Source organism: Glycine max, chromosome 5 (genome assembly GCF_000004515.6).
Source record: "Glycine max cultivar Williams 82 chromosome 5, Glycine_max_v4.0, whole genome shotgun sequence".
Lineage (NCBI taxonomy): Eukaryota > Viridiplantae > Streptophyta > Magnoliopsida > Fabales > Fabaceae > Glycine > Glycine max.
In genome coordinates, this window is record NC_038241.2 from 37250377 (window position 1) to 37391495 (window position 141119).

The 141119-nt window shown below is 32.8% G+C and overlaps 16 protein-coding genes across 33 annotated transcripts; 6 read left to right on the forward strand and 10 right to left on the reverse strand.

Moving 5' to 3' along the window:
- Nucleotides 1–1285: 1285 nt before the first annotated feature.
- On the reverse strand, nt 1286–7021 carry LOC100813457 (neutral/alkaline invertase 3, chloroplastic). 2 transcript variants are annotated; one of them, XM_014775773.3, is made up of 7 exons: nt 6879–7021; nt 4988–5783; nt 4329–4494; nt 4019–4230; nt 2375–2868; nt 2234–2282; nt 1286–1778 (listed from the first exon to the last, which is right to left on the reverse strand). In XM_014775773.3, exons 2-7 carry the CDS (start codon nt 5705–5707, stop codon nt 1461–1463), a joined length of 1959 nt encoding a protein of 652 aa, XP_014631259.1. In that variant the 5' UTR covers nt 5708–5783; nt 6879–7021; the 3' UTR covers nt 1286–1460. The 2 variants fall into 2 exon arrangements, with proteins under 2 accessions (XP_014631259.1, XP_014631260.1); XM_014775774.3 differs by having other exon boundaries at nt 4988–5786.
- A 1971-nt stretch (nt 7022–8992) lies between these two features.
- LOC100815419 (mediator of RNA polymerase II transcription subunit 28) lies at nt 8993–11915 on the reverse strand. The gene is made up of 4 exons (XM_003525044.4): nt 11764–11915; nt 10780–10972; nt 9520–9632; nt 8993–9426 (listed from the first exon to the last, which is right to left on the reverse strand). The coding sequence occupies exons 2-4, from the start codon at nt 10955–10957 to the stop codon at nt 9292–9294; spliced, it is 426 nt and encodes a 141-aa protein (XP_003525092.1). The 5' UTR covers nt 10958–10972; nt 11764–11915; the 3' UTR covers nt 8993–9291.
- A 739-nt stretch (nt 11916–12654) lies between these two features.
- LOC100814890 (TPT domain-containing protein) lies at nt 12655–17471 on the reverse strand. Of its 10 annotated transcripts, NM_001255106.2 has the most exons (8): nt 17121–17466; nt 16931–16988; nt 16768–16826; nt 15977–16121; nt 14940–15124; nt 14634–14834; nt 14144–14305; nt 12655–13195 (listed from the first exon to the last, which is right to left on the reverse strand). In NM_001255106.2, the coding sequence occupies exons 4-8, from the start codon at nt 16104–16106 to the stop codon at nt 12860–12862; spliced, it is 1014 nt and encodes a 337-aa protein (NP_001242035.2). In that variant the 5' UTR covers nt 16107–16121; nt 16768–16826; nt 16931–16988; nt 17121–17466; the 3' UTR covers nt 12655–12859. The 10 variants fall into 10 exon arrangements, with proteins under 10 accessions (NP_001242035.2, NP_001388055.1, NP_001388054.1 ...); XM_014775357.3 differs by lacking the exon at nt 16768–16826 and having other exon boundaries at nt 12773–13195; nt 16961–16988; nt 17121–17471; XM_041015236.1 differs by lacking the exon at nt 16768–16826 and having other exon boundaries at nt 12773–13195; nt 17121–17471.
- A 3833-nt stretch (nt 17472–21304) lies between these two features.
- LOC100305856 (uncharacterized) lies at nt 21305–23057 on the reverse strand. The gene is given in 5 exon segments (NM_001250793.2): nt 21305–21464; nt 21590–21646; nt 21733–21799; nt 21974–22026; nt 22884–23057. Coding segments are annotated over 5 exon segments (396 nt in total). The 5' UTR covers nt 23043–23057; the 3' UTR covers nt 21305–21404.
- A 2882-nt stretch (nt 23058–25939) lies between these two features.
- Nucleotides 25940–27847, forward strand: LOC100815955 (uncharacterized). Its single transcript, XM_003525045.5, has 3 exons — nt 25940–26191; nt 26506–26586; nt 27273–27847. Exons 1-3 carry the CDS (start codon nt 26033–26035, stop codon nt 27678–27680), a joined length of 648 nt encoding a protein of 215 aa, XP_003525093.1. The 5' UTR covers nt 25940–26032; the 3' UTR covers nt 27681–27847.
- A 3196-nt stretch (nt 27848–31043) lies between these two features.
- On the forward strand, nt 31044–35260 carry LOC100812738 (TSL-kinase interacting protein 1). The gene is made up of 8 exons (XM_006580252.4): nt 31044–31193; nt 32094–32235; nt 32453–32661; nt 32766–33004; nt 33105–33330; nt 33780–34181; nt 34626–34742; nt 34833–35260. Exons 2-8 carry the CDS (start codon nt 32109–32111, stop codon nt 34917–34919), a joined length of 1407 nt encoding a protein of 468 aa, XP_006580315.1. The 5' UTR covers nt 31044–31193; nt 32094–32108; the 3' UTR covers nt 34920–35260.
- A 2409-nt stretch (nt 35261–37669) lies between these two features.
- Nucleotides 37670–44649, forward strand: LOC102667260 (probable serine/threonine-protein kinase At1g54610). Its single transcript, XM_041015301.1, has 7 exons — nt 37670–38020; nt 38880–39164; nt 39598–39951; nt 40458–40679; nt 41166–41260; nt 43991–44108; nt 44320–44649. Exons 1-7 carry the CDS (start codon nt 37670–37672, stop codon nt 44647–44649), a joined length of 1755 nt encoding a protein of 584 aa, XP_040871235.1.
- Nucleotides 44650–45115: 466 nt separating this feature from the next.
- Nucleotides 45116–50806, reverse strand: LOC100813276 (crossover junction endonuclease EME1B). 5 transcript variants are annotated; one of them, XM_014775777.3, is made up of 12 exons: nt 50369–50806; nt 49702–50010; nt 49477–49556; nt 49101–49250; nt 48864–49017; nt 48570–48679; nt 47955–48130; nt 46824–46887; nt 46595–46713; nt 46080–46169; nt 45617–45731; nt 45116–45400 (listed from the first exon to the last, which is right to left on the reverse strand). In XM_014775777.3, the coding sequence occupies exons 1-12, from the start codon at nt 50634–50636 to the stop codon at nt 45224–45226; spliced, it is 1812 nt and encodes a 603-aa protein (XP_014631263.1). In that variant the 5' UTR covers nt 50637–50806; the 3' UTR covers nt 45116–45223. The 5 variants fall into 5 exon arrangements, with proteins under 5 accessions (XP_014631263.1, XP_014631262.1, XP_006580320.1 ...); XM_014775776.3 differs by having other exon boundaries at nt 49639–50010; XM_006580257.4 differs by having other exon boundaries at nt 49101–49232; nt 49873–50010; nt 50369–50805.
- Nucleotides 50807–65527: 14721 nt separating this feature from the next.
- Nucleotides 65528–66279, forward strand: LOC100500430 (uncharacterized). Its single transcript, XM_003525046.4, has 2 exons — nt 65528–65659; nt 65808–66279. Exons 1-2 carry the CDS (start codon nt 65587–65589, stop codon nt 65990–65992), a joined length of 258 nt encoding a protein of 85 aa, XP_003525094.1. The 5' UTR covers nt 65528–65586; the 3' UTR covers nt 65993–66279.
- A 1315-nt stretch (nt 66280–67594) lies between these two features.
- On the reverse strand, nt 67595–72455 carry LOC100813815 (ubiquitin carboxyl-terminal hydrolase 27). Of its 3 annotated transcripts, none has more exons than XM_014775779.2 (10): nt 71920–72455; nt 71777–71837; nt 71078–71178; nt 70756–70986; nt 69782–69850; nt 69534–69662; nt 69266–69403; nt 69099–69161; nt 68523–68864; nt 67595–68064 (listed from the first exon to the last, which is right to left on the reverse strand). In XM_014775779.2, the coding sequence occupies exons 1-10, from the start codon at nt 72124–72126 to the stop codon at nt 67792–67794; spliced, it is 1614 nt and encodes a 537-aa protein (XP_014631265.1). In that variant the 5' UTR covers nt 72127–72455; the 3' UTR covers nt 67595–67791. The 3 variants fall into 3 exon arrangements, with proteins under 3 accessions (XP_014631265.1, XP_003524288.2, XP_014631266.1); XM_003524240.4 differs by having other exon boundaries at nt 71720–71837; nt 71920–72454; XM_014775780.3 differs by lacking the exon at nt 69534–69662 and having other exon boundaries at nt 71720–71837.
- A 1031-nt stretch (nt 72456–73486) lies between these two features.
- Nucleotides 73487–78570, forward strand: LOC100817016 (26S proteasome non-ATPase regulatory subunit 12 homolog A). Its single transcript, XM_003525047.5, has 12 exons — nt 73487–73750; nt 73994–74188; nt 74886–74993; nt 75083–75187; nt 75290–75346; nt 75454–75650; nt 76799–76898; nt 76983–77095; nt 77193–77343; nt 77471–77548; nt 77867–78107; nt 78287–78570. The coding sequence occupies exons 1-11, from the start codon at nt 73748–73750 to the stop codon at nt 78083–78085; spliced, it is 1326 nt and encodes a 441-aa protein (XP_003525095.1). The 5' UTR covers nt 73487–73747; the 3' UTR covers nt 78086–78107; nt 78287–78570.
- Nucleotides 78571–81921: 3351 nt separating this feature from the next.
- Nucleotides 81922–84146, reverse strand: LOC100817546 (ethylene-responsive transcription factor ABR1). Its single transcript, XM_014775782.3, has 2 exons — nt 83138–84146; nt 81922–82735 (listed from the first exon to the last, which is right to left on the reverse strand). The coding sequence occupies exons 1-2, from the start codon at nt 83523–83525 to the stop codon at nt 82086–82088; spliced, it is 1038 nt and encodes a 345-aa protein (XP_014631268.1). The 5' UTR covers nt 83526–84146; the 3' UTR covers nt 81922–82085.
- An 8169-nt stretch (nt 84147–92315) lies between these two features.
- Nucleotides 92316–97422, reverse strand: LOC548020 (ribonucleoside-diphosphate reductase large subunit). Its single transcript, NM_001250597.1, has 17 exons — nt 96944–97422; nt 96796–96857; nt 96632–96719; nt 96041–96304; nt 95667–95907; nt 95499–95575; nt 95195–95365; nt 94994–95086; nt 94746–94895; nt 94549–94635; nt 94285–94449; nt 94077–94196; nt 93699–93901; nt 93474–93623; nt 93248–93395; nt 92814–92897; nt 92316–92729 (listed from the first exon to the last, which is right to left on the reverse strand). Exons 1-17 carry the CDS (start codon nt 97169–97171, stop codon nt 92631–92633), a joined length of 2430 nt encoding a protein of 809 aa, NP_001237526.1. The 5' UTR covers nt 97172–97422; the 3' UTR covers nt 92316–92630.
- A 984-nt stretch (nt 97423–98406) lies between these two features.
- LOC100818613 (RNA-binding protein 39) lies at nt 98407–106385 on the forward strand. Of its 2 annotated transcripts, XM_003525049.5 has the most exons (13): nt 98408–99067; nt 101116–101194; nt 101305–101361; nt 101836–101891; nt 103151–103379; nt 103655–103741; nt 103820–103894; nt 104006–104086; nt 104622–104683; nt 104753–104921; nt 105002–105090; nt 105228–105342; nt 106199–106385. In XM_003525049.5, the coding sequence occupies exons 1-13, from the start codon at nt 98544–98546 to the stop codon at nt 106238–106240; spliced, it is 1665 nt and encodes a 554-aa protein (XP_003525097.1). In that variant the 5' UTR covers nt 98408–98543; the 3' UTR covers nt 106241–106385. The 2 variants fall into 2 exon arrangements, with proteins under 2 accessions (XP_025984286.1, XP_003525097.1); XM_026128501.2 differs by having other exon boundaries at nt 98407–99067; nt 104622–104921.
- A 6797-nt stretch (nt 106386–113182) lies between these two features.
- Nucleotides 113183–120257, reverse strand: LOC100819146 (cellulose synthase A catalytic subunit 6 [UDP-forming]). Its single transcript, XM_003525050.5, has 14 exons — nt 119655–120257; nt 118779–118974; nt 118453–118685; nt 118241–118343; nt 117973–118153; nt 117352–117618; nt 116866–117211; nt 116633–116770; nt 116147–116272; nt 115839–116051; nt 115473–115746; nt 115187–115383; nt 114732–115082; nt 113183–114200 (listed from the first exon to the last, which is right to left on the reverse strand). The coding sequence occupies exons 1-14, from the start codon at nt 119733–119735 to the stop codon at nt 113613–113615; spliced, it is 3294 nt and encodes a 1097-aa protein (XP_003525098.1). The 5' UTR covers nt 119736–120257; the 3' UTR covers nt 113183–113612.
- Nucleotides 120258–130488: 10231 nt separating this feature from the next.
- LOC100775310 (WD repeat domain-containing protein 83) lies at nt 130489–133960 on the reverse strand. The gene is made up of 8 exons (XM_003525053.5): nt 133453–133960; nt 133184–133286; nt 132917–133024; nt 132679–132788; nt 132412–132519; nt 132283–132328; nt 131846–131977; nt 130489–131139 (listed from the first exon to the last, which is right to left on the reverse strand). Exons 1-8 carry the CDS (start codon nt 133662–133664, stop codon nt 131056–131058), a joined length of 903 nt encoding a protein of 300 aa, XP_003525101.1. The 5' UTR covers nt 133665–133960; the 3' UTR covers nt 130489–131055.
- Between the last annotated feature and the right edge of the window lie 7159 nt (nt 133961–141119).

The following is a 141119-nucleotide window of genomic DNA, read 5'->3' on the forward strand; positions in this document are numbered from 1 at the left end:
CCCTTAGCTGCAGTCCCTAGCCAGATGTCCCAATTCACTACAGTTGTAGCAATCCCCGTCACCACTGCCTCGTCCACCACCATCGTAGTTGCCGCCACCGCCATATCCACCTCCACTCCTTCCTTGTCCCCTACCGCCGTTCCATTTTTTTTCCTCTTACAAAAATACATCTCGGTGATAACTTCTTAAAAAAAATTTAAATATTAGGACCCAATTTGAATTTTTTTTTATTAGGAACTAGATGCAAAGTGAGATATACATTTGTTCTAAATGGTTGGTGAAATCTCAAAGATAAAAAGATAATTAATACTACTCCGAAGTTAAATATAAACAAAAATAATTAACTTTACATTAAATAAAAAAATTGATTAATATCATTTAGTTCTACTAATTATATTTAAAAAATAAAGTTTTTTTCCCTAAATATCTTCATTACAATTTAATATCAAGAATAAAAAAGAGTTATCGAAACAAAAATAATAATTAATTGAAGAATATTTTTAGAATGATATCATTAAATGCAATTAAAATAGTTATAAGAAAAGTTAAAATTTTCTTATATCTGAGTCTAAAAATATTTTTTGCTTCTTATATTAGGAGTATTTTAAAAAAATACTCAACTGCATAGGACCCTATACTTATCTCACTGTAAAAAAAGACTAGAGTTAGACTGAAATTAATTAATATTTGATTAAAGTGAGAAGGGAGTGGGACAGCAACTCCCGGCAGCTCGTGGTGGTTGGAAGAGGGGTGCAAAGAAGGGAACTGGTAGGAGAGGAAAGGGGAAAGGGTAGGTATTTTTGGAGAAAAAGTTTACAAAAATAAAAACAGATGACTAGAGGAGTATAAAGAGAAAAAAAGGAAGTTGCAAATAAGAAACTGGTGGGCACAATTAGGGAGTTTAGATAAAAAAAAAATTATTGATACTTAACCACAACGGACTCCTAAGGTCACTCCAATCCTTTCTCTTCGTGTTTTTCTTACTGATAGCTGGCATATCTCTGATTAGAGGTGTGCAATTAGCAATATCACTTACCTTAACAGACACAACGGTCCAATACTCCCGAGTCACTAGCCTCGAATTCTATTGGTACCACTGCACTTTTTCTACCAGTTCAAATTAATTCACTATGGCAGTTTACGGAAAATGGTATTCTATGATGCAAACAGGGGGGAAACTAGTTATTCATCTAGAAATTACTAGTATAAAAGTCCTAATCATCTATGATTAACGGTTATATTTTGTATGCTACTTACAATCTTGTACCAGGAGTATCGACATCACTTTCACAATTACATACACATATATATACATACTAGTATTTTTGTTTCATCACAACCAACTCAAACTACAATATATTTTTGCATATTCCTGCCGTATCTAGCAAGAATAACATGCTGCTAATAATCAGAGGAAAAATGAATTTGACCCAAAGGAACCAAGAATTGCAATTAAAGACTCATACAATGTAAGTCTGCCTCAAATTTTTGCGCCCTCGCTTTCCTCTAGGGTTGGCACTAATCAAGGCATTCACAAGCTCAGAATCCTCTTCGGTGATCAGTATGTTTGCTTTACTTGGGTCTGCAAGCAGCAGCTTTGCAACAAGGTATCCTGCGATTGACCAAGTCTGATATAGTTGAGATTGTTTTCCAATGAATCGGGATCTCTTCGTGTCGTAATATTCTGGCCACCTGTCTCTTGATATGCGTCTCTCAGCAATCTCAACTGCTTTTGCAGCAATATGTGTTCTCTTCATCTTTATGCATGCAGCGGTGAGCTGCAATAGGCATATTTCATGTTAAAAACTTGAACCTGATATTTCCAACTTGCAATACTTGAATAAAGAAACCAGGTACACTAAGAAAAAGGATTTTACATGTACATTAAGTAAACGGGACATTTACTGCTAAAAAAAGACAACAAAGCTCATTCACTTAAATGTCTAGATGAAAGAAAATGTACACAGGATATATTATAATAATGAATTTGGTTCCTCTTAACTGAGTAAAAGTAAAGTAATCTTAATCATTGATATTTCAACATATGTAATATTGACCATTGTTTTTCTCATTAAAGACTGATTAATTATTTTACTCTATAAAGTAAATTACTCACTTTAGAGAAACCAAATTCTATAATAATAGTAAAGGTGAAAAAGAGGATAGAAGCTTTAAATAAAACAGCTTTGTCTAGAGAGACTTGAGTGTACCAAAATTTGTCACTGTAACTAACCTGCCAGAGCAGTGTTGGCCAGGAGCCTGCATTATGGTAGGACCATGGCCTGCCAAAAAATAAACAAATAAAAAAATCATTTGATGAAAAATATAATAAGATAATAGAAAAAACATTAACACAGCAAATTAGATACTGTACGTGTTCTTAGGATCACTGCCTGTGATTATCTGCCACTCCTGACCATCAAGTGCAGGATAACAAATCTTGAATGGCATCTCTGCCACCAAATCTGACCATTTGGCCTCAATAAGATCCAATATGGCATGTGATTGCTCCTCTGTGGCCAAGCTGTTTACGACAGACCACAAGTTTCCCAGTGAAAAAAATCGGAAATCCATGTGAGCTGGTTGTAGGTTGCCAATTAAATAGCCTCCTTTGTTTGGCATCCATTCCACTAACCAAGGAGAAATCTGGTCTGGGTATATGTTGAACTTATTAACTGCATCATATGAGTACTCCTCTGTCTTGTAACGGTAAATCTCATTTAATTTTTTCAAATCAATCCAATAGTATTCTCTAATATGAAATGATAGAGCTACCAGACGATTGTTCAGTGCCTGTATAAGATCAGCTGATCCATCCTCTGGAGTAAGCATCCCACGTGCACAAAGTAAGGCAGAATAAAACAGTGCCTAGAAACAGAAAAATTAAAAAGCAAAAGAGAATACAAGTTAGAGAAGATTACTTGAACACTAATTTCATATTTAATTTTAAGTTTCTCTAATTGTGTGTGATATTATCACTTGATTCCCCTCATTTTCCAGAGCTGAGAATTTATTTTATCAAAAGATTGTTGCATTCTCATCTGACTTGAACAAAAGCATTTGAGAAAGGCATGCATAGTGAATAACATGTAAGTGTAGAGGTCTGACAGCTTTACAACTGTTAGTCAATTAACTGTTAGAATGGTGAAATTACACAGCTTTGTCTAGTCCAACTTCTGTGCAAACTTGTGTGTCAGTTTTTCACATATTTTTGTCAATCCACATGCACACGGATGCATTTATTCTTAGTCCCATAATCCGTTACAAGAGTTCACTTCTCTCGACTACCATAAGGGCAGTCAAGATAAGGAAAGAATGCTTAGTTCTAAGCTTACAGAATTAGGTATCAAGTAGTATCAATCAACTGTTATTGAAGAGTATATATCAAAAGTTCAAAATAGAAAAAACCACAGGGACCCTCTACTCATGAACCAGCCAAGCCTTAATCTGTGGAAAGAGATGTGTCCTTTTTGTAATTTCAATAATTTACTGCGTTAATTTTTATGCCCTATATCATTTTAATATTTACTATTCAGATGGATTAGCTTTTGATATTGTTTAGTTTATTTATCACCACTCCTTTACAAAAAATGATGATTTTATGAACTCTAATGTGTAACAGATAATTGACTGTTGCTGCTTCCTACAAATATGAATTCAGCCAGCACTCTAATGCCATTCTTCAATCAATTCAAACTCAATATGAAGTTGAAAAACCTTAAATTTTCCAACTCTATTAAAAAAAAAGGTTTAAATACATAAAAAAATATCTAATAGACTAATACCACTACCCTCTTCCCAAAAACAAAAGAAGAGAACTCAATCACCCACAGTACAGGAATGCAGGTTCTCAATTTGGTCTTGCTTCTTGCCAAAATGGTGCAAACAAATGCATCATTTCCCTCCTATCTAAACACATGTATAATCATGCATACACAGCAAATTTTCATTCCTGGCCTTAGAAAATATATATTTACAAATATCATACAATCGAAGAAAGAAAGGAAATCTTATTTACCTGAATCTCCAAAGGATGCCCATGAATTCCCATCCTCCGATCTATCATGCAAGAACCATCAGTTACTAATAAGGTTGGGAACATGTCAAAGCCATCAGCAAGACACAACCTCAATATCATCTTAATTCCTGTTTGCACATCAACTCTCTCCTGAACTGATAGATCACCAGAGCATTTTCCATATGCCCGTAATAAAATAATCCACCACAATCCTGAGATCATATATATGTTCAGCAATCCAAGGAGAGTTATGGTAAGTTTCTTCAGCTATGTAAGAAAATATTTCTATTGATTTGATTATTTATTTTACCTGAATCAACTGGAGCAACACGCCCAATGGCTGCCTCTCCAAAGTCAGGATCCAAAACCTCTTCTGTTGCAGAATCATCACCATCCAAAGGAACTGTCCTAACCTTAAAACTAGCAGGCATCAAACCTTGTCCTGGACTATGACAATCCATAGTTTTCTCCCAGCTCTGAAATATGGATGTGTGGATTCAAGACAATATATCAGAAACAACAAAGTAATTATAATACAGTTAAGGCAAAAGAAGTGCTAAAAAAAGATTACTAATGAAAAGTATAATTTCATGCCCTTTTCATTAATTATGTACAGCAGATGGTCCTACCTCATTCTATCTGTGACAATGCACATTAATATTAATTGTCAAACCAAAGCATTTTCGGCATGTTTCTTAAAAGAAAATTAGTATTTTACTTTATTCACCAAAAAAGTTACAAGCTAATGGAGAAACAGCTAGAGTTAGATTTGTAGGATTGAAAACAGTAATGATTGATTAATAAGAATAACTTTGTAAAGGCATAACACAAATTGCAATTGCATAACTTCAAAATAATCAATTGAAAATAAAAATATATATATCTAAGGCATGTAAGTAACCAAGTTGTATCAAATTTTGCTGTTACCGGCACATGTTGTGTTATAAGATCAAGATTCCAAGAAATTACCTGCAACTGAAGTGTATAAAGGATAAAATTCCGAACAATATCATACTCCCCCTTCAATAGGAAGGCAATTCCAGAAGGAATGAAATCACGAATAAAGACCTGGTCATAATTCAAAACATTGGAACTGGTTGGGTCCTTTGCAGCAATAGTTCCAATGGGATTGCCACAATAATAAACTACAGACTCCCTTAGTAGATCCCATGCTTCTTCCTCAATGGAGTTGAGGTCAATTGTGTTAAAGCTGCCTTTAATAGATCCATTCGTAAGATTAGATGCCAAAACCTCCTTTTCCCGTTTCAACTGTTGGGCTTGGACATCTTCAAACTCTAGGATATGCTTTGCTCTCATTCCATTGCTTAACGTATTTGTTGTTTCAACATCATTCACAAGTCTTGATCCATTTCCATCTCCTGTAGTTACGCCACTCACACTTTCAGCCTGTTGGCATTTGCATGTGTGCCACCACGGACGACTATAGGTCTTATAGTCGTGGAAACTGACACCCATCCACTGAAATTGTTGAGTTCTTAACCTACTTTGAAGCATGCTAGAACACTCAATGAAATCCCTATGCCTTGAGGATCTTTTCTTCATACATTTTACTCTAAAACGGGAATGTAATGCTAATTCTGAAGAGTTCACAAGAGAATCATTATACCCAGTTTGAGGCACAGCCCTGGACAGAACCTGAAAAACTACTTTGGAAGTACCCAGGGACATGCTGCTTTATAGAAAGAAACTGTACCAGCTTAAATTTTGCTTCCTGTATAGTGCATTTAGATTACACCTGTGAGAACTACTTAAGCAGAATTCAGCATAATTGAATGACATGGACATATTAATTTCAACTAAATATAGATTGCAAGATGTTGGAAAATATTTTTATCATGATTTAACATTTAAAGTTAAAAAAAATATATTTCTTAATTAGCTTTGTTTTTTAAAGATCAAATATGTTTTCAGATTTTTTTCCCGTGCAACTAAAAGTATCCATCCCAGTATCTTCTTCCATTCCTATCTTTTAGGAAGTTTTAGTTTTACTTAGTCAAATTATTTTGTTTTTGTTAACGTTATAGGCCTTTGCACTATAAGGAGATTTTATTGTTCTGTTATTATTTTCTTAACCTTACAAGTATATTTGCAAGTTAGTGCCTTAGTGGTTGTTTCAGTTTTTGTCTGACTGGTGTTGCGTTGTGTTTTTCTGCTCTATATATATCTCTCCTCTTGAGAGAGTAAGGCAGCACAAAAAAGTAGTAAAACCAGTTTTTATCTATTCTTAAAAGAAGAGAAGTTTTTATTTCTTTCCTAAACATTTTATTACTTTATTAAAATATGTTTTGGAGCATTGAGTTTCTTTGGTTCGGGACCCTTCGCTGTAGCTATATTTGTTGTTTCCTAATTATTTTTCTAACTATTATCAGAAACTTCCAATTTTGAAGAGGGGAAGAAATAGTTTAAAGTGAAGCCATATCTAAAATTTACTTTTAACAAACCCAGAAACGGTAGGACAAAAACCAAAACATCACAAAACGAATGCTCAAATCGACTTCAGAACAAACAGTTTGCAAAGTATAAAATTGAGAATTAACATTCACTTAGCCGAAACTACCCCAAAATCAATTCAATTCATTCATACACACATAATTCCAAAACTGAAAAAGAAAAGGAAGAAAAAAAAACTACGTAAATTAACCAGAGCTCAGAGCTAAAAAAGTTTAATAGGAAGAAAAAAAAAACATAACATGACATATCTCAAATAAATTATCAACAGAAACACTCACAGATGTAAATGACAGAAATACATAAATACATAGCAAAATTAACAAAACAAAACAAAAAAAAAGACAAACTATAATCGAAGAAACTATCTGCGGTGTTGGAGAGAACAAACCTTCGACCAGGGAAGAACTGAGAATGTGGTGGATCTTGAAATTAGAGGGACACAGACCCACGTATCACGATAAAGAAGCGCATGTCGATTTTTTTTTTCTTTCTTCTTGGCGTCTGATATTTTGTTTCGCTTTTCTTTTTCTTATCTTAATACTACTGTTCTTTTATGTACAATTTTAATGATGAGATTTTTATTTTTTATTTTTTAGTCTATCCAATCATTGTCTTAAATTATTAGTTAAGGAACTAAAAAAGTATTTATTATGTAGGAAGACATAAAAAAAATTATTGAAAGTATAACTTTTTTTAATAAAAATATTTTTACTTTATTTTATTTAAAATGTTATTAGGGTATTCGTTAATTGTTTTTTAGAGATTGTGTGGCACAAAAAACAAAAGTTTGGGGTGTCTTTTTATTTTCCGTGCCCAATAAAATCTGCATTTCCTTCTGTTTAGTCTGCTATGTCATTTGTCTGTTATTTTTATTATTAGCGTATTTTTGCATTGTACAGATATTTATAAATTTTAATTAAAAAGTATGTAAGGGATGTAAATATTATTATTATTAAATAATATGATGAAATTACATAATTTAATTTTTAAAAAATAATTTTTTATTTTATTGGATAAAAATATACTAGTATTAATATACTATATAATGATATTCACAGTATTAATATATTTAGAATATATGTACTTATTAAAGTTTCCTTTTAGGTTCTCTAACTGCTAGAGTATTGCACAACTGCTCTTAAACTACCATAACAAAATTGTAAATTACAGATCTTGTTTTTAGTTATTGATTTGAGCTTGCAAATGCACTTAACACACACTTGTCTTTTTCTATTGTCTTGATTGTGCAAATGGCCCTACATTGTTCATTATCATCACTTCTATATTGTTTCTCTTATAGCTTTGATTTTGCTGGTTCGAGAGTTTAAGGGATGTTTTTTAATAGGAGGAAGAAGAAGAAGAGGAGAAATGTGAACACCGTAAAAGACAACAACAAAATAGACTATGCGACTCAACTGTCATGCGTGGGTCAATGTTGGAGTCAATAGGGCGATTAACATACCACGTAGTTTCTTAGGAATGACAATTGGATCAACATAATCCACGATTTTCAATTTAGAGACTAAAATAATGATTTCGTACGACAAAGCCTCCATGTGTGAGCTAACATGACTCATGAGCACTAGTTAAACAATGCATCATACTAGTGCATTTGACGTTATTAATTAACTGAAAGTGATAGTTGCAAAACTAATTTCATTGACCATCTTCAATTTTCATATATTATTTCAGAAATTAAATTGTTTTAAAAATTAATTTAGAATCCAACAATTTTAAAGAATAAATTGATAATGTGCCACAATATCAGAAGCTAAGATAATACTTTTCCGCTATAGCTTTTCGACTTGCAACCTCCTTCAGTTCACCTTTCTGATCATCCATTATGGATGAATAGACCTTTGGCGTCTAATTTAGCCAGCTAATTTCTGAATATCTAGTCTAACAGTTCATGTTTGAATATTCACAGGTTTCTCGGGTTTAACTTTATTGCGAACCAAATTTCATACCAATCATATTTAATGGAGTCAATTTAATTTAACTTCCATTTTTTTTTCAATTAATCCAGATCAAACCAATTTGAAATATGATTTAAAATCCAAATCAAATAAACTTAAATTAAAATCTAATATAAATTTTTCTACAATTATAAACTTTACAACTTATTAATCTCTAGATCTAAAATATGATAAATTTGAATAGTAAGCATAACCAAAAGTAAAGGAAAAATCCAAAAAAAAAAAAAAGTGACCAAGTTGAAAATGACTATAATCTGACAGCCAAGTAAATTTTGATAGATTTAATTTAAATTAAAAATAAAATAGAAAAACTCAATGAAATTTAATTAAATTTATTTTTAAAATAAAAAGAGCTAACTAACCAAATTAATTAAACTAAATAAATTTAATTAAATTGGTTTGAATGATCATATATTCTTTAAATCAATCTAATCGCACACCTATTCGAAGCCAGTTAAGTGTGGTTGGAATTCATGATTTCATGCTATGGGATGAGCAATAATAAAGACTATAGAGGAAGGAGAAAGAAAAAATAAATGCCAAAAATGTGGCACCGAGTCTTTAAATATGTGAAGAGCATAGGAGCACAAGCATACACTAAACCTAGGGGTGTTCATCGGGCGGGCAGATTCAGGCTCAAAATGACTTGGCAAAATCCAATCATTGCTTTTTTTGGATAGGAGGGGTTTCGGATTAGCAAGAGATCAGTTTCAAACTCCAATTCACTCACCGAACTCAAACGCCACCATGACGCACCCTCCCGAACCGTTTTTTCTTCGGTTTCTTCGGGCTTGGGTCGGGTGTTGGATTTTTGCACACCCCTAGCTAAACCCTATCCAACTCAATCTTGTGTTTGTCCAACTGATCTTTCAACTCTTTTTTCCACTCCTGAATTAAATTTTCTTGTTTTTTTATCAGCTCATTCTTTATGTTAAGTTCCTCTTCCATCAGAGCGATCTCCTGCATAAATAAGACATATAGAATTAGTTTAGATGAAAAATATATTACAGTCTCCATAACTGATCAAAAACATTTCATAATGAACTGCCATACCTTTCTAAGCATTTCAACTTTTGTTGGCTTATCCTCACGTTGCAGGCTGATAAAATAAAGCTGAAGCTTCTTGGCAGCCTCCATGAAGTCTCTTGCATACCTATCCACATCAACTGAAAAAAAAAATAAAAAATACCAAGGCGAGGAAAGTTCAGTTGGATTACATGGCTAAATTTACCGTGCATTGCTAGATGAGAAAACCATTTTGCAAATATAGTTTCCAACACAGGACTTGAGCAAAGAAGACATTTCCCTTCTCGCTGTAAATTAAAGCCCAGGGACATAATTAAACCTTAATTAGTCTTGCAAATGCTGTTAAACTTAAATATGGTCTTGTCACAGTGACCTGATCATTTTCTATTAACTTCAATAGCTTAACTTCAGCACTATGGTTCTTGTGATACGTGTTACATATGAAAAAGTTCCAACTTTGCATTCAAACCAGAAGATGGGAAGACTGCCATAATCCATAGGAACTTTAGTAAGGTGTAAATAAATGCAAACCTTCACCTATGCCCCCCAATAATATATGGAATTATGAAAAATAGACATAGATTAAAGCTGAACTTCATCCAAAGATCAGAAATCAGTTTATGGCATTTTCACTCATTTCTAGGATTATTGAGCTCGTTTCTAAGAATATAATTATCAAGCCAATGGTTATTAATGTAAACATATTTCTTTAAAATTTACTTATCAACTGCATAATCATCTATATGAACATTTTACCACCCTTCTTCCCTCCCCACCCTGCCTTCCTGCCCAAGATAATCAATGTGCGCATACTTGCACATTGAATAATCCATCAACAACTGAATTAAATGAATATGCTTAATATAAAATTTGACACACTTTAGAAGATATGTCCCCATAAAATTTGTCACACTTCACCTCCGTGTGTTTTTCTGAGTAACACTATTTTCCAATTTCCATCAATTTTTATCAACAAAATGAATATGCTTTTCCTGTTGTTTCAATTCCTCAAATCTTAAGATAAAGTAGTAGACATATCTTTCCTTGATCTTCCTAAGCCATTTTATTGTTAATTTAAGCACTATGTATGCATGAAGAGAAACCTCTAACTGTAATTCCTAAAAGCTTTAATTGACACGAGATCAGAATGTCAGATAATTAAATAAACTTTCAAAGGCCATTTAGTGCTCACGGTTGATGCATAGTTATCGATCTCGAATAGCAGAGCATAGCAGCCAGTTTTGAAAAATGCAAAATCAAAAATTTGAAATACTTGCAGTTACCCACTTTGATGTGAGGGGTGGGGAGAACGGTCTATTGCTTGAAGTTCTCTGGCTGGCAAACAGGGAAGCAAAGCAGCCTCCAAAGCCATAACACATGAAACCATATCATCCTTTGAGGGAGGAGAAGATGGCAGTTGTGGATCACCCATGTGTTGTTGGTCAACTACTTGCCGATCACCCATATTCCTTTTCTCAGCCTGCCATGGGAGAAAGATAGGATTAACAAAAATTCTCCAGTAGCCTATTATACACATAAATTGCATGAAATAGCATCAAATAAAACGAGCAATTGATAAGGCTTCATTTCCCATGCCACAGAATTTAACAATATAAATACTAGAATTGAAAAAAATAGTTTCATCAAGAAAATCTGTGTTTTTCTTCTTAAAAAATTTTGTGTTTAGTTTGCGTGGAATTTTGTTCTTGGTTATATAAATACATGAGATTAACACATAATTAACAAATAAATATTTTACTGCTAAAATTCAGTTAGCCCTTCGTGGTTCAGCTCAGAAACAGTAAACCCCACTCTGGCATAAAATCTGACACACTTCACCTCCCGGTGTTTTTCTCTGAGTAACGCTATTTTCCAATTTCCATCCATTTTTTTAACAAAGAGATATATAAACATATTAAAAAATTAAATGAAATATCTCTCTATGACAGTATGACTTGTGATTCTCTTTTTCTTTCTCTTTCACTCCCACAAAGGTGAGAATAATCATGTTTCTGAGAAAGCTCAACATCGAATGAGCAAGAGGAACGCTACACTCCACACGCATCATTGGTGAAAAAAGTCCAATTAACTAATTCAGTGACAAAAAGACAAGGAAATGAAAGTCGTGGCACTAAATAAACCCAAGTTAGATCCATAGCAACAAAACCTGCTAGTTGAAATTTGAAAACGCAATTTCATGCGAATCTAAGAGTAACAATAGCAACATAAGAGATTGATCATATTCGAGAGGAATGAGATTGGGAAACTCACGTGGGCGTGGAGTGGTGGCGACTGAGAAGATGGCGCGCGTGAGTGAAGACTGAAGGTGAAGAAGAGCCAAGAGACGATAGGTTGGGGTTTTCGGATTTGTTTTGAAAACCTAATTTGTCTTTGGAAAGTTAGCAATTAAGAAATTAAAATTGAAAAGTTTTACTGAAAAAACATAATATTTAATGATATTGTGTTATTTTTAACAAATTATTAATTTTTAATCATCATCTTAAGAATAATAAATAACAAAATTCATCTTTAATCAACTGTTTATTTTTTTCCAACAAAAAAACTGTTTATTTCAGATTTATCTATCAATTTTTAATTGACTTTTTATTATAAAAAAATAAGCAAAAAAATATACTTAAAGCTGGGGATTCACATTTAATTGCTAACATATTTCAAGTGAATCACTTCTTATAAAAAAAATATTTATTTACTTTTTTATATAAAAATACCTATTTATTTTAAATTCCCAATCTCAAGATTAAAATTTATGCTAAAAATAAATTAAAATAAAAAAGAGTTTTTCCATCCATGAGTAATTTGTAAAATATTAAAATAATTTAGTTACACTAAAAATATATTTTAAAAAATAATTAAAATTCAATTCTTCTTCTAAATTAAATATTTTATAGTAGGAAAAGTAATACTTTAGTTCTCACTTTCATTTCGTCGTGATCTTTTATCTCTTTAAAATAGAGATATGAAACTATAATATCCTAGTCGGATTCTACCTAATGTCATTTGTATTTAAAACTTGAAAGTAAGTTTACTATATGCATGAGTAAGTGTTGACAAACTTGATTTTTAATGAGGAAATTTATTTTGATTAAAATCAGTTTTAAAGTAATGTGATTTATAGTACCTTTTATGCAAATTATTTGAAGGACTAGAAATTAATTTTCATTTTTCTAAAAACTGAGACAATAAGTCATTTTTCATTGCGGAGAACACAAGCTTTCTGTTTTGCAAACCCTGTAAGTAAGCAGAGAGAGAGAGAAGAAGATTTGACTAAGCATGTTGTGTTCCATACGGGTAGGAGAAGTGTCCAAATGAGGTGTCCTAGAGGGCACCACTTTATTTACATCAACTTCTATATTTCCTGATCCGTTTCAGAGGACACTGGCAGTACATTATACTCTTGTGTCTTGTTGGTGGTATGGTTAATGGGTAAGCTAAGACGTTCCTTCCCTCCTGGCTTAGAAGATGCATTGCCATACCATATCATTCCCGCTATGGCAATGGTCATGCCCAGAATCACTTGTAAATTGAGGCCTTCTTTTCCGAAGAAAACGAATCCTAAGGCCAGTACCAGAATAGTCTTCATGTGTCCAAGGACTTGGAAAGATACAGCCGTGAACCTGCCAATGCAGATGAACTGGCTGAGGTTTGTCCCTACTGCGATGGTGCAAGAGATAATGATGAACAACTGCAAACAGAAGAAGCAGATTAGTTCAATATAGTACTATTGTAAAGTTAACATTAGGCAAAGGCCTATGCATATGGAATTCAAAATAGAAAATGATTTCCAGTGCATTTCCAACATAAATTCCAATAAAAACTTTCGAATACTTTGCTCTTAAGACACTAGTTAGTAGGACCCCTTAACATTAAATGCCTCTTTTTTTCCTAGGAAAATGTCACTATCTTTTTTGGGAGATAGAATGTCGGATTTGGCAAATGTGTTCCTCAATAAATAATTTGTTGGGTAAAATATAATTTTAGTCCTTCTCAATATAATTAAATTTGATTTTAATCCTATAGAAAAAAGTCAAGCTAGTACAAAGTTTATGAATATGAAGAGCTGAATTTAGGTCCGAAAAACAATAAGTGTTGTATGCAACTATGCATGTTGCCGGTATGCAGATGAAGAGTAGAATTACATCATGGATAATTATGCATCTGCCAATGTGTCTTTTACAACATTCTATAGATAGGCACGTTGACAATTATATTTTGATTGACTAGATTGGTCTCGTTAATAATGCAAAGAGAAGACTATCATTCAGTATCTAAGTGCTGGGTGAAATTTTTGATGTCATGTGCTTAAAAATTTTGAGCATTAGGAAATGTTTTAAGCAGTGCAAGGCTAGAGCAAAATTAGACAATTATACGTAACTTTTCAGGATCTTGATTTTCAACTCTAAACATTTTGGAAGGGTAGGAACAGATATGTGCCCAAGACTTTTATATGGAGATACTAAATAATGGTACTGGAAAATTACAGTTGAACTAAACATATGCTACAGTGAATCAGAAACAGAGAAAGACATGAATTTATTGTAGTATGGCACTCGAGTTTGGCAGAACAAATGGCAAAATTCACAGTATTTGGCAAAAGTCAATAAAGCATGTAATTCCACAAAGAGAAACTTACAGTAGATGTGAAACCATAGTTGTAGGCGTCAACTCGTTTGTTTGTCAGCCAATAGTCCAAAAAGGGACCTACTAGTAGTAAACTTGCTGCCTGTACTGGTGCAGTGTGGCCCAACAAGTTAAACGATCCAAGAGAGTACTTCCTCTGAAGAAAATGCACATACTGTGCAAAATAGAAGTAAAATATCATCTAAAAGAAATCTAGGTCATGACACCCAAATAAAACAGCAGAAACTAGAATTGGAATGATCTGGCACAAGTTGCTAAAATGCAGCCTGCAGGGTTCCCATTTTGGCAGTTTTAGACATATAATAAGATGAGATGAATAAATTCTAACATACAGTGTTAGCAACTAGCATTCTTGCACCTGAAAGTGCACATTCATCAATTCTAGAACCACCTTTATGACAATAAATTCAATTTTGATCTACTGCAATCTCCCAATTAAGATTGAGAGTGGATATAGATAGTTTTAGTAGTATGTTACTTACATACTGCTGTAGTGAGGTGCTCCAAACTGCCACTGCAGCAGCTATAAAACCCTTAGCATTGACACTCACGTCAGTGACTGTACATACAGCAACCCCAAGGAGAACTAGAGAAATGCTAAGTTTTGTGTCCCTTGAATATCGCACATTATCCAAGATAACTTCCAGGAAACAAGATACTGGAATCATACTCAGCTTAGCAATCTGAAGTTTTCATTTCAAGAGAAGGAAACACTATAAATACCTACCTTTGTCACTGGCAGTGTTAAAATTTGATACTTTCAAAAAATTTGTAAAAAATCTAGTTACCTGATAGAAACCGACAGAATTCCACATCAAACTCACGTTCATGCCGACAATAGAGAAATTTGCAAATAAGACAAATTTGATGAGATCAGGTAAGGGAAGGTGAGAGGTTTGGACATATCCCAGCCACTTAAGAAAGACTGTCAGCAAGGTTGTTGTGGCAAAATGCAGACCAGTTAACGTTGTAGCTGCATAATAGTTATGATTTGCAATGTTAGAACTCAGGAGTAGTGTAGAAGCTCCAAAATAATCTATTACCTGGAATCAGAGAAACCATAACATTACATTCTTCTTTGGTCAACTAGTTATACAAGAGACTCAAATCAATTATAGAGTGTTATTCTCAGCACTTGCCTATTGTAACTCTGGGATATATACAACCAATAATACTAATCAATCTGAATACTAAAATCTTGCAAATAAGATATTTAAAATAGTTTTCCGGGTGAAAACTTTGTATGCCTATCTTGAACACAACAATAAATATTTTTTGCTACAAGTGTCTTCTTCCTGTGCCCTCTGAAGTTTAGAAAAACTGGTAGCTTTTTTAATACCACGTCAATTTAAGTGAATATTGTAATTGGTTTAGGGTCCAGTTTGGATTAGCTTTTTCAGCTTATAAGTACTTGTTGATAAATTTATCCAAACTCCAAAGTAGCCTACTTATGCTTTATCTGTGAGTCGCAAATACAAAAAGTTTGTGAGGACTGTACAGCATCAGCATATCATCCGAAATCATAACATAGATCATTACCCTTCCTCATTTTTTTTCTTTTTATCCCTATTTCTATCATAGGTAGTATTGTTGTCTATAAACAACATCGCTGATACCATACTCGACCCCGATTCAACAACCACCCTTATTCCCTTAATATATTAAATACTTTTGTTTTAAATCCTAAGAACAAGCTTATGCTGCACACGAGCACTAAACGATAGACTCAACGAATGCATTGCAAGCAGTGAGCATTTGCACATTGAAAATAAAATGAAAGTGGAGTAAATTATCAGGGATGGGAAAGGGTCAAGAAACTGTATACCAAAGCTGAAACCATATGTAGCCATGAGGGCTTTATTCACAAGGATTATTCCCACAGATGTGACTATATTGAACATCCATGATGCCACATCAAGTGCAGTCTTCCTATCACCCTTGGTTGCTGAAGACATGTTCAATGGCTTTATCTGCATGCGAACACATGTCATCAAAAGCAGCACAGATTGCAACGAAAGAAGTTAAACTCCCATACTGATTCTATTTAAAAATAAAATAAAGAAAAGGCGAAACCATGTCTAATTTTAGGCTGGCTTTGTTTATTATTTTCAAAAACAGTTATCTATTTTCTAAAATTTGTTTGTGTCCTTGGCGTATTTGAAATTGTTTGTTCCATGAGCACATTTGTGTTTTCTAAAAATCTGTCGCTTCTGCACACTTAAACAGAACACTCAAAGAAGAAGATGAGAAAATATTTCCCAGTTGCTCCTGTTTTTTGGTTCTTAAAAACACTTATTTCCGAAATAATTTTCAAAACTTCAAAGAATTTGAACGAGAAATTGATTTTTGAGTAGTGTCAGACCAAGTCTATGAACAAAACAATTGATTCTAGGTATAAAACCAACAGAGAGAGAGAGCTGATGTAGATTACAAGGACCGGGAATGAACCTTGAAGCTCAGTTTGCCATAAAATCCAACATTCTCAAACTTAAAACACAGAATTCAAGTAGTAACTAAAAACACACAGCCACACACACACAGAGACAAAGAAACCAAATAATAGTAGTAAAAAATGAAATCAAAGCAGAATAGCAAAATTCTCATTAGATCCATTACTCCTTTCTATTCATAGCAAATCGCAATACAGTCCAATTCCGAGGAACAGAATCATGAAACTGCAATAATTCCCAACACACAATAATATCAACGGCAATTAACACCAAAAATGAAATAATAATAATAATAATAATAATAACTTGAAGAAAAAGTCACGCTAAACCGAATTCAATGAAGAAACCATAGGAATCACCGAAGACGAGAATTGCCCAAAGGAAAAGCTGGTACTCACGCGAAACGACGTAGGTGGTGAGAAGAGAAAGAGGAAGAAAAAGTGAGGGGAGGTTATGAGAGAAGACAAGTTTATATAAAGATAGAAAAACTACAAAGAGCAGAGTTCGGTGGTTTTGTACTTTGCTTCTTCTTCTTCTCTCTTTGTTTGTTTGACTCGTTGCGCTTGAATTTAGGGCACTCTGTTTGGCTCTTGAAAAATCGTGTGCGCTTTTGTAACGTCCTTTTTCTTCACTCAGTGAGGAAGCAGGAACAGCAGCGTAAACAATGTCATGAAGAACAATGGTCAATTTTATGCACACCGCCACTAACGTTGCATTGTACGTGGTAGCAACACAAAGTTTGATATCTTAATCATTCTGGCAATGAAATGAAAAGTAGTACTATGTGTGTGCATGTTACATGTCCATCGCTGCTGCTGATAGTTTATTGTTACCTTAAATTTAAGGTTAGTTTGTGGCCTGTCAGACAAATAATTGTGGCTGTGCTTTTGCTTTTTATTTTAAGAGTGATTATTTTCTGTCTTTGTTTTTTTGCAAGTTTAGGAGAGACATCACTTATGGGTAGTGCGGAAAGAAAGAAACAAAAAAAGAAAAGGAGCAAGTGTACAAGAAAAAATAAGCAAGTGCTTAAAAAAAATTCAATTTTTATACATTAATTTGTTAAAAAGTGTATATCAATAATAAACTTATTAGCACTCTTCTTAAAATCAGATTAGGGAGATTTGTCAGATTACGTATTGATTATTAATCAAATCAGAGATGTTATGAGATTGTATCCCTCCTACACAATTTAATTTGTTAGGAAACAAACTAATTTATCAAAAACATCTTAAATGTAATTTCTCATTTTATTCACAATTCTTTATTGATGGATAGAATCTGATTTTGCTGCTGCCAAACAAAAAGAAAATGGTTCATCAAAATTTCTTTTCCTTTTTTGGATTCGACTAATTAATTGATACGAAATTATTTTAACTTAACTATCAATAATAATGTCAGATTCAAATTTTATAATTATATTAATATTTGAAATAAAACTGTCAATCACCTCAAATAGAATTGTCTCATATATGTCACCTTCCGACAAAACTGTATGTGAAATTAATCTTGTGACTCAAGGAGGTGGGTAATAAAGTCTTCTTTCGTTACGAACAAACCAAAGAATATTAATCGTATCAGAAACGCAAATAATTATCTAAATTAATCCGTTTAAGTTAAAAACTTCTTTCTCTTATTTCCGGTGTTAGGTTGGGGCGTTGGGCAGTGCCATATAAGGAGTAAGGACAGCTTTTAGGTCATTTTCTTTCCATGCCTTTTGAATTTGTCCATGATGTGTTTATTAGCGTCGATGAATTCTTCTGTCCTTTTATTTCCTTTTTCCCAAATCAAAGTGGGTTTTCTGATGGTTGAAAAGAAATTTTCAGACAGGTTAAAAAGAAAAGTTACAATGTATCAATCATGCGATCATCTTGATTTTCTAATTGATTTTTAATGCATCAGGCAAGCATAGGTTAAACCCTGGAGAAGAAGACGAGAAATGCCTATTATAAACAATATTTTGATTCAGTTTATTTTATGTGTAAAATTGAAAGAACATCTTGGTATTTTCTCAGTTAAATTTAAATTATATACGTAAGATAAAATATTAAAGTTTGAAGCATTTAAGTGTTATTTTAAAAACTATATTATTGTAGGAAAAAATATATCATTTTGAACTGCTGATTTATTTGTCGTTTTGAAGTCTTTTTTTATTTTACACTATTTTATATTTAACTGAATTTTAACAATATTATTTTTTAAGAACATAACTATAAATTTTAAAATAATAGGCATTTTATTTAATACACGTATTCACAACTTTATTTCTACACTTTATCAAACAGCATTACAGAAGTAGAAGACAAGTTTTTTTTCATTCATTAGATTTTTTATCATATATCAAGACTAATCACCTTTAAATATCTAAAATTGAAAACACTCAAAGCTGAATTGTCTTTTCCTAACTAGATTTTCTCCTCACACAATATCAAGATTCAAACCTCTTAGCTCTTAGTTAAGAGGCTCAAGTATATCACCACTTAAACTAAGTAATATGGTACAAGATAGTTATTTAATTGAAAGATTCTAATATTATTTTGACTATAATTTCTTAAACAATATCAAAATTAAATAACGTGGTGAAAAAGGGAGATCCGTAACAAAAATTAAATATTAACAAAGTTAGTAATATTTTACACCAATGACATAGGAAAATCAATAAAACTATTTGGCATCAACCTAAACTAACACCAATTTTGAATTAGCATTACTCTTGCATCGCCAAAGCCCAACACTAACTACAATACATACCTATCTAGTCATTGCTACGTAACATGATAATTAATGTTACTTCTAATTAATTTGACCATTTCAAATTAGTTTAAAAAATAACATCAGTCAAACCAATGCTATAATAGGATATTTTGTTTATTGTTAGCTAAAACTAATGATAAGTTAGAAACTAATTCAAAATCATGCAATATAGTGATGATTAGTTAAACATACAAGAGTCTAACAAAACTAGTATGAGTATGGAAGTGATTTGCTATAGTGATATTTGATAAGACTAAAATATATTTGTGATCCTTGATACATACTTGACTTTTGTTTTTAATTTTTGATTAAAAAAATTATTTTTCCTCCCTAATATTTGAAAGGTTTGTTTTTAATCCTGGTTAGGATTTCTCGGTTAGTTGATGACGTGACAGTTAACTTTTTAAAAATATAATTTGTGGTGTTTTAAAACCACCACTATTCATTTCTATTGTTAAATCACAATTTCTAACGGCTAAAAATTGTTAGAATCAATTAAAGGAGAAAAAAAAAAAAGAAGCTCAGATATACATTTCGTTTTAAAACCACCACTATTCATTTCTATTTTTAAACCGAGAAGAACATAAGAACACAATGCATAATCGAAACTCTGGAACAATAGGAACACAATGCAAAACAAAAAAGAAGAACATAGGAACATAAAAGATGGATGAAACATAGAAAGAATGAAACAGATCCCAACCACCTAATCTAACAAGGTTAATCTTGGATCTCAACACCCCTCCCCCTAATCTAACAAGGTTTCGCTGCTCTACTCCACAACGATGACAAGGATGTGGTCGACATGACGTGGATTTATGCTTGAGTTTGAAATTTAAAACATAGATAGCTACTTCAATTTCATATCTGAAAACACTTAGATTTAGAAACACATAGATTTGAACACAAATCTATGGTGAAACATAGATCTAAAAACACACAGATCTCAAACACGAATTTTTTGCTACTCCCATCATGAGTTATGGTGAGGCACACTCATAGGTTTTTTTTTTTTGTGTGGGGTTGGATTTTGGTGTGATGGGTGACAACGCATCACATTTTGATGGTGGAGGCACGATTGCCAACCGTTGTGCAAGTGGTTATAAAGGACAAGTTGTGTGGTGGGTTTGGGTTATGGCGGAGGCATTTGGAGGAGAACACATTGGAGTTAAGGAGAGTGAGGACCTAACGCTTGGAGAATAAGGCTTGAATGATTATGATGAGTGATAACCGTCACAAATTGTATTTTTAATTTCAAAATGAATATTGATAGTTTTAAAACATTCACAGATCGTATTATCAAATATTTAACAGATACATCATCACTTATCTAATAATAAGAATTTAAAATAAACTTTTCAAATATCACAAACAAATACAAAGAAAAAAATTATCAAAAAGCAAAAACAAAAATCCGATATATATAAAAAATCATACATAATTCAAAACGAGGCAATACATTGATGATTAATTAAACACACAAGGATCCAACAAAACAGGGGGGAGTATGAAAGTGATTTGCTATTGGCGTGATATTTGGCAATTACTAGTTCGGCATATTGGAGCTTCCTGGTTCGATATCGATCGTCCAAGACATGATAGAGCAGTGACCAGGAGAGATCAATAGAGGTTTGGATTGTGGAGAAGGAGTGCAAGTGAAAACTGTTATCAACCAGATTGTCTTTTTTCTTAAAAAACGGTTTTTCAAAACTATTTACAAAACAGTTGTTAAAAACAAACACAATCTCCACAGTTTCAAACGAGTCATAATTTACCACGAACAGTTCTAAACCAGCATTAACAGTTGTCAAACTGCCCCTATGTAACTGATACTATCTTGTACCATTTTAACAAATATTCCTTCTACAAAATCCTCCTAGCCAAGTAGTACACAGTGCAGATCAAAATACTAGAGATGATGAGAACAAATTTGGGATCAAGTACTATCCATAAAGAGTAATCTGTAATGTCTTTACTCAGTTTCTGTTCGAATTTCTTTGTCACATAAACATGTCCAACAGACAGGGAGAATACAAATTATATGAATGGTGATCACCTCCGCACTGGTGGTACACCCCTTCCAGGTGCAGCTCCACGCCCAGCAGCTTGAGCCTACACAAGCAATATATGGAGTTACACATGTCACATGGTAGGTCCTTACCTAGCAGGATATTGAAAAAGCAATTTTTTAAGGCTAAATCTATATCTAATAATTAAGAAAAAGGGGAGATAAGTACCTTTGCTCGCATTGCAACTGCTCTGCCCCTACCAACACCAAGTGATGCACCCTTGCCCTTCAAGAGGTTCAGAAAGCATAAAATACAAAAGCACACAAAAAAACGAATACGGAGTACTTAATAACTTGGAAATAAGAAGGTACCTTGATTCTTGCATCCAAACGCTTAAACATAGGCGCATTCTTCAGCATGTCTGGGATGACCATAAACCTGTCAAATTCTTATCATGTCAAAATCAATGTACTTACAGAAAATGCAATCTACAAATACAACCTTATTCAGAATATAAAAATTTAAGTTACCAAACAGCACATGATTGAGGTATAAAACCTTACAAGATTGTATATAAAATTAAAAAGTCACTAAGAAACATATGATTCATACCTGACTTTGCTTCCTCGAATAAAAACATGCTCAAGTTGCGATGTTTTGCCATCCTGAAAAGGATTTAGCCAATATCAGCAACTAATATGAATTACACTGCATGTCTTAACAAATATACTTGAAGTTGGAGATATTAAACATCTCTACAACATCTAAAAATTAACAAAAGCACAATTTCATAAGCTTCTCCTGTATCCAGAGTCATTATATGCCACCAAAAACATAGTTCAAAACGGAACAGTAGAAAGTGTATCACTCCAAGGTTAACACTTGGAAATTTCCCAAACTAATAACGCCTGAACCCTAAATCCAAGTAATCCCCGTTATAGAGACCAAAGAACAGACATAGTAAAACATATATATAGCAGATGTTGCCTCCCAAGGTCCAATGGATCATGCATAAACAAATGGTCTACGCCCTAAACCCTTATTCTATAATTATTCATTCCCAACATCCATGCCCCAATATCCACTTGTGCACAGTCCTCTCTTAACTTAAAAGAAACTCAGCAACTAAGGCTTAAGACTGTCAATACATTTTTCTGAAAAGTTGAAACTTAAGATTATTTTCCAACAACTTCTTTTCACAAAAGCTTCTTTTTTTTTTTTTTTGTATCCAAGTGAAATTAATTATCTTAAACCTGTTTTCCAGCAAATTTACCCAAATAAAAAACTGATTCTGAATACAATATATTCTAACAATATTTAATTATACATGTTTTGCAGCTGTCCCAAACACTCCCTAACATACCTCTAATTCCTGGACCTAACAATAGCTAATTTAAACTGGCATTTCCTAACTTCAAACCCTCGATTGACGACATATTTCGCAGTACAATCGTGAAATAAACAATATTTGGTGTAAAAAATAAAATAAAACAATAAAAAGTAGGTTAAGAAAGAAGAGAACCTTGGCAGTGTAGGTGATGCTCTCGAGTTGGCAGTTCCAGTTGTCCTCGCACTCGATCATGCTGCCTCTGTAGAGTTCTCCGCTCTTGAGCTCCACCGTCACCACGTGCCCCGAAGCCTCGTGGAGCAGCTTCACCGGAATTCCCAAACTCCTGCTCATGCTTCTCTCAAACGCAAAAAAACCCTACTCCACTATACTCAGATTTGTGATTGTGACTTTTGTGTTGTGTTGTGCCCTATTTTTCCCAAACCCCTCCACATTATTTTATAATTTATTTTGCTCAAACAGAACCCATGCGCCCATGCCAAAATGGGTACCCGAACCCGAGACCCTGTTATTTGTTCATTTTACTTCCCTGATTTTTTGGTTTTTTTTTTTTTTACTTTTAGTTATTTAAAATCAACGGTACGTTAAAAATATTTTTTATTTTTTTTTGTATTTTATGATTCAATGAATATATTCGTTGTTGTGAAATCATATTTTTAAAAGAGAAGTTCCATAAACATCATCTAACACTAGCTACAACGGGAGTTTACTAAAATCCGTTCAAAGAACAAATGCACAAGAGAGGAATGGTCATGAATAATAGGATAGTGATTTTTAGTATTGTTAATGCAATATTTATACAGGCATATAAATAAATATTCATTTTTCCTATCAGTGTAAAAAAAAATTATTTGAACGAGGTTTTATAAAAATTAGTTTATATGTTTTTAAATAAGAAATATTTTTCTAATATGACATGAGACATTTTTGTTAAATAATTAAGATTTTTTAAAAAAAGTTACATAACAAATTTTATTTAAAGAAGAAAACTCAAATATATACTAATATAACATATAGGGATATATATGTAATAATAATAGTAGTAGTAATACATCTCCCCATTTACGTCCTTAATCAACATTTTAAATAACTTTTACATATTTCTTAAATTTTCCTATAAATATTTAGATATCCTTATTTTTAATTATTATTTTTTAGAAAACATATTTTAAATTAAAATAAATAAAATGCTTATTAATAAACAAATTTAAATGATTTAAATGATAACAAATAATTTCATTGTTGTATTTTTTATTTTATGTATATAATAATATAATAGAGTAACTTTAATTTTATTTGCTACAGTGAATTAAATTAACAAATACGTCTAAAAAAAATTAAAACCATAACACAATATTTATGTTAATATTAAATTCATTTCTCACTTGAGAGTAAGAATATTGTAATGAATATACATTGAAAAAATAAAATCTATATTTTTTGAGAGATAAATCAAATGTATATTAATATACAATATATGACGATAAAACAATAAATATAATATAATAATAACAAGTTTTTTTATAATTATCATTTAATGCAATTAGATCGTGGTTCGGAAAAGGAATACCTAACCCAATAGCATTTGAGTGTGAAAGTGTGATGTGCTATGTTGTCTAGGTCTAGCATGAATCATATAGCATTATTGTAATTGGATCAAAATGTTCATTATATGAGACAATGAGTCTTAGGCATATCAACCCAATAAGACTTGGGAGATACATGATCTTTCAACTTCTAATGTGATAGCGTGAATGCATAAGCACTAAGAAATTTAAAGTAATAAAATCGATCAACATTCAACCAGAAAGATATAATAGTTATTTTAATTAAATTATGATGAATTATCTTTTTTCCTTCTAGAAAGAATGTTTTTATTTATAAATATCATAAGTGTATTTTTATATTTCACTTTACTTTATAAAATAAGTAATTTTTTAAATAAGTAATTGTTTATTCCAAAATAATCTCAACAAATATTTCCTTAACGTGTTTATTAACTTTAAAAATATACTATGAATGGTTTGATACCTTGTATCAAGACAATGATTATCATAAATGACAAATATTATATTTATGGTATAAAATAAACTATTATTATTATTATTATTATTATTATTATTATTATTATTATTATAGAAATAATTTAATTTAGTATTTTTTTTCTGAACATTTTTACCCTCAACTATTATAACCACTACATCATTTTATTTTAGTTTCTACTACGTATTTTAAAATAAGTTACACTCAAGTACATATATAAATAACTTTCAAATCTAGGCCCATAGTACCTTTTTTGCACTACTATTACTAATAATAATAAGTATCTTCTTAATGAAAATAATAATAATTTTTAAAAATTAATACTTAAATTGCTTTTTTTTTTTCAAGATCCAAATTAAATTCATTCAAATACATCTTATTGTTTTCCTAATTTGGATCACATTGATACACAATATTTTTTTGAAGCATGTTTATCAAAATGAATATATTATGACCCAATTAAATGATTATATTTATATATAGTTAAAAGTCAAAATTTAATAAAAAAAAAGTCAAATGATTTATAATTATTATTATAAATAAAAATCAATCAAAATTGACTAAATGTATATTTGAATAATTATTAACCAAATTTATCGTATAAAATAAATTCATTTTTGACTATTTTTATTCTAAAAAAATTGCTATAAAAACTTTTCAATAGAATATAATTTTATTATTATTGTTTTTAGTGAAACTGAATTAAAAACAAGACAATTTTTATTTATAAGTAAATATTTATTTTCATCTTTGAAGATGTGTGGCGATAATAAATTAATTTTTAAAAGGTAAATTTTTTGAATGAATAAAAATACAACAAATTAATATTAATAGTTATAATCAAATTTATAAGATTATTTTATTATTAAATTATAATATTTAAAATATAATTTAATATTAAATTATAAAATTTAAAAATTAATTTATCATTAAATTATTCACAAATCAAGTTGACTAGAATAAGCTTTTACATTTGACATTGAGGCAAAAAAAAATAAAAAAATTCCATACCAAACAAGCCCGTAGCGTTTCAATTTTGGCTGGGTGCAGTGCAATTATAGTTTGGATTTTGAGAGCCAAAAAAGAGCAAGTAGAAGAGAAAAGCGGCAAGAGGCGCCACGTGGACGCCACTTGTATCGTCTCTGTACACCGTAAGTAAATTCCTTCGTTCGTAGTACAAGTATATCATATCACTTCCCTTTGGTTTTGTTTTGTGTTTTCTCTCTCAACACACATTTTCTAGTGTCCTTCCTCACTCTAAATCCGCCATTGCCATTGGGATGGCGAAGAAGCGAAGGTCCGTGGCCACGCGCCTTGACGAAGTGGATCGAACCATGTACTCGACTTTCTGCAGCACCGCCAACTCCCTCTCTCATCTCTACACCCACGCCATGAACCAACAAAAACTCTCATTCCAGGCCGGTGAACGACACGCTCTTGTAAGCTCTTCCGTCGTTTCGTTTTTCCTTCTTTTTTTTAAAAAATTATTAATTAAACTGCAAATATGCACACGCACCCACCTTGAACGAAAGCACGCTCCTTTTTTATTCAATTGATGTTTACCGTTTTAGGGTTATTGTGAATAATTGATTTGAGATTTTGTTTTCCGTCAGTCTGTGGTTTTACTAATTCATAGTAATTTGTTTCTCAAGTGAATTGACCGCTGTTTAAATTTCCCAATTTGATGTGTTTGAACTTTGCTCGCTGTTGAGGATTTGGTTATGTGAATAACGCTGCTTCCATTTCTTCACAGGAAAAATTGTATCAATGGATTCTCAGGCAACAGCGAGATGGATCTAGGCTGACCACCATTGATATTGTTACCCATTTGCAGGTTTTATTTTGTTGTCTTTGCAATTGTTTTTTTTTTTTTTGTATGTTGTGCCTTTTGTGTTACTTTTTCAATGGAGATACTCTTTTTCTTGTTTTTTTTTTACTCCATCCAACAAGGTTTAAGTATATTTCGTCAACTCTATCTATGTATATAGCTTATGGATCCCTTTGTCAATTGCTTTGAATGTTAAGTTGTTGTTTGATGGACATAATCCTTAGACCTTTGGTTTTTGAAGTAGGACAAAACCTAGACCTAATTTCTTAGGTGTTTGTGACAATCTTCTCTAACCAAAATTAGAGTTTTACCTCAGTAATCTATACTAATCTTTAATGCAAACCTTTATTCACCTAGGGAATTGTATCCAAGTCTCGTTGATGTACCAGTCTACCAGAAAACCTTTTAATTTGTCTCTTTGATTTTTCTGGACACTGAATACAATGGCTGTATGCCCTATCACCATCCCAATATTTTTATTTGTGTAAGAGGTCTTGTGCCACCTGCCAAACGGATTTTGATTGTTGAATTACAGCCAGAGCATGAAAAAGAATTTCTTTTTCTCTTTTCAGTTCACTTGGACTGGAATTTCCTTTATATAATTGTGCTATTTCCGGCTATCCTTCAAAATGAATGTATCTGGTTTCGGATATATCTTAGTATATAACCTTGAGCTATGCGTGTGCATGTAGAATGAGCTTGAATATGCAGGAGAGGAGGCACCAGTGTCCCCAAGGCAACCAATGCATCAACAGAACTCCCATACTGCAATGCACAACACTAATTTTGGTGCATCAATACCCTCTAATGCATTTGGAGCAACTGTGGCAGGACAGGGGATACGTGCTGGACAACCTGATCAACAACCAAAGAACTCAGTGTTCTCAAATGCACTCTCTAGCCCCATTCGTCGCAGCCTTCAGCCATATCATTTGGCACAGGGGAGCTTTCCTTCAGGTAATATCATGTCTTCAGGAAATGGAACCCGGAACAGTGACATGACTTATGCTAATGGCCAGAACAGGGACACAAATTCTTCCAACTCCAGTGATTGCATGGATATGCATTCAGATAGTCCTGGTCATGATTTTTCATACTGATGCTGTCATAGTTAGAATAGGGAACAAAAAAGAGGTCATTTATGAAATCTGTGGTGAAAAATGTCAAATTTATTGTGGATAAACTTCAATTTATTGGTGTTGCATTGTCGTCCAGTTTGAAAGCTTGAACATCAGCTTACATGTTTAAATAGATAGTTCTTGAAAAATGTTGGCCATTTCCCAAGCAATATATAGTCATACTAGTGTGTGATGTTTGCATAAGATTTTGCGAAGTAAGCTACTAGAGAATTTATTCTTATTACTAAATCAATATCTATGTGTATATGATTGTGAATTGGGATGCTTTAAATTATGCCTGAAAGGGTTTGAGATTAGTAGCTGAAGTTTTGCATTTCGCAAATTTAGGTGTTTGATTTACAGGAGGATGCACGTCTGTTTTATTTATTTAGAATGTGGGATTTAAATTCATTTGAGTATAAATATGGACATCTTTCTGTTATTTACTTAATTTAAAATTCTTGATTATCACAAATAATTAGATAGACAATAATTATAATCTTCAAACTCAATAAAAAATTATGTTAATTTGGTGGCTTAATCCATTGTTTGGACTTGGGTGATATAACATATGGTTATTTTGTCCTATTAATTATTCTCCCTTAAGTGAAGAGGGTTGGGTTAAAAAATAGTGTAAGATATTATTTATCTCCCTCTATCCTGTATAAAATATTTATACACAACATATTTATGAAATTTTGACATAAAATATAAATGTTACTAATTAAATTTTTAAAGATTTAATCGAATAATTCAAATATTTATTAAAAAGTTTATAAGAATAAAATTAAAGATAACAAAATTTACTAATACTATATTGTAATAAAATTATATTAATTATATAAAATATGTTATAGCATTTTTTTTTAAATACCCATTATTTAGGACCAAAATGACATGATTTTGTCATTTGTTCTATGTGATCTGATTATTATGGTTGCCTCAAATAAATTTCACCCATAATGGATTCAATGGTGATTGATTTTTATACTTTGAAAATGATCAATTTAGTTCACAAAAGTGTAAATGTTGTAACAAATTAGTCCAATGGTTCTGTTAGCATTGAGTGCATATGTGACATGTTGTTCCCCCTCTTCTCACTCCCATTTGTTTCCCCTCTGCTTCTTCTATTTGCCATTAGAGACTATGAACAAAATTTAAAGGCATCACCATGATGATAAATGTTGACATGGAGAACAAAATTACATGTTTCTTGTTTTTACCCTTCCTTCTCTTTCTTCCACCACCTTGTAGCTGCCAAAATGTAGCCATGACCAAAACCAAGATCTTCGTGTTTTGCTCTCCTACACTAACCATCGCATATCTGTTGAGGCTTGTGTCATTGCCAATGTCAATCTTGGGAGCAACATCAATGACAGTCTGCCCTTGCTGTGCTCAAGCCCAAGTGCAAGCCCCATCTGCTCGTTGTCCCCATCCCTGTCACAGTATTTGTGGTGTTGATCCTAGCAATATAGACATTGGCAAATCCATGTGTTAAGGTGTCGCACAAGATTTTTTTTGTTTGTATGTATGTAATAAAAAAAATTTGCCTTCATAAAAAAGGTATTTCTTCCTCGAGATAATTTTTAAAAAACTGAATAAATATAAGGAATAAAAAAGATAATAAATTGATACTAATTTTATTATTTTATTCCTTTGATTTTTTATAATATTAACAATGAAAAAATCATAGAACATTTTCAAAGTGTGAAAATGTGTAGAGGACAATTATCATTTGTAAAAAGTTAAATATTTTGATTTTTTTGTCACGACATTATATATCTTGCAAAAATTTATGATATTTTTCTTTTGTAAAAATATTTCTGACTCTGGTCTTTATTATAAGGTTCAAATTAAAGTGTGACTTAGCCATTTTTATAAAGTTCAATTTAAAATATCATGTGTATTAATGATGTTTTTCATAAAATCTCCTTAATTAAAACAATGTTAGAATGATGTAACAGTGAGAAAATATAACTCAATGTTTGTTTATGAGGCTAGTTTTGAAAAAAAAAATCAATTTAGGATAAATTAATGTTTTAAACTAAATTAGCTATTTTTTTTATTCCAACAAAACAATTAATTGGACCTTATAATAAGGATTGGATGGAGTTTAAACAATTTTTTGCCCACACTAAGAAAAAGTTATGGATCCACCACTAAGTATATATATGGGCTAGTGCTGTTGATTTTGCGTTGAATGCACTTTTGTTTGTTTTTAATCTCTGTTAGTGGTTTTGCAATTCATGGAGATGATAATTAGGATGCATGAGAATCTGTTTTGTCCATCCAATGTTTTGTTTTGTTTTTCTTTGTTCAATTTTATGAATTTTTATGGTTTTGATTGTCCATTAAGTATGAAATTGTAATTGTAATTTTGGGGGATTTTAGATTTTGAGGATTTTAAGAGAGAAAAAAAGAGATGGAGTGGGAGGTTGATGACGAAGGAATGGTTAATGAAGAAAGAAAGAGAAAAAGAAGATTTAAGGGTATAATAGAGGGGATCATTGTAGATGATAAACTAGGAGAAGAGGGAGGATTATTAAGGACAAATTAGGAAAAAAGAGATAAAAAAAAAGAAATGAGACAAAAAAAAAACCTAACATTTTAATCCAAAATACTATGTGCTTATGTGGAATTGTCAAGTCACTAATGACATATATACAAAAATGACAAATACTTAATGGTTAGATTAATTTGTCACAATATTTATATTTTTATGAACTAAATTGATCATTTTAAAAATATAAAGACTAAATTATTGTTGAATGTAAAGTATATAAGTCAAAATGACTATTTATCTTAAAATAATGTTATACACTCTTAGAATAATATGATATTTTAACAATAACTTTTTTTTTTCTCATTTATTTCTAACCAAACAATTTCTTAACTTATTTCCACTCAATTTTTCTTCTATTTCTATAAGAGGAATGCTAGTCACATTTTCTCTAACATTCTCTTTGTTAAGTACTAATTATTTTTCCCTTGAAAATCATTGGATTTGAATGGAAGTTTTTGGAAGAAAGAAAAAGAAGTGATATTTTTTATAATAGTTTCAATTTAAAAATTATGAAATAAAAATAGAAAAATAACAAATTAAAAATTCTATTCACTTAGACATTTTGGTTATTAATATTAACTGAATAAATTAAAAAATAAAGAATTTACCCTCGTTAACAAATAAGTGTTTAAGAAGCTATCTAAATCTTGGGACCCCAAAGGCTTAATTTGTCTGAGGCTCATACTTTAAAAAAGCCACGAAGACTGAAGAGGAAACGTAAACGGAACGTGTTTGTGGAGTGTGGACCCCCCCAACTGAAAAAAGTGTTACCGCCTTGGCCTTGAAAAAATTTGGTGGTCCCTTTCTTCTTTGGTTCCCTCCGTTTACAAACTTTCAACATTCATTCATTCCCGCGCACACTGTTTCTGTTCCCTCTCTCTCTCTCTGCGATTCCGTTCAGTTATTCTTCCCACCGTCGGAGCTTCTCGAAGGTTCTTGACTCAACCCTTCCTAACCTATCGAATTTAACTTCGCTATACTCAATTCACCATTTCCCGCTGTAAAACATGCTTTCATTGTTAATGGAATTCATCTCTGTATCCCTCCCCTTCGCCTTAATTTTTTTCCGCTCGATTACTTTTTGTGACACTCTTTTTCTGTAACACAATTCTTTAATTTGATCTCAGTGTTGGAATGTTTGTTTTCTTTGTAATCTGAATCGTGTAATAATCGAATTAGGGTTTTTGGTGCGCGTAGATAAATATGATTCTAGTGTTAGGATTGCTTATGGTATGCCATTGTTGTGATCCTGATCGCAATTAGGGCTGTGTGATGACTCTCGGGTCTTCCTTGAAATTTAGTTTAACCTTCTCTCATGTTCGATGATTGTGTGAATAAGGACGGAAAGTGAAAGGATGTCTTTGATAATTCTAGTGAAATACAAAAAAGAAAAATGGTGGGTTATGGTAAATTTCGTTTGGAATTGGGATTTTTGAATTTGTTTTGCTGAATTGAAGCTGATAGTGTCTGCATAATTATTCTTATACTGGTGGGTTTGTTTTGTTTCCAACGTGAAAATTTTCTCTAAAGGCGTAGATTTGTGTTAACTTTAGTTCCAGGATTATAATCTGATAACATGTTAGGGCTCAGGACCCTTATACTAGTATCTAGGTTTATTTATATGGTTTTGTGATGTCAAAACAGTAGGTACTGAAAGCAATCCTGGTGATTTTTGTTTGATGAATTTACTGGTACATATCTTGAATTGCTCCTCAGTTAGTGAATCTCTTTCTCTGACTAGCTATTTTGGTGCCTTCTCTTAATTTTTTGGCTATTCTTTAGTGCTTTCTCAAGAAGGATAACAACAAGGATTATTTTATCATCATTTTCAGGAAGGTTGAACCATCATGAAAACAGGTAGATCACTAGACAGGAAAGCCGTGAAGGCTTCTGGAAAGTGCAATCTAAAGACAGGATCCATTGGAGTGAGAAATTCTCCCAAAAGAACAAATAAGTTGGATAGCAAAGCCAGAGGTAATACATTTTTGTCAAACTACCATTTGTATTGATTTAACAGTATTTTGGTTTCAAATTGTCCTCCCCCTTGATGCATTGAATTTGCCGTGTCTTAGAAAAAATGAATCTTTTATTTTCTTGGATGAGGCAACACTAGTTTTGAAAATTGCACAAGTGTTCAGTTGCCACTATCTTGTACATTTTGTTTAATATAGTTAAATCTTTTTCTATTTAGGATGCAGTCAAGAGTTGACTGATAAAGAGAATCAGTATTTTCCATTTAAGGAACATATGAGAAAGTGCCCAGAACTTTCCAACAAGTGTACTTTTCTTACAGAAAAGAGAAAGGCTATTGAACTTCATCCTGGACAAATGCTCACTTCTGCAAAAATCAAGTTACAACTTTTTCCAATTAATGAAGAAACTCGGATAGGACTTGAAAAGGTCACATGGTGATTTGTGTAGCATTTGGAAAATTTGGATGTACTCTATGTCTTTCCTAGTCTGCATGCAGTAGGTCTTGATGCTTAGACTATTTTCCTTTTCAGGATGGGCATAATCCTTATTTGGAACTCACACTTAGAGGTCGAAAGAAAATATCTTCAATATTAAAACACCTTGGAAAGAAGTGGGGAAGTTCAAGTATAGCCAATGGGGACCTTATACTTTTTCCATATAATGTAATGGAAAATCTATCTGACTGCAGAAGGTGGACAATTAATGACAGTGACACAACAGCCTCTGCTGTTTATGCTGCTGTTGGAACTCCTGCACTTTTCCGGTTGAAGTATTATATCTGATCATCTATCTTATTTATCCTTTTCTATGTGGAACTTAGGTAGTTTATATTTATAGTGTTGTAACTTGTTCTCTCTCTCTCTTTCAAGGTATGGCTGGTTCTACATGCATGAGCCCGGGTCTTTTGGTATACCTTCTACACCAACTCCCTATAAGCTTGTTGTACCCGGAGGAGACAATGCTAATTTAGAGGAGACTTTACGTGGTGAACGGGACGAGGTTGAGATAAGCAAAGAATACAAAGAAACCGAAGTGGGCAATGCAGCAAGTGAAACTGTGGCTCAGAAAGTAGAAAACGCTGCTGTTGATCCTACGGTAGACTGATAGCTATTTTGTTGTGCATTATAATAACTAGCAAAGAGTTGCTTAAATTGCCCATCAATGTGTAAATCAAAGAACAACAAAATGATTTTTATGATGGTTTGCTTTATTGACTGAAATACTGATATAATTCTGGGAAAAGTTTTGGAATGTGGGTATAAAAATTTGAAAGGAAAGTTAAAATGTCATTAATTAATCTTATTTGTGATACCATGAGACCATAAACACTTGGGTAGTTTTTGTGCATATATAATTCTTATTTTTGACCTTTATTGGATGTTTGAGAAATCTATTGTTGGTTGGTTGTGAATTCTAAAATGAATTTTGAATGCCAATCTTCTGACAGTTTCAATATGTTCCTTATGTTCTAATAAAAGACTAATTTCCAACACATTTCATCATAAATATTTGTTTTCTAAGATATGCATGTTTGTTCTAACTAGGATAATGAGCCAAGAACAAGAATAAGTAGCAGCCTTCAACAGTCATCATCTCCATGGGTTGATAGTCTAAGCAATATAAGCATAGGGGGCCTCCTGTCCGAAGCATCATTATTTGGTGGGCTTGATCCAAAATCATTTGCTGGCATACAGCCGTGTGATATAACTTCTGATTCATTGGATGCTTTTATTGCCGCTGCTCAAATTAATAATTGCCCAGTTCCAAGACTACCTGCTGATGACTTGCACACATCTATTTTGGATGCTGAAGAGACATGTCATGCATTTCCTCTTCAAAAGTTATCTTCCCCAACGGATGTGCAGGCAGCTTGTAGAAAGGATTATTCTGCTGTCTGCAGTCAGGGTGTTTTTTCAAACTTGTTAAAGTTGTCAAATATAGATAAGGTTAGTTGCCCAGTCTTCAATGAGAATCCATTATTGAAATGTGAAGTAGTTTAATGTAGCTGGTGCGTCTGATGGAAAAATTACCTAGTGCTTTTTGTATGATAACTCAAAAACAATTTTTTATTTGTGCAACTTTTCTGAAAGATAGATGCTTTTAAGAAGGCAATGTATAACTTGATATTATTGTCATCATCCGCTTTATAAGTACCTAGTATTAACAGGTATTCTATGAACATAATATTTGTATTTTCAAATGAACCTAAGGCTCCACAAAAATGTCTTGTTAATAAAGTAACTTCTAGTGTTGCACTAGGACGGATATTGGGATTCAAATTGATGTGGGAATGAATGAGATTATGTTTCTATTAGTAGACTATGGAGTTGTATGGAAGCTTCGTTATCCATCATTACTTGCCCTTCATTGTCTCTTGTGGTGTTTTAAAGGTCAATGATCAAGATGGAGCTTCACAAAATCCTCCATCGGGGAAGACTCAGACAGACTTGCTTTCTTCACGCCCATATGATGATGATAGAAGTCTTGGGTTAACAGGCATCAATTGGGTATTTAATTTTCTCATTGAAGCATTTTAGTGTTTACTATATGTTTAATATCTTGATTTCTGATTTAAGTAATGTACTATCTGAATACAGAATGATTCTATGGGACCTTTTGATCTTGGCATGCCCGCACAGAAGCTTATTGGTGGAGACGGTCTTACTGGCAAATTTGTTAAATAGCAGCACAGATGCATAATTTGTTGACCAAATGACTCCATTTCGAAGATACGTTCTCAGGAAAAAGAAGAAAAAGGAAATTGTACATAATAGAAATACTTGCTGAAGATACGAGCCAGTCAGAATACTGATTACGGAGCTGTGTCAGGCTTAAACTTTAAACCATAGCCACTGAGAGGACTAATATTTAGCTCTTTTGCATTGTCTTCGCTTTGGTCCCGATTTGGTTCGGCTTTATGTCAACTATCTCTAGAGTGATGTGCTGAAATGTAATTATAATGATCATGCTATACTTTTGAACCTTTCATCTTACTCTGGAATAGACTAATCTTATTTGGTGCGAATTGGAAGACATATAAGTGGAAAGAAAATGATTGCTATTCAATTGGTTTCTTGCATTTGTAAGTTTAAGCATTACAATTTGATGCCTGGTATTTTCGATTAGCTTGTATCAGGTTTTAGGTAACATGCAAAAGATATCAGGTATGATTTATTTAAATGTGCTTGCTACAAAACAATACAATTCATAATAATACTTCCGTTAAATTATGAAAACGTAAAAAATATATATTACAAATTAAGCAAAGTCTAAAATTATGTTTAATGTGCATTACAAATACGGTTTGACGAAGTTCAAGATCAACTTTTTTAGTGTGTAATTGATTTAATGTTGGGGAGTTGATTGAGTTGAAAATTGATTATGGATTCAAAATTAATTTTAAGTTGAAATAATTTTGAATAATTTTGTGTTTGATTCAAAATTTTGTAGTAAATATTATTTCTAATTTGATTTTATGATAAAATATTTAAATATAAATTACATCACTTTAAAATTAATTTAATCAATGCTAAATCAAATTGGCACTTAGTTTGATCAATGTGACCAATCTTCAAAATTGTTAGAAATAACTAATAAGTTTTTTTTTCATAAACTTTATATAATTAAAGTATAAAAATAAATATATGCAAGCATTTAAAATGTGAATATATATATATATATATATATATATATATATATATATATATTATCAAATAACTCATTCATAAATAAGAACCAAATTAACAACCAAATAATTAATTTAACATACTTTATATACTAGTGGAAAGACAAATATGTACGAGTCTATATGTATTTTTATTTTTTGAAATTTAATTTGTCGTATATAGTTAATATAGTTTTTATTTATTAATATAACTGACAGGAGGTTGAGAATTAGAATAAAATAGTGAAGTAATTTTGAAAAGATAACATTTTAAATAGACAAAATATCTAAAAAGAATATATCAGTAGCCTCAGCTGTACCCAAAAAGAAAAATATCAGAAGCGTCAATAGAAAAGTGGGAGTTACATATAGCAAATCGAAGAATAAAATTGGGAAAAAAAATGCATAAATCAAAACATACATCACTTTCATTATATATATAAAGATATATATTATCACACCATTTATCATATTAATTATTTTTTCTTCTTATCTATGGTTTCTTTCTCTCTTTATAAAATAAATAGTGGTGAAACACATGGCACATCATAAAAAGACAAACAAATGAATTTAATTAATGGTTGGGGTTGTGAGCAGGAGCCGGTCCGTCACGAATAATACATATATAGTAATTGGTGTCTGATGAAATCCAAACATTGGTATTCTAATATGATACGATACTCAAACACTCAATCATCGTTGACGGAGAAAGCCAGGGTTTACCACTCATAATTCCAAATATTTCAATTCTCTATCTTGTGCCGGCTAACAGGCTGTTCCAGCCAAATTGTTATTATTATTGTCTGGATGTACCAAAAAAATGCTAATTAAAAATATTAAATATATTTTATTTATTACTTTAATTATATATTTTGACAATGAGCATTATATGATTTTTATGAGTAAATAATATATGTACATATGTGATTATTCAATCATAATTTATCATATATAATAAATTTATTAACATTAAAAACAATTAACATAAAAGTCATATCTATAATAATTTTTAATTGATTGATAATGTATTTTTTTTTACACTTACAATGCATAAAAATTAATTAAACTATTTTTTTGTTTGTAATGTAAAATCTGTTTAGTTTCTGATTACAAATATTTATTTATTTTAATAATACTTTAATGATTCCTTATAATGACAATGAAGAGAAAATACTACATGGAATCACATGATATTACTCTTTTTTTTGGATTGTTTAAAATATGATATAAGGTCATAGAATGAAACTTGATGGGATTTATTTCGTTTTATACTTTTCTTTCCTTTAGATTTAAGTGAAATGAGATAAAATTTCTTCTTTAATGATTTGATTATAGAATTAATTTTCTATCTTTAACCTAAAATACATTGCTTATTCTTTATATTTGAAAGAAGGTTCATTTTAGAAAATAAAGTTATAGTAGTAATTCATATGATTAAGTCTATTTTAGAAATAATAAAACAAAATTTTTATCCATTTCATTAGTGTTATCAAAAGTTGTTGTCAAATGAGTTCACATTTGAATCCTTTAATTGTAGTCTAAGAGTTAATTTTCAATTTGAAGTCACAACTGAAAATACCATTTTATCTAAAATACATTTATTGGATGGGAGAGAAATAATTAAGTGTCAAATAAAAAGCCATAGATACATTTGGTTAGACAATTTGTTCTTATTATTAGTGTTGGTTAAATTTACAGTTAGATACATATAGTATAGTATATGCCGTGGTTGTGACCGAAACAGAGATATTGGCAGTTTCGAGTCGCCATATGGGGTGCGTTAACACCAAATACACTCCTCCTCGGAGGAACGCTGAGAGGTTGAAACGAAACAAGGAGCAGCATGCACCCAAACCAATCATTACTACACACTCATCTAACAAGCACGTTGACGTGTTGGAAGACAAAGAAATTAGAGATAATACTAGTAGCAAGGTAGAGGCTGTTGCTACAAACGATGACAAGAGTCATGAGCTTGCTAATGCTTCAGAGGAGAAGAACAACACTGCACGCTATGAGTTTGTGGAAGGCTGGCCAAAATGGCTCGTTGATAATATCCCTCCAAACGTTTTGGCTAGTTTGGTTCCCAAGAGTGTTGATTCCTATGACAAACTCGGAAAGGTACTAATATAACACCTACTTCCTCCATTTTATATAATTTTTTTTATTATAAATCCATTGTTACATTAAATATTTTTTTGTTAAGATTATCCTTAATCAATATTTAGTGAGAGTAGTATATAAGAAGAGTAAGTGAGTAATTAATTAGAGAGATAAATGATATATTAAGAAATTGTCTAATATTTTCTATAAAATTCAACAAATTGGTTACATTTCTTAACGCATGTGTCCAAACATGTAATTAAAAAAGAGAGTAATACTTTGTGATATCTATAAATTCTTGAGTATATACTCCTTAGTTAGTTATAGTGTATGTTTCATTTATTAAACATGTGTAAAGTTGCATGTAAATAACATTAATTCTTTAACGTTAACAAATTCATGTATAAAGTTGTATGTAAGTAAAATTATATAATAGTGTACATTTTCTAGCTAAATTTATCGGAAAATTTCTCTGATAATAAGCCACAAGATTATTTTCTTAGCTTATATATAATTTTAGCTCCTGTTCAGTGGAGTGGAATGAAATAAAATAAAAATTAAATTAAAGTAGTGTGACAGAAGGCGTGATACCTACACCAATTTTTGAACTTTCTCCTTTAATTCCTTGTTACTTCCAAACGGACAGTTAGGTTGTTCTTTCTCTTCGCATGCATGTAAGTTTAGAGAAATTATTATATGATTCCGGACTATAACGTGTCTATTCACTCTATTGTCTCCATAAAACTCGATTACATTCATGTAAAGATTGGTTAGGAGTTATTACCATAATGATATCAAATCATTTACTGTAATGATTTGACGTACATATAGAGAAAGGGATTGGAGAAGCAATTAACTTATTTATCTGGGGTGGTAGGTGGGGCGTGGAACATATAGCAATGTATACAAAGCCCGAGATAAAGATACTGGGAAGATTGTTGCTTTGAAGAAGGTAAGATTTGACACATCTGATCCTGAAAGCATAAAGTTTATGGCAAGAGAGATAATGATACTGCAGGCTCTGGATCATCCCAATGTCATGAAACTGGAAGGACTAGCAACATCAAGGATGCAGTATAGTCTTTATATTGTTTTTGATTACATGCATTCTGACCTTACAAGAATTATCTCCCGGCCTGGGGAGAAACTCACTGAACCACAGGTTTGGTTTATACACTGATATTAATTTCAATGCACTCTTAGTATAAAAAGATTTCACACGGTTAATAAATTAAGAATCATTCTGAATATCTTTTAAAGTAATTATTACAAAAGTTAAGAATCTTATCATTCATTAGTATATGAAAGTATAAATAACTTTTATACTGGAATTCGAGCTAATTATATTTTTATTCCAAAAAGATTCATTTTGAGATTTGTAAATTGTGATTGTTTGCTGCTAGGAAAGGCTACATATAAATGATTTGTTTCTTTTATTTTAGTTGCTCTTGATTTTGTTTATTAATAAATATAGGATTTGTAATAGCTCAAATTTAAAAATCTTTAGTCACTTCCTATGTTGTTCTTGTTGATATTTGGATCAGCACTTGGCTAGTGATGAAATGATAACAGTGGTTTAGTTGTAATTTATGCAGATCAAGTGTTATATGAAGCAGCTGCTTTTGGGGCTGCAGCATTGTCATAAGAGGGGAGTTATGCATAGAGATATTAAACCTTCTAACTTGTTAGTAGATAAAAAAGGGGTGCTAAAAATTGCAGATTTTGGGCTGGCAAATTCTTTCGCTATCAAACCTGAAGGACCTTTTACAAATCGAGTGGTGACACTTTGGTATAGAGCTCCTGAACTTCTTTTAGGATCAACAGATTATGGATATGAAATTGATCTCTGGAGTGCAGGATGCTTGTTGGCCGAGATGTTCCTTGGAAGACCAATTATGCCCGGGAGGACCGAGGTAAAACTATTTGGACTGCATGAAAATAGTGAAAGAGTTTAGCTGTACACAACGATGATTGATCTGATCATTATGGAAACTTATATCAAGTCATCTCACATGCATGTTAAAGTAACTAACTGATTTTTGCCCCTTTTCATGGAGAAATTATTACATGGTCTAGGACTACTACATGTGATGTGTCTATGATCATAAATAACTTTTACATGACACGTAATTGAGTTCTTCGAGAAAAAATTAATAAAACTCAATTATGTGTTATGAGAAGATTGTCCAGGACATGATAGTTTTAGACCATATAATAATTTCTCTTGTCCCCCTACTATATTTGGGTATTGACCCGAATTCTTTGAACTCATGCATTCGCACAATCATAAATCGGCATCGATGAAGATTGGATGGTTTAAATCTCAAATGCATATTTTAAGTCTGATTCATATCTTATGAATGTGTGAATGCATTTGGTACATTCTATATTAATTAAAGCTGCTAATAGAAGCTTTTTAGGGTCTGATCCGCTGCTAAGAATTTTGTGTATATAGGTTGAACAGCTTCACATGATTTTCAAACTTTGTGGTTCACCTTCAGCGGATTACTGGATAAAAATGAAGCTAATGACAAGCTTCCGTCCACCACCACATTATAAAGCTAATTATGAAGAAAATTTCAAGGATTTTCCTTCCTCTGCCTGTGCTCTCTTGGCCACTCTTCTTGATCTAGACTCTTACTCTCGTGGCACCGCTGCCTCTGCTCTTGAAAGTGAAGTGAGTTACTTCTCTAGCTTGTTGCTAATTAATCATGCTTCTAGTTACTTTTATGTGCACTTAGATGTGTTTTTATTTGATAATGAATGACTTAGAGACTGTAATAGTGTCTGAAATTAAACTCTTGCAATAAACATAAATATTTTTAATATCTATAACAAATATTTGGTTGATATTTTTTATTTGATGAAGAGGACGTTTAAGGAAGATTAGAAGTGCTCCTTTGATAAAATAAGATAACTACTGTCTTTCCATTGTTCCTTACCTTAGTCTTCGCTTTTCAACACGAAGAACATCATCATTAATTGACACTAAGATCAAGTCCTGAATTAGCCACTTGATATTTGAAAGTTAGCAAGGTTTTCTTACTAAATTTGCAAGTTATAAACTTTCAAAAGTTTGAAGAACAAAATAGAATTTTTATGTGCCGTAAAAACATTATTTGAAAATTGAAATTGCTATATGCTAAGGGTTGACTGCTTACAGTTTTTCACGTCAAGTCCATTAGCATGTGACCTTTCAGCGCTACCAGTGATCTACAAAGACGACGGCGAACGCTCACAAACAAAGAGACGCAAAAGGTATGCTATCAGTTTAGAACTAAGAAGCTTTGTCTTTCACACAAGTGTGAACCAAATTATGTGCTATTGATATATTAACTGTTGGTTTTGTGGAGGAAATTATAAAAAACAGAGGAGAGAAGAGAGACAATACGTATGCAGAGGAAATAAAATTATTCTATTCTAATTCAAATTGTTCTCAGCAACGATACAATAAATAGCAAAAGATAAACTAATTAGATAACAAGATATTAACAAAACAGAATATTAAAACTAACTTGCTCCTTAAAGATAGGAACCACTTATTAACTAGGCTAATCTATTAAAACTGACTTACTCCTAAAATATAGGGAATCAACTTATTTACTAAATCCTATTTTAAAAATTGAAAAATAAAATATTATACAGTTACAAAAGTATATCTTCAACACTCCTCCTTGCTTTTGGAACTGCAAACTCCAATTCTTTAAGTTCAAGTTTGTTGATAGGTAGTGACTTTGTAAACATGTCAGCCAGTTGATCTTTAGACTTACAATAAATTAAGTTCACTTCACCACTTTGTTGCATCTTTATCAAATAATAGAACTTGATGTTGAAATGTTTAGTCTTCCCATGACACACGGGATTGTTTGCAATAGCAATGACTACTTGATTATCAACAAAAATTTCAATTTTGTTCTTTTTGAGCAAATAGAATATTTGACCTTGTTGAAGTGAGATACATTAGACATCCAATCAAGCTCCCATAATATCCTTCATCAATGTTATCAACACCTTCTTTCTTGCTGAACTTCTCCTTTTGATTCATTGGAGTGCTAACAGATTTGCATTCCTCCATTTGAAACTTCTTCAAATTTTCTTTTGCATATTTCCTTTTTTCCATGTTTAGCATTCTTTCAAGACGGCAATGATCAAGTCTCTTGTGCTTGAATTCCGTGGGTGTGACTTGAGTGAAATAGGTTGTATGCTCCTCCTCTGCTGGATCAAATGAGAAGCTTTTACCTTTCATTTTAACCCTTAGAACTTCCCGGCCAAAATTGTCATAGATAAAGCAATGTTGATGTTCAAAGGACACTTTAAATCCCTTTTTAATCAACTGACCTACACTTAGCAAGTTTTGGTCAATGTTAGGTACATAAAGAACATCTAATATTAATTTGATACCTGAACACGTTGAAATTGCAACAGTTCCTTTTCCTTTTACAGGAATATAGCCACCATTCCCAATTCTGACCTTTGAGACATTAGTTGGCTTCAAATCCTTGAATAAAGTCTTATCATATGTCATGTGGTTCGTACAACCACTATCAATCAACCAACTTTCACTTGATTCACTACTCAAGAAGCATGTGGCCACAAACAGTTGGTCCTCTTCTTCTTGATTAGCAATCTGAGCTCCCTCATCATGGTGATTTTTGTTGGCGCAGATCACCGCTTCATGCCCTATCTGGTTGCACTTGTTACATTTTGCATCTGGTCTCCTCCAACATTTGAAAGGTGCATGACCTTTTTGCCACAATGTTGACAAGGTGGATAATTTTTCTTTTTATCCTTACATTTGTTTTGGTTGTTTGCACTATTTTCGCTGCTTGCTGGTTGGTTCTTCTTGAAAAAATCCTTTTTGTTTTCATCAACTTCATGATGTTTGGCGGGCAAAGCACCTTCGACAACACTATCTTGCCTCATCAACCTTCGCTGCTCTTGAGCTTGCAGGGCGTGTAGCACTTCTGCCAATGTGATTTTCGACAGATCCTTTGTGTTCTCCAATGAAGCTATAGATGCTTCATACCTCTCCGGCACCGTTACCAAAATTTTCTCTACAATTCTCGAATCAGCAAAATCACTTCCCAACAACTTTATCTTGTTGGCAATACCCAACAATTTGTTTGAGTATTCTTTGATTGTCTCTGACTCTTGCATCCTTTGAAGCTCAAATTCTCTCCTTAAATTCAGCACTTGCATGCTTCGTATTCTATCATCTCCAGCGTATTCCTCTTTCAGATAATCCCAAATTGCTTTGGGTGATTTAAGAGTCATGATTCTGATGAATATCATTTGTGAAACACCAGTGAACAAACATGACCTCGCCTTTGCCTTCTTCATCTTTCTTTCCTTATGATTTTTAATTTGGGCCATGGTGGGATTTTCAGGCAGCGGATATATTTCATAATCCTCTTCCACAGCATCCCATAAATCCAAAGACTCCATGTAGGATTGCATTTTCACTTCCCAAAGATCATAATTCTCTCCATCAAAGATTGGAAGAGTTATGTGGGAAAAACTTGCTTCACCTTCCATGGTAGAGGTCCCGTAAGAATAAGGCTCTTGATACCAATTGTTGGTTTTGTGGAGGAAATTATAAAAAACAGAGGAGAGAAGAGAGACAATACGTATGCAGAGGAAATAAAATTATTCTATTCTAATTCAAATTGTTCTCAGCAACGATACAATAAATAGCAAAAGATAAACTAATTAGATAACAAGATATTAACAAAACAGAATATTAAAACTAACTTGCTCCTTAAAGATAGGAACCACTTATTAACTAGGCTAATCTATTAAAACTGACTTACTCCTAAAATATAGGGAATCAACTTATTTACTAAATCCTATTTTAAAAATTGAAAAATAAAATATTATGCAGTTACAAAAGTATATCTTCAACATTAACCATTAACTATAGTGCAGCATTGGATTTCATATTGTGGACTGATCTTGATCATTGTTTATTACTTTTCATGAAAAACTAAGGCGCAAGGGTCTGAAAAAAAAAGGGCATGTATATCAAACAAGTGCATGCAATGTGAGTCAGTCACGAAAGAACCAAACTGCTGAACAAAGCAGGAGAGATTCAGAATCAGCAAAAGAGGTGATTTCCAACCAAACAGTTTCATCAAATTATTTGATATATTTTTTCACATTTAAGGAACTTTTTTAATATTATGTACAATGACGGTAATGAAGTTTGAACTTAGAATCTCGTAGAAACTACTCATTCTTTTTAAAGAACTATTGTAGCTAGATATTTGCATATAGTGAAGACAAAGGTAATACTTGTATGTTTTTGGTTTTGACAACAGAAGAGTGTGGCACAAGACATGAAATGTGAAGAAACAGGGAAAAGTGGAAGCAGCACATGGTCACTCTTTATGAACGAGAGGAGCATGAATGCATCTATATCCCCCGTTTTTCTCTCCAGTGTGAGAAAATCCCCCAAAACCGAGGGCCATCCTAATGCTCTTAAGAACATAAAAAACTATACCCTCTGGCAAGCATCTATAATTGATATGATCAATCGCAATGAACTTGGTCCCTTGCGCAAGTCCTTTTCTGCAATGGATATTCGACTTGATCCAGAGAATCTATCAAGCCTCTACGAACCAAATAAGAAGTTGGGCCACGAAATGTAACTTTCTCTGCTTGTTTTCTATTGTATTTATAATCATTTGAGTCACTCTTCCCTTTCGGAAGATGTGATAAAAATATTTAAGAAATAAAATTTGAACAATTTATAGTCTATTATAAATACTTTATTATAGACAACATTTGTAGTAATAATAAGTATTTTTTTACAATATTATTTTCTCTTTATGGCTCTGTGTCAGATCATCAATCTTATCTTAACTTTCTCCCTTCTCTTCATATTTTTTCGTTGCATAAAAAAATTATACAAATTATGTTGTACAAAAACAATCATTACATAGAAAGTTAGATATTTTAGAGACAAAAAATCAGTAATAAATATAAAGGTTGTCGTTAATTAATAATTATTCATAATAGTTACCCGATTATAACCACCACTATAACTTCATTAATAGTGACGACAAAATGTAACAAAATAGTTTATCACTTATATAAAATAATAACGGATTTTAATTTCTTATAAAATGTAAAATCCATTAAACATCTAAAAGGTTGTCACCCTTGCATATTCACATGTAGCACCCTTTCTTAAACACAGTTTACATACAAGGACAAAGCTCTTCATGATTGACGTTCAAAGAAATCAGCACCATTCTCGACATCATCTGTTCTAATGCATCCGCTTTGCGCCATTAGAATTCTATATACTCTCTTTGAACACACCTCACCTAGCCTTCTGTCACCACCAAGCAAACCTTCGGTCATCAAGTCTTGAAGTAAAAATTCCTTCTCATGCTCCTGTGGCAATTAAAGCAGAGTCTTATTTTTTATATTGCACCTTCCATCATTAAGAAGGATAATAAAAACTTCTGGCCATCCTTTCTTTTATCACCAATTATGTGTAACTAAAGCAACTAAAAGATGTCAAACAGATTACATTTTAGTGTCCAAATTTACTGCAATGTGCAATCAATCAAGGTCTAAGCAAACATAATAAATCTTAACAACACATACCGATTTACTTGGATCCATATAAACACTTAACAGGGACTTCATGGTTGGGTATTTCTTCCCAATAGCAATAGCAAATCGTGGCTGTACCTTGGGCATAGCAACCAAAGCTTTTAACCTATAGTCGTGGAAGTCATGGTGAGGAACACAAGTTGAAAAGACAAAACAGATATGAAGTACACTAGTAGATAAATACAAAATAAATCAAAAACAAAGTAAACAACAACAGGTAATGGGTAATAAAAATAGAGGTCATGTGTTTGTTTCAAAGAGTTTGTGCAATAGAAAAATTACCAATCCATCAAACGATTCAGCCTATCAATTCTCCTAATTACCAACAGAAAAAAGTATTCAATGTCCTTTGTGTTGGCAAGAACTTAAACGCTTAAGCATTTTCGTCTTTTTGTTTGAAGTAATTAAGAGGATGCATTTCTCTATGCAATATAACAATGTCAAAATCACTCACCACAAAGATTTCTTTATCAAATTCCGGTCAACGTAGTCCTTTGGAATAAGGGCTCCATTTGCATTTACAGACAATCGGGATAACTTCTTTCTGCAGTTTAAAAAAACAAAAATGGTGCAACATTCAATTTTAAAAGATAAACTACACAATGAATATGGAGCATATTTACAGTGTTAAAAGGCAGGTATTGTGTCTTCCAAATAAGTGAAAGAACACCAATTCTAGGACTTAAGTTGTTCTTGCAAACTGAGAATTAATGCTTCAATACAAATTTAAAGAAATGAGTTGTATGCATGAAAAAAGTGGGGGAAAACGGAAGAAAACAATGGTTTCTTTTTTATAACACAGATATAGCAAAGAATCAGTAGACATGTCAAATTCCACCTTCCACCAATGGACCCTTTAATGGATTTTGCGCAACTGGTTTTACATGTAGAAGTTTTGCATATAAAACCTTTTTCCTTCAAAGATTGACAGGACTCTAATTCAATACCAAAAATACAAGCATCAAGTACCTAAACTGACAAGATGCTAGGCTACATGTCAAACCGACAACATGTTCAGCCAGTTCAGCCTCATCTGCACACTGCCTGGAGTGTACTTTGTTGAAATTAGTCGTTAGTTTTGCCAGAACCTACAGGGCAATTTAAAACAAAAATGATAGACATGTTTGAACAAGAAGGTAAAAATTTAAAACATGACCTATTCCTTGTAATTTGAAAATGAAAGGGCCAGTTATTCAACCTCCTCTACAGGTGGACGTCTCCAACAACTATTGTTCTCAGGGTTCTTATATTTTTCCTGTTCCCTAACAGATCACAAAAACAAAGATTCAACAAAATAATATCATGAAATCAAAAAAGAAATTGTAGGTTATAAATAAATTGGCCAAAACTAAAGTATCAGAAATCATTAACAGATATTTAAATAAAATTATATACAGAGGAAAATACTAGTATGTGTGAATTGTGTGTAAAGAAGGTTGTATGCACTATGCAGCATCCTTTTGGCAATTTTTCTTGCATTTGGAAACCAGGTGCAGAATGCATTTGTACCTTGCACAGCATGAAACTTACATTCTGTCTGGACCAAGTTTTCTTACTTTTAGCTGAAAGGAATTGCATTTTGGCAAATGTTGCATATGATTTTCCAAAACTCCTGATTTACACTATTTCAATAATATTTAAATGGAATTCCTATTCAAAAGTAATTTTAGAAAAATATTCAGATAACCTGTACATCTTAAAAAACAAAAAATAAAAGTTTTACTGCATGCAACTCAAGTAAATCTCATATTTATAAAAGTATATTTAAAATAAACGTTTAGAATAGAAAATAAGGTGCATGTTTGAGCTTCATAGCTCTCATACAAGAAAGGTCCGTTAAAACAATATTCCAAATTCCAACTACACAATATTTTACTTTCATACAATTTTCAACAATAGATATGGAATGGCTTATATGGTTGTAATTTATTTATAAAAAAAAGTTCACAGAGGTGTAGATGAATACAGATGGGTACCTTACCATTACCTAATTAGGGCCCTATCAAATGGGTGATGATTGATGAATCTGACTTTTTAAAGAGATTTATGGGTAATAAATATGAGCATGAGTAAGGAAAAATTAAAGTTAACTCAAATGCATGTATACTGTAAAAAAGTTATTGAGTAGTTCTAACTTTTTTATTATATTATATTCCTTTAATTTGTTTTGGGAGTTTGATTGAAACCCAATATTAAGTTATCTGGTGCTGGGGATGAATTAGCAAATATATGCGCACACTATATCAACATAGCACAATATGCTAAAACATAAATGCAACTAGTTGCTGGTAGAATTGAAATATTGAGAAAATTGTAATATATCACTCACTTTTTATTAATATAAGCCAATAACCTATTGGTGAGGTAACAAACTGTATAAGCTGGATAAAGACTTTGAATGCTAGAGAGTTGATCAAAAAGAGAATCATTCATGACAAGGTTACAAAATTTGTCAGCCTCATAAACGAGCAAGATATATGGAATCTCAATTCTTTCAGTAGAAAGCTGCAAATAAATGAAATTGATATCAGCCTCATAGTTTGGATGTACTGAAAAAAGTTTTCATTAGATATATAAAGATAATTCTACACTGGCCAGGCCTAAAAGTTTATCACAATTCAGGTGTGTATGATTGATTACTTGTCATTACTAAAACATAATGTTAATGTCATGGCATCCCTCTCTAAATACATCCATAAATACATGTGTGTGTGATTGAAACTTAAAACATCCATTTCAACTCTTTGAATGAAGAATGCAGATGAGGAAACATGCAAGACTACTCCTGAGGCCAAAAAGAGTTATGCACGGACAATGAGTCATGAGATTATAACCAGCTTAGAACTCATGTAACTAATTGCTCTCCTCCTTCTCCTCCCTGAATTTAGCTACAGGCAGTGCTTAATGATTTGATGCTTAAAGATGAACTGCAGGCATTTCTTACCTGTGAAATATGTTCTGGAACTTTCATAGACCACAAAATTGACCCTGTGATTGGATTTGATGTAATATGGTATGTAAGTCCTTTTTCAGCAAACCTAGTAAGCAGATGTCCTGCAGCCAGGGAATAGTAGTTTTATATGAAAACAATCACAATTAAGAAATTGCATTAAAACTTATTTTGTAGTTAAGAATTCAGATAAACAAGAGAATATTAGTTTTAAGAGAAAACAATCATAATAAATAAACTATGTAGAAATTTATCATGTACTTATGGATTCAGATATCAATAACCTACCTCCAATTGAACCTAATTCAACCACCTTTGCATCAATTTCTGCCACTATAGATTTCATTGCAAACTTCCCTTTTTCCCACTTTTGCTTTTCTTTTTCAATTTTTTTCAGTTCTGCAGCTTCAGCCTTCAGAGCAGCTTTTTTTAACTTCTCTTGCTGAAGAATAAATTTTCATGAGCTATCATATTCTAAATGATATAATGTATAAACAATGACCAGAGCTATAAACTGAAACACACTTCTTTCTGTAGTTTCTTTTCCTCCATCAAGCGACTTCTTTCTTCTTTTGTCATTTTTGTTTTTCCCACTGCCTTGGTTGTGTTCTTTGCAGAAACTTTGGATTTTTTAATATTATTGGCGTTCTCCTCTTGCTGCATGTTCATATTTTCCTAATCAGGATGACCATAAAACTCATACAATAGTATGAGATTCTCTCAAATGCATGGAGAAAAATCCAAGAAGCACAGAAAAAAACAACACAATCCACTTTTTCGTTTGAAGCAAATACAATTAGAATAAACAAATTTTATATTATCAATGAAAATCAAATAGAAAATGAATAACTACATACATGTGCATAAACACAACACGGAGAATGATGATCAAATGACTAACCACTTGTGAAGAGGCTGGATTTGAAAGGTCATCCCCAGGCATTTCAGTTTGAGTAGCATTTCCCCACGAAATATGCCTCTCTGGAATTTTCAATTACATAAACAAATAAACAAAGCATTTCAGGTGGTGAAGAACAAATGTAACTTGTCAACAAGCATATACCAGGAGAACTTCCAAACCCCATTGAATTTGAAGTCCATCTTGATTCTCTTAGTTCATTCTCACCTCGTTCACCCATTCCACAATTTTCTAGCTCATTATCTGATTCCAAACATATATGAGGAGAACTTCCAGATTCCCTTGAATTTGAAGTCCATCTTGAATCTCTTGGTTCATTCTCAACCGGTTTGTCCATTCCACAATTTTCTAACTCGTTATCTGATTCCAAGCATATACCAGGAGAACTTCCAGACCCCATTGAATTTGAAATCCATCTAGAATCTCTTGGCTCATTTTTGTCCCGTGTGCCCATTCCACAATTTTCCGACTCATTATCCGATTCCAAACATATCATTTGACTAATCCCTGAAGGGGCTGAACAACAAATAATATACATGCTGTTCAGATGAAGTTCACTTCTCATAGAATATTGAACATTTCAAAAAGGGGGGGAGAACAAACAACAATCATAAAGCATGACAGATTAAATTTCACTAGGAAACCCAAAGCTACATATCAGCACGGAAACAAACAAATACCCTAACAATGCAATTCTAATTTTTTTTTCTTTTCTAGATAGCAAAATAATGTAATAATTATGTTTGCTTATACAATCACTGAAAAAGAGTAATGCTAGAGTTCCAGCCGAAAAATATAAATCAAATTATGGAAAATAAGAAATGAGAGATAGAGCTAAAGTGAAGTGATAGCAGTGACAGAAAATGGATTCGACCAGAGAATTTTTTGGGGGAAACCCTAGCGGTGGGATCGGAAGGTATGGTGCATTTGACGATTGCAATGTCGGAATCGAATAGCGCGGACATTGGAGTCTCGGGAACGATAGAAGGTGTGGCGGATTTGTGAGGGGTTGGGTCATCGTCGATGACGAAGACGGTGCGGTTTGGGTTTGGGTTTGGATCCGGTTCGGTTCGGCGTTTCTTGGGACGGAGCGGGAACGGCGTTGAAGGGTCTTCTTCGTCGGAGAGGATGATGGGATCCATCGTCACCGCCTCGGCACTACTATGGCGTTTGGTTGTCTCCGTCTTCGAATTAGCGCGGGATCATTCTCGGCGGGTGTGTTTGGTTACTTGGATATCATATTCTCATTAACTAGGGATGTGTTTGTTTAGTGGTTCAACTCTCACTTTTGCACGGTCTGAGAAGCTTTTAAAATGTTTGTAGGATGAAATGAAATTAAAAGTATAGGCCCCACCTTATATTAGTGTTTATTTCACTCGTTTTTAGTTCTCTTTACAAATGATAATAGGGTTAGTGTCAATCCAAAACACAAAATTGGCAAATTCATGTTCAAACTAGTAAACTCTCATTTTTGCACATTCTAAGAAATTTAGTGTGTGTTTGGATTCTAATTCGAAACGCACTTAAAATTGACTAATACACATATAAGCTAGCAAATGATGCAGAAGCAACACTTAGTTATTTTGGACTAACGTGCGTCAATTGTTGAGAGACGAAAAACAAAACATGTTAATGTGACTAACAAATTGTTGAATTTGTGTGTAACGACATTTTAAATTGATCACAAATACACAGCTAATAACACTGCTTCAAGGAAGATTAACATGTACTTATGAACGTTTAATGTGTGTTTATTTTTTTCATGACTCTAATAGTTTTCCTCCTTTTTTTGTTGTTGCCTTGAAATGTAGAAAATTTTTGTTTGACATTGCAGGCTACAGTTGTGAGAGCCAATTAGATCTCCCACCATGGGAAAGTAATTTATATTCCTTAGATTTATTAATTGTTTAATTAACGGTTTATTATTTTCACCTGCTCCTAAGAATTAGTAACCATCATCCTTTAGAGATAATAATCCTTGCATATAAATGTCTAACCTTCATCCCACCAAAGGTATGTTTTTCCATTTCGTAATTTGTAATCCTGTTAAATTATCCTTTCAACTTAGGCATTAAGTTTATCATTATTCACTATAACATCACAAACATTGACGAGGAAGGGGAGTAGTTATCGGTGCAAAAGAGAATAGACACTAATAAGGAGTAATCCCTAAGAAACTTTAACATGATTTGGCTTACTAAGAATTGAAGCTTTAAATGGATGACTCATCTTGTGGTGGTTTAAGAAAGTTTCAATTCAACTAGAACCACTACAAGTTGGTGAGTTGGCTCACCCAATCCCTTTTTTGTTGTTATGAAAGGTGAGATTATTATTATGTTTGACAATATATTTTAGTTAATTTTTAATTTTTTATTAGTTAAAAAATTTATTTGATTATTCGTTAAATAATTTTTTTTAATAACTTCAAACGTTTTTTAAAGTACTACTTGAAGTAGTATTTTTTAAAATACACTAACTTTTTATTTTTTATATTTTCTTTTATTTTTATCTTTAATATATTTATCTAATTTCCTAATTACCTTTTTAAATAAATTATGATTTTATTATTTTTATCATTTTATACTTTTCAATTATTTTAACAACTAATTTGAGTCAACATTTATAATTTAATAAACTAATTTTTTAATTTTCAGCTTTCATCTAATTTTATCAAATATAATCTACAAATATAAGCCATTAAGTCATATTTGAATTATCAAAATAAAAAAATGCATATGACAATTTTAATTGTAAAGATTAAAAGAATTCATATTTAAATGATTGACATTAAGAGATAAATGCATATAATTTTTTTAAGTAATCATGCAATCAATGATTGATTGTTAATCTTAATCATTTATCTATAATTTTGTAAGCATATTATTGATTGTTTTCATTGTTCATAATAAGCAAAATTTATTTTTTGATACGTCCTCATTAAAACACAAAAATATGTGTATAAAACATGAATTATTAAGATTAAAATTATTTAGTGATTACATGAACACTTAAAAAAGTCACATGACTTTCTGATCTAACTTAACCTTTTACAAGTTTATGTTATGGTTAAGATTCTCCATTTAAAGATGAAATTGTAATATAATTAAAAGATGGTATAAAATATTTAGAATATTGCAACTAAATAATTATATGCCTGTATCGTGTTTAAAATTGTTACAAAAAGAATACGTGTTTAAATTGTGTGAATTGCTAAGATGGTCCATATCACATCGACGTAGTGTAGATAATGAATGGACTACTCCCAACAGAACATGTGAGTTTGTGCCCTGGATCGTTACTCTATAGTAATACGCAACGCAGAGACAAGTGAAAGCAAATAGGCACTCTCATTGAAGAGGCAAAATCAAAATCAATCCGAAACAAGACGTGATTAACTTTTCCTAATCCTATAAACCACACACTAATCAATGATGTTAAGCATAGCAAAGCAATATCACGCGAAAGCCGCTGCGGAAGCACGTGACAGCCCAGAGGGTCCAAAACCAAAACTAGGGTTTGTTTGGGACCACGCACTTTTCCCTCCAATGGGGCCTTTTGGTTTTGGTCTTGTATGCATCCACGCGTTTTGATTAGAAGAAGAAAATGTGACCCATTGGCCCCTACCCTAAAACCCGGGTGTGGAACATGGTCACGCTCGTTCTAGTGATTCTAACCTCAACAATTTGTTACTCAAGCTCAATTAGTTCATTTTCAGGGGTAAGAAGGTTTCACTTCATTTGCTTGGGTTTTTTTTGGCTTCCACATTGCCATTTTGTGCCTGACATAACCGACCGACCCCATGTTACTTAATTACAATCTGGACCATCACCTGAAGTACATTATTATTATTACAAAATGCAAACTATATTCTATTAAAGCTTACGTTGAGTACTGTTTCCATGGCGTCCTACTCCTATAGTTCACTATTTGGCATGTACGTGTTGTCATCATAGAACGAACAGTACGGTACAAGTCATCGAGCTATGATGAAGGTTTTAAATTCTAGTCGCTTGTGATTTCATTGTGATATTTGATTTTGTAGGAAATTGTGAGGAAATGTAGATAATGCAACCACTATTATGGTTGTAATGTGTAAAATAAATAAGTAAATTAACATTGCAGTTAGAAATGTACCCGCGCAACTTTTTCTAAAAACTTAGTAGTGTTTATTTTGAGAAAATATTTTTTATTTTCATTTTTAACTACAAAAAGTAAAGATCTTCTTACTCCATCCGCCTCGATTATTATAAGCAATAAAAAAGATATATTTCACATTTATTTAAAAAATTAGTGAATTTCATTTAATTATGTTATTTTTAATTAAAAAATAAATATTTTTTTTCTAAAATATCTTCTATTTGAATTTAATATTGAATATAAAAAAGTTTTTAACCTTATTAAAAAGAAGGATAATTTGGAGAGAATTTCATTAAATAAGTTATAAATAATTGAAATTTTTTTATATTTAAGAATTTTTTTATTGTTTATATTAATAAAATATCTTTCATTGGAATTCGATATTGAATATAATACGGATGTATACTTTAATTAAAATTTTATTTTGACTAAAATATATATAAAAAAATCATAAATGCAAGGAATACCGACTAAATATATCTAAATCATTTTCCCGTCCAGACAGAGGTGGGTATGCAGTGGTGTTTTATGAGAATATACTAGAGGTGCAATTTTAAAAATATCATTGCATGAAACGTTTCTTTTTCTTTTTTGAATTTGGTTCTTTTTTAAGTGATTGTATGATAGTATATATAGTTTCATGAAAATTGCTTAAGTATATTTCTTAATTTATTTATTAATATATTCCTAATCTTTCTTTTCCATCGGTATTATCTCTAATCTTAATGATCAGCGGGAAAATTAGATAAATATTTAGTTTATGTATGGGCAATAAAGGGACAATGCAGCCCCACAATTAGATATTGATCGGGTGATTTTTCAACAGACAACAGTGTTCAACGGCTTATCTGAAAATGATTGAAGCCCCATCAATGTCGGTCATCTATTTTGATTCATTAAATAATGCATGATTTCCTTTCTTGTTTAACTAGATTAGAAATAGGCATGATTAAGAAGAATAATATATATATGAAGATAGAATAGTTAAATATGAGGTGCATGCACAAACTGAAAATGTTACTCTTCCTAGCTAAGTTATATGTTGCTGCTACTCATGGACGCATGTCGACCACTCTATAATGTTATTCTGTTTCTTACCTCTTGACTAATTTGACCCACATTGACTTTAATTAACATCATAATCATTATAATTAAGTGACACCTCTACTATTGCATGCGGAGCTTGGATGAAGGCAACCATTGGAAAACCATACACCCTAAGGTGGCGAGGTATGTGAGATTAGTTTCTCGTAAATTTTAGAAGTAAATAACCAGTGAATGTTAGCCTATGAATAAAATATGTGCTGTGATACTACTTCGTAGCTAATTTTGTACACTAGTACACAAAATAATAAAAATATATATAACATATGTCATTGTATATATTAAATGAAAGAAAGAGATGTTTCATGAATTGCATGTGTAGCATTCATGTCTGTCAGTTTATATGAAAGGAATATTGAAATTCACCCTATCTTGTGAGATAGGGGCCAAATGCTCGATTCAGTCCTTATTGTTTCATAACCATACAATACCCTTAAAAGTCTCGTGCACGTAGTGTATTCCACAAAAGAAGACTGGGGTCCCTCCTCCTCCTCAAAAGAAGGAAAGGGATTATTTTTCTTTTGTGGATCATCTTTGGTTAATTCACATTCACAGTGCCAAGTTTTAAGGGGCACAAAATGCCAACTTAGTAGCATTGAAGGAATGGAACCATTTTTGCTCTTAACTTAGATCCTGTTTTCGAAGCAAAGTCTTGTCACTTTCAAGGAAGACAAAGCGAGAGACATCGATTAGAACCTAAATCGCAACAATATTTTTCCTTGTCGTGAATGGGTGTACCCTCTTATTGGCAAGTACTTGATTTCCATGACTATAAAAAGAGGGCAACTAGGCCATGTCTTGTGCAAGTGCATAGTTACACATAACACATTCATACCAAAGACACTCCAAGAGTTAAGTAAAATAATGGCTATGTCACCAAACAAGCGCTTACTCCTTGTTGCTTTTCTGTTGCTTTGCTTCATCACCATGACAGCTAGTGGTAAGTTTCGTTTTATGTTTACAATTTTATACATTGTTAGAAAATGTTACCAAATTAAGATTAATATTGTGTATATGATATGATATTCAAAGTCCGTTATCATTTATGTGATGCTTCTTTTGGTTAATATCTTACAGCCAGAAGTTTGCGAGAGATTAAGGATGATGCAGTTAAGAAGAGTACTCAAACTAGTTTCTTTAAGCCAAACCATGAAGGGGCAGAAGACAGCAATGATGAGTTGGATACAATGGATTACACACCTGCAAAAAGGAATCCGCCAATCCATAATTGAAGTTCTTTTTCTTTTCTTCTTGTCTTAGAAAAGGAACCGATATTCCACAGTGCTTAACTACTCTGCAGTGGATCTATCTAGGACCTTCATGTATATTGTATAGATATTGTTTGAAGCTAGGAAATCCACACTTAAATTATCGACTTGTGTTAAGAAAACACCAATCTATCTGTTGCCAAATCATATATTCAGAACTCGTGTAAATGGTTTTTGAAGCCATAAGAATATGAGGGGAGCATACTAATAAGAGTTTTCAAAATTCAAAGTGTTAAGCAGGCACCAAAATACTTACTATTATTGTTTTAGATGTGCTAATAAAAAAAAAAAACATAAGCTTAATTTTCATACCCTTATCCCTATGCTAACCTTATATACATTTTTGCTGGAATAATTAATGCAATCACTTTATCGGCGGGGTACATCTTAAGAGACTGAAGTTTATTTAATGTAAAGAAGATAAAAAAGTTGGTGACATCTCAGTTGCTATAGTGAAACTATTCACATATCCATATAACCAAACATGTAAAGAGCTAGCCATGCTGGGGAACAAATTAAATCAGGACAGGAGTTAGAAGTTTGATTATTACATATATGTTCTTGTAGTAATTTCAGCATCTGGGAATATTTGAAGTCAATTTACATATTATAAGTTGTGAAAATGCATGATGGTATATGAAATAATGATATATATATATATATATATATGTATATATATATATATGTATATATATATATATATATATATATATATATCTTTATATATATCTTTATATAGATACAAAAGAGTGGCCCTTCAATCTTCAGCCATATCATAAACAACAAATGGGTTACTCAGTAGGACATGAGAAGACAAGAAATTAAATGTCAAAAAGTTCAATAATGTATATGAAGAAGAATAATTTTTTTACTCCATATGGCATCGACACATGTTATTAACAAGTTATCATAGGCTACCATGTTTTCGTGCTACTGTACGGAGTGTTCTTCTCGAATAAAAGGTCTTCAATCAGTCACTTAACCAAAGATACCTGATGTTGCAGCAGATCGAGGAGCAAAAGAACAACCCATTCATGCATTAAGAAATTACCTGCAGGGCAACTAATAGTAATGATAATAAATGGTACGATAAGTAATTAAGAGTAAATATTAATGGGCCTGTCTGGATCCCCAACACGCATGGTCTAATATTTTTTCTCTAATAATAATAAAAAAATAAATTCACATGCAGTTGGAGCTGTCAAAATGATCTGACCTAAATCTCTCATAAGTAGTGTTTTTCGTGGTCTGATTCGAGCCTTTTTTATTATTCATTCTTTCACTTTTTCAATAACAAACTAAAAATATTTTTTTTCATTTTTATTTCTATTAATTCAAATAATATTTTTTTTTTTTACTTTTGTTCCCTTCATTTTCTCTTCTTTCGAGTTTTTATTTTCTTATTTCTTTTATATTTAGTTCTTTGATCAACTAGATAGAGCATAAGAGATGAAATTCTTCTTTATAGGATTAGGACGTCAGGTAGTCACAATTTGACAGACCAATAGGTGGTTATAGTCTATCTTTCAAGAGATTAAATCCCCATATGTGATCCTAAAAGCCACAAAAAGATGTCGGCCCTGTGTATAAAGTTTATTACGAGTTAATTATTGGAAGAAATAATGTAATCGGCTTGAATTGATTGAGTAATGATTATGTTAAGTCTATGTGTAAAAATAAGTTAGGTTTTTCATGGGAGGTTTACAATTTAACTCAAGTCAAAGCTTAAGATAAACTTACCCTCAAAATGAGAGATATAAAGTTTACTTAGTGATTGAGAAAGAAAAACTTAAGAATGAAGAAAAAAATGGGAGGAAGAGATCAAGGCTTAAATCTTTTTTATTGATATTTTAACAAAACTAATAAATTAACATATATTAATTTAAAAAAAACTAACCCTAAATGAGTTAAGTCTAGTTTTTTTTAATGCCAATTTAATGAAAAAAATTGAGTTTTGAGTCATTAAAAAACCTTTCAATTAAGGCTCTATTTAATTAAGTTAATAGCAATAACAATTATAACATAAAATTAAACTTAATTCAATCTCCTGTGACAATGTGAGATCATCAACACACACTTCTCATGCTAAAAACTTAAAATAAATTTTGATATTATGTTAAAATTTAAATTTAAGTTTAACTTAACCCCAAAAGTTAACCTAACAAGAAGTAAAAATTGTTCCCACTAATATATTCTATTTGGATCATATCTTAGGATGTAGGATCTCCAACAATGATAATATGTAGAGTTATAATAATATAATTATTATTGTACTAAATTTATATTGTAACATTTTAAGATTGTATATTTTTGGATTTATTTAAAGGTTTAAGCTTGGTTACATGATTATAAGTTTAGGCCCATTAACATATTTAAGGGTGACTTTATAACCTATATTTAAAAAATTGTACTATTAAATAACCTTTCGGTTCAAGTCAAATTAAAGGCCTATTTTCTATAAGTTGACTAATCTCAAGCCTTAGATTTGAGAAATATAGACCAAACTCACACTTCACGAAATCTAGTTTGACGCAACTTTTCCGTTTCTAATTGGGCCTTGCGTTAGTAAGTTGGCCTACAATAAAAAATGAATAAAAAACCTATTTTTTGTTTAAGTGATTTACCTAATATATAATTTCACATATAACGTGGATAAAATAAAAGATGCTACCATATTTTATTTTATCTTAGAAAAACTACTTTATATTATAGATGCACGAGATATAATTTTTCGCTCAATTTTTTTCACATCTACTAAGTGCATTTGCAGTAACCACACTAGTTAAATTTGAAATTAAAAAATGACACTAATTCCAAAGATTATAAATTATAAGATAGAAAGTCTCTTCAAATTAAATTTGCAAAAGTTGTTTAATTTCTGACTTCCTAATAATAGTTTTGGTCCCACCATATAATGCTACCTATATAAACATATAAATATGCTATGTAGCTTTGCCTTAGCCAACTTGGTTGCTTATAATTTCATTCTCTCAATGAAGGCTGTGTCTATCATAGCGTTTAAATAGCCCTCCAAATCAGGGTTGGTTCATGCTCAATGTTTAAGGGACAAAGTAGGCCTACCTAGTAGATGACCAATGGAGTACTCTTCCCATGTGATCCATGCAAACACTTGTCCGTTGTCTCAATCCTCTCCAAACATGAAAAACATTGTCCATTGTCTTATCTGACAATGATCGTAGTCTCACCAGTGTTGGGTATTCGCCCTCCATTCATTAAATCCTGCCATCCTCCATGTTTAATTAATCAAATCTCCTATTATGTGCAATCTAACTCTAGGAGAATAATACAATCGGAACAAACAAAAAACTGTTGTATGACAAAGTATAGTACAGTACTACACAGTAAATTGAGCCTGGCAACATCTTGAGCACCAAGACAATTGAATGATTGCTACTAGCTAGCTATCGAATAATGCAGATTGAACGTTTTATTTGTTAATTAAGAAGCCCTACAATGAAAATTACATATGGAAAATATGTAGTGCGTTTTCTCATTTTAAAGTCATATTCAAGGGTCACAATGATAATTATATTACATATATGTGAATATGTGTGAGGTTGTTTTCATGTAATGCATATAGAATAATTAATGTGAGCATGATATAGGTGAAAATAACTAATTAGAGTTTGTACTCATGTACTGCCTAGTATGATTAAAGAAGATTATATTATTAAAATTATTTTAACATTATTATTTCTTAAAATACCAGTTAAATTTTATTGATGAAAAATTATGATAATATGTAAATGAAAGAATAATATAATATTATATTTTTATTTTGAAAACAACAACAAAAATTATAGATGATACCAAAAGAAGCACAATTGATCGTAATGGTAACTATAAAATTAAAATTTTAGTTAAAAAAAAGAATTTAATAGTGATGCATAGGTTGATAATGTAAAATAATTTTAATTTGCCAATCAATCACAAATATATTGGTATGATTTTTAATCTATCATTTTCAATAAAACCCCAAGTGCAGACCTAAAGGATATTAGATTACACACTCAAATGATTTGGATAAACAGACTCTAACCCTAAACGAGGAAGCTTATAACAGAACAATTTTATATCATGGTTTATATTTTGTTTTTTGAAAGGGATTTATATTTTGTTTAATAACTAATTATATCACTTCATAAAAACATGAAATAAAAATTAATATCCAAAACAAAGTAAGAACGGATTCGGTTAATTATGCTATATATCATGCAAGTTATACTGTTTTAAAGTTAAGAAATAATTTCTTGAAAAAATTAAACAGTTTTTTTAATAGAAAAAAAATTAAAGAGTTAATAAAAATACCTACTTAAATTTTTTAAAGAGAATTAGGAGGGTTGATAATATTAATTTCAGAAGAAATAATATAAATTTTCTTTTATTATTAAGCATAATCAATATTTTTAAGGAGCGCTATCGATATCCAAAATCTAAGCATGATGAAGTTTCTCTTTTCGAGGAATCTCATTCAAGAATTCAATTCTGATGCCTTATATGTCAAAATATTTTGTAAAAATTGAATATGAACTAATAATTTAATGTATTTTTGTGTGTGCAAAGTGTATTCTGAATAAACTGAAACATTTGTTAAGTTAATCATAAAGAAGAATTAAGACATAAATATTAGTAATATAAAATACTTAGCGGAGTATGGACCATGGCGCATAATTATAATTTATTTTTATTGTCTGTTGTCATCATCATATAAAATTTATTGGATATAGAAAAGGTAGAACAAAAATATTTGCTTCGTTGTGCACAGTATAACTTTACAGAGCTTAAAAGTTTCTTCATATTTAACCAATATTAGACCTTAATTTCTATCAACTAATAGTGTAAAAGATTTTTTACACTCACAATCAATCAGATGATTATAGAATGCATGTGTATGTGAGTATGACGTAGGATGACTCAAGGGAGTTAAAAAGAAGCAAACCCATAAACCTAGTCGACAGGTCTACTAATTGTAAGATAGAATGGTGAATATTAATTCTTCTGTCTCACACTTTAATTTGTGTTATATAGTCTAAATATAATGATTTTAAAACTTGAACGATATATTACTCAAAGTTACTAATTATTTCCACGAGGATTTCTGATAAGCAGAGAGGTTAATGGGTATTAGACAAAAATGTAAATGAAGAAAAAAATTTAGGGATTTTTTTTATATATATATTTGAAGTCCAAAAACAATGTATGTGGTTGGTGGGAGTGTTTATGCGAAGGGACGGATAAGGTTATATATGTAGGAAAATGTTTTGTTAATATCAAAATTCAATTATAAAAAATTGTATATATCTGGTCCTTTATAAGAAAACAAACGAGTAAATTATCCTAATTATAAAAAATATAGACTAATCAACATTTCTAAATATATTAATTATTATTTTTATAGTCTTAATTGTGAAGTTTATTATCTAAAACTTAGACCACAAAACACAAGGAATTTAGGTGACGGCCATAGCATGTGCTTACAAGTAAATACATTAATTGATCATAATATTAATTAAAATTAATTAATTTAATTATTTTTATTTAGTTTATATATATATATATATATATATATATATATATATATATATAAAAGTTAAAGTGAGTGTGTTAGATAGTACAGTACTATGTTATTAATACTCCTCTAATATTAAATAGAATGTGATTTTTTTATATTAAATAAGGATTTGACGAAACATACTACCCCAAAGAAAGTCGTTACATTGCTCTATAAAAATTAAACTAGATTTGAGAGTGGATTTATGCATAAAAAATAAATATTTAATCCAAGCACTCTTCATACGTTCGTCCTAAAGTGATTGATTATTTTAAGTTGGAATCAAATGCGTAAAATATTAACATTTTTTAAAAATAATTAGTATACCCCGTTTAAAAGCAAAATAAAGAAAAAAATAGAAAAAAAATGTTTTTAGTGCAACACTCCTAAATTATCCATTTTCAATAAAATCTAGATACTCAAATTGTCACAATATATTCAAATATCTCATCAAATTATATGATTAATAAGGCGCCAAACCTAAACTAATCATTTTTACATAAAATCGATCAATTATAAGAAAATTATTTAAAATAAATTTTGGATAATGAAAGTTGCAACTCCTATATTCCTAATTAAACTACAAGGCTAAGAAAATATCTCACCTAAATTAGCTTTTTTTAGAAGTAAATGTATAAATATAAAGATTGTTTAAAATATCTTTTCCAATTAATTATGTACAAAATAAGACATAAATTTATAATGAAATAAGACTACTTACAATTTATTAGATTTTTTTAGAAAGTATAATTTATTAGATTATTTATTTAAAAAATTATAAGATTAATTAAGGATGTTCAACTACCTCACACTAACATACTTTGTTATCCTAAACTCAACGTCGTCTAACCTTTTTCCACATACAAAACAAACCTTATATTCTATATTTTTTATTTTTTATTTATTTATGTTGCAATACAAAAATAACAATTTGGTGAGGTAATTTCTTAGCTTCTTTTATTTTTTGTAGGAAAAATATGAAATATACGAAATCGAATATAGAAGTTCGAAAAGATCGGCTTCATATTTGGTCTAGCATGACATATGATAAAAAAAAATTGGAAAAAGAGAACATCAACATGAAATTTGAATTATTCAACTCAGTTCTCAATTACAATATAGAGAATAAAATTGCCTAGCTACTATGATACTATTCCCGTTGCATTGTAGCTAGAGATAGAGGGTGCCCATAAGGAGCAGGTTGGAAAGCTTATTTCCTAGCTACTCGCATCATCATGAAGATGTGGATTACAAGTTCGTGAATTGTTGCATTCATCGTAACCTAAGATAGAGGCTGCCCAGCATGTCCGAGGTTGTGGGACTGTCTCCTGCTCGCATAATGGTATAGATGGTTCTTTATGTGGCTGCAAATTGCAAGCTCATGGGGGAGAGTTGGAGATTCCAGCAACTGAGGAGGTGGCATCCACATATTATTCGATGCTTGAATTAGTAAAATTTTGAGGTGGTTTACATATAACTTTAAAAGGAAAGTAATATTGGGTGAGTTTATTTAAATTTTTTAAAAATAATTTTAAAATAAACGTTTTTTTAAGAAAAATATAAATTTATTTCTTAAAATAAGTAAAAAAATTATTCTTTTAAATAAAAACAGTCTAGACAAATATATTAAGAAACAAAGAATTACTTATTTTATTAAAATAAATATTTATTTCAATAAATTTATATAAACTTGGTCCATGATATTGTTGTTTATAAATATACATGCATGTCTTGGAGAGAGTTGGGTCCAAGATAGACTTCTACTTGAGGTATATAGTTTCCTAAGCATAAATTAGGTTTCAGTATAGGAATCGAGGAGCTCTAATATGATTGTGATCTATGTGCAAAATTGATGATCATGGGATGTGTTTGATTCTTTACTTTCAATGTGATGCGACTGCAACAACGGATGAATCCTCTATTATGTTTCTTGAGAAATGACACATCTGATGAGACATTTTTAATCTTTGTGTTGCTTCACTACGAAGCTTAATTAATCCAAAGATCTATGAAAGCAGCCTAAGTTAATTAAGGACTACATTGTGTGCATTAATTTGAACGTAGGTTAATTGTACTCAATTCAAGGGGGGTTAAAGCTCAAAATAATTTCCTCTCAATCCTTTTCATATTTTTCCACAAATTTACAACCGCGCTGTAGCTTCGTTCCATCGGGGACATGAAAATTTGTGGGTCATAAAAGATATATATTATCATACGTATTTCAAAATAAATACAGTACTAATATAAATATAATATCACAAAAACATTGTGCATAACATGATTGTTTTTAGCAATCAGGGACATCGGAACTTCTCTTCCATGACAAGTTGACAACATATATGTTAGTGAAAGATTGAGGCAATACGCATTTAATGTGTTTCAGGTACGTGTCAAAGAAATGTAGTAGTGGAGGCTAGGGTTTCTTTTGTTATATATAAAAGAAAAGGTGATAATATTTAATTATACACCCACAAATACCTTATCATAACACATCCCGTGATTCATATCATGGGTTAGTTTAATAATTTGGATAAGAAAAATGAATTATGCATGTTATTAGGTTGCAGTTAAATAAAATTGGATCGACCCTCAAGTAAAAAAGAAAAAAACACTTGAATGCTAAAAAGATTTTCATTTTCTTTCTTCATCTCTCTCTCTCTCAATAATTTTTCTCACCTCTTTTTTTTTCTAGCTTTCTGATTTTTCTATTTTTTTAATTTTATATAAAAGAATAGATATTTTTTTAATAATTTTTTTTCAAGGATAATGAAACAAGTATTCGAATAAATTTGAGTGTTCACAATTATTTTGTCCGTACACTCAGACACAATTTAATGGGCAAGATCAAGATGACAGACAGTATTTCCTCAATCAAATTTCTGTTAGATGTTGATAATTTGACACGAATCACTGAGGTCGTATTATGATTCTGGTAGTTAATTTAGAGGTGGGTGGCTTTCTCAACTAGCCATTATTGTGTTTGTTAACGCAACTCAAAATTTTAAGGACTCGACCACATACGGAAAGTAGAGGAGCTTGAGAAATCAAAGACTCTGCAGCTAGAGTTTGATATTCTAAAAATACTATTTAAACTATGCGTACATGGAAAATTTTAGTATGCTGCTTGTTGGATCAGTTTCGTTACTAAATATAAAAATTGACGTGTGGTACATATGATACTATATACTATATATAATTATCTCCATCTCTTTCTTATTTTATTTTTATTTTTATCTTTTTCGTGCAAAGCCCCCAAGACCAAAAGGCAGAACTTTTTACTATCTCATGTTATTATTCAATGTCAAAGCTTCAATGCATTAGGTTAATTAGTCTCGAAACTCGACAGTCGAAACTATCTTATCAATTGTTCTATTCTATTTCTTTTTATTGTGGGTGAGTCTAAATATATGTACAGAAGAATGTCATGAATTTCATGAGAAATATCAAGAGTTAATTGACATATTAGGAATTAAACAGCATATTAAGGATCCCTTCATTTGTAAAGAAAAAAATAAAATAAGATAAAACCTACGTTTTTATATTCTTTTTAATTCATTTTCATATTATTTTTTTCATTCTACTGACATATATGGAAGTGGATCAGTTAGGAAGCAATATTAATATAGTGTACAGGTCCTACAGGAAGCAGTTGACAAAATATTATAAAGAAAACTGGTATGGCCCAAATACACGTATATTATTGTAGAGGTTGACATTTATGAATGTCATGGATTTCTACTTTTTTTCTTTCAAGACTTTCCCCAAAAACACATACCCATCTTTTCAATCTAGACAGCAGCAGACAATGATGGTGACCCTCATAGACCATTTCTCTAATGTACAAACTACCACCATGATCCATACTAAATTATAATCTTCTTGGCAACTTCCTACAACTACATGCAAGCTAAATCTACATGTCTATATAAGGGTCACAAAAGTTGTATATTGTGTACATATTCAGATCATAAAAAATCTTGTCATAGAGGACAATTAATCTAATTATTTAAGATGGTTGTGCTAAACAAACGCATTCTACTTGTGGCTTTCTTCTTCCTTTGCTTCATCTCTATCCATGCTAGAGGTATATATTAATTCTTGTATTTTGTCATATAGATCACATATCATCATAGTCACATATTTGATTTGAGATCTCTCTCATGTTATTCCACTTTTTAATTTTTCTTATATAAAATTAATTTGTTTTATGTTATCATTATTTGTACGTGCAGCACGAGTACTGAAAGAAAAAAGCAATATGGTGGATAGCACTAGTAGTGATGCTAGTACAGCTCATCATAGTGAAACGCATGATCACGTATTTAAGCCAAAAGAAGGTAAATATAATGCAAACGAAGTGTTCTCAATGGATTACACTCCAGCCAGAAGGAAGCCGCCGATCCACAATTTGAATTGATGGATAAATTTTGTGCCACAATTTATTTTATATACTTAGGAATTTGTTCCATATATTATTCAATGTCTTGCAATTTTATAGCCTTGTAATTTTCTAGGATACACGGTAAGAAAATCACTCAATGTCTTTCCTACACAAAAGAATTGGGTAAGGATAGCATATTAAAGGTACCAAGAGACAAATTAAAATATGCATGTGTACAGTACTCTGCGAGATCTCTATTGAAATTTCAGAATAGTGATACTTATATAAACTTATATTTACACACGTACATATACTCCATTGCAACCTATTGCATAACATCCTAGTCATAAAGGAACTTTTAAAATTATTCAAATTGTGTCTATATATCTCACCAAATTAAACCAGATATCTTCTCTTAACATTTTATTTATTATGAATTTTTATCTCAAAAAAATGTGATTCCTTTTATAACAATTTAAAATTTAATTAATTCATTTTTCTTATAATTTTTATATTAGTTTATTGTTTAATATATTATATTGTATTAAAATTATATTTAACTTTTCTCAATTCTACATTTCTACTATGAGTAAACTAATGAACTAGGAATCAATATTATCCATTCAATGATCAGTCTGATTTAAAGCAATAATAATAATTTAAACTTTTACACTGTTGCATGGTAAAATTAAATTAAAATGTAAGTATTTCAATTTTTTCAAACTAACAAAAATTGTAACTACAAAGCTATTTTAATGAAAAATATAATATATATAAAAGCATGCATGCTTCTTATAAGAGAGTTATTTATTTGTAAATAGACATAAATTAGTTGTTTTTAAGTATAAGAATATTATCAATTACAACACACAATTGGTAAAAAAATATATATAATTATTGACTACTTTAGAATTATATTTCATGAAGCTAGTAGTATAATATTTATTCTCCTTAAGTAAAATTCATAAGCATAAAGTAAAAAGAAAATCGAATCTTTTGTTTTAAATATAAATCACAGGTAAATGTACTTATTAAACTATCCATCCTAATATTATGTGAACTCTCTAATTGACAATAAATTAGAATGAATACATTTCAATATATTTTATATTAATATTTTCGTTAGACCATTTGTTATCTTTCATATATTTAAATTGATTTGACATGACATAACTAAAAGGTTGCAATGAAAACTAAAGCAGAAAAAATATCAGTTATGAAAATACTTTTGTGAATTCCAATATATAATTTTGAATTCCAATACATAAAATAAAGAGAGAAAATGTTGCTTGAGAATAAAAATATAAAAATATTTTTATATTTTCCTTACTGAAATTCAAACATGTACTTAATGCCATGCAGTTATGCAGTAATTGGTCAGAGGTTGTTTATCATTGATATTTCCTTTGGACAGTATGATCAACTTATTCTCAGTAACTCCTATACTAAAAACGACATTCCAAACGCATGGCTCCCGTTCAATAACCCTTAACATAAGTTAGTGCTTTCTGCTGCAACTGTAGCTGTTGAGAACTTGAGATAATCTGTTATTTTGTACCTAAAAAGAATTTGATTGGCGTAACCACAAAAAGGGAACAAAATTGATTAGCTGAGTATAGAAAAACAACCGAATATCCATTCCGAGTAGTTAATTTTCTTTCATTATAATTAGCCTCCCCAAAAGCTTGTTTAGCAATTTGGAACAACCTTAGCACTTCCTTATACCACTTGTGGTGAGTTAAAACGCCACAAACATAGACTCCTGTGATTCAGAACATATCAACCAATGCATCTTGTGAACCCAGAACTTCCCAAAACAAAATAAAGGAATTTTTTCAGTTCCTTGGAATTCTCTCATAGAAAAGCAAGCTGGCCTCACTGGAAAGAACACCTTCCACTGAAACAGCATGCACTTGAGAATCTGAAATACAAAACCAACGCATTGGAGTTTGATTGAGGTAATCATCAGAGACGTCTTCTGAAGACTCCACTCTTACAGATCTGTAAACAGTGTAATGCCCACTTCCAGCTTTTCCAAAGTGTTCCACAACAGAAACAAGTTGATACAAACATGTTTCTTGAGGAACTAAATTACAAGAAACATCTACCTGCACAAAGCACAACATAGTGAGAATATGAAAAGCACCTCCACCACGAAGTCAATATCACATTAATCATCTTTCCATTTTTAAGATTAAGACTATCCCACCAAAAAATACCGTGGTCCAATCTAAAAAAAAAGGCATCAATATTAGTAGAATTATCCTCACAATTAATTAGTTGAATGCTTTTGAGTTTGATTTTAGCACAATCTAAAAAAATGGCTTGTGGTGAAAAATCTTGTTTTGGATCCGTGACATGAAAGAAATTTACCTAGAGGAAAGAAAATTCTAGTTTATATTTGACAAATAAGATTTATGGATGGACAGATACGTGAAGCTTCTTTAAAGGGGGCATATTATGGACAGACACAAGATGCAAGGTGATAGAGGTTCCATCACAAGGATATGGGATTTCAAAGTTCAGTGCAAAATAAATGCATCAATATCAAAAAAATTAAACCAACCTGGTCAATTGATTGCATATGTGTATCTGAGTGAATGCTTTCTGAAGAACCAGAGCAGGGAAATACAGTGTCACTATGAAGTGCCTGTCCATTTGTAGAGGAGACAAATCCATCATCAATAACACCATCTGAATTGATCTGCTCTCTTGTTGCTCCATAAAGGCCACTAAATTTCAATGTACTTATCTCAGATTGCAGATCAGAATGATTTGGGAAAAAATTTCTTCTGTTATACTTCAAATTTAATGGCAAACTTTGTACATCTATGTCCTGTGTCTTTACTCCCAGTCTAGTTGTCATGAATGACAACACATCCAAAATCAATGGAAAAGAAATATGGCCCTGCATTACCATCATCACAACAAAATTCTACCACGAAATTTAATGAATATTTATATGCTACTCAATTATTACCGTCTTTTGTTCAAGTACAACCAATCTATAATAATATTCAAGTTTACATCCTAATTAAAAGAACAATCAATTTGGCATTAGGTCTGGGGAACTTTTCTTTTCCTTTTGGGAGGGGGTGGGACAAAAGCTGAGACAAATCCAATACGTCAGAGATTCAATTACCTGCAGTTTGACTAGCTCTCCAAAGACATTCATATAAACTCTTTTCAACTGGATGCATAAAATCTGCAACCAGACAATCATGTTTCAGTAGTTCAGACATTGAACTACACAAGAAAAGCTAGTTGAGGAAATGATAAATGTCAGATCAGAAAACACAGTATGCATACCCTTGGGCACCTTGCAATACTTAGCTGCTTCAGAGTATGTGAAAACCTGTTTGACCAGGGTAGTTTATCAAGATTATACATTTTTCGGCAATTGCAGATTTCTGGGTCAGAGCATCTCCTTATCATTTTGAGTTCTACCTGAGTTAAGCACAGAAACCATATTGGACAAACATAAAGAATAATTGCTAGATTTGGCAACCACCAACTATGCATCTCTAAACTGCCTTTATATGTCTCTAAATGAATGAAATATTCACACAGGGATGACCTCATTTCCTTCCATTATAGAAAGATACTTGATTGCAGCATTATGCCAACAGTGGCTGCAGCGATAATTTTCAACATGTTCAGCAACAATGAACTGCTTCAGGCAATCCACCAGGGTACAACCAACTCTCTGAAATATGCCAGTGTCTTATTTAATAATCAGGGAGCTACAGGAGGAGTGCAGCACTTCTATTATAAAAGAAATAACAATGAAGCTAGAGTATGAGTGAAATTAGTTTTAAAACTTACCATTGAGGAAGTATCACTAAGCACAGGTGAAAGAGGCAAACAATCAAAATGTTCGAAGTTAATCGAGATCTGCACTGAATAAATATAAAGTTAAAAATATAATAAATGACTGTCACAAAGGGACATTATCATAGTTACATTAAGAATAATGATAGAGGGAAGTTGTTTTAAAAAACAAAAATAAATATTTATGTTAAGCTAAGTTGTAATCAACAGCTAAATCTGCAGTCAGAAAGTACACTATCAGATCATCAATAACTTGATTGCAAGTTTGGAGTAATTGAATTGGCTTTAGTCATTCCAGTAACCTGCTAATAAGTCTTGTGAAAGTAGCTTGAGAATGTGAACTACTGAGCTGAGTCAGCCAACGTGACCTTTAAAATTTATCCTTTATATTATTACAATCATTAAATTTATCAACATGTGAACACTAAATGTATGAAAATCAAAAGTCACATAGAACAGAACCAAAATTTACTTTTTTTCTTAGCTTCTAAAACCCAAATCACACCATCCTATAACCTCAATTCCTATATTTTTCTTCATTGCTGACCATTTTGAAATTACTAAATTTATTTCTTCCTAGAAGTTTTACCAAGTGACCCTAATGTTACCCTACACTCCTTTTCCCTCCAAATGCAACAGCTTCAAAATAAAACTGCAAGTCAACAAAAACATGTCTCTAAACCATAGCCTGGCTCCTAGTAGCCACTAGCCAGCTATAGAATGATTCAAACATAATGCAACTCAGTCAGAGATACATAAATGTTAAGTCATAGTTTTTAACAAAGCCAGTCTAATATTGCAAACAATGACAATGGAGTGTATGTGCAATTAACAAGGAAAAGTGTATCATAATGATAATGGAGTGTATGTGCAATTAACAGGGAAAAGTGTATCATAATGATAATGGAGTGTATGTGCAATTAACGGGGAAAAGTGTATCATAAGGCATTGAGAAAAGACCCCTGTACCAGGGATGAACAACTTTGACAGGTCAAGCGGCTGCCAAGAATCCCATCAAAAGGTCCAAGGAAGAGTTGCTGCCATCTCTCCTGCTCACTTTGGCAGTCCCTCTGTATTGGAGTAAGAATTCTATTATTAGAAGCAAAAATGTCTGCTAAAGAACTCATCTTTGGAGCATAACAACCTCCAAATTCTTCTCTCAATAAGCATAACAGATGGAGAAATGCTTCAGCTGCATCCTTCAAAAAACAAAAAAACAAGCGTGAACAAGACACATAACTAAAACATAACTCAGCCACTAAATCAATCATTAGACACACGCAATTCTACCTGCTGGCTAGTTAGATTAAAATTTGGAATGTTATTGGACATGGCAAGCATCATCTTTCGAGGACTCAATGTAACCCTTTCTGCACTAACTGAACTCAGCTCTGCACAAACATAAAGAAACATTCCATCAAAGATTTCAAACGTAAAACACGAATTGATTCACAATCACAGAAACATACACGGGCTCTGTTTGGATAACTTTTCAAAAAGCACTTTATAGGAGAAAAAAATAAGAAAGTAAAATAAATTAATCTTCTCCCTTGAGCTAAACATTAGCTAATGCATTTAAGTTAAAACCAGCTTTTGGAGAAGCTAAATGAGAGCATCTATAAATTAACTCATAGGAAAGAAGCTTATTTCATTTTACCTTGTTTTAACTTATTTTGGGTCAGTTTGATTAAACTTAAAAAAAAAAACAGTTTTAAAATAAGGGCCATTTTAAAAAGTGTGTTTAATATGCAGGATTTGCTTCTAAAAATAAACAGAAAACTATTTTTTTTAAGCAGAATACTAAGAAAATAGAAAACTGTTTATTTTATTAAAATAAGTGTTTTTTTTTTAACAAATAAGAGTTTAAACAAACCGGACTTATGGAAAAAAAAATGTCCAAAAAGATCCTCAATAAGGTTCTTCTTCGACTACCTTCTAGCAAAGTAGCCAAAGCAAGTGCAAGAGGCATGTTTTCATCCAGGTCCTTACTCCCGCACTCTCCGATCACACCGTGAAGAAAACTCTGAAAGCAAAAACAGCTGGCTAGAGCCTGCAACAAAGAAATAACATAAAATATTCATTTGGCAATTGAAAAAAGAGGAGAAAAGCAACAAACAGCGAAGCCATATTACCTGCAAAACAACGTTGAGGAAACAATTGTTTTGGAGGTTTTGCAAACCCGGAACAAAGAGCGATTTCTCGAAGCTACTATTGTCTGCAGCGAAGGTAAACGGAATCGCCACTTTGGTATCTTTTAGTGATAATATTGCACCCACTGTGCCCACGAGGTCACCAACGGTAGCGCCAATCCAATTCATAGCGTTCTCGTCAAACCTCATTTTTTTTTATTCAAATTCGAGGTTTGTTTGCCCTCGACGTGATTAAGCGCGAGTTTGGGAATAGGGAGGAGAAAAGTGAAATGAGAGTGAAACACTGCTCGGTCTCGGTGGTGTATAGCTCGGAGTCAGAGTGAATAATATCGTCTAAGCTTGCTTTTCATTGTTTAAACATGAAAAAAAAAAAAAGGCTTGTTGTTGTTTGTGGAACCCTTGAATTGAAGTAGCAAGTCCTCTTACTCGCGAGCGTGGCGTGGGGGAAAGGGGAAGAAGTGAGGGCAGAGAGGGAGGTAGATAGACGGAAACTAATACCAGAAAATGTGAACAACTTTATTTTATTTTAATTTTTTTTAGAAGAAACATCTAATTATATTTATGAATATTCACTAATCTTTTGGATTCATTTTTTATTCATAAATATCCAGTAATCTATTACTGAGAATCTATTATCTGTCTATATATAAAATTTATCTATCATTTATCTATTTATGTTTTTTAAAAAAATTGCTACATCATATGCAACATAGCATCACCATATTAATTATTATTTGGCTAAATTGTAAACAATTTTTTATTAGTAGAAGCACATTGAAGTTTAGTTTGTAAAAGCTCACCAAAGATTCCAAACTTTAGGTTATTGTTGAATATTTGGCCTTACCTAAAGGAACAATTTGTTAATAGATGGTTTACTTTCATAATCCACATAAAAACACTTGTTGTTGAGCTATGGCCAACTTTATTGAAGTAAGCTTTTTTGCTTTAAAGAGCAATCATGATCACTTGACCCTTAATTCTGAAATCTTGATAAAAACGTGGATTATGAGTTTAATTCAATCCTAAAAATCATTAGGTGATGTAAGATTTTTAACACACCTCTCACATGAGAGAAACAAACATCTCAAGTGTAAAGTTTACAATAATTAGTGATACGATAGACCGATTAACAAATCATCAAGTCAAACTCTATTATTATTTTAAAATATGTGTTATAGATATTATTTTGACCTCATCACTAGATAACGTTGAATCTCCAACACAAGATAAACTTAATTCAAAGAAGTTGGTATGCTAGAGTTTCTAGTGTTTATAAAGAGGGGAATCCTAACAACTGTTTTGTTTGCAATTTGGTCACATTTTTTTTTTATTGAGAATTACGTTTGTCTTTTTTGATCCACTGTGGCACTAGTTTTGGCAAAAATCTTTCGGTAATAATAATAAAAAATCCCAATCCAAGAAGCATAGTCCATCCATAATAACAAGAGGTATTGCCTTTAAACCTACCAACTTTCTCAACTCAAAAGTGCTTTTATTCCCAACTTAGTCACATTGTTTTCTTAAAAATGCATGTGAAATTTTGTCAAGTACACATTTTTCTTCTGAAAAAATTGAAGTATGTTTGTGAGTCCAGAGGTTTGTTGCTTACCTACAGAAACATAAGAGGCGGATCGGGCCAGACAATTAAGATCGTTGTTGGGCCTTGGTGGGCCTGAGGAGTATAAAAAGAGCGTCTATGAAATTCTCCGTCCTTCTCTTCTCACCTCTTTCACCTTTCCTTCCTTCCACATTCAATTTCCAATAATTTCACGACTCCTTCGGAGATCTCTCTCTCGCCCATAATCCAACCATGGTACCCTCTCTCTTCACTCTCCTTACCCCTTTCAGTTTCACTCAATTTATCCATGGATCGAACCCATTCCAGATCTCTATTTTTTACTTTTATTTCCTCACTTCCACCGTTAATTTTTCCTACTAGTAGTTGTTTTTTTTTTTCCTTCAACGACTCTAGGGTTGTTTATTTTTTTTTTCTGAACTGAAATTCGATGATTGTGGTCACTGTAACTGACGGCTCCTATGAATTTTTTATTTGTAGGCAAATACGGGAAATTTAGACGCGGCGATAGAGCAATTGCTGAACGTGGAGAAGCAGATGAGGCTCGCCGGTGACGTGGCAGGTACCAGAAAGGCGGCTACCGATATTTTGCAGCTCTGCTTCGATGCACGAGCCTGGAAAACCCTCAATGACCAGATTGTCGTTTTGTCAAAACGACGTGGCCAGCTCAAACAGGTACTCCGTGCGTTCCGATTATTATTATTTTCTATTTCAATTTCATTTGTGGTTGCGTGAAATGCTCCGTGGAGTTTTGCGTGAGGAGGTTTAGGGTTTTAGTTCTCTTTGAAAAAATTGTAGCTGTACTTGTTTGTTTATTTATAATGGAAAACAGTTTATTAATTGACTCAAATTTTGCTTAGACAACAAAATTAGCATGTTAGGGCCGTGAGAATGTTGATTCTCTACCACGTAGAGTTCCGTGCGAGTAGGCTGTCTAAGTTAGTGTTGCTAAATTGCCGCTATAGCGGCGCAATTGTGCCATTGCATTGCGGAGATCCTCGGATCTGCTATCGCGACTCTGTCTGCCACTGCGGCCACCATGGTTGCGGGCTTGTGTCCTGCATCCTCTTGTCATCTCCGGCAAGTCTCCAGTCAATTGAACTGAGTTAGTATTATGCCAACTTTATATATATATATATTAACCACTGTGTGACTTCCATTATTTGCCCACAAGGTTATCCACTATATGATATAGCGGATTATTGGCTTTCTGCCATTTTCTGTGTTCCACAATTGATAAGAGATATCTAAAAGACACTTGTAGATCTCCTTTATCGATAGGAGTTTAGTTCAGATGTTATCTAATTGTTTCTGTAAAAGGGCACAAAAGGTGTTGTTGTCTGTTATTAATGAGCTGATTATATGTTTGCAGGCCGTAACAGCTATGGTGCAACAAGCTATGCAATATATTGATGAGACACCAGATATCGAAACTCGCATAGAACTCATCAAAACGTTGAACAGTGTGTCTGCAGGGAAGGTGGGTGTGCTATGTTTGAACTTTTTGTTTGTTTTATAGCTTTTCATTATGTGATTATGTATGATTTATATGTTTTTATCATTTATTAGATATACGTGGAAATTGAGAGAGCTAGATTGATCAAGAAACTTGCAAAGATTAAGGAAGAACAAGGGCTTATAGCTGAAGCTGCTGATTTGATGCAAGAAATTGCGGTCAGTGTGAACGTGTCTCATGTTTTGTTGGCTTCTATACTTTGTTTTTTGGACTTAACTGATAAGTATTCAGTTTACTTATGGAATGGGTAATCTTAACAGGTGGAAACTTTTGGTGCCATGGCCAAGACTGAGAAAATTGCATTCATTCTCGAACAAGTATGGGATATTTTTGTGTTACTGTGATGACAGCAATAGCAGGCCATTTATTTCTTGTGTTTCAATTTAGTTGCTGATTTCAGAATCTTCCATGTCTAATTGTGTAGGTCCGTTTGTGTCTAGATCGCCAGGATTATGTTCGTGCACAAATACTCTCAAGAAAGATTAGCCCAAGAGTATTTGATGCCGATTTATCTAAGGAAAAGAAAAAGCCTAAAGAAGGTGATAATGTTGTAGAAGAGGCTCCCGCAGATATACCATCTTTGCTGGAGTTGAAGCAGATATATTACGAACTAATGATTCGGTAATTGAATATGTACTTCATGTTGCTTTTTTTCCTTTCTTGTTTTATCATGATATAGTTACAAATATTGTGCCTTAACCTTGTATATTTTGCATCTCTTTCCATTTTATTTGAGATAAGTCAACGTCAAGTAAATGGTGAAAATTATTCTGGCTTTTGGGCTTCTCTAAACATTGCTAGTTATTCCAATTTGTGCATTTGAGATGCCCAAGAATAAGGCGCATTGCCAATGACTGTCTTCCTGCAATATGTGGTCACTCTCGGTTAATCTCTCTTGCTTGCATTTGTTCTGGTTTGCTTAAATACGTTTGGGTGTATATTAGTAAAGCTTTGTGTTGTCCTTTTTAACTATATCAATGAAAATGAATGTTGTTGGTCATTCTTGTTGATTTGTTTCAATGGTATTAAAAGAGGAAATAAGGGCACTGGCTAAGGGAGTAAAGGGGGAAATGTTTTTATTGAGATGAGGAAAAATGTGCTCCCCTATGAGTTTTAAATGCGCTCCCATATGATTTCCAATAAAACGTTTCCTCTTTTAATTCCTTAACTAGTTCCCTGAGGGCACCAATTAGCCAGACTAAAAGATATAATGCAGATCTACAAAGTGAAGACATTATTTTGTTAACTTTGTAATTTCCACATAGGTTCATAACTATTGTGTGTTTGTCATGTCGTGAGTGATCCATATTTTGTATATCAGTGAGTTTTATGTAGACCACTGGCTTAACACAACCTTCCTTGTTTACCTGAGCTTGGGATCGGCTATGATACCACAGGCAGGGTTATTGTGTGTGATATGTTCAGTGCTTTATTTATCAATTGTCATTCATGCTGTTAATTTTATTTTTTTTTGTTTAATCCTAGTTCATTTTGAGCTATTTTATTTGAATTTGTGTTTGAGGAACTAATAAAATTTGACAATAATAAAGTGTATGGAAATTGTTGTAGTTTATTAGACTGTACCAGCAAATTCCCACAGCTTTCCAAATTAGGTGCAATGCTTCTATATCACTTTCAGACTTCAGTGATGTGAAGTGATGTAGATGGGTGTTTGTTTTTTGTACCTTTATGCTACATATTTTTTAACTACTTATTTTATGCTGCTGATTTTAAAATCTTTGTTGTCTTATGCTGCTTTCTGTTTCAAGGTATTATTCCCATAACAATGATTATCTTGAAATTTGCCGTTGCTACAAGGCAATATATGAGATTCCATCTGTCAAAGAAGACCCTGCCAAGTGGATTCCAGTAAGCCTTCTCTTTTTTCTGTTATTGTGAGATTCTGTTGTTATGCGATATTCTGTTTTTCTGAATATTATCTTTTATGTGTAGATCCTAAGGAAAATATGTTGGTACTTGGTTCTAGCGCCCTATGATCCAATGCAGTCAAGCCTTCTCAATTCCACCTTGGAGGATAAGAATATATCTGAGATTCCAAACTTCAAGTATGTTATCCTAACTTTTATCTCACGTATTCCAAGTCATGTTCATTTTCTTAGGATTTCCTTGTCATTTGGTGTGCCTGTTATATGTTGTGCCTAGGTTACTTTTGAAACAGCTGGTTACCATGGAGGTTATCCAATGGACCACTCTATGGGATACATATAAGAGTGATTTTGAGAATGAGAAGGCCTCTGGGAAATCTTTGGGTGAAAAAGCAGCAGAAGATCTGAGGCAAAGAATAATTGAACATGTAAATAACTGATGCCATTATATTTCTTCTCACCCATCAATTTTGTTGGTTGGTATTGTATGATATGCTTTATGTTTTATACTTCTTTTTGTGAACATTAATATGGAGCATTTTTGTTACCTTTCAGAATATTCTTGTTGTATCAAAATACTATGCAAGAATTACATTGAAGAGACTTGCAGAGCTTTTGTGCCTCAGTATACAGGTTTGTGATTGATTCTGGTTGTGGTTGTCTGCTTTTAAGTCTCTTAAGTGTTACCGAGGTAACATTTTTTAAGTGGTGCATGGGCACACCTAGTCTGCCAGTGGATACTAGTGTTACAAAGAAAATATATGATCTTGGGGGTTGGCAGGGTCTTTTTATGCTGGTTTGCTGCTGGAGTTCACTTACCACTTCAAGTGGTTTATTTTGTTTATTGTTGAGCTGCATGCGAATATGGATGTTGCAACGGAATTTATTTCATTTTCTTAAAATGTTATTTCTTTGTTTGATTATCCTAATTAATACTTGTGTAAAATTCAGGATGCTGAGAAGCATCTCTCAGATATGGTTGTGTCTAAGGCGCTGGTGGCAAAGATTGATAGGCCAATGGGGATAGTCTGTTTCCAAACAGCAAAGGATAGCAATGAAATTCTTAATTCATGGGCAGCAAACTTGGAGAAATTGCTTGATCTTGTGGAGAAGAGTTGTCATCAAATACACAAGGAAACCATGGTCCATAAAGCTGCTTTGAAGGTTTAAGAAGGTTCACATACTGTCACAGGTAAAGTTTTTGTCCCTTTTCCCTCTGTTGCTCCTCTCACATTTTGTTATCTCTGTTGTTTTAAGAGGGAGTTGGGGACACGGGGAGGGAAGTCTGGTTTATGGAAAATGGTAGAATCGTGACTGTTCGGTGTTCACATCTCAAGTATTTGCGATAATGCTTGTTTCTGGTAATTGCAGGGCATCTCAATATTGATGTGATTTTGTACTGAAGTTGCCTTTTCAGGAATGTTCTATTGAACTGTCACTGACTGAGTTGGTGAAGAATTTCGCTAAACGATTATCGCTTTTTCTTTTTTATATTTTGTCACTCATGCGTTCAGGGTAGAGCTGGATATATGCATCATAGTACTGAAAGTAGCATTGTTGTATACTACTGGTACATACCTTACCACTGACTTATGACTGGATCCTATAAGATCTTGATTGAAGCAGTGGCTAGAAATTGAGTGTTTGCTCATTTATATTCTTTTGCCTGGTTGATGTTTTTTCCTCTCGTATTTTTTCCCTCTATTACATTTTCTTGTGAAATTTGGACGTCGTTATTTTCCCTGAATGGCAATTTCCTAACTGCAAGCAAAGCATCTATTTATTTGAGTGCAATGATTTGGGGTTGCCGAAGGCTACGTCTATGATTTGGGGTTCACTTAAAGTGAACATTCGCCTTATTTGAGAATTTCTTAAAATGAGATATTATACAAGTTTCTAATCCTCCCTCAATTCTTAGACATCTTATTATTTTCCCGACTGAACTCATCAATCTTTTCGTACCTAAAGCAACTGCTTGCCTTGGAAGAAGTGTAACTGAACTGAGATGTTTTTTTCCCCAAAATGTTTGGAGACGTCACCTTAATCTTTTCGATGGGTTCTAGCGTGCGTAAGTGTAACAAGTTACGCATGGTGTGAAAGAAATATAGTCTGTCCGATGTAATTTTATTTCAAGATTAGTGTAGGACTATTGTGAGATTGCTTATACCAGATTTGCTTTTTCTCTTGTTTGTGTTGAGATTGTTACTTAAACCAGTTCTTTACACTGTTGTTGCCGCTACTGCATGGTGGCCACCGCCGTCGAAGAGGATCTCCCCTCCTCTTGGATTGACATGATTTCCTATGAATTTGAGTCCAGAACAACATCGTTTTTGTTTTGTTGAAACTCATTTTTGAGAAGAGAATGTTGCCTGGAACGGTGTTGTTTTGGAGGTGATGCAGGTTTTTTGGCGAGGGGTTATTAATGACGTCGTTTTTGGAGTTGTTGAATGCCTTTTGGAACATTGTCGTCGATGAGGTAGGCGAGCAAGAACCTCGCTTGTGGCATGAAACTCAAGGCAAGGAGTAAGCAGAGGAGGCAGTAGGAGTCGACGGTGAAGTGGAAGTTGCAGTGGTCGGTGGCAAAAAGAAAAAAAAATTATCTGATGTGGTCACTTTTATGGTATTTTTGTTGAGAGTCTCACATCAGGTGGTTAACGAACATGATAAGTGTTTATATAGCTAGGTAGGTCATTCTCTTATGAACTGATTTTTAAGGGGATTTTTCGGATGTTTTTGCTGCACTTTAATATGGTATCAAAGTCAGGTTCTGTCCGGTGGTGTGGTGGATAGTGCTGCTAATCCTCACTTTGTGGTGACGAGTCCTGACTCAAGGGGGCGTGTTGAGAGTTCCACATCGGGTGGTTAACGAACATGATAAGTGCTTATATAATTGGGTAGGTCACTCTCTTATGAATCGGTTTTTAAGAAGACCTTTTGGATGTCTTTGCTGCACTTTAACAATTTCAACTACCAATTTTAATTGAAGGGCAAAAATATGATTTTCGTATAGTATGAAATATCTTTTATTTTCACATGTAGCCTGGTCAATCTTTTCGGCCAAGTATGTTATTGTCTTTATGTATTGAAAGATGTCTAAGAATTTAGTGGTTGAAAACTATTCAAATATGGGTTAAAGATGGTTATTGAAATAAAATCTAATGCAAATAATTTTATGAAAAAAATATCTCTAAAGTTTATCAGCAAATATGAAAATGATAAAATTCTTAAGGGAAACGTAATCATCAAATTATCTTGGAAACATATTCTAGTCTTTTTTTAAGTTAATCTAGCCGTTTGATTGACGGTTCTTAGTCGCAAATTTATTGCATAACTACCAGAAGTTGCGTACAAAGCTATATTTCTCTGGTGTTTCGCACGTCACTGATATAAACTTTTTGTGAACGTGTGGTGAGTTTGCCTCAATGCCTCGCTTGAAAGATACTTCAAAGTCAAACATTGAAATTGCTTTGCTCAGACGCAAGCCACAATTAAATAGAAAGGCTTTTATGGAACTTCACTCCAGAGTATGTCAGTTGCTTCTTTTCTAGAAACTTGAGGATCTAAGGGCGTTTACTTGTGATGTCTATTTTTTTTTAATTCGTTTTTATTTTAAAGTTATATAACTGTTATTCCTTCTCGACTCAAATATAAGAAAAAAATATTATACTGATTAAGAAGGTTTTCAATTAGAAATAATAATATTAAATAAGATAAAATTAATTTAAATTTTCTTAGGATTAACCGAAGATAAGACACCCAAACATAGCCTATGTTCCTTTGCTTCTTTTATAGAAACTTGTGAATTTGGTTTTTCGTCTATGTTTATTTTTCTTATTTTGAATTTATCTTCCTTTTGTGTTGAAGGAAAGAAAATGGGAGTGGAAAGAAAATTTTAAATTTTGAATTTAGAAGAAAATGAGAGAAAAGAAAGATTTTAATTTGTTTCTATAAGTCAACATTTTTCTCCAATGTCTTCTCTCTTTCTCTCCAACCAAATAATAAAAAATATATAATTATCTAATAACTTTCTTTCATATTTCCTTTACTTTCATTCAAACATACCGTTAAGTTCTTTCATAATCGGGCAATGCTCAATGTAATATCAACATGATGGTCAACCTAAGGTACATCAGTACACCTATGAGTTTTTCAAACAGTTGCTCAATATTTTGTTTTTATAAGGCAGCTCGCAAAAAAAATAATGGTTTTGCGTTAAGGAAAGTCATACCCTCGTGAGATATATGCACTGATCATTTTCGTTATATCCTTTTCCAAAGTGAATTTTACTAACGCTATTCCAACAACATTAACTATGTCAATTACTTTCCAAATGAATATATTTTCAAACATTAAGGGTGGTTTGATTGTTTTTTGTTTTTATTTTTATTCTAAATAAAAAATTGTAATAAAAATATGTTTGGTTGGATTTTTATTTTTATTTTTAATGAAAATATTTTTTCAAACGAACAAAAAATTAGAAATAATAAAATCTCGTTTTAGTGTTTCTAGTTGAGACCAAGAACCTTATTTTAGGTAAAATAAAAATGAGAATGTAATTTTAAACAAATCTAAAAATACATTTTCTTTTGAAAACATATTTTCTTGAAAACAGAAAATAACAAGTCAAACCAAACATGTTTTCAGAATTCTAAATTTTGAAAATGAAAATAATTTTTAGAAAATAAAAATATAAACCAAACACACCTTAATTTATTGAGTCAAATTTACTACTAGTTAAAATTAATTTTATAAAAACAAGTTTATCTAAATTAAGTCTTAAACTCTAATATACATGTTAACCATTGGAAGATAAATTTTTGGGATCTATAATCATCTTATTCTACGCAATCATAATTGTCTCAAATGGAGGATAAATAAAACTACTATACACATATACTACACTGTTAAACTGTTAGAAGAAGGAAGAGATATAAGATTGATATGGTTGTTTGGAGAAATGTGATGGGAGGATAAATAAAACTCTATTATACACAGATACTAAACTGTTAACTGTGAATTATATGATTTGCTTGATCATAATAACATGGTCACAAAAAACCACTCCTGGATGGAAATGGTCGTGGTGCAAATGCAAAAAACAGAGGAGAGTAACAATGATACAATACAAGGGGCAAAAACGAGAGAGACTTGAAATAAAACGCAATTTACATCACCCCGAAGCAGAAGAAGAGCTATTATAACTATAACCAGAAGACCATGCCGCTGGATGCGTAGGATAAATCGAAGGTGGTGCCTGCGGAGATGTCATAGTCATAGTTGAGGAAGAAGCTGGCGGCAAAAATTGAAGATGATGAGAAGCCATAGTAGTAGATGTTGACTCTGCAATCTGATCGTAGAGACTCACGGGAAACTCATGAAGATGCGAATAAGAATGCTCATAAAAATTGCTTGAACCAAGTGAACCCTGAAGAGCCTCAGTGTGAACAGTGGTTGAAGGAATTGACAAAATAGCCCCATGATTAGGTGGTGGAGGGTTCAAGTTCAACGGAGGTTCTTGTTGTTGTCTGAGTCTAACGTTTTCAGGGAAGTTGAGTTTGGCTTTGTTGCCTCTGAAACGCAATGAAGCTTGATCGTAGGCTCTGGCTGCGTCCTCAGCGGTTTCAAATGTTCCTAACCACACCCTAGTAGCTTTGAAAGGGTCTCTTATTTCCGCAGCCCATTTTCCCCATGGCCTCTGTCTCACTCCTCTGTATTTTCTCCTCGGTTCTTCCTCCACTACTTTCACGTTCTCTGTTCTGTATTCGTAATCGTATACTGTATTCGCCGTTCTTCTTGTTACCGTGCTTGAACTTTCAGCAACTAATCCAATCCAACATTAAGAATAACAAAAGTGTCAAAATAAAATATATAAATAAAAGGTGTTTGTTTCCACTTTTCTATGATGTAACATGTTATGCTCTGTGTTACTATGTGTCTCTCCGGCTGGAAACTTCAATCATTATAAACATGTTTCTATAAATATTTTATTAAGATGTGGGTATTTTGTGGGATCCTACCTAGCCTTCAATTCTTGTGGGTTTTTTTTTTTTTTTTTTTTTTATATATAACTTCGTAGTAGAAAAACATATTAAAATAATTATTTTTTTCATACTCTTTAAACATGCCCGGACCCATCAACATATCTTAGACCAAAAAATTTAAAAAAAAAAAAGATTTTGTCATTTTAGAATTTAAAGTATGATTATTGAATTTGATTCTTACTTGTTGAAATAGCAGGGAATGAACCTCCACGTGAGAAATCATTTGTATTATCATATTCCCGTCTTCTCTTGAGAACAGAGTTGCCACCTTGAGATGAACAAGTAGAAGAAGGTGGCATAGAACCAGAAGCCATATTTGATGTTACAGTAAAATCATCATCACCAACAACTGCACTATTAGTATTATTAATATTGTGATTAAGAAGAGAGTAATCAGCACCATGATGCTCATCTTCTCCACAAACCACATGTGTCAAAGCAGAGATCATGGCTGACATCTCCTTCTCTCTGTTCAAACCAGAAAACATCATTGGCATTGACAACGTGTGATGCTGTCTGTAACTCTGGTCAACGTCGTTACCCTTTTCTTTATCTCTATTGTTCTTCATCTTTCACATACACATATAACTTCAGCATGCACCCACTTCAAAAAGCCAACTCCAACACGCACAAACGCACACAAAACCTTTTTTTACACAAGGAAGAAAAGTTCAAATTGGTTATAGCCGCCATAAAGAGTCGTCTTGTCTGTGTTTAAACTAAAGAACAAACTTGTAGGCAAATACTAAATATCTGAAATAAATGCAACAGTGATAATAAAAAGTAGAACAAGTTTTGAAATATTCGGTTTGCTCCCTCTGCAATATGCCCTGCTTTAACTTTATGTTTCACAAAGCTCTGATGATACCAACAAGTTGACTAAGCAAATTGCAAACAAAACATGGAGCTTGTAGATTAATAGTGATGATGGGTCAAAGGATTTAGGTGTGAAAACTGAAAAATAGGGTTGCTTTTGTGTGGAGTGAACAAACTTGACGGTTCACAGTAGGTCGGTGCTGAAAAGGGTTGCAATAGTGAAGGCCGACATAAAATTACAATAATTTATTTTATTTTATACATGCGATCTATCTTAATTGTATCTTTAATTACAAGCTTAACAAGAGATGGGTATCTAGTTACATTAAATGTTTATATGGAGAATTGTATCGTATCCGATTTAAGATTTTTGTGGTCTCTACCAAAATAAAAACTATGAGTTTAATATGATGGAATGGAATGTTGGACTTTATTTTAAAGTCGGTAGACGTTAGAGTGAAATTGTTCAATAGACAACCATATATAAACACTGCATTCCAAAAATTGAAACAAATTATGTGAGATTTTCTAATACTAAATATATCAATTTCGTATGAGATTATTTCAGCTCAACTTATAATCTCAAATTTTAATCATGAATATGTGATTATCACTCCTAATAATTCTATCTTATTCAAAATGAATTCCAATAAAATATGCTTGTGCAATTAAATATTATGAGCTTAATTAAATTAATTAACCGACATGAAACGCAAATGGCACATGGATAATTACGTCCATCAAGTGGTGTTATTCTCTATAGTATCTAAATTGGAGCCATTAAGCTGGATTGTATTTGCCACCCAATTTGGTTAAGTAAGGATTGGATGAGTCTGCAAGTTACTTACGCTGAAGATGTGCCTTTTGGCGTACTTGTTATATCAAATTGGCAAGTTGCATCCGCGAGTTTATCCGTTCATTTTGTTTAATTTATTGATGATCTCCTATTAATAAACGTGTTTCTATTACTAACACACATCCATTAATTAGAAAAAGCTTTTGGTTAAGTAAATCCAGAAGAGGAAAAAGAAAAGGAAATAGAGATATAAAATCGGTCAGATAGTTAATAAAAAGAGGGGGAAAAAGAATGAATCACGAATTTGATTTTTTTAATAAAAAATAATAATTAATATTTATTATTTATTGATAAAAAAAATACATTTGAGCTTTCATTTTCTTGTCAGTGATCAAATCAAACTGGTCTATTGGCTTGGCGGAACGCTACAAAATGCCGTACGTTTTATCCAAAACCTACGGTGAGGGGACCAGGAGCCACTCAGTCTTTAAGAATGAATTTCTTTCCTTTAATGTTACTGGAAAACAGTAACTTTCCAAATATTTTTTAAAACTTATTATTTAGGTATTCTTTTTAAATTGCATTATTTAAGTTGAATATATAGTTATACACCCGCTAATTTATGTTATTTGTAAAATAGTGGCTTTTGCTTTTAGTTTTTATATATTCTGTTTTTTGACCTTTATAAATTTTGCAATCAGAACCAGAGAACCTATTTACATGACCGTCATATTGCTTGTAGAGATTACAAAATCACTATATTTGCATAGATTTTTTTTTGGTTGACCTATATTTACATAGATTAAAAAATCCGTTATACTTTTGCAGAGACTAAATGTGTAAATTAATATGTAAATACTATTTTTTTTAGTTTTCTAGAGCACAAGTCTTCTTTACGTAATTCTATTCGAATCGAATAGGATTAACATGAATCACAAAGTAAATATTATTTTAATTTGACAGAATTTAAGATTTAAATTCTTAAGAAATAATTAAATAATAACATGCTATCATAATTTTGCCGACTTGGTGTGGAATTTTAATAGTGCTAATAGATAGTATTTTAAAAGTGCTATTATAATTGGATTTATTGTTCAATCTGACTCACAGTTGGACTCTTCCAATCTAGAATCTAGAGTAGGCAACAAAAGTTTTCTGTCAACTCTTGCTACTTTTGTCAAACGACAAACACATAACATAACGCGGTATGTACCGACCTCGGCTAAGGTGCGTACCCCTTATATGCTATACGTCGTTTTTCAAGGGTGCCAAATTAATTAGAATCTAACTAATAAAATAGTGAAGACATGAGTAATGGCACAATCAACACAAGACAAAGATGAAACTGGAGTGTTGTTGTTCCAAGTTGCCGCCGCCGCGTTCATCCTAGGCCAGAATGAGGCGGTTGCGTTGCGTTGTTGTTCCTCCTCGGTGAGTATTCAGTGTTGTTCGATCTGGAATGGAGAACGTGTTTTATCATGATTTTCATTGTTAATAATTTTAAGGAAGCGTGCCACATCATCGTCGACCTCTTCTGAACTAGACAAGAACACGCGTATGTGTTTCATTTCAAAAAATGTATACAATTTTTATTTTGAAACCAATAATTTGATTATTCTTATTTTCTTTTTTAAATTTCTCAACATATTATATCTGCGTTCTATCATGCTTTTGGAAACGATTGGAAGTTGATGTCTTTCCAATATATTCCAAGCCGCCATCAGAAGTTTAGAACTCGGCAAAAAATTTCCTGTTAGGGATAGAAAAACGAAAACCCTCCTGGATGTAACTTTTGACGACCTTCCCCCATACCTCAACAATTGATTTCAACTTTAGTTGTGGATTAGAATAGTTGATTGCGTGTTTCTGTGGTATACGAAAGAATCTAGACATTGTTTCAATATAGTGGTATCAGTGTGATTAGGAGCGCAAACATGTTAGAGTAACTAAAGGTGAAAGTTCTGTGTACTCTGCGTATTGTAGAAATAGTCGTCTGTATTTGCATAATATTGGTTCCTATCGCAATGATACAGCAAAACAAGATCAAACTAAAAAAGAAAAATATTAAAAGCGGTAAACCAAAATATAGAGTCAATAGTTACTACCTTCTTCACCTTGACTCTACATTTCTAACAACACTAATCTCAGACAAATCCTACTAAGCTTAAGCAATTCTCAAATTTATCCCTTAGAAGGGATTTAGTCAACATATCAGTTGGATTGTCTTCAGATGCAATCTTCACTAGTTTGATTGCTCCTGATTCCACCACTTCATGAATGAAGTGATGCTTTACATCAATATGTTTGGTCCTTGCATGGTACATATGATGATTGGCCAAATGAATAGCACTTTGGCTATCACAATATATCTCGTCTCTTGTTCAATTCCAATTCATGCAACATCCTTTTTAGCCATAAACCATCCTTCACTCCTTCAGCCAGGGCATTATACTCAACTTCAGTGGTAGATAGAACTACAACTGACTGGAAGTTTGATTTCTAACTGACTGCAATTCCAAACAAGGTAAGCACATATCCTGACAATGATTTTCTTGTGTCCAAACACCCTGCAAAATCTGTATCCATAAACCCTTCGATAACTGTTCCACCTTAGGGGTTCATTTGATAAAGTAAGCCTGAGTCCAGAGTTCCATTTATATATCTCAACATCCACTTTAAAGCCTCCCAGTGTGCTTGACCAGGTTCCACCATGAACCTGTCACTCACAGCATGAGCCAAGTCTGGTCTTGTACAGACCATTCCGTACATGATGCTTCCAACCCCACTAGTATAGGGAACTACATCCATCTTCTTCCTATCATCATCTGATATTGGACCTTGACTTTTCGAGAGCTTCATGTGCTGCCCCAAAGGTGTGCCCACAGGTTTAGACTGATGCATCTTAAACCTCTCTACTACCTTCTGCATATAGGCTTGTTCGGATAAGAGCAAAGTTTTTTTCAACTGATCTCTTTAAATATCAACACCAAGGATTCATCTAACTTCCCCAAGGTCCTTCGTCTCAAATTTCCTTTTGAAGATCCACTTGCAACCAACTACCTTTTGTCCCTTAGGTAGTTCCACAAGCCTCTAGGTATTGTTCTTCCTGAGTGCCTCAAGTTTTTCTTCCATGGCACGATGCCAAAGCTGCCTTTCATCAGTTTCACATGCCTCCCTCAAATTCCTTGGTTCTGTTGATCCTTCAATTTCTTCAGCTACAGTTAAAGCATAACAGATGAGATCAGCTTGAGCAAGCTTTCTATTTGGTTTAGGAACTCTCCTTTCCCTATCACGAACAAGCTGGTAATCATTAATGGCATGTTTTGATCCCCTTAAATTTGAAACTGAGTGTCCAGTTTCCTCTGGTGTATTGTCTAAGTCAGTAATTGGATTTATCTGAGAGTTTTCTTGCACTTTATCAGTAGAAGGCTCCACCTCAATTTGAGTTTTCTCTTTCCCACATTCTGAGTTTTCAAAATACATTCCCATCTTTGTCTCATCAAATGTCACATCTCTACTGATGATGAGCTTGGAAGGTTTTGGGTCCAACCTCCACAGCCTGTACCCCTTGACTCCTTTAGCATTCCCGAGGAATAGACATTTTATAGCTCGAGCTTTCAACTTGTCCTTCTTGACATGTGCAAATGTCAAGGCTCCAAACACCCTTAGGTTAGAGTAATTTGCTGGACTTCCACTCCAAACCTCCATTAGTGTTTTATATTCAAGGGCAGATGAGGGACTCTGTTGATCAAATACACAGTTGTGTTTGTAGCTTCTCCCCAGAAAACCTTGGGCAAACCTGCTCCAAGAAGCATGCATCTCACTATTTCCAGAATGGTTCTATTCATCATTTCTGCAAGGCTATTTTGTTGAGGAGTACCAGCAACTGTTTTGTGCCTCTTGATTCCATGATGTGTGTAGAAAGTATTGAATTGATCTGAGACAAATTCAAGTCCATTGTCTGTCCTTAAGACCTTCAACTTGGTTCCTTGCTGATTTTCAATTTGAGTATGCCATTCCTTGAACTTCTGAAATATTTTAGCTTTGTTCCTTAGGATGTAGACTCATACTCTTCTTGAATAGTCATCGATAATGCTCAAGAAATAGGATCCATCCCCATGTGTTTGGATCCTCGATGGTCCCCATAGATCTGCATGAGCATACTCAAAGGCTCTGGTTGAAGTATGCTTACATGTCCCAAATTTCACGCTGTGAGATTTCCCCATGACACACTGGTCACAAAATTCCAATTTATGGAATTTATCACTCATCAGCAAGTGTTGTTTTTCAAGTTATGTCAAGCCTTTCTCACTGATGTGGCCTAGCCGCAAGTGCCACAATTTAGACTTATCTTCCATTGTCTGACTTGCAATAGACACATGCCTAATTACTATGGATTCTTCTAGGATGTACAACCCATTGCTTCGCCTTCCCTTAGCAATGATTGAGGCTCCGGTGGACACCTTCATCATCCCATTCTCAACATTTGTAGTGTATCCCATAAGATCAAACATGCTTATGGAGATAAGGTTTCTCTTGAGCTCTAGAACATACCTCACATCCTGCAGCAGCATTTCCCTATTGTCAAACATTCTCAGTCTGATAGTCCCAATGTCGTGCACCTTGCAAGCCTTGTTGTTCCTAAGAAGTACTGTTCCATACTCCTTCTGTTCAAGATCCTCAAAGTAATCCTTTACAGGATACATATGGTATGTGCATCCTGAGTTCATGACCCAACTCTTCTATGAATTGTCAGTTGAAGCCACCAAGACCCCAACAGATTCATATCCTTTAGACGCCTCTGCAACATCTGCAGTTTCAATAACCCGAGAGTCCTTGGTACCTTTCTCAGGACAGTGCTTCTTGATATGACCAACCTTTTGACACTTGAAACATCGAACCTGCTTCTTGGTTTCAGGCTTCGACTTCTTCCATTTACCTTCTCCCTTTTTTCCTTTATAGTTGTTAGACCAGATGACACCTCCTCTGTGATCTTCGAATCTTGGAGTTTTTGGAATTCTTTGGTTCGAATTGAGGTGACCACCTCCTCCAAGGTAATTAACTTATCCTTCCCATACAAAAGAGCATCTCTAAAGTGTTCGAAGGTTTTAGGTAAAGCGTTTAGAAGAATGACAACTTTATCTTCATCTTCTAGTTTCACCCCTTCTAGTTTCACCCCGATATTCTCAAGATCATCAATGTTCTTGTTGAATTCTGCAAGTTGTTCCTCGATCGTCCTTGACTCCACCATCTTGAATGAATAGAGTTGTTGTTTGAGTCACAACTTATGGGCCAAAGACTTGGTCATGTACAGCGATTCCAGCTTTGCCCATATTCCAGCTACAGTTTTCTCCTTTGCAACCTCCCTCGGTGCCTTATCACCAAGACACAATATGATTGCACTTCTGGCCTTATCAATCATGCTCTTCTTCTTTGCTTGCGTTAAGGTTGAAGGCATGTTCGACTCCCCTTTCAATGCTTCATCACATCCTTGTTGAATCAAGATTGCTTCCATCTTGATCTTCCATAGCCCGAAGTCATTGGAGCCAGTGAACTTCTCAATGTCAAACTTCGTTGTCATTTCTTGAATGATCTTGTTAACCTTTGCGTGTGTCCCCACAAATGACACCACTTGTTGGTTCATATTGCAATGATACAGCAAAACAAGATCAAACTAAAAAGAAAGATATATTCACATATACACAGAGAAGATGAATGATATTGTTATTCTTCTAAGGAATCAATTTTTCACCTCTGCATAGCAACAGAAAGGGGTTATTTATACAGCAGTAACCCCAGAGTTATAAAAGTCACAACCGGTTACAAAGAAATGTTAAAAGCAGTAAACCAAAATATAGAATCAATAGTTACTACACATAATGATAAAAGTGTTTCGTTGTGAGTGTCGCCTTATTACCCTTTCTTGTCTGTACTATTAGACCTGGTGCTTACAGCACCCTTAAGCTAGAAAACACAAACTTAAGATTGAAGCTGAACACAAGAGTAAGGATATTGTGAGCAAGAAATCTCATTTTCATTTCATAGAGGCATTTCCCTTTTATACATTTAGCACAGGATCTCTACACCAAACCCAATTGCAGTAGAGTCCCTTTTACAGAAATAACAGACATAACAGAAATAACAAACTAACTAACAAACAAGTACAGCTTAATAAGGGACTGAAATGATATCTATATCAAGCTCCAAGCTTCAACATGTACTTGTGGTTTTTTTATAGTTCTATGGCTTCCGAAAAGTTTTAGCGGAAAGATCAGCCGAACCAATAAAAAAGTTAAAGTATGAAACAATCATGGCCATCGTGCTTAGATGCGGATCTCAGTATCTCACAACATAAACGCTGCACTTGTTTGCCATTGTTGAACTGAGTTTATTGTATATATATATATATATATATACACATACATAAAACAGAACCATTGTTGAACCTGTTAGAAGCTCCACAAAGAATCACAATTTTCTTGTAGAAATTCCATTTATTTAGATCTATGTAAAAAAAAAAATACTACAATTCATGCTTTCAATTCCCTACTCATCACCACCCTCAAGTAGAAAAGATCTAAACTTTGACCATTTTTATCTTCACCGTACTAAAAAAAGGTTACAACTTACAACCAATTTTTGTACAAGAACATCTGGGGACGATTTTGAGTTCGCATAACTCAATCGGAAACCACTTATAAAGTGCCATGGTACCCTCGTCTTGATCATGGCCACCGGGTTCGCCGCCACGAATCCAGCCGCGAAGCTCGCCGTGACGTGGGTCCTGAGCCCTTCACGTATCATACTGTTTTCCAAAATCATCTATTTGAACTAGACGTACGATGCGAGCGGCGACGCGGTCACGAGAATGGCGTAGTTCACCGTACCGTAAGCAATGTGGTGGAGACGCCGGAGACGGAGAATAAAGGGGCGAAGTAGCGCCTGGGAGACTGTGTGTTGCCAACGACTTCTTCACTCTTCAGGCAATGTGAATTAGCGCGTGCTTGTCGACCAAACGGTGTAGAAAGGGTAAGTTTGAAAAAGAAAATAAATTTTAAAATATTGCCAGGTGTCAAATTTTAACTTGAGTCGGAACATCATCATTCGTACCCTTTCTTTTAGAAACTCAAGGATTTCTCTCTCTCTTATTAAATATCAGCTCTGTTTTCAAATAATCGCTAACTAACTCAAACTTAAATCCTCCTAGCACTTAAAAAGTAAAATAAAACACATATTTTGAATGGATTACTATATTAGTTTTAAGTACTTATATTATAAGTATTTAATTTCAATGCATTAAGGCTTGAAAATTCTTAAAATACTTTATTAGTCAGTCAAATCGCAAAAATTTAGTAATGAGTCGTCAAATTCTTTAGAGCGAAATTTATGACACATAATATATCAAATTAAATAGGTAAAATAAATATTGATTTATAAACTTTTTTCAGTTTAATTCCCCCATTCCTTTTAACATTTTAGCCTCTTTATCTCTTTTTTGTTATAATTTAAACCTTTTTATCGAGTTATTGATTTTAATCACTTAAAAAAAGTTACAATTGATAAATAAAAAAAACTAAATAATTGGTCCTTCCAAAATATTTCATCCCATTTTGATCTCACTAAAATTTTAATGAGATGTTAATTTTGTTAATAAATGTAGTATATTTTTTTAGTCCGTAGGAATTTTAGAAGAAACAAATTAACAAATTAACTAACATAATTAACAATACTGGATGAACAACAATAATGCTAAAATTTTAGAAGGAATAGATAAGCAAATAGTAACATTTAAATGTAGGAAATAAAGAATCTCACTGGACAGTTGACATGCTACCAACAATGACATCTTTCAACTATTTAACATACAATACATAAACAGGTACAAATGAAATTAACACCATAAGTACTATACAAAGCTCTAAAGATAATTTAGAATGCTTAAGATTATCATGTATGAGTTGAACCTTATATCATTAAGGCCTAAAACAAATTTTTGAGGTTTGCACTTATTAAGGGTTTTTAGGCCCAAAATCAATCCGGGAAAATGCAACTTGGAATGCTTTCAACTTCCACAAGCCAAACACTCTTCTCGGTTTGTTAAAGAGCACACCATCTGTGCCATCTTGGTATTATCATCCTCTTCCTCTGCCATAGGTTTTTCCTGCACTCACAATAGAAACATTTAATATCAAAATGTATATAATTACATGAATAAGGAAGATTGATGACAATGAATTCTTATTACATGGAGCATAGAGGTATCAACAGTAAACTTGATAGCATCTGCTGCGGCACGTGATCGCAGATAATACATCCCAGTCTTCAAACCCTTTCATGCCAAATCAAAAAGCAATAAACATCAATCAGTAAAAAGTAGGTCTGAAATTTCCCCAATAAGAGACCTAGTTTCTAATAATATAAAATCCACCTAGTAGTGTATCTAGAAATAAAAGGCAATGCAGAAGAAATAAACACAGCTGTAGGCAGTGTATAGATTTATCTATTTTTAAATGTTCCTCTCTGAAATCCATTATTACTAAAAGATCCAACTGTGAAAGCAAACGTAAATTTAACATCAAAGAACATACTACCAAACACACAAAATCCTTTATTAGAGACAACATGAACACAATCCAATGAAAAATGACATTAACTAGACCCAAGGAAGAAGGTCGATACCTTTGACCATGCATAGAAATGCAAAGAAGTTAACTTTCCAAAGTTGGGTTGATCCATGTGAATATTCAAGCTCTGACTCTGGTCTATGTAGCATCCTCTATCAACAGCCATATCAACCAATGTCTTTTGCTTAATCTCCCAAACAGTCCTGAAAATTTCAAACTGAGTTTAGCATAAACATCTTAGAGCCAAGTTTGGGTAAGTAACAAAATCACAAATCTCATACTTGTATATGATTTTCAGATCATCAGGTATTTCTGGGATTTTCTGAACTGAACCATCCTCATAGATAATATTATTCTTGATTGTAGGAGACCAAAGTCCCATTTCAGTCAAGTCATGAAGTAAATGCTTGTTCACTACAACAAATTCACCACTGAAAGACAAACAGTTAACAATCAAGATAGATCAATAAGATATCAAAACATAATAAGATGATATGGCAATAAACCTTAGAACTCTGCGGCTGTAGATATTAGAAGTATATGGCTCAAAACACTCATTATTGCCAAGAATCTGGCTAGTTGATGCAGTTGGCATAGGGGCAACAAGAAGTGAGTTCCTCACACCCGTCTTTGCTATCATCTCCCGAAGTGCATCCCAATCCCAACGACTTGAGGGCATCACACCCCACATGTCTGGCTGAAGAATTCCCTGCACAATACAAAAATCACCTAAGCCACTACATACAAACATCGTGGATGTTTACATTTCTAATCATAAGCCTAAAAAATTAAGTTGAATATACATGAGCATTTCCAGTGCATTATGAATATAGCTCAGGACACTTAAAAAGACACAAGTATAAAAACATTTAACAGGAATGTACCTTGCTTATAGGACTACCACTATATGTTTCATAGGGACCTTCTTTTGCAGCCAATTCAGATGAAGTTTTTAGTGCATGATAGTATATAGTCTCAAATATATCCTTGTTCAACTGCTGAGCCTGCATCCCATGTCCAGGAAAACTATCAAATTGATGAACCTCTAGCTTAAATTGTAGATGAAAAAGCAGTCCCATAAATGTTATTTACCTCTGGTGAATCAAATGCCACACCTAGTAGTATGAAGGTATCGGCAAGACCCTGAACTCCAATACCAATGGGTCGGTGTCGCATGTTTGATCTTCTAGCAGTATCAACTGGGTAGTAATTAACATCAATTATTTTATTGAGGTTTGTTGCCACTATTGCAGTAACCTATAATTATCAGTCATATAATGATAATGTCAATACATATTGAAACACATAAAGAACAACCAGTATAGTGTTTAGTTCAAGAATAACTAGAAATTGTACCTCTCCCAGTTTGTCAAAGTCAAAATATCGGTTTTTTGAGCCTCTGCTTCCAACAAGCTTAGATGGATGAGATTCCATGGGCACACCCTATGCAAGTGGATAAACATCCTAGATCAGGAATAACAAGTTGGCCTATAGCTACCAAGAAATCAAATACGTCTGATCCTAACACATGAAGTATGCCAGGGATGTCCTACCTTCTCTCTTACATATCGCGGCAGGGCAATCGATGCCAAGTTGCACACAGCCGTTTCTGTTGGACTTGTATACTCAATTATCTCAGTGCACAAGTTTGATGACTTGATTGTGCCCAAATTCTGTTGGTTGCTTTTTTTATTGCAAGTGTCCTAGGATATAGAAAAAGGAAGAGGTTTCAATGAAAAATAAATACAAAATGCACTGAAATAGAAACCTAGCAAAAGTTAAACATGCATTTGTAAACCACCTTAAAAAGCATGTAAGGAGTTCCAGTTTCTATCTGGGACTTCAAAATTTCAAACCAGAGATTCTGTGCCTGAACAACCTTCTTTGCTTTTCCCTATGTACACATCAATTTGGTTAGAAAAGCAAGGCAATAATAAGCAAAAGGAATATTCAAAACATGCAAAACATTAAAACAGGTCAACATACAAAGACCAAAACTTACTTCTCTTTCATATTGAGTGTACAATTTCTCAAATTCTTCACCCCAGCAATCAGCCAAACCTGGCGCTTCATTGGGGCAAAACAAAGACCATTGCCCATTGCTCTGAACTCTTTCCATAAAGAGATCAGACACCCAAAGAGCATAAAACAAATCTCGAGCTCGATGCTCTTCCTGCATAAATAACAACATGTGGCTATATCAATAAAATAGAACTATTCTTTAACTAGCATGAACTAAAAACTAGGGTCAAAACTAAATAATGGGAACCAAAATTGCTACTTTTTTAAAGACCCATCAATCATACCTTTCCATGGTTTTTCCTTAAATCCAAGAATTCAAATATATCAGCATGCCATGGCTCCAGGTACACAGCAAATGCACCTACAAGAAACACAAAATGTGCAAGACAATTTATAAATATTCATTAAAATTACAATGTAGAAATTATCAACAGTGTAAATGATTATTTTACCTTTCCTCTTGCCTCCCCCTTGATCAACATAGCGAGCAGTATCGTTGAACACACGCAGCATTGGAACAATACCATTTGATGTCCCATTTGTGCCACGGATGTAACTTCCTGTGGCACGAATGTTGTGAACACTAACACCAATTCCTCCAGCTGATTTGCTAATGACTGCACACTCCTTCAAAGTGTCATATATTCCCTCTATACTATCATCTTTCATGCACACAAGGAAGCAACTACTCAACTGCCAATGCACATAAACATATCCAACTGCATAAGGTCACCATAGTAATCTTACACAATAAGGACAAAAAGCACACCACATGCTCACAAAAAAAGGGAGACATGGAGGGAAAGAGCATTAACAGAAACTATACCTGAGGCCTAGGTGTTCCTGCATTGAAAAGTGTTGGAGATGCATGAGTGAACCATCTCTGAGACATCATGTGGTATGTTCTGACAGCAGAATCAATGTCATCCTTATGAATTCCAACAGCAACCCTCATCAACATGTGCTGAGGCCTTTCCACAACCTTTCCTTGAACCTTCAAGAGGTATGACCTCTCAAGAGTTTTGAAACCAAAGTAATCATAGTCAAAGTCCCTATCATAGATTATCTCACTGTCCAATCGAGCAGCATTCTAAAACAAAATAGAAAACAATACCAAAGTGAATTTCACATCATACTAAAACACAGCCAAACAAAACTTAAAAGCATAGAATTACACCACACTCACACACACAGAGTATAACTGTCAATAATCAGTAACTGTACTCAAACCACTCCAAGGCCTATATCTTCCAATTTTGAAACATAAACCAACTACAATCAGATAGTCAAACCTATACGACACCAGATCCATCACACATAAGAAACATTCACAAATGAAAACCACGATTATGTGGGTAATCCAATGGAAAATAAACAACGCACAAACCGAATTTCAAACAGCAACAAATAGAATTACCTTGATGATAATTTCATAGACGTCATCAGCAATCAGAGGAGCCTTCATCGCAGATCTCTCATTAAAATGGTAATACATAACCTTAATCCTGAAACAGTCACAATTCACCCACGGTAAAGAACAATTCATAACAAAACGCAGACACGGCTCTCCATCACACTTACGTTTCAGAAAATGACTTCTTCGTATTCTTGTGCAGATTTGAAACGGCAATCCTCGCAGCCAACTGCACCAAACACAAAATCACACAGATCAGCCTTTAAGCCATAATATGAACCACAAAAAAAGCGCGAGAAAAGAGAAGAATCTCACAGAAGCATAGTCAGGGTGGTTGGCGGTCATAGCCGCGGCGGTTTCCGCCGCCAACTCATCGAGCTGGCTAGTGGTGACGCCTTTGTAGACGCCAGCGCACACTTTCTGAGACACCAGAACAGGGTCACAGTGTTCGGTGCTTAAACCGTAACTAAGTTTCTTGAGACGCGCGGTGATTTTATCAAAATGCACCGTCTCTTGCCTCCCATCTCTCTTCACCACATACATATTGTCTTTTTTTCTTTTTCTCGGTTTTCTATGTCTCTCAGTGGAGAATTTCGTCGAACAGTTTTGGCGCAGGCGCGAGGGTATAAATAGAGTGTTTGTGTGCTGAGGGGTTGGGATATGTGAAAGATTTCTTTTTTTTATTTTGCCGGCTGAATAATGAGGGTTCCCTCGCAAATGTGTGCAATTTCGAAATTTTCCCGCGAGAACGTTGCATTTGGAATTCAGAACTTGAATTAAATGAATTGTGGGAGAGTGGGTTACGCTAGGTGCTGCGGGACCACGCTCTTTTTGAAATAAAGTAGAAGGAAGCGCTTTTTTATATCTGTTTTGTTTCTTACTTGATTCAACTCATGTTATGTGCACTTTTATTATTCTTTCAATTTTTCAACAAAAAAATCAATTGTGTTAACACATATATAGTTCGGAATTCTAAGAGTTGAAGGGGGAAAAGCACAAATAGAAATTATTTTTTAAAAAATAATGGGAGTAATATTCTTTGATCCAAGTTTTAATTAATATATAATTAATTTAATAACTCTATTGATTGTTATTATGAGTTAATAGCCGAAATATAATTGTGAAATAAGCAAAATTGCAAATTATTGAAACTAGGAAAACCAAATTTCTCAATTAAAAGGGAAGGGATTAAGATTGTGAAATTGGAAATTTAGAGAAACTAAAATTATAATTTAATTTATACATTTTAAAAATATTAACAACTTCTTTAGAAAGAACTTAAATATTGATGTGCTTAATTTCTCAGGTTGAGAGTTATTCTAGATTGTTGTATCCCAATCAAAATGCCCTAAATTTAATTTTAAATATTATTACATCAGTTAAAAACCATGCTATGTTAATTATGCATACAAAAACATGTATAAACTAATAAATATTGTTTTGTGTCATTTTTTAATTATTAACCATATGAATCAATTTAAAAAAACTCCTCAAATTGATAAAATTTAAATTATAAAAAACTAAATTAAACTTTTAATAAAACAAAAGCTCAATTTTTTTTAATTCATAAAAATTATAACTGACATAGATACTAGTAAAGGAAATTTAAAGTATAAGATAAAAACCAACTCCATAATTTAGCCTTTATCGTAAGCATTATATATTTTTATGATAGGAACATTATAAATTTTAATCATAATATAATTAAAAATATTTATTTTATGTAGGGATATGAATTAAAGCTTAGTCAGAAAAAATAAAATGAATTAAAGCTTCTATAATACTGTTACGAATACCGGAGGAAGCAACAGCTATTATCATCTGGAAAGACTGAAAGAGTAAAGAAAACCCTAAAACCCTAAAACCCTAGAAATTCAGAATTCAGCTGAAGAAGAAGGAGGAGGAGGAGGAACCAATGGACTTCGACGAGTACGAATACCTGGAGAAGACAGTGGAGGAAGACATAGATAAAGACTCCTCCAAGAAGAAGAAGGACATCACCGACAAGAGCGAGAGGAGTTACCGGAAGCCCCGCGACGTCGACGACGATCTCGACGCCGATGACAGAAAGAGCAAGAGGTCAAGGGGCGACGACGAGAACGGTGGTTCCAAGAAAGATCGCGACAGAGACAGAGAAAGAGACCGTGACCGCGAACGTTCCTCCGGCCGTCACAGGAGCGAGAGGGAGAGAGACGGAGAGAGGAAAGACAGGGATAAGGATAGAGAGAGGAGGGATAAGGATAAGGATAAGGATAGGGATAGGGATAGGGATAGGAGAGACCGTGATAGGGACGGAGATAGGGAAAAGGAGCGCGAGAGAAGAGACAAGGATAAGGAGAGAGAGGGGGAAAAAGAGGCGAGGGAGAGATCCACAAGGAGCAGGAGTCGCTCCGAGAGGGACAGAGACAGGGAGCGAGATTTCGAAATGCGCGATGGCCGGTAAATTGCTCTCTCCTTTGTGTTTTACGCAAGGACTGAACTTAGATACAGTGTCGTAGGTACTTTCGGTACGGTTCTCTAATCAGAATTGGAGTTTTACGTTGGTAATCTATGTTGAGCTTTAATGGAAACCTTTACGATGTGGGTTACCGCAGCAAAACACCAAGTTTGATTGGAGAACAATACCAAAAGCACCTAAAGAACTTTAACAAAGTTGTGTCCTTCATACAATTAATTTTTTTTTTAAGTAAAAGGAGGGACTGAGTTGGGAATAAGAGTTCTATTTGGTTTAAAGAAATGTGACAGGATTTGTATCATTTGAGGGTAGATTTTATGCATTTTAGCTTCTTCGTGTTATATATTTCTTATGTGATATTAGAGTATTATAAAGGAGCTGCAATTATTCAATTGCAGACTCATCTAGCTTCTAATAGAAGATAGTTAGTTCGGAGTTAGTTAGACAGTTACTGTTAGACTCTCTAACAGAATTGTCTATATATACTCCTTTGTAAGTCTCAATGACTTGGGTTAATGAATAACATTTTACTCCTTCTTCATTCCCTACTCTCTCTCTTCTCTCAGAAGTATGTTTTTGAAACTTCAGCAATCAAGCTTGGTGAGCTAACAGCAGCGTTTCAACTTCTTCAATAGGAAGAGGTTGGAATTTACTTTCGATAACTGAGATTACTGAATGATAGTCTTGTAGAAGTCCTTCAAGTATAGCTTCAATGTGTTCCTGAAGAGAAATTGGACTTTTGAAAGAGGCAAGCGAATCGGAAATTGCTTTGATCCTAAGCAGGAACTCGCACGTCGACTTATCTTCAAGCATCGTTGCATGCAATTCAGTTTGAATCTGCCTTGCTTTGGCTCACGTCTGTTTGTGAAAATAATCATGGATTCGTTCCCAGACCTCATGAATGAACACAACCAATGATTTGAGACAGAATTGATGTATAGACAGAGTCGATTGCAACCAGGTGAGAAGAACCCGGTCCTGCTGTTCCCACGTCTCATATGCAGGATTCTCCATTCCTGCCTTGCGATCTGCTTCAGTAAGGAATCATAACGGGACTTGTGGATTCCCAACAAACCTTTGAAGTTTGTGAGATTTGATGACAGGCTCAATGCCTCAATTTGCTGTTGCCATAATGAGATATTCGAATCATCAAGCTTCTGTGAAATTGAACTCAGAAAAGCGGAAGCGGAAGAAGAAGAAACAGAGTTTGTTGCCATTGATGATCGACTAAGCTCTGATACAATCATAGATTTCCTAGTTTGAGAGAATAGAGAGAGAGAGAGATAGAGAAAGTAATGAATGAAGGAGTAAAATGTTATTCATTAACCCAAGTAATTGAGACTTACAAAGGAGAATATATAGACAATTCTGTTAGTCTAACAGTAACTGTCTAACTAACTTCTACTAGAAGCTAGATGAGTCTGTAGTTGAATAACTGCAGCTCCTTATAATACTCTAATATGTGATTTTGCTGTTTGCAATTCTCACTCCATTAATGACCTTGAGGTGGCCTGAGAATCTATATCAATCATATCATCGGTATGGTACCACAAGGCATTAACATATCTCTGTTTTCTTTACTAAGGTGTATACTTTTAAGTTTTAAGTGCCCATCACCTCAAGGCATTAAAATCCCTTGGTGCCTAAAGGGAAATTTTCACCTTTGACTACTTTCCTTGAAATATGTTACATTGATGTGTGCAACTCACTAGATGCTAAGTTCCTTGCTGCTAAGTGTCCCAAAACTAGTTATTCTTTTTATATGATAAATATCACACCCTTTAGTATCTCATTGTAAAGTTAGTTGGCTAGGCTTTTTCTACTGTTATGATTTATAAATATGATATAAAGGTGTTTCTCTTTTGAACCAGAAAGATACTCCTATGGTCCCAATAGGTGGTGACACCTCTTATCTTGGGGCCATAGGCATTCATTTGGCTACTCTGACTCTAAGATTTAGCAAGATTCTAAATTAACTAATATGAACTTCTCTTTTATTTTTTTAATAACCTTATTATAATTTGAGTTGCAGGAGATTTAGGGTTAAGAAAGAGGCCTCAGAACCTGAGGCTGACCCAGAAAGGGATCAGAGAACTGTTTTTGCCTACCAGGTTGATTGGAAGTTCCTATTTTTGTTTGTTTTAAATTATATGAATATACAAGTTCTACATATTTGGTGTCTTGTTCTGATGATTGGCTATTTGCCCTGTGGTGGTTTCAGATGCCGTTAAAAGCAACAGAGAGAGATGTGTATGAGTTCTTTTCAAAAGCTGGCAAGGTCAGTTGCTATTAAATTTGATGTACTTTTGCCATTGGAACTGTGATGACTTGCCTATCAAACCATTTTTGTCTCCATTGGAACTTTATTGACTTCTGTTGTCATTTAAACTATTAATATTATCATATTTTATGCTTTGTATTTAGTATATTGTTGTTTCTCATTCATGAGTAGTGATAACAATTATATACAATGTAGAAGTTCTTACAAGCATACTGAATGCTTCTTATTCTGAGACATTTGGTTTCTGTTGCAGTATATTGTCCTCTGCCTTCAGTTTTAAGTAGGAGAGCAACTTTGTTATGTCTCAACATTCGTTTGTGCGATGAATGAATATGGGGTTACATTACATGATGATATTTTCAACGTCACAAATTTGGTGTTTGGTTTGCATGCTTAGGGTGAATGTTATATATTTGCCTTTGTATGAGGTACTTCATCCGTCAAGTTTAATGTTCTTTCCTTTCATTTTAGGTGAGAGATGTCCGTCTGATCATGGATAGGAACTCAAGACGATCTAAAGGAGTTGGGTATGTGTTTTATTGTCAAATAATTTATTGTTTAAATGTATGTGCTATTGTGGTATTAGGATATGAACTTCCAAGAATCATGTTTAACTGTATCTTTAAATGGACTAGCAATGCGATAATGATGAGGGATGGTGGGAATACCTTGCACTCATGTTTAATCAATTCATGCTGCGCACTCAAGGTAGATGACATAATCCTAGTTTTCTGTTTGGTCCTATTCCCAATTTTCTTCCTCTGCATGCCATACAATGAGGATTTCATTTGTGTGCTGATACTCCTTTTAGTTTATTTTCCTCCATTTATTAATTGGAAGCCCCTTGTATTGGTTGTGGGGCTTGGTAAGGTTGATATGGAGGAAATTTTACTCTCCTTTTCTATATATCTCTATTTTTATTTTTTTTTAGAAGAATGACTATAAGTAGCTAGATGAGATGCTCATGGATTTGGTTCTGTTTGACTTTTACTATTATTGACTATAAGTAGCTAGATGAGTAGCTACAAGTGAGTTATTGAGCAAAGCCAGCTGCCAGTTTTTGGTTTGATTTCTTTTCTTAGGATTGGATTTTCTCATGTATACATATATAGCCAAAGTCTGTTACTGTTGCTAATTCTGCCTCTTCCTGTCTCAATCACTGTTCTGAAAACTGGTCAGACCAGAACACTGGTTTACAACGGGTTAATGGAAAATGCTTAATATAATGTTATTTTGATTTGTTTTCCATAAAAACATGAAAAATGAACCTAAAGTTATTATGGTTAATGAGCATTGTTGTGTATTGTTGAAACTTAGATTTTGGTTTGAACTTTTGTGTGTACTTTGAATATTAAGAATCTATAGCATTATGTTTTATTTTTAGTTTTATAAATTTATATTATGTTTTCATATTATTTTATGCATTATTGAATTACTATTATTTTATTAATGCCAGTTCGACCATGGCTGAACATTGAACCCTGGATCAGTGCCTTGATTAGTTCAATGACTGGTCCGTTTTTAAAAACATTGGTCTCGATGGTTTCCTTCCTATATTCTCATATCGTTTTCTCTTATTCTCTTCTGATTGAATTGTCAATTTAATAATTAATACATGCTTTAGCTTATAATGTTTATTATGACAGGCTAAATGAAACTCAGCTTGAGCTGTCTGCACTAGAGTTTTTGTTTCCCTACATCTCTTTGCTGTATGCTTTGTAAGTTTTGATTGCAACTTTGTTTATTAGTTCTGAAAACTTGATGCAAGTTCTTGATGAGGATGCAGGTATATTGAATTTTATGATGCGATGTCAGTGCCAATGGCTATTGCTCTCTCTGGCCAACTTCTTCTTGGGCAACCTGTAATGGTGAAACCTTCTGAAGCTGAAAAGAACCTTGTTCAATCTAATGCTTCTGGTGGAGCGGCCGGTGTAGCTGGGCCCTATGGAGCTGTGGACAGAAAATTGTATGTGGGAAATCTTCACTTCAACATGACTGAGAGTCAGCTGCGGGAGGTATTTTACTTTTGTTGCTGTCTTATTGGCTGTTGTGTTGTGGATGGAGAGTTTCGGCATAAGGCATATTTCTTTTTTGGTCTTTGCTACATTTATTAGGAATACAAATGCACATGATTTTATTGAATACCATTAACTTTACAAAATTCATATCTCCCTAGAAACATTCAATTAAGTTTCTCTTATCTGGATCTAGTATATTGGTAGGTTATCACCAATTTGAATCTTATTGGTAGATTATCATCATTTGATATACTTTGTTTTTCGTGTTTTAGATTTTTGAACCATTTGGTCCGGTTGAGGTTGTCCAACTGCCTCTTGATTTGGAAACAGGACACTGCAAGGGTTTTGGGTTTGTTCAAGTTCGTTTCTAACTCTTAACTTTTAGTAATTTTGATTCAGGTAGCATTGTTATCTAATTATTTGCATTCATTGGACAGTTTACTCATCTAGAACATGCCAAGGCTGCTCAGAGTTTAAATGGAAAATTGGAGATTGCTGGCAGGACTATCAAGGTAGAAATATGTGTTGTTCATTTTGTTTTTCACTTGTTTGTTTTCAATTTTGTTGATGATAATTCTCAGTTCTTTTGTTTGTGACTGACTGATATTGAGCATCAAATTCAGGTTTCATGTGTAACAGATCATGTTGCAAGCCAAGATGCAACTGCAAAATCTGCAGACTTGGATGACGATGAAGGTGGATTGGTAAGTTTGCTTCTGTTATATAAAATATTCAAAAACTGGCGATGTGCCATTTAAAATTTTAAATCTATACCTCATCATGCAATATTGCAAATTTACTAGAGTTGTTTGTGCTTCAAAGAAAAAGGCCCTTTTTTCTGTTAAAAGATATGTTTAAAAAAATTATAGTCATCAATGCAAACTCTTCAAAAAATTTGTTTTTTTTTCCCCTCAGGTGTTAAAATGTTATCTTCTAAGCAAAAGCTCTAAAAATGTTGTATCATAGAATCACTTTTTTCCTTGCTTAATCTGGACATAGTTTAGAAGCAGGTGCTGTCAGGTTTCCTTCTTCTCAAATTAGATTAAGATTGATTTCTTTTCTGCATTTTCACTCTGTTTTTGCACTCAAACAATTTTTCTTTCTAGTCGGGGACAGGTCTGAGGGTGTTTAGGAAGCTTCTCTGTTCCTACATCTTTGTTGTTGTTTCCCCCTGGTATACTAACAATGTTATTTATTCATAATGAAGACCTTGCTTATGAGCTGTGCTTTGCTATGCAGACTTTAAATGCTCACTCAAGAGCATTGCTTATGCAGAGGCTGGCTGGCGCAGACCCTGCAAGGTATGTCGTTAATAATATTGCTCATTTTTGTAAATCTGTTCATTATCTTCACAGTTTTCTACTTTGCAGCATAGGTTTGCCTGTTGTGAATGGCTCAGTTCCTGCTCAGCAGGCTATCAGCTTGCCTATTGGTGCACCAGTTCTACCAACGCTAGTCATGCCTAATCCAGTGGTAGAACCTGTAGGAAACCCCAGCGAGTGTTTACTTTTAAAGAATATGTTTGATCCGAGCACTGAGGTCTGTGGTTATCTAATTATATACTTCCACCATGTGATTTTTCATTTAACAAAGTACTGATGGCAAACATTGCAATGCAGACGGAACCAGATTTTGATATAGACATTAAAGAGGACGTAGAGGAAGAGTGTTCTAAATATGGCCGAGTGAAGCATATTTTTGTTGACAAGTAAGCTCATGAATGTGCAACACACTTCAATAATCATGAAAAATTTTACTGCGTGCTTTTACTTTTTTTTAAAAAAAAAAGAAAAAATTCCACATTACATGTGAGTTACAATTCATTAATTGGTTTCACACATACAGAAAAAGTGCAGGTTTTGTGTATTTGCGGTTTGATACAGTGGAAGCAGCAAGTGCTGCTCAACATGCAATGCACTTGAGATGGTTTGCACGCAGGTTAATTTCTGCTGTCTTCATGGTAATCTTTTTATTCATGAGTTCCACCTTTCATGCCTTTGGACTTGAAAATGTGATTTATAATAATAAATAATAAATTAGGTGTTTGATCTTTTTTTTGTTTTTAATTTTTTTTTTTTTAATGATATTTGCCAAAATCTTGAGAACAAGATGACATTTCTGTACAGAAGGATTAATAAATGATTTGCATTAAAAAAATACTAATGTATCCCAGTCCCCAGAGGCTCCTTGCTATGCGGAAGGGGAGGAGTCTTACCCTTGCATATGCAAAAAGACTGATTCCAGATTTGAACCCATGACCAACCAGACACCAAGGACAGAAAGAGATCCATAAATAGGAATTTTCATATACTTTTCATCAGATGCATGAAATAGTCGGAGTTGAACTTATTTATTTTACTTGAGAGGTATTTCTTTTCTAGGATTATATTATCTTTTTCAGATGTCTAATTAGGTGTCCTCTTATTCAAATACCATCCTACTGGTTATCCTTGTGCATTAACATATTTCAGTTCAGACCCTTGGGCTACGCCACGTGAGGCTTAGTATCAGCAGGTTTTTCAGTCGTCTCTCCTGCAATGTTTGGGATGTTATAACGCTCTATGGTTGTGTATATTTCTGAAATTTTTTTCCGCGGGTTAGAATATAAGAATTCCTGTAGTCTTATTGGGTAAGAGTATTTATATCATCATATCCGATAATCACATTACCATGATATCATGTGTGGCCTGAATGTCGTCTCTGTTCTCTCTTCCCTTTTTCTGCCCCCCCCCCCCCCCCCCCTTTAGATTTATAGTTCCTAATGTTATATAATGAAACTTTTCTTTATTTATTTCAAGAGATTGTTTGTTTTGCAGCAACCAGAGTTGTACGAAGCCAAGTTTAAAGGGGAAGTTTGAAGTTCATACATGCCTCGAGGCTCCTGAAGATACAATATGCATTATTTTGTGGTCTTAGTTTTCATCCATTAAGTTCTAGTTTTTAGGATTCATGAATTGTATTAGATGTATGATTACAGAAATGATAATGTCCTGATGTTGGCGATATTTATGATCAGTTTTTGGGCTTTTTATGGAACTTCAATTATTTTCCTACGAAAACAATGTGAAAGTTTCTATTTTTTATACGATAAAGCCATAATGACACCTAAAGTCGCCCGTGACCCGTGTATGATTTCAGTGGATGCCCTCCTTCCCTAGTTCGTACTTTTGAACCTAGACCCCAAGAAATATAATACTACTAGTACTGTCAATAATGTTAACATATAAGGGTAAAAAAAAATTAACAGTGGGCCCAAGCAATAAAATGTTGACGTAAAGCACATAGTTTTAAAATGGAATATGCTCCTCTAAAGTGCATGCAAGCACTTTGGAGAGTAAAGTGCACTAGCCCTAAATTATAATGAATAGTTTTGAGATTAATACATTGAGATTAAAACTGTCTCATCAGACTTTTATTTTTTTAAAAATAAATTATTAAAAAAGAAACAAATTTGTTCTCACACCCTGAACCCCCTAGTCCAAATCATCCTCCACTAAACTTCAACCCATTGTCGTTGCCTCCGTAGTCAGGTTCTCTCCACCTCACATAGGTCCAGAATTATCATTAATCATACATCTTGATTGATCGGTAAAATTTGATCATCCGCGTGAACAGAATAATAAGATTTGACATTCATCATAACAAACAAGCTATAAGCTGTTGATGATACAAAAAATTTCGACAGATTCAAACAGCAAAAAGAAAAAGAATCAGTAAAATTATTTGTTTTTTATGCGAAAAACTGTCACCAAGTTGTGAATCAGACTCACAAATGTTTTTATTTTTTTTTTCATCAATGATATTAGTAAAAAGTTATCCTGGCTAAAAGCCAAGATTGGAATCCTGAACCAATCAGTTAAGAGTTGTGTCAAATCCGTTGTTGGTCCTCTCTCCTCAGCTATGATAAGGCCCTTCTGAATTGCTGGAAGTATAGGTCTGCATTGAGGTTCGGCATCGATCCAGAATACCCTTCTTCCAACCAGGCAGCAACATCTTCCGCTTAATTTGTTTATAACCCCATGCTCTTCATTTTTATGCTCATCTTCGAAAGAGCAACTTTCTTACTTGTGCCTCGTCCAGGATACTTGTTCTCACGAATTGGTACTCCCAGGATATTCATCCCAGAAGGTGTATACTTTATATACCTACTTCTTTTTTAGTCACGTGAGTCACGCCAAATATAATTTCCCTTTTTCTTTTTCTTTTTCTTTTTTATCAGCGACATTATTTTTCTTCTAAAATTTGTCGAGTACACCTAACTACATATATATATATATATATATATATATATATATATATATATATATATATATATATATATATATATATATATATTCTATATCTTATATATATATATATTCTTAAAACTTATTTTTATGACTTTTTTCTAATAACTTATTTTTTTCTCTATCTTTGTTATATTTCTATCTCCTAATTATAATATTATTTTTTTTGGTATAAATCATCAACAATAGAATTTCTAGATTAATTTTTGGCCAATGTTAAGGATAGATGTTGAAAATTGTAAAAATTAAAAAGATGCTGAATCCTTATATTGTCTAATTCATTTTCATTTAATAAATAATACTTTTTAATTCATAGAAATTGAACTTTGGTATAAAAGAATTTACAACAATTTATACATTCTCAAACAATTAAGGTAGAATCTCTTGTTACAACATACCTTATAGCAAATGATAAAGATAGGAAGAACAAAAGAAAGAAATGTGAGATAAAGTGAAATATCTATTAGAAAGAGGAAAAAGGAAAGAAAAATAAATTATAAAAATGTGTTGTAAAATATCCAAGCATGAATTGCAATATTATCCTTCTTATATAAATATAGTGTACATCAAATAAAAATAATTCTTATTTTAAAGTTGCGAAAACTTAACTCTAAAGTATATAATCATACATTAAGATTATTTAATATATGATCACATAACTACGTCATGTATTTTATGTGTGTGTGTGTTTAGCACTGGCTGATTAATTTAGTATTCTAAGTATTTTGAAGATGAAGCTCTTTAGAATTTGGATCGAGGGACGAAGTGGGAAAGCTTAAACATAAATGCAGCAACTGATACTTCCTTGAGCAATGTAAATAACAACTTGCCGTTGATCGAGATATCTCATGTGCTTTCTTCTGTAATTCGCTCCCCAAGGAAAATGAGACGAAACATGATCTAATTAAGAGCAACAAAAGTCCTAGTTAATTTACAAGATGCTAATATATAAGATTTCTTAGCATGACCAAGTGTCGATCGATCTCCGTCAGTTTTCATTACTATCCAAGTACTCTTGATTCATTTCTGAATTAAGGCTGACAAAAAAGAAACAGATAACAATTCAAAAATTGTGTGCAAAACCAAACTTCTGAACCTTTGCATTTCGCAATTAATAAGTCAACAAACTAAGTATTATCATCAATGTGTTGCTCATTTAATCCTTTATAGCTAGCTAGCTTCGATCCATTAACAAACACCACATCGCATTTGCATATGTGGAGACTGTGTAGACCTGAGAAATTTATCTTTCGTTCCTCCATCACCATTAGAAGAATCATAGGTCATAGGTCTTACCCAAGTATACACACACACCAAAAAGAAAACAAAAACCAGTTAATTACTCTCGGAAGAAGCTACAAAATTACGTTAAACATTCACTCGTTGATGAAAACCCAAATTAAAGCAATTCCCCTCACGACCTCACCATAGAATGAACTAATTAATAAGAGAAAATGAAAGGCGTTAATTGGAGAACTCTATATGAAAGCTTCGGGTGGATGAATTTAAACAAACTGCCAAATCAAGAGACGTACTTAATTTGCATCATTCTTCATCAGCAATCGATAATATTAAATCAACATGCACTATCTAACGGATTAACGACAAAACGCAACACTACTGCTGCTGAGACATTTCTCTATATAGAAAGAGTACAACTGAAGTTGAAGTTGCGATCGAGAGAAACTTTTCTACAAAACAAAAATCTGGGACTGACCCAGTTAAAAATTATTAAAACTATAGTTGAGGGTTTAATATATATTAGTATATATTAATTACCCTTACTTTGTCATCACTTCTCATGCCTTCACCCTTAATCTATCGTTTCCAGCATTAACCGGCCTAGTGACCATGTAAATACTCACAAGAGACCGATATCTCCTTTGCTTCTTCGTTGGAAAAACCTCTATATCTATATCATTCCCAAAAATCTCTTGTATTTTCGCCATTATAATATTACTTAGCCTCTGACCAACCTCTTCTCCCTTTTCTTCATCCATGCTTCTGCTCCTCTTGCTTCCTGAAAGGTTCTGTGCCGCGTCCACGTCAGACTCAGTTATCACCAAGCAGTGATCCTTCACGACCTTACTCTTACCCTTACGCGAAGAAGAACGACAGGGTGCTTCTGCCATTAGAGATTTGTGTTAACACATGCACTTAGAACCCACTCTTGATGATAATAATATGCGTGTGTTTTTCTACAGCCCAACAAATAAGCATCGTATTATTATGTACTTTAGCATTTAGCGTGTTTTCTGGGTTGTGTTGTGTGAGTTTTGATTTAGAAAAGAACGAGACCAGCTGGATAGAAACTACGAGGTTGGTTCTATGAAGCTGACAATCTTATATTATTCATTATTTATTTAATGCATGAATCAGAATCGTCCAATGTTTCCGTACTTTTCAAAAACGAGTCGTGACCGTTGGATTGATCTTTGTGATCTCATCTTTGACTTATTGGTCGGCAATCCAACGGGAACTATAATTAGAAAAACCTTCTTTTAGGTAATAATGCACTAAAGGTCCTAAACAGTTTAGGACTTTACTGTTTTTTTTCCTGGTATTCTTAGGACATTAAATACGAAATTAAAAAAAAAAGAATTTTTTTATTAAAATACATAAAATTATATTATATATATATATATTCTTATAATTTCTACCATAAATATTTTTTATTTTTTAACTTATATTTTAAGAATACTGTTAGTCATATCTTGTTTTTATCATTACTCAGAAGTTGAATGATAGAGTAGACGTGGTATATCAGCTTGAGTTGAGTTGACCCAAGTCATGGATCAGCCGCATTTGGCTAATTCGCTGCCCGTGTAGAAATTGGAACACACCTTGATAGAGATACGTGGAATTTACTATTCAAATGATTTTCTTTTTCTAAACAATATTTTTTTTGTTTTTGTTTTTATCAGGAAAGAGTCCACTTTCTGAAACTCTTGGGAAAACTTCAAATTTGTTCAAGTTCTTTTGACCAATAATAATAATGACGATTTTGCCTAATAAAACATGTTTGACTGTTTTCTCTTTTTCCAAACTCCTAATTAAACACTTCAATGATTTTGCCTCTTATATATAATTTAGACTCTTTCATTTTATATTAATTAATAAAATAAATATTTAATAATATAACATAAACTATTCCAATAAACGAACTTTATAAAAATGATTACCAAGAATTCTTCTATCCGCGTCATTCATTTCATTTTTCTCTCTTTCTTAAGTTTCTAAAAGAGTACGTTAATTACGTGCCGAAAAACTTTCCCAGAGTATTTTTGTTTTTGGAAAGGAAGGGGAGAAAAAGGGGGGAAAAAAAAGTGGAAGAGTTGATTCAAGGACACAATTTGTGAGGTTTTGGTTGTCTGAACCTTTATTTGACTAAGTAAACTTGTTTTCTTTATTAAAATTAATCAAACATTAATTTTATCAACAGGGCTCTCCCAATTTTTTTGGTTTTTCTTTCTCTCACGCGCTTTCCTTGAGATTAAAGCATTAGTTAACTTATGCAAGTCAAGAAACTTGGAACGTGGAAGCAAAGCAATTGTGTAAATTATCACCTCACGATTTCTCAACTCTTACTTAGAAGTGTTTGTTTTACTTTAGACCATATATATCTTTTACCGAAAGTAACTATGTTGGAATTAAATAGAATTATTATAAGAAAAAAAGGTTATTTTTCAAAGTTATTTAACGTGACTGTATATCTAAAATTCGACTTCAATTAATTCATGTGCTTAATGATTATACAAAAAATGCTATGCAACACCAAAAAAAAAAAAAAAAAAAGATTGTGTACGCGTTATAGAACAGAACATACAACACACACAAAGCTCACATGCACTAGGTAAATTAAAATATTGTTTGCAAGGGACTGATACCATCATGTGCATTCAACAAAGGCCATAAAAAAAACATAACATTCACCATTCCCTAATGCAATTCGTTCCAGAGCTAAATAAAAGTGGCCATGTTTGGTTAAATTGACAGAGAAAAAATAATTGAATAAGTTTTTTAAATGATCGATTTTTCCGCTATAGATATTACTTTTTAGCAGATACCAAAACTACGTACCATAGACCACAGTGCCATCCCAATTAGATTTACTGAAACTGAAAACCATCCGATGCTCATACTCTGCCCTGGCTCACACACACCAACCTTTTTTTCCTTTTCTTTTCAGATAAAAACTCGCACCTTCTCCTTGGCCATTGAGACTGCTAAACAAAAAATCAATAATTGACATAAAATTAGTCATTATATAAAAAATTAACCAGTAAGTAGTTTGATATCATCTCAATAAGAAGAAATTTAAATTATTTTGCATTTAATGTAAATTACGTTGTATTATATGAAGAATAGTTTCAACAAAGAAAAAATGTGAATATTCTAAAAGGTGAAAGTCTCACATTACTGTTTTATACTTATAAAGAAGATAATAGTGGCATGGACTTATGCAAATGAGATTGGATCAAGTGCACTTGGTATGGGGCAAACCTTCCAACCCCCCCACCCCCCTCAATAATGGATCTTGTGGGCTTTATGTTGAATTTAATTATCATGTCTACCAATAACAGTAACCTCCACATATGCTAAAAAATACTAGTAATACATACAATTTTTCAGTAATTAGTCATTATTTTCTGACTCCACATTTTGGAAAATAAAAATGGGTGAGCCAGCAAATTTTAGGCCAGGCTGTTGGGAAAATATTTCAAAAACAGTACGAATGCTCACTGATTTAACTCAGAATCCTCGTTTTAGCCATTTTAGCCCTTTCTTTTTATCCTGGCACAAGTTATCCGATAAATGAGTAATCGACAAAATAGTATTCAGAGTTGAGCTCAAGCACATTTCTCTCCCATAAAAAAAGAGGAAAATAATCACAGGAACTTGGCACTAAATGGATCGTGTTATCTGAATTCCAATGTCAAGAGAAAATAGGCTATGCTATGTCATTGTAAAAACAACTTTAAATAACTTTCCACTTTAATAATAAATCAGCAAGTATAATAAAATTATTAATTTTTACAATATCTTTACAATCATATTAGACTATTTTATTAATTAATGATATAAAACTATTTCATACTTTAAATATATTAAAAGTGAGCAGCCAGGACATTTCACTATTAGAATTGCTTTCTCGCAGTGAAGAATTTTGCTAACCTTTTCGTGACTTTCATGGAGTTTCAGTAAAGCCTTAATTTTTGTTTACATAAGGACCTTGATTTTCCTTCTTAGAAGTTATTAGCAAATCTAATAATTGTGCCAATGGTGATGACCAGATCTTGAATTTGAAATAGTCAAATAGCTATCCCTCGGTTTGCAATAACGTTACTATTTTTAGTGGTGGGGTTGACCAGGAAAAGATACAAAATAAATTTGAAAAAGCAACTTGCAGGAACAAACTCCATAACACATGTTTCTTCTGCCAACCAAGCATTCAATAATTGAATTTCCCAAAAGTTTCCCGAGTGTTAAATAATAAAAACACAAAAACACATCTGAGGAACAAGAACATCCATAGTTTTGACGGTATTACAAATGAAGATAGCCCATGTCCCAAAAGGTTTTAAACAAGAACAAGAACCATACCTTAAAATATGACAACTAATTTCTTGAGACTGAGGATCCCCCATTATGAAGAGGGAATAATTTATCATTCAATGCCTCTTTCTTATAATACATGAAACTGTAAAGAGAATAACACTAAAACCCACAGAAAATATAATCAAAGAATAAATGAAAAACCCCTATTACAAGGTAACAATGTGTCAGCCCCCTCCCCTTCCTCTCTTTAATCTCTACACACCCGAAAAATAAAACTTCCATCCGAAAATTCGTGCAACTTTGTGAAGCATGATGTGCTACATTCTTCAACATGACTGCAGTGTAGCTGAAAAATAACTAACCTTCTTCTTCAGCTTTTCTTTATTCAAGACTCGTCACAATTCAATCCACAAATTTCTAACACGGGGCCGTCTCTTGACACAAACGGGTTAATTCTGACCCACATGAGAGTCAAGATGGAGGCCAGAAGGATTGACCAAACCAATATAATGGTTGGCATTCTATCTTGTTTTCCAAGCAACCCCTTCAAGAAGGGGTAGAGATGGAGGATCACCCACAATGCAAAGAACAATCTACCAAAGAGAGGTCCCCATGAATCATAACCATTGTTGATGGCATCTGAGACCCCAACAACCACCCCAACAATATTCATGATTAGTAGGGTCATTGGAGGGATCAAGAGTGATGTCCACTTGAAGATGTAGAGTTCTGAGAATTCTCCATCATCTGCTGCTTTTGACGTCACAGTGAAGTTTGTGTTCACACCAGCCAAGACCTTCAGTAAACCCTGAAATAGGGCAAAAAGATGAGAAGATACACCTCCGATCACCCAAAACTGTTCGTTCCTCCACCAGTCGTCTATGCTAACACCGCCCCATTGCATCTCAAGGATGCCAGTTGCTGCAATGGATATGAAGAGGGCCATGAACACAATACTGGCATAGTTGCTAATCTGCATTTGAGACAGAAATTTGGATGTTAGTAACCTAACAAGTCTATGCCTATCGCTTTTATTATTTGAAGTAAAATCCAACTGTTTAAAATTACAGGAACACAAATGACGCAGTAATATGCAATGCCAATAACCTCCAAAATAGTTTCAAGATGGCAAGGTCACAGATACGAGTATTTAGATGCTCCAAAATCATTTTCATTCTAGTTTTCCCACATGTAGCATTATGAATTTAGCTTCTGTATGGTGAGTGCACATCAAAAGGGAAAATCCAGCTTTATAACCATTGATTATAAAATCAAAGGCTTAGATTATAAAATCTACTCTACTCTAGATTTTCCAACAACCCCTCGCTATTCCCTCTAAAGTTCACCTACACTTCAGAGGAGCTAGATCCTAGCCTTAATCTCAACAATCCAAATACTACATTTTCGTTTGTTTTAATTCCCTAGTTGGGCAAGGAAAAATACGAAAGTGATTTCTTCACTGACAGACAAATAGATTTTCCAGTCAGAAGACATATAAGCATACCTCAGGTACAATAAATTTTCCAGTCAGAAGGCATATGGCTGGTAAAGTACAGTAGACAAGCAGTGGGAGGGAAGTCCAGGGATATACAACTGAGTTAATGTAGGAAAATCGTTCCAACCATTTCAACCCACCACCATAACCATACCAGATTGGACAATGTCTGCTGAAAAAAATCTCAACAGACCCAAGAGCCCACCGAAGAACTTGATGCAGACGATCTGAAAGGTTGATAGGCGCAGACCCCTTGAATGCAGGCCGCTTAGGAATGCAATACACAGACCGCCAACCATGGCAATGCATTTTAAATCCAGTCAAGATATCCTCTGTCACAGAACCATATATCCACCCAACCTGGTAGCAAGCCAACGATTATGAGCAAGAGAAGAAATATAAGAATGAGAAGACTAATTTTTCAAAAAGAATTTACAAAACAAATTTCTTTCTATGATACTTACTTCTTTTCCCCATTCAGTTTTGTCTTCATAACCACAACTGATGACTTGGATGGCTTCTTTTAAAAGTGATGCAGGACTCACGCCCTGTGGAACTCCACCATTATCCAAGAGTGTGGAGGCCACAAATACTGGAGACTGTCCAAACCTCTTCTCCAACTTTGTTTGAGTCAGATTGGATGTCTTCTCATTGTTGGTTCCTGGAAAAGATTTAGTATTATTATCAAGGAAATTTCTCACAGTATGTATTTTGATTTGTAAGGATAGCCACATCATACAAAATCCTAACCTTCATTCCCTGCCTCAATATTTTCAAGTGCATGTATCTGCTTTGATGCTTCACTGTGCTTCACCTTCCTCTTTTTCTCCTTCTTAGTGTTGGCATTCTTTTTCTTTCTAGAGCCACAACATAGGCAGCACCACTTTGGCCAACAGTTACAAGTTTTGCTCGGTGGTTTCTTCTTGGCAGGTGCATCATATCCATAAAGTGCGTACCTTCTGAAAACACATCCCGTTCCGACATATATTGGACCTTGTATCCCATCCAATCCTTTCATGTTAATCTGTTTTCAATTGGGGAGTTAGAAGCTGCCATACTAAAGAACCAAAAGAAAAGCAGTCAAACAAGCAAAGAAAATTGGAAGAGAAAACTTACATCGAAAAATACCACATTTCTGTTTGAATATCTATCATGTCTATCAATTCCATCAAATCTCTGAGGAAATTGCACATAGCAAACCTTTTTCCCAAGTTGAGGGTCCATCATAAAACACATAGCTTCTCTAAGTGCCTTGCTATTGTTAATGTAGTGATCACAATCAACATTCAGAAGATACGGTGCATTTGTGATAATTGCTGATGCCCGCACCTTCACATATTTAATATCATTACAAAAACAAGTTATTTAAGGTCAATGGAACATCATCTGAAGCTGAACCAAAATAAAAGTGAATTGATACTTACCAGAGCATTCATTGCACCAGCCTTTTTGTGGTGATCAAACCCTGGCCTCTTTTCTCTAGAAACATAGACCAAGCGGGGTAGCTCATTTCCTTCAACATCACGCACACCATCCTGACCAAGGAAGACCTGTAAAATACAAAAAGAATTTTAGCATTTCTAACTCAGAAGACAGTGAAATGTGTTGACTAGGATCCAAATTCTCTAGCTAAAGCAGAAAGGTGGCATGAGCAGGTCTACTTGCAATGCAAGATTGCTTACATTCTATAATGCAAATTAGTTTGAACATCAGGCAAAGGAATGTATATATACAGGGGAAACAAATATCAACCAGACAACCTTTCAAAAGCCAAGAAAACCCAAATTCTTCTTGATTAAACAGAAAACAAAATAAAGGGCAAAAAGTTTTCAAAATCATCCATGAGATGCCCAACAATATCATATGCAAACACTATTTTCGATGTTTGTTAAACTGATATATCTTCTTACCTGAATCATGCCAGGATGATCCCTCACATTATTTCCAGGCCAAGGAGTCCCATCTTGCATGGTCCATCCATCCTCAGGAACCTTTTGTGCTGTTGCCACCAAACTGTTAATCCTCACCTTAAATTCTTCATAATCCCTCTGTAACAGCCAAAATGAAAAAGACCATTAGCAGAGTCAAATGGTTGCATCTTTTAGCACAAGAAGCAAATTACTTAAAAAGAAAAAGTTGACACCTTCATTGCTCTCCTTTCCCTGACAAATGCTGGGTGTACTTTATTTTTCAGATAGTCCATCTTCTGACCAAAGTACCATTCTGGTGCCCGGGGCTCAATATTGTATTTCTTACAGAATGGAACCCATCTCCTAGCAAATTCAGATGTCTCAGACAGTGCTTCAAAAGTAAGCATAGCAGCACCATCATCTGAGACATAGCATGCAACTTTATCAACTGGATAATCAACAGCAAGGATAGACAGAACAGTGTTTGCTGTAATCAGCGGAGGTTCTTTCATGGGATCGACAGTACTGACAAAGACGTCTACACTGGACAACTCAGATGGCTTCCCTTCTTTTTCATACCTGCAGCAATGTAAAAAGCCAATCTTGAGCAACATAGTAGGACTTTTAAGCATGAAAATTAGAATGAGATATACTTGGGTACAGAATAAATGCAAATCAAGAAAAAAAAATCACCAGATATGGTAGGTAGGCTCAATTACCTGAGCGACAGACGATCAAGGTATGTTTCTCGCTGTATTGGGTACCATTTTGGAAACTGATCCATTATCCATGATACAGCAAACCATATTTCACAGATGACTGATGTCAACCACAAGCCATATGCATCATTAACTGGGTGGAGAATTCTGTAATGGAAAAAGAGCCCAAGGACAACAAGGCGGAGTACTATAATCATTCTGTAAGGATTTATCTTGCTTGAAGGGATTGGTAGCTTCCGAGAAAGTGGCTGTCTGCCTTCATCCATCCTGTTATAATATATTGATAAAAATGTCAATACCCAAAGCAAAAGTATCCGGTAGAAAAATTAGAGAAATATAATTGTTCCATTCTAGTTAAACTTGCATCCCCCTGCCTCAAGTGCACATGCATACACTGCAACACCTAACTAACAAAACAATAACAGATTTCATGGCTAAGACGTATGCATGTATCCAACAACCACCTATTGCCATTACATTGTTTTGGAGTCTTAAATGTTTTCCTAATGCAAAATGATATGGCTTTGATGTTGTAAAGAGGTGCACTAGTATCCACTCTAATTATGGAGCATAATTAGGAACTTAAATGAAGCAAAATAAAATGTTGAATTGGAGACTTACATAGGTAAATCAGAGTCCTCAAAATCATCACCAAAATTTCCATCATTGCTCCCTTCATGCTTCACCACCTGAAGTTTGTCACTCTGTCTTTTCTTCCATTCCTCCATGCGGTCTTTCCAAGCCACACTTCCATACCCATACACAGCAATGTCTTTCTTGGGGGCCATGGGTCTGGGTTGCACTATAACAAAAGAAGGACCAGGGTGAGAATATATACAGACAACACAAAATTTAACAATGCAGAACTAGACAATTGTACAGCACTTACATGGAATAGATGGATCATTATAAGGCATTGGATGGACTCTGTTTCCATGATTCATATGAGACGGAACAATTAGCGCGTGGCTATTCGAAGATATCTCAGGATCCTATAAATAACAAAAACAGTAATTCGTTAGAATCAGTTGCCAGTGTGAAGTGATCCCCACACAAAATGAAAATCAGGCACGCCAAAAGGGAAATTCAACAATATACTACCTCCTCCCCATAAGTCAGGAGCGGTATGTCAGAATTTTGAGGAGCTGAGCCATGTTCCAAGTTTGTCGCCATGCCAGATCCGTTATTAGCACCTCGCCCAGTATTAGGGCGTCCAGAATACAAGGATTCCGACATTGGTTGTGGGCCCAGAGCATCAACATCCCCATAATCAAACTCATTGTCCAAGTCATCAGTGTCATCTTCCTCTTCATCGCCTTCAACCCTGGGACTACCTGCAATTCATTCTTCGGTAACACTGTAAGAAAACTTCCACAACAGTAACAAGATACCAGAGTCAAAGAAAGGAAGCACAAAACCAATCTCACCTTTGATACGTTTGTATCTGGTATTGCACTGAGGACAAGCCTGGATCCCTTCACGCCTTTCATACTCATAGCAAGGCCGGCAAACCGGGAAAGCACACTCATTGCAGGCAACAAATGGCTCCCCATCCACAGTAATCTCTATCTCATCCCCACAAATCTGGCATATCTGTCCACTCAGCTCTCGGACAGACTTAATCTGAGCAGAACCAAACCAACAAAACAAGAGAACAACAATGTCATTAGCACCTGATTTACAATCATTGGAGAAACTAAACAATCCAATCACCCAATAACATTCCTCATTAACAAAATCCTACCCAACTTAAAGGTTGTACATATCCAAGTCACATAGGCAGGGAAATAGACAAATTTATTCACACACTCCTCTCACTGAACTCCTCAAAGCTAATCAGGTCACACATCAACATCAAATCTTCCAATATCTGATAAAACCATTGGCAATTGTTCCACCCTCACTAATCAACTAATCCTCAGCTAACCTCACGAGCGAAATCACGCACAATGTTCGCACATTGCAGACACACTCCAGAAGGGTCAACCCTCAAACCGAACCACGATCAATTAAATCTGAAGCTTATCCCCCAAAAACCAAAAATCCAATTTTTAACTCACCACCCTTTTTGTTCATAAAAACACCCCCACCCCACAAGCCAATAACTTAAAAATAAGAACAGGATAACCACAGAAACCGCAATAGACTGCTTCAAGAGACCACCGACAGTGCAAAAAACAATAAAGATGGACACTTTTTTGGCGTAGAAAAAGAGATCGGAAGAGAAATAGAGCACAAATTTATTTGGACAAAAAAGTCACAAAAACCCTATACAGTTCAGAAGAGATAGAGAGAGAGGTTACCCTTCCATTATCATCAGCATTGATGAGCACAAACTCGTTCCTGTTGTGGGACCCAGCAACGAGTCTTCCTCCGGTGTGCATCACTGACTCTTGAACTCACAAAGTCTTCTTCTTTTTCTTCTACAAATCGAGAACCCCTCTTTGTTTCAGAAGAAAAAGATCCACGCTTGCATTGCTCAACACCACCACATCACACCCCACTTCCTCCACACAAAACCAAAAGATCCAAAATCACTCTCTCTCTCTCTTCTTCTGTTTGTTTTTTTTTTTTTTTTGCTTCCCACACACAAGCAATTCCCGATTGCGGGGCAAAACTAAGAAAAACAACAAAACACAATTTCCCTTCTTTAATAAAGAGAGAGAAAGAGGAGAGTGTTGGGGTTGTGCGTGCAGTGTGTGCACTTTGATTCCTTCAGAAGGCAGCCACCGTCGGCTGGTCCTATTCTTTTAGAGAGAGAAAGTGCTGAGAACACGAACAAGAGAGAGAGAGAGAGAGAGAGTGTTGTGTGTGTGAGTGGAAATGAAGACGCGTAAGAGAGAAGGAGATACAACAACACAAGAGGAAGAAGAGAGGGGGGGGGGGGGGGGACAGAGAGATCGAGAGGAAAAGTAATCAAAGCTAAGATTATTAAAAAGGAGGAAAAAAACACACCGAAATTATAATAAATAAAAATAAAAATATGAAGCAGTACGAGTTAGTAAAGAGTGAGGTGGTAGGTGGGGCCCAGTTGGAGTTTGGTGATGAATGAATAATGCTAAAGCAAAATTGATCTATTTCTTTTTTGGGTTTATTACATTAATTTAATTTAATGTCTAATTCGGAGGAAGAAAAAATAAAAATTTAAAATTTCGTCGGTGAAGGAACCGGGTTTTGTTTTAGGAATTAAAATTGGAAAACCATTCTTTTTAGTCTTTACACTTTTCGAATTATTAGGTTATTTATTTATATATTGATTTGGAGTGATTGGGGTCAGATCAGGATTCACTGGCACTTGTTAGATTGGAGAAAGTGTGAGGAAAGAGAGAGAAGGGTTGGCAAGGAACTGGCAAGTAGGATCATCTCACGCGGCGTGCGTAGATTATGTCTTTACAACTATGCACTTAACACTTTTCCTATATATATATATATATATACTCCTCAATAAATACTATGTAGTATTTTTTTCACCATAATATTTATTAAAAACATTATTGCATGTTTTTTTCACCATAAGTATGGCGTGGAGTATATCTCTTTTTGTAATTAAGAATTAAGAGTATCTTTAGATCAAAATTAATTCATTAAATACGTATTAAATGATTTTTTTATAAATACAAAATATTCATAAATTTAATCGTAAATTTTACTATTTGATAAGTTAAAAAAAAGTTTATTTTAATATTTTTTTCATAAACTTATTAAAATAGATTAAAATAATTATGAGTTACTTTTATAAATTTAAACAAGATTTTCCAAATGTCTGTATGTTTGTTCTGTTATACATCTTTGCCCCAGACTTAGTGTTTTGTCTGTGTTGTAAATGTAACGACCCCTTCTGATTCCTTTCATTTCTGCTCTTGCTTGGATCCTCTTTTCGGTTTTTTATGCATGGTTTATGAACATTTTCCTAGTCATCACACATTTGTATATGTGTTCACATTATTGTTAACATGGAAATAGAAATTATTGTAGCTTCTTGGTATTTATGATACATTTTATTATTGGCATTTTCTGCTAATAATTTTAATTTGCTTTACTTTGATTATCTAATCTAATAATTAAAAAAATACAGGAACCGATTACATACATGGCTTAAATTCAAGCACTGAACTATTTCGGTGCAACATTTGGTGTACTTCATCTTTTTCCAATGTACTTTGAAAATTCTAAAGACGATGAAGAACAACAATTCAACTGCGTAACAAGTTCAAGCTTGCATTGGATGTACTTCCTAAAATTACAGCATCAAACTAAATCTACAAGAATCATAACCGTCCAAATAAATAATATTAATCTTATGTTTTCTTTTTTTCCACTACAAATATAGGCATCAAGTTATCAACTATGCATCTACAAAAAAAAATGTAGAACAAAATTTCCATACCAAGAACCCTGAATAAAAAATATGTTTTAAATTAACGTATAGTCAGGAACAATTCTTACGAATCATTTTTTTTTTACTTCAATTATTGACTAACTCCTTCTGAGTACTACTATTTCTTTTTTTTATAAGCTATGGATCATGCTTCATCTACTTCTTATTTATTTTATCAAATCGGCAGACATACATTTACTATTAATATATCTGGGATGATAGCATGAGATGCACACACATGACCAATAATTCATAAATAACGTGTGTCTCTCATTCAAATGGAATGAGATTCGAATTTTAATTGATTTTTAAGTGTTAAATAAATCATATTAATTAAAAAAATATTTAATTTATATAGATTTATTCTAACAAAAATTAATCATCATTTTTAATAAAATTACTTTGTATCAATATTATAATTAGAAAAAAAAAATGAGATACACACATAAAATATAAATCTTTGACTGAGAATAAATAAAATGTATTACATTACATCAAACCATAGAATGCCGGAAACTAATAAAATGCAGCATGACAATAGTTTATTGACCCTAACATACCATTAAGACAAAAAGAACATGATTATCTTTTAATTCCTTTTAATTACTTACTGCCACTTGAAAGACACACCCAAAAACAAAAGAACCTTACGTGCGATTAACACTAACTAATTTGAGAATGTAACAGTTTAAAGTTGACATTCACATTTAACTAAAATCAAATGCCCACTTCAATCATATTAAATTACGAAACTGTTTTTTTTTTATCCATAAAAATTAAATACGTGATGGATTCCTTGATAATTACAATACTGAAACTGAAACAATATTAAGGAACTTATTTAAAAAAGATATATATAAATGTGCTTAAATTTAATTGGTTATTTTTTATTAAAAAATAATTCATTCACATGTTGTCAAAGCTAACCCATGAATCAAGTAAACACTTACTTTAGCTTTCCATATAATATAAGGTTAAAATGTATTTTTTTTAAAAACATTATTTAATTTCCTTGCAGAATAATAACAAAATATTAATTAGTTAATTGACAATTTTTTAAATAAAGATTTTTCCTTAAAAACAAGTTTTCATTTTATCTTTTTCTTTCTTAATTAACAAATATTCTATTGATTTCTTTGATTTACTTCTCAATACATATTAATCTTAATTAAAATATACAATTTATATTATTTATTATTTTGAGAATTTAAGTATAACACATTGACGGTATAAAATGTTTTTTATTCCATCAATCAATTACAATAATATAATTATTATTTTTTATAATAATTACTTCAAAAGTTTTATCTAACATATTCTCTATCAACATTGTAAATGCTCCCAAATTATAATTAAAATAATAACGGATTGGTTTCCCCTAATCTCTTTTTTCTCTTGACATTCTATTACATGTGGGGAATAAGTGGGGAGCATAAATTTATTTTGAATATTAAGTTTAAAAAAATTCTAAGGATATGAAAGATAAGAGTCAAATAAAATTATAATGATTTAAAAAACTGTTTTATGAAAACCTAATCTTAACTCTTTTTTTAAGCCTACGAAAATGTTAGGCCGACTCTGCATTTTGTCTACGATACTTCACTTTACAAATTTATTTAAAGCAATAAAAACAAAACAAATGAAAAAACTCTGATAACCAAATTGAGTATTCCACAAGGTAATTAAACAATAGGTTCGTATTTAGAGTTTATAATTTTCCTATATTGTGTGTGCAAAAAGGGTTTGGGTGGTTAGATCTATATTTGATTGACTTTGGGTCCACTGGCTTAATTCTTAACCTTTTAGTTATTAGTTGTTTTAAGTTTTAACCTGTAACGTGGGTTAGCCAACCCATCCATTATTGTCCCTCTCATTCTCTATTCAACTTTTTCTCAAGTCAATGAGAAATTATACGTAATTTCCAGCTGTGCTTGCTGACTAAAACATACCGTTTATCATTATAAAATGTGCCTTTGGAAATATAAGTTGAGCAATTAAAATTAAAACATAATATAAAACTAGAAGCATTTAATATTTTAAAATTTAAAAGGAATATTGGTGTTTTAAACAATTGTTCAAGATGCTATATATTTAAAGTCTTTGATTATATTATTATAAATAAAATTGAATCAATTCGAAAGTAAATGAATAAAAGTAACCGAGTAAAGCATTGATTGAATTTAGTATAAAACACGTCTTGTTAGTTAGCCTAAAAGAATAAGATAATGTGATGCTTCATTTCTTCTTGTTTTGTTTTCTTTTTTTCTTTTTTAGCATTTTTATTAGAATAATTGTTACAACTTTTATGCCACATGGGCAGCGCCCGCTGTCGGTGGTGATATTTTAATAGAATAATAAATTAAAAAATTGTCGTTTTCATCGATTTATGAAAACTAGTCCACGTCACGTTAAAACAACTGTGATCGTGATTTGCGTATGATTACCTTCGCAGTAATGCGTATGATCAATACTTTTATTTTATTAATTAAAAACATTAGAATATGCACCGTATTTAGGCACTTTATGTTTATTTTACAAAATAAAAAAATAAAAATCCTAATTAATACGTGAATTTTATTTTAATTTTACTAATCCCGTAAAGTAAAGGTCCAAGGTCGTGTCCGCTTTAGAGTGAGTGCCACAACTATGCATATAACCTACGTAGGTTTAGTTTTGAGTAAACCATCAAATTTATCTTTAAAATGTGAGATGTTGGTAAGTTGATTGCTGGAAGATAGACAATTGTATGATCATTTGAATTTTCACTTCATCAAACTTTTTAAAATTTTAATTTTTAGTCTTTTAAACTTTTTTTTATTATAATACTGCATTCTGTCTAGAAAAGTAGTCTTTTTGTTAGTAATTGTTAGCAACTCTGGTAGTGATTGTCAAATGTTGTGTTTTTGTTTGTAATTTACTTAGTCTCTTTCTTACTGGTTTCCACGTGGCGTCTAGTGTTTGTATTAGCACTAATCAAATTTAAAGTTTCATATTACAAGTCGAACAGAGATATATTTCATTGGAGAATTATCGTAACACTCTTAAACAAGCACTCGGTTCCTAAATAAGAATCAATATCTATACCTTAATTGGTGGATCATTTTGCTACTTTTTTTTCATTAAAATGTAAAAAAAAAAAAAAAAGTAAGGAAGTAGAGTTATTGGTGTTGGGTAGGAGATGTTGGATTCTTATAAGATGTTTAAATTGAAAAGAATAAATGAATAATACGTACAAAAAAGACTCACTTGAAAATTTAAAGATAGGTCTTGAAGATGGTCTCATAATTTAAACTAATAGTAACAAAAAAATCTTTTTGCATCCACGTCAACAAAAAGTAATATGAAACATTAAGGAACTAAATAGAAGCATTTAGGGACTAAAATAAAATATTTAGGAACAAAATTAAAGTATCTTGATTAGTATATTTGTGCGGAATAATTACGTAGAATATTTGAATAATTTTAATTGACCTTGAATTTTTTTAAGGAAATTGGAAAAATTGATAAAAAAAGTTGTAGTCAAAGTTTTTATTTTTTTAGTAAAATATCTATGTATACCCACAAAATATTAAAAAAATTACGAGTATTTGATTAACAACTACTTACATGAATACGAGATTCATATATTTCTTATCTCATTGTCTTTATAGATGGTATTATATGATTTGTATAGTTGATCACACCTAATAAGAAAATACTTTATTATTATTTGTTTATTTTTTACACAATGAAATTTAAACCTATAACTTTTTTTTTTGAATGAAACCTTTTATTAAATTATTTGAAGATTGAATATTAAGATCCATTCCCAAGTAATGATATGTTACATTATACCCCCACAAATTCTTCAACTACTTTGTTAGTAACATAATATATATATAGGAAAAAAAATGAATGTTTTACCTTTTCATATATTGAGTGAAAAAATACTCTAAAAAATGATTAAAAAAAGGGAGCTCGTCATTTAAAGTTTTTTTTACTCATAACTTTTATATTATCAAAGTAAGTCATTGCTCTTGAATGTGAATATATATCTCATTTTACTATTTTATTTATAGTAAATTATTAATTATTTACAATTTTCCCTTAATATTGTTTTTTTTTATATTTTCTAATCTCAGCTTTAATTTCGCTGAAATATATATTTTTATATTAAAACAAGCAAGTGTGCTATAAAAGTATTTTTTTAATTCAACTTCTTTTAAATATACAACAGTTATTTATATATATATATATATATAGTTTCAATAAATAAGTAGAAAAAACAAGAAGTTTGGAAAAAAAATTAAGAAAAATTTTAGGGTATAAATATTAGAGATTTGAAAAGAAAAAAATTATATAGACAATAAAATTTGAGAGAATAATATCTTAACATAAAATAAATTTTTAAAATTAAATAATCCTTTACTTTTAAAAAAAATATAAAAAAATAAACATTAAGTAACAATGAAGTCATCATGTGGCATAAAAAAATAAGAAGGTTCAATGAGAGACATTTCCACGTTTAAAAAATAATCACTTTCACAAAAAAAAATAAAATTGGGAGTGATTCTTCATTCTTCCACATTATTAAAAAAAACTTAAATTTATAGTATAAGATTTTTTTTCATCTCAAATATAAATTTTTCATACTTTCGAAACAGTTTTTATTGTTTTAAAATTTACTCTTTCTTAGCATTATTTATATTATTTATTTAAATTAATTACATATGTTTTTTATATATGTCCAGACCTTTTATTCTTTTTAATATCATTTGAAATTTAAGTAAATTGAAATATAAATTTGCATTACACTACATACTTGATACTACACTCTTTATTTAAAGTCGAAGCAAATGCTTCTATGATCTCCCAAACATATACTATAAAATAATGCTAAATTGATCCTTAAAATAGGAGAACACGTGACATTAGTTATTATATTTCACGTCCTCGATAAATAAACGATTAATGTAACTTCATCACATGTTATATGTTTGGATGGCTAAAATAAACACTTGTTCTTTTAAGTTTCATAAAGGTATTCTACAACAACCGAAAATAAAGACTAGGGAGCCACCCTCGTGGATTTTTTTTATTTTATAAGATACATTTAATTTTCACTTGAGGTATTCTTACTCGAGTTATATATGACCATTATAACATTAAAGTTTTTTTTATAAGTATTTAATCTAATTGTATATTTATAACCTAAATACAAAACTATTAATTTAGTTAGAACAACATTGTCACAATTCTATACTCGAAGATAATCCCGTTGATTTGTGTAAGCTTATCACATATTATTTAAAAAATGAGTTAACCTAATTCAGCTTATTTTTTTGTGATGTAAAAAACATTTAACTTAGTTTAACCTGCCATGAGTTGATAGTTAAGAGAGTTTATTTGCAACCTGACTCGTCTCATTAAACAAAATAATTGTAAAAAATAGAAAAATAGAAAAAAATAGAACAAACCAAATATAAAAAGTTTAATCAAGTACTAACTCTTGATAACACAATCAGAAAATATGCAAATAAAGTAAAAAATTCTCAAGGAAATTTATATTAGAAAAGGAAAATAAATAAGGTAAGAAGATGGGTCGTTAAAAAATATATTAATGGAGGCAAACACAATATCTAACTACTAATATAAACATATTTAAATTATATATATATATATATATATATATATATATATATATATATATGTATATTTACTTCATCTAAAATATTTTGTAAGATTAAAGTCTCTCTCTATATAACAAAAATTTAATTGAAATACACTAATATATTTTTAGAAGGTCTTTCAATCATAAATTGTTATAAAATGAAAATCATTAATTTTCATAATAATTACTTTAGAAGTCAAATCTATATTATTTCAGTTAATTAAGAATATAAAACTCTTTAAACAAAGGCATGGCAGCAGGAAGAACAGGGATTTTGGTTCGTAAAATCGACTCGATTGATACCTTAATTAATTTGTTATTCGTTTGTCGATGCAAAATTTCAACTAATGAAATGCTAATGTTAACGTTTGCCTATGTCCAACGTGAATGGTTATGGCAACGCAAAAGGGTCTCTACTCCAACGCAATTTTCCTACGGAAAGAAAAGAGAAGAAAAGAAAATCTTAAAGCTAGTACGGCCTTCCTTTTTCAACAAAAAAACCAAAAGAAAGAATTAATAAAAAGAAGAAGAAGCATTGTTTAATAATTATTGAATTTTAATTTGATCTGTGGGTGAAGCATCACATATGATCATGATAATTTTTTCTACTTCAATCAAACTTTTAGCAACTTTTAATCATTTGGCATAACACACGGATAATATTAAAATAAGTCAATCCTCAATGTAAAAAAACAAAAAAGGTTAAGAGTAGCCAATTTCTTTTTCCTATAGCACAATTTTTAATCTTCCATCCTCCATATTTGAAGTCACCTGAAAAATAAGGTGGGTATATGGGAAAAGGGCAAGTTGTGCTAATTACAAAACTCATAATAATTGGGTTAGTCCATGGTCTTGTAATAACAATAATAACAACAGGCCACGTTAAAAAGCATGTGAGGGAGGTGGGGCCAGGGACAACCGAGCAAGTTCCAATATCATAATTTAGTGTGGGCCCCACGAAGAACAAGAGGTAACAGCTGGCAATGTGTTCGCTTGTGTTGGGTGGAAAGTGAACTGTGAACCACACGAAGCCCTAAAACACAAATTTCACTATACACATTACATATACCACACCAAATCTAAAACTAAAAAGAGTTTTATAGAGAGAAAAAAAAATTGGGTTGGGACACAATGTCGGGCAAAGATATTTGACATGTTGAATCACTGGCTCCAGTCTAGCAATTTCATTACAACCTCTCTTTTGTTCTTCTTTGGTACGAACTTAGCATCAATGCCATGGGTTCAATGCTTTCTTTCCTATAACTGCAACCCTGCTACTACTAGCTACTACTCAATTAAGAATTAAGGCCACAACAAAACTGAAGAATGGGGTTTCCTTCATTTCATTCTCTTTATTATTTTTTCACAAAGGAAATAAAAAAAAATAATAAAATTGAGTCATTACATTACATAGTCATAATGGACCCATTCATTTCAGATTTATAGATCATTTGTTGGACGTTGGCTACCTAGCAAAAGTGTCGGTGCTGCTACCTTCTCGCTCCTCCCCTCTGTCCTTTATTATTTTTAAAAAATAAAAATGTCTTTTTCTTTCTTTCTTTCTTTCGAGTTGCTTTAAATAAAAATACAAAGGTTCTACACCACAACAAGTAAAGGGCCTTCATCATTATTATTATTATTGGACAACGCCATATACAAGTCTTTCTCTCTACCTGGGTTCATTGAAATGTTAAATTGGACAGACCACCTACTTTTTAGAGTACATCAATACTCTATTCAATATGCATAAGTTAGATTGGTATAGCATGTCCATCAAACTATATTTTTATATGTGTTGACCACGAGGAATATAACATGCATTGAAATCAGGACCCTAATGCCTCTGCATTTCACATACGTTATCACTAATTAATTTTAAGGGACTTGTAATTTTACATTGTATAACAAATTTCTAACGTATTCTATAGTATTAAATTAATTTAATATTTTCTTTAATTGGTTATTTATTGTAATGACAATTTTATTTTTATTAACTTCTTAATTAATATATCTATAATAAACATTAACAATCGTCTTTCATTTTTTAGTTCTAACATTAAAATATTTTCAATTTACATTTAATTTATAAATACTTATGCAATGCAGGGTATACTTATTTGTTCATATTTTAATTCGAATAAATATATGCACCATACATGTGATACTGAAGCATCAAACATATCTTCGCGAGATACGGAAATCATAGGCATTACATAATTCTATCAGCTGCACCATCAAAACTGTACGGTGTCTCTCACAAGCATCAGAATATAACTAGCCAAATTTAGTTAAAGTTGCCGTATGTACCAGAACGACAAGTTGTGACTAACTCTCTTCTTAACTAAAATTACGTTCCTGAGAAAGAAAAACTTTACCTAGACAAATAGATGTTTAAACCGTGTTCGTTTGACATGTTTAATCTGAAATAGGACTTTTCTATTCAATATAAAAATTGGTGAATATTTATTTACAAGATGCAATCATGACCATGATAATGATAATAACTGCCACTATTGTAATTATTATTGTTATAATTGCAAGTCACATGTACAAGAGAATCCTTCTTGCCAAGAAAGTGCGACAGCGAGACTATAAAATACTCAAAAACAAGAACAATAACTTGTTTGGCTACATGAAATTTGGCTCAGGCTCAGGCAGATGCAAGAGCAACTATGAGTTGTTGAGTTACTTTGCCGACGTGTCGGGTGATTTATACATAAATTATTAACAAGAGGAAGTGATCAAAATATTCGTGCTAGGGTCTATTGTAAAGTGGTTCTAGAAGTTTACACATCTATTGTGACTATGATTATAATGTGGGTAACGTTTTATATTGTCAAAAATGTTAATATAACAAAAAAGCCTATAGACATGTCGAAGTAAATTGACAAGCGGAAAAGACAACTAGGTTCTACATGTCTTAATTCAATCGTCTGTTATCAATCGTTCACACCGATTTAACATTTAACAAATAAAACCTGAGCATTAAAAATAAACTAATAAAACCTTTATAATTAACTAAAATGAAAAATATCAATCAACCGTAAAAAATTAATTAAACCAAGGATTAATGAAATAAACAGTCCAAAACGTCTACATCAATCAATAATTTGAACAAAAGGGTCTTCTTTTCCCAAACGATGGTGCCCACAAATTCGAAAAAGTTTGAGCTGGGTTAGATCAATGGAAAAACCCCAGCCACGGATTGAATGAATCACAGCAAAGATTTGTAGCTACATAAGAGCATCGCAGGAACTAGTTTTCCAACTATACCAGTAAAAACCAAGATCAAAAACTCCATATAACGGATGCAATACAAACTCATTTTCACAACATAACGGATAGTATACAAAACATTTTCCTTCTATGGACACAAGTGAATAATACAATACCCTATCCCTTTCGGAGACAGAAGGTCAAAAAATGTGTGCGATTTGACCGTATATAAGAGAGATGCTGCAACCAACAAACTCACCTTGCGTTTACCATCTTCCACACGAAAAGCACATATTATAGGTCAAAATCTGCCAAAGGATATATATATATATATAACTTGGAAGTAACATCGTGTCTGTGGACTCCATATGCAATTGGACATGTAATCATCACTATCCTAATTGGTATTGCTATGGGCTGCGTGGACACACCATATAAGCTTAGTGTTTGCATTTTGTTCTTATGTCTTCCATACTCTAATGGTGCCATCCACAGAAGAAGTTACCATGCAGTTTTCCTTTGGATGATAACTAACACTTGTTACCTAACAGAAAATCCATATGCATTATATCATTCTCACATCCTTCAAAAGGCTGTTAAATAAAAGAAACCTATGCATCTCTACAGGTAAAACGACAATCATATTATAAAGCACAAAATGCCATCAGTCCAAGCTGCAACATGCACCGCTTTTTTGGAACAAAATAAAGCATCTCACCCCATAGGGTAAGGTAATGACGATATTATCATCGGACTTGAAACTGACAATAATAAAATATAGCATAAGGAACATAAGTTAAAGAAATAACAAAGTTCCTCTAAACATAATCAGCAACTGACCCAAGTACCATCAAGAATAACTGCTTGGGAAGTTGAGGGAGAATCTTTGTTTTGGAAGAAAGTTACCATATTATTTCAACTATCAAGTGTTTGTGATAACAATTTTCTTGCGGGGCTTTGAACACAATGCCAAAAAAATGGTGAGAAATCAATTAAATCATAATGAACAAGTGTGATAAATCATATATGGCTTAAATGAAAATTCATAATTATTAAACAGCAAGTTTTGTAAAAGGGTATCAAGGCATCAGTTTTCCTTTGTTGAGGCTTAAGGAGGAATTGAAAATTTGAAGCAGCCATATTCATGATTCAAGACAAATTATTAATGAAGAAAAGGTCTATAATGTCCTTTTAGTATCACCCTTGCACAGCTTGCTTCCAGAAAGAATAAACTAGTGAAAAGAAATTACCACTGAGGTATGAGCCCTGAATCTTGAAACAACAGATGCATCTACAAGATCCCAAAAATAGATGAAGCCATCCTCAGAGCCACCAGTTACATGAGCATCCGTATTGGTAAGGCAGCAATCCAATTTGTAAGACTGAGGGATAGAAATGGTCAAATATTAAAAAAAAAAAGAAGAAGACGACGAATATTTAAAAAGTTTGTAACATGTAAAGTTACTTAAAAGTTAAATCACACAAGAAAATGCTTTAAGAATGAACAATTGCAGGAACCGCTAAATAATAGTCCAGAAATGAAGATATATAAGTGACAGTGAATCTCAACTTGTATCCCAAATTCTTTGGGAACTTGCACCTGGTCCTGTATCTTTAAACAAGGCTATATGCAGAACATTAAAAAGTAGGAAGTGCTAAAATCAGTTTCAGGCATCTGCAGACTAACCTTATTAGTGTGCCCTTTATATTCTTGTAACAGTTCACCTGTGGACCTGTCACAAGAAAGAACTATGAAACTTGCAGAGGGATAAAGACCCATACCATAGTAATTTTTCCAAAAATGCAATAAACATACCTGTCCAAAAGACGCAATGTAGAGTCTAAGCAACCGGCTAGAATGCAGTTACCATCATTTGACATTGATACACAGTTGACAGATTGCCCTAAATTATCGGATATTTCTCTGGTGAATATAAAATAGATCGTCAGCAAAAATTTCACAATGCAAACAAATTTTATGGCCACAACAAAAGTGTCCAACAGCACTCTACTGCGTTACTTGATAGACTGTTTTAAACATGAATTACAAAATGATGGTCTCGAAGTTATGTTTGCAAGAAACCTGCCAATACGAATGTCAAATGTTCGAACAGTTCCATCAACACTTCCTCCAATAATTTCAGTTTTTGTTAAACAAACAGACATCACACTATCCGCAAATGTGTCAATAATCTGCATGTCAATTGCAACTCTAGATTAATAAAAGACAAAAGGTAGAAACAAATAGAGTACTATTGCATGTAATAGATAATTGTTAAAGGAAAAAAAATACGCAAGAGAATGATTTTGATGAAATCCACCTGAATTGGCTCTGTGCTGTGGGATCTGCAGTCCCAAGCACGCAACGATTGATCATAGCCAGCAGAGACTACAACAGATGAATACTCATTGAATTTGACACCATTTACCTGCAGAAGAAGAAATTATCAATCAGAAACTATAGTAATCTATACCCTTCTGCATAAACACTCATAAAAGACCAAAATGGTATTGAAGCAAATGGGTGAGTGAAGTTAATAAAGAATGGAGAAATGGAAAAAGTGAAAAATAGGAGAAGGATAGCTCACCTCACCATCATGGCCACGAAATTTCCTAATTACACGTCCAGTTGCAACGTCCCAATAAAATATTTGTCGATCTCCACCACAGGAACATAACTTGGAGTTGTCCCTGATAATAGTAGCATGCAAATAATTAATGTATTATCATGAACTCAACTAGTGAGTGTTGACCCTAAATAAACCAATACAGTTACATGATTCCATGAATGTCCAAATACAAAACCCTACAAATTGAAGAATTCCGAATATGCATGATTCTGAGAGAGAGAGAGTACTGTGTGACATGGACATCGCGGACTTCGCGAGCGTGGGATTTATAAGTCTTGATATGGATGCCACGGTGAGGATTCCAGAGGCGTATGGTACGGTCTTTGCCGCAACTTAGAACATAATTGCCGTCGGTGTTGAACCTCGCGGCTAACACACCACCCTCGTGACCCTTCAGCACGTTTACCTCTTTCCCAGGAACATCATTTTTCACGCTCATCTCTTCTACTTCACTAGGCTCTAGGAGAGAAAGACACACACCCCTAAATTAAATATGAGTTGTTAGACACAACCAATAAACCTCCAACAACTGCATTTGCAGACCCACGTTCTCGTTCTGTACCTTCTTCCCAAATCTCCAATCCAACCCTTCAACCAACTCCAAAATACGACGCGATTCACTGAGCTATTCTGCGGCGGCGAGGGAGGAACAAACAGAGTTGGGGTAAGGAATGAATGCAGAGAGAGAGAGAGAGAGAGAGAAATATTTTTCTTTTAATGACGTCTCTAAAAATATCATGTGGTAGGGGTGAGTCCATACAAGTCTTTCTCGGCCTAGGCCAGGTTTTAAATTTTTAAATGGATTGGGCCGAATGTCCAAGTCACTACTAAAGGACCCAGAGTCCAGAAATCAGAATTACGAAGGGAGTTGTTATTGGTCTCACTCCTATTACTATGGGCCACTGCCAACTGATTGACCCTTTTTTTATTCTCAAAATGCCTTTATCACATTAGCATTGATCAGTTGTAGGTCATGCAATGCAGGACCATGATTTCAATGTATAACATTATTCATACCCCATTAACACAACAAAATTATGATTCGGTTGCAATATTTTTCTTTTTTTAAAAATTGATTTTTTTTAAAAAAAATTGATGTTTTTTTCATTGATAGAACTTTGCAATAATTGACTTGACTGACACTATTTTTTCCAATATATAATGATTGAACACTATTTTTTTATATGCATATCAACTATATTAAATATAGATGCAATCTAAACTATTTATTTTATCAGTGCAATCTTAGTCGTTGGTATGACTCATAAGCGAATAGTACATGATCTAATATAACTAGCAATAGGGGTGTGATGTAACTCGACACCTTTGGTTGATATTCACTTTATTGCTAAAAACATGAAAAGCGTTGTGTATTGCGATGGTGACATTATTTCATCATCTGAAGGAGTATTGCGATGTTTTAAGTCACCCTTGCCACTATCCTTGCCAGCTTTTTTTTTCAGTCTCTGAGTGTTTGAGTTGCACCCAACTGCTAAACCTTCATGCAACACTTGTAGGAGTTGTTGATGACTTGTACTCTCTGACATAGCTCCGAGGTCCTCCAAATGACGATCCAATGATTCTATTAGAAGTTGACACCACCTCTACATTCCAGCATCACATTGTGTTGATGTAGTCACTCTATGATGCCTCTGCTGCACCTTTCCCTTCATGTGAGGGGCCTTCAAGGGGATTGCGTCCAACAATATACGATATCAGTTTTATGGAAGCCATCACAAATATGAAAAAAAAATTGGAAAAATAAGTCAATAATCCTTCATGAAAAACAATTATATTAACTAAGAAAATAAAATATTTTTTTCATTAGTTTTAAAAAAATAACAATAATAAAATTAACATATAAAGGAATTATGATTTCTGTTGTGTGTCTTGAAAAAGATCACAATGAAATCATGATTTCGTTTGTACGTTTTGATGAAACACACAACAAAATCACGATTTCGTTGTGGTCTTTGTTTAGATACACAATGGAATTATAATTCTATTGTATCATTCAAAAGTAAATAAAAAGTACATAACGGAAATGCGATTCATTATAGACTTAACTACAATAGAATCACGATTCCATTGAACACAAAATTGCAAAAAAAAAATTACTAATGCAAAGGGGTGTTGAAGGAGGAGAACAGAAGGGATGAAGAATTTTGAACCCAGAGACACAGAAGTTTCTTTTAGACAATAGCAAAACATGTAAGAACCAATAGGAACACCCTACTAATAACAACACTCTGAACCATCTAAACCAAATGTAGCTTTCTTTCTTGTTGTATTAATATTGAAGTTAATTTTATTTGTATTAATTATATGAAAATAAAATTAAGAAGAGAGGAAGCCTCCAAATAAAGCTGAAATTAATTAAGTTCTCTAACTGTTGGGGGAAGTGAAATTTTAAGGTCATGCAAAATGAAGGCCGAAGGCAATTATGCTCTTTTCATATCCCGATAGTTACAGTTTTGTAAATACCCCTTATTTAAGTTAATTAACCATCCCACTTCTTTGATTAAATAAATAATAATATATTAATAGAGAAATGAAGTACTACGAATAGTATAAGTAGTTGGAGAAACAACAGTTATGCCTGTCATCTTGGAATTGTCACCACAAAAGCATCAATTTCATTTTATGGCTCTCAAACATGGATTATTCTTGTTGGCCCTTGCATGCTTTGTTGCATATGGCACAGCAACAAGGGACTTGGCGATGAAGAGCCCAAAACAGAATCACGTGGAGTGCTGGAGCAACCTCATTGTGCTAAAATCATGTTACAATGAGATTATGCATTTCTTCATCAATGGTCAAGCTGATATTGGCCCCAACTGTTGCTGTGCCATTACGGTAATAACCCATGATTGCTGGCCCGAAATACTCACTTCCTTGGGCTACACTCACCTTGAAGCTCTCAATATACGTGGCTATTGTGATGCTGCTGCTTCAAGCCCAGCTTTGGCCCCTGCTGCTGATGGACCTGCCAACCCAATCTATTAAACAAATATTCAATTTGATAATTAGTTGCCTTCTGTTGAGAGTGAATCATGGTTTTCCCATGCAAAGAGGAATGGTCTTATCATATGTATCTATGGAATAAATTCAGTTTCTTCCAATTTGAATCTTAAAAGTATGTTAGTTTATTAAATTTGACGGGACAATAAGTATGATGATTTGTCAATAATACATATGCAGGTTACATTTTGTGATCGTTAGTTTAATGGCGATAGAAATTTTCATTGCTGCCAAGTTTAGACAATATTCTTTCCCTTTCTTTCGTAATAGTTAGTTACACCTTTTTTACTCACCAAACTTTGTTAGGTAAATACACAAGAAATCGTAAGGGCTGTTAAAGAATATGAATCGCCCCTAAGTGATATAACTTACAATTAAAATGTGTCAAGTGAAGAAGTAAAATGACTAAACTTAGTTGCTTAATGATAAAATAAAATAAAATAAATTTGATGTTATCCAGATCAGATTCGATTTTGATTGGAAATAGGCACTTAGAGCACTATACTTATGTTTGATCCAAATAACAAAATTCTTCTGATAATCAGGGAAATTTTTACTGTAATTATGTGAATCATAGATAGTGCTACGCCACGCCTACCAACATACGGGAATGGAATGAATGTGATGTTTTATTCTTATCATTTTGTGTAACTAAAGATAGAATAGAACCCATTTATTATGTCATTTTCCTATATAGTATTTTAAGACCTCGTCTAATAATATTCTGAAAATGTGCTTTGCCCATTTTTCATTAATCTATGAATTGATCTAGCTTAGAATTAGAATCGTTTTTACTCAAAGTTGGGTGTGTGAAATTAATATAACTACATATATTTGTCAAGCAAGCATAACTAAAATGAGCCATATTTGTAGCTAGAGGTCAAAACTTAGATTTCAATAACCGAATATTGAAAACCAGAGATACAAACTCGTGGATACCAGGAAATTAATATAAATCCAAAGCGTACAATCATGAAGACTTTGTTAGACCTCTAATATTTTTCCACCTTGACTCCATATAGCAAGAAGGATCATGTTGCGTGTAGACACCAAATTTGGAATAATGGGAACTTCCTCCATGACCCGGGGCTTCATAAACCTGAACCCCATCAACATAAATCTTCACATTGGAGGCATCCTCGTCATGGAACCAGGACAGAATTATTATAATACACGAACATCAAGCATAAAAGTGGTGGCACGTTTAGGTGTGCCCCGAACACTTGCATAATGCACACCCAGAAGTATCCTTAGGCACAAAACCTTGCCCTTCAAATTGCCATACCCCTCGTGAATAATCGTAGCCCTGCAAGGTATATAAATAATGAATATATTACAAGCCACATAGTGTGTACATTTAATTTAAGCAAAGAGATCATTAGGACTGCCCATTAAAGCATTATTTAAGGAATTAAAAAAATATTTATTATAAAAATCATATGATAAAAAGTCACAAGTAATATAATTTTACGCATTTAAATTAATTTTTTCTTTTAATTTTTTAACCAATGATCTAAGAACACTTATTAGTATTTTTCTTAAGTTTAATTTACCTCTGTGCGGATTTCTGAACGAGGGTTGGTATTGCTATGTGGGGATAGAGGTTTGTCTGTGACGTGCACCCACAGCTTGTGTACTCCGTTTTTAAACCTATAGCGTTCTCTTACGGGTAAATTATAAGGCTTGTGATTTTTAAAATTGGAGATGTTGAGTGAGAGTTCAGTGAAACCGAGTGTTAAGTCCACTGGCATGAGTGGCATGCTCCTTGATGTGGTGTGCATGACTGATGCAAAATACATAGCAATGTTCAGAAGAACTATCTGATACAAAGCACCCATGTCTTTTTCTAAAGTGGAAAAGCTTGGAATTTGGTGATTTTAGTGGATGCTGATTCAGTGATGCAGAGAGTGGAATATATATAGTACTAGGTATAGCCTGCAGAATAATTATAAGTGGAAGAATAAGCTAAGCACATCTAAAGAAGTTAACTTGTTCCAAACCATATTCCATTGTCGTCGCACATTTATATCTGCTTGGTAGACTGTGACTTCCTGAGAGTTTGTATCAAACGAGGTAGTAGGTTTGAAGTATAGTTTTGCATTTTGCATTTTGCATGCTTCAAAATGAGTGCCAAGAATACTTGAAATTTAAGTTTAACTTGTAAGAAAAATAATATATATATATATATATATATATATATATATATATATATATATATATATATATATATATATATATATATATATATATATATATATGTATATATATATATATATATACAGATATATATGTGTCTGAGTATGTGTATCCAACGAGGTAGTAGGTTTGAAGTATAGTTTTGCATTTTGCATTTTGCATGCTTCAAAATGAGTGCCAAGAATACTTGAAATTTAAGTTTAACTTGTAAGAAAAATAATATATATATATATATATATATATATATATATATATATATATATATATATATATATATATATATATATATATATATATATATATAAATTTAATTTATTTATTTAAACGAGCCTAGCTAATCAAAACTTTGAGTTTAATTTGTTAAAAAAATAAAATAAAATTTGAGCTTGTCTTGTTAAAAAAAAAAAGTTAAACTTATCTAAATAATCTATGACTTAGGTATATATTTTTTCTTTTATAATTTTTTTCTTAAATTATTTTGATAGGCTTAAGCTTGGTCGGATTCATGATTACAAAATTTGAGTTTGATATTTATTTGTGATCGAGCAAATTTTATAAATTACTTTAACTTATTTGAGGATCTCGTCTAATTAAAAACTTACTTAAGTGACTTATTTTATACAAAGTAATAATATTTTAACACTAATTTATTTTATACATCCTATCAATAGTTTTTATCTCTCTTATTATCATATCTTATCATCTATTATATCTATATTTTTTTTCTTTTTAGGTGTCAAGTAGGTTTTGGGTGTAAAAAAATAATTTTCACTTATTTTTATTTGTCTAAGAAGGCATGCATGATCAAAGTTCTCTAAAAAGCATCATGTCATAAAATAATATACTTTAACCTTACACACTTGCATGCATAAGGTAGAATGTTATAGCGAACAAATTCTTGCATTCAGAAGCATTGAATCTAAGAGGAGAAAATCCGACGACAGCCGGTTGGATTGAGACGTGCACGCCATTATTCCGCGGAACACGAAACAAAAAGAAAGGATAATAATACCTAAATAACCGACAAAATGAATTAATTCTTTTACTGATTTAAATGTTAATGTTACCAGATTAAAAGTTTTTTTTTAAAAAAAATACCAAATTAGTCTCTCATAAATACAAAGTACTAAATTTCTTAAAGAAAAACAAAGTAATAACTAAATATATTCTTTTATATTACGACCATAGTCCTTTAGAAGACGTACGGGATATAATGACATTTTCAATGTTTTAAAAAAAAAAATTGGGGGCGGGAAAACTTAGAGGCTAAATGATAAAATTGTAAACCTTGAATGACCAATTTAGATTTATTCCAAAAATTGAAAAGCTTGATCAAGAGTGCTCATGATTATTTAAATAACTATAATCATAAGTAATAAATAACTATATTATAAGTGGTTATTATAACTATAATTATAATTAATTTTTTATAACTAATTATAATTTGATATAACTAGTTATTGTTTTTAAAATATAATTATGAATAAACTAATTATATAATAAATTTTATCTAAAATCATTGATTAAGAATGAATAAAAATAAGTTATTTAAAATAATCATAACTATAAAACTAATTATAATTATAGTTATGATTATCTTTTAAAAACTAGTTTTTTTAGCAGTCCTAAACCTGATCTATGACTTCATGTAACATAAATTAAAAACCTGAAGTATTATTAATTGAAGAGAGGATGTTCTCCTCATCTTTCGTATACTACCACCAATCTTAACTGTTTCCAAAATACTGAGACGTCTAAGGCCACACATGCAAAGAGCTGCCTTCTACAAAGTTGAGAAAGAGTTCGCCACATCAATCACAAAGCGATAATTCATATCATCTTAATCACCTCAATATCCACAGCTATGCTAATTTTGCTTTCTGCATAAATCAAGCATTTCCTGTGTTTCCTTGATCCCTCCAAAGTTGTTCCCCCAATATGTGACATAACAAAACATTTCATTCGCCAAATCCACCTAATATATATATATTAATGTTGTTTTCTTTTAATCTTATGTACATGGGTTGCGGTACCCTTTGTACCACCATCAATATATTCTCTTTATTTGCCGATTAAAAAAAAATCTATATATTATTTACTATGAAAGGTAGTCCTGCTGATCAAAGTTTAGAGTATAGAAGATAAGCTACATCATCAAGTCAAGCGTTAGCCCCTGCTGCGCTGCTGATGGACCTGCCAACCCAATCTATGAAATAAATAAAATATTCAACGTCTTATTTTTGCTTTGTTAGGAGTAAATCATGGTTTCCTATATAAGAGGAATGTTCTTATGACGTGGTATCTAAGGAAAGCTGGTTTAGATACATGTCATCAGCTACCTCGAATTTGACCACTAAGAGTATGTTAGTGAAATTTTGACGGCAGAACAAGTATGGTGATTTGTCAATAACACAAACTCCAAGTTATATTAGCAAGAAACAGATAATTTAAATATAATATACTATATAATACTAATATTAGGTTTACTTATTGATCGATCTAGTTTAGAATTAGAGTCGTCTTTCTCCTAGTTGGGTGTGTGAAATTAATAAAATCAATACAATTATATGTATTTGTCAGGCAAGCATAACCAAATGAGCCATTTTAGTAGTTAATTAGTTAGTGCTCAATTTTTTTATTTCTCTAAACTGTGCTGAAAAGTAGAGATACAAACTAA

Excerpts from the sequence above, each read along its gene's own strand:
- LOC100813457 (XM_014775773.3), bottom strand. The coding sequence starts at position 5,707 with ATGTCCCTGGGTACTTCCAAAGTAGTTTTTCAGGTTCTGTCCAGGGCT. Across the intron at positions 2,869-4,018 it reads GGCATCCTTTGGAGATTCAG|GCACTGTTTTATTCTGCCTT; the intron begins GTAAATAAGATT and ends TTCTGTTTCTAG. Across the intron at positions 2,283-2,374 it reads GGCAGTGATCCTAAGAACAC|GCCATGGTCCTACCATAATG; the intron begins GTACAGTATCTA and ends ATTTTTTGGCAG.
- LOC100815419 (XM_003525044.4), bottom strand. The coding sequence starts at position 10,957 with ATGGGTGATCGGCAAGTAGTTGACCAACAACACATGGGTGATCCACAA. Across the intron at positions 9,633-10,779 it reads TCCCCACCCCTCACATCAAA|TTGATGTGGATAGGTATGCA; the intron begins GTGGGTAACTGC and ends TTTTTTTTTCAG. Across the intron at positions 9,427-9,519 it reads AAGTTGAAATGCTTAGAAAG|GAGATCGCTCTGATGGAAGA; the intron begins GTATGGCAGTTC and ends TTATTTATGCAG.
- LOC100814890 (XM_041015236.1), bottom strand. The coding sequence starts at position 16,951 with ATGGTTTCTTCATTGAATTCG. Across the intron at positions 14,306-14,633 it reads GCACCTCACTACAGCAGTAT|TATGTGCATTTTCTTCAGAG; the intron begins GTAAGTAACATA and ends TATTTTGCACAG. Across the intron at positions 13,196-14,143 it reads ACTATGGTTTCACATCTACT|TTGTTCATCATTATCTCTTG; the intron begins GTAAGTTTCTCT and ends TTCTGTTTGCAG.
- LOC100815955 (XM_003525045.5), top strand. The coding sequence starts at position 26,033 with ATGGCGAAGAAGCGAAGGTCCGTGGCCACGCGCCTTGACGAAGTGGAT. Across the intron at positions 26,192-26,505 it reads CCGGTGAACGACACGCTCTT|GAAAAATTGTATCAATGGAT; the intron begins GTAAGCTCTTCC and ends ATTTCTTCACAG. Across the intron at positions 26,587-27,272 it reads ATATTGTTACCCATTTGCAG|AATGAGCTTGAATATGCAGG; the intron begins GTTTTATTTTGT and ends GTGTGCATGTAG.
- LOC100812738 (XM_006580252.4), top strand. The coding sequence starts at position 32,109 with ATGAAAACAGGTAGATCACTAGACAGGAAAGCCGTGAAGGCTTCTGGA. Across the intron at positions 33,331-33,779 it reads ACGCTGCTGTTGATCCTACG|GATAATGAGCCAAGAACAAG; the intron begins GTAGACTGATAG and ends TGTTCTAACTAG. Across the intron at positions 34,743-34,832 it reads GGTTAACAGGCATCAATTGG|AATGATTCTATGGGACCTTT; the intron begins GTATTTAATTTT and ends ATCTGAATACAG.
- LOC102667260 (XM_041015301.1), top strand. The coding sequence starts at position 37,670 with ATGGGGTGCGTTAACACCAAATACACTCCTCCTCGGAGGAACGCTGAG. Across the intron at positions 41,261-43,990 it reads CAAACAAAGAGACGCAAAAG|GCGCAAGGGTCTGAAAAAAA; the intron begins GTATGCTATCAG and ends TGAAAAACTAAG. Across the intron at positions 44,109-44,319 it reads ATTCAGAATCAGCAAAAGAG|AAGAGTGTGGCACAAGACAT; the intron begins GTGATTTCCAAC and ends TTTTGACAACAG.
- LOC100813276 (XM_014775776.3), bottom strand. The coding sequence starts at position 50,636 with ATGGATCCCATCATCCTCTCCGACGAAGAAGACCCTTCAACGCCGTTC. Across the intron at positions 49,251-49,476 it reads ATCCAGCCTCTTCACAAGTG|GAAAATATGAACATGCAGCA; the intron begins GTTAGTCATTTG and ends CATCCTGATTAG. Across the intron at positions 46,888-47,954 it reads TTGGCTTATATTAATAAAAA|GGAACAGGAAAAATATAAGA; the intron begins GTGAGTGATATA and ends GTGATCTGTTAG.
- LOC100500430 (XM_003525046.4), top strand. The coding sequence starts at position 65,587 with ATGGTTGTGCTAAACAAACGCATTCTACTTGTGGCTTTCTTCTTCCTT. Across the intron at positions 65,660-65,807 it reads CATCTCTATCCATGCTAGAG|CACGAGTACTGAAAGAAAAA; the intron begins GTATATATTAAT and ends TTGTACGTGCAG.
- LOC100813815 (XM_003524240.4), bottom strand. The coding sequence starts at position 72,126 with ATGAGGTTTGACGAGAACGCTATGAATTGGATTGGCGCTACCGTTGGT. Across the intron at positions 69,851-70,755 it reads GTCAAAGTTGTTCATCCCTG|ATCTCGATTAACTTCGAACA; the intron begins GTACAGGGGTCT and ends TATTCAGTGCAG. Across the intron at positions 68,865-69,098 it reads GAGAGCTAGTCAAACTGCAG|GGCCATATTTCTTTTCCATT; the intron begins GTAATTGAATCT and ends ATGGTAATGCAG.
- LOC100817016 (XM_003525047.5), top strand. Across the intron at positions 74,994-75,082 it reads ACAGTGTGTCTGCAGGGAAG|ATATACGTGGAAATTGAGAG; the intron begins GTGGGTGTGCTA and ends ATCATTTATTAG. Across the intron at positions 75,651-76,798 it reads TATTACGAACTAATGATTCG|GTATTATTCCCATAACAATG; the intron begins GTAATTGAATAT and ends TTCTGTTTCAAG.
- LOC100817546 (XM_014775782.3), bottom strand. The coding sequence starts at position 83,525 with ATGAAGAACAATAGAGATAAAGAAAAGGGTAACGACGTTGACCAGAGT. Across the intron at positions 82,736-83,137 it reads ATTCCCTGCTATTTCAACAA|TTGCTGAAAGTTCAAGCACG; the intron begins GTAAGAATCAAA and ends GGATTGGATTAG.
- LOC548020 (NM_001250597.1), bottom strand. The coding sequence starts at position 97,171 with ATGTATGTGGTGAAGAGAGATGGGAGGCAAGAGACGGTGCATTTTGAT. Across the intron at positions 95,366-95,498 it reads TAAGGAAAAACCATGGAAAG|GAAGAGCATCGAGCTCGAGA; the intron begins GTATGATTGATG and ends TTATTTATGCAG. Across the intron at positions 92,730-92,813 it reads TTGATACCTCTATGCTCCAT|GAAAAACCTATGGCAGAGGA; the intron begins GTAATAAGAATT and ends TTGTGAGTGCAG.
- LOC100818613 (XM_026128501.2), top strand. The coding sequence starts at position 98,544 with ATGGACTTCGACGAGTACGAATACCTGGAGAAGACAGTGGAGGAAGAC. Across the intron at positions 101,195-101,304 it reads GAACTGTTTTTGCCTACCAG|ATGCCGTTAAAAGCAACAGA; the intron begins GTTGATTGGAAG and ends TGGTGGTTTCAG. Across the intron at positions 103,895-104,005 it reads TTGCTGGCAGGACTATCAAG|GTTTCATGTGTAACAGATCA; the intron begins GTAGAAATATGT and ends CATCAAATTCAG.
- LOC100819146 (XM_003525050.5), bottom strand. The coding sequence starts at position 119,735 with ATGCACACCGGAGGAAGACTCGTTGCTGGGTCCCACAACAGGAACGAG. Across the intron at positions 118,344-118,452 it reads TCCTGACTTATGGGGAGGAG|GATCCTGAGATATCTTCGAA; the intron begins GTAGTATATTGT and ends TGTTATTTATAG. Across the intron at positions 115,384-115,472 it reads TATTGAGGCAGGGAATGAAG|GAACCAACAATGAGAAGACA; the intron begins GTTAGGATTTTG and ends AATCTTTTCCAG.
- LOC100775310 (XM_003525053.5), bottom strand. The coding sequence starts at position 133,664 with ATGAGCGTGAAAAATGATGTTCCTGGGAAAGAGGTAAACGTGCTGAAG. Across the intron at positions 133,287-133,452 it reads CGCGATGTCCATGTCACACA|GGACAACTCCAAGTTATGTT; the intron begins GTACTCTCTCTC and ends TACTATTATCAG. Across the intron at positions 132,789-132,916 it reads ACAGCACAGAGCCAATTCAG|ATTATTGACACATTTGCGGA; the intron begins GTGGATTTCATC and ends ATTGACATGCAG.